Below are 144,179 nucleotides of genomic sequence, written 5' to 3'. Positions count from 1 at the left end.
ATTTATAATAAAGAAAAACTAGAATTAATTTAGTTGTACAGTAGGTTAAATAAATTATGGTATTTAAATAAGATGTGATACTGTGTAACCATTAATAATACTATAGAAATATTTTTATTCCTATAGAAAGAAGTTTGACATTTTATCTGACAAAAAGTAAGTGCAAATGAAAAATATGTATAGTATTTTACAGATCTGTAAAAACTATGCGCTCAGACACACTCATTATTATACACACATACGTCAACAGTGGGAATTACAGTAATGTAATTCTTTCTCTTTTTTCATTGTTTTATTTGTATTCTCTTACCTTTTTTACAATTAACAATCTGTTTCTTGCATGTAGAATATGTGTACCAAAACTATGTTAAAGAGACAAGTCTGTTCTATTAAAAATTTATTAAAAATCAGAAACTGATAAATACTGCCATTCTTCAGTTTTTTTCCCCTTAATATTGTATTTTGCATTTAGGTTTTGCACATGAATGCTTTACTGTTTTGTGCAGACACAGAAATGCAGTTCAGTGATGCAGACCATATATATACAGACTGATCCTGGGTCAGACACTACCTGCCTAATTGACCATCGACAAGTAGTCTGGTTTCTCATGCCTCTAACCACATCTATAGAACATCAAGAGCGTTGACTTGTCCCAAGTAGGTGAACTTTGAGAAATAGGCTTTGGAAATCTTGGAAAAATAATTTATAAGTACAGCTTCCTACTAGCAACCTAACTTAAGCAGAGTTCATGGAGAACCACAAACTATAAGCTTTCCATCAACGTCCCTGAGTTGCTGTGAGTGACCTAAATTTATCTGTTGCCTAAGCTGATGTGGAAAACCACCTGCCAGGCTGGACATCAATGGATTCACGTGTTCTCTCCTGCTCCCTCAAGCTGGGCTATGATGCAAATGAACTTTCCTAGAAGAAAAAGGAGGAAGGTGGATTGCGGCCATGGCGTCTGCAAGAGGTTGGTGAGATGGCCACATTCCCATTGGCAGGTAGAGACGGGAGATGGGGATGATCAGGGGCAGACTTGTGCCAGAGGACACACCTTCCTACCCCTTTTGGTAGAGCTCCCTCGGTCCTTACTTCCTCAGCTACACGGTTTCTTCTCCCACCACATGAGAAGGGGGCAGAGGACCCCAGTTCCAGAAAGCTGAAGGTCATGCTAGAAGTCCCTCTTCCTCACCCTGACATGCAGCAGGCCCTAAAGCCCCATTGATGAGCTTTTCATGGGTTTCCTTCCTCTCTGTTTCTACTCTCCTCACTATCACTCTTCTTTTCTAAGTCCTCTCCCGGGCAATCCAGGCCTCCTCTCCTGATCCAGACCTACGTGCCTACTTGTAGCTCCTGAATGCACGATGCTATTTTCTTACCCTCTTGTCAGAAACCTCCTCTTGCCCCAGTCCTTCTGGTGCCTGCCTCTGTGTCCTCACCACCTGGTGCTCACCTCCCTGCACACTCTGTGATTAGTGCACACCTGCTTCCCCACTAGACTTCGAGCTCCTTGAGGATAAGAACAATTTTTCTTCCCCTCTGAACCCTCATCCAGGGCTGTGCAGCCCTCGGGCACCCTCGCCCCACCTGTGAACACCACCCATCATTTCGCAGAGCAGATGTGAGCTCCCGAGTGAGATAGTAGGGATGGATGAGCATAAATCCCACAATCTCCACTTGGAAAATGGGAGATTGAGTACAACAATTTTTACAGTTCTTTTTTTTTTATGGAAAGTCCCATTGTACAAAAATTAAAAGGTCTGAGAAAATGTGAAGAAAGTTGATCCTAGAGAATGAACTGAGGCACAAAGAGAATTAATAGTTTAACAACTAGATAATATCCTAGCCATCTAAGGGTGATAGGGAAAAAAGGATTCTAGTGAGTTCATGTGTGTGTGCATGTGTGTACATGTGTGTTTGTACATGTGCATGTATTTGCGTGCTTAAATGGAGAGCTACAACTCTGTCTTTACATACCTGTGCTGTCCTACATCTTCTCTTCTTCAAAAAGGGTAAATGGGCACCTTTCAAATATAGCCTCTAAACCTCATAGAATCTACCAGATCTGGGTCAACTTTCTTTTGGTTTGAGTTCAGCACACCTGGGAGAGTTTTCATCACAAGGGCTTGCTGTAGCCCTCAGAGAGAGAGGCTGGAAGAGGTTTAATGGAACACATGGCTTTAGTCACATTAACATCAGCACCTTTGGGTACCCTAATCTGGCTTTCACCTTCAAAGCCAGCTGTTTCTGAGCTCTGTTGATTGAACCCTGGGTAACAAGCTCCAGCAGCTGTATTAAAACTTGATAATATCCTGCCTCTGCTTGTATCTTTATTTACAGGAATCACTAGGGGTGTGACATGAACTTTTCTTTACCTAACAACATAAAAATATACCAGTCTCCCCTCACCAAACCTTTCTCCCTCCTGCCCAGCCAAGACCCAAGACCTCCACCCTGCCTTCTCTTCTGGGAGGTGGCCGTGGGGCTTCCATTAGGACACTGCTGTTCTCAGCCACGTGGCCGTCTGGCCATTCAGCTCTTTTTTCCTGCCTCCTTGAAAATTAGTTTCCTGTGAGAGGCAGTGGACTGTAGGTGTCTATTAGGGATTGATCAATTGTTCTAATCTGCTTTTAGGGGGGAAGCTTCTTTCTTAGTGGCAGGATCTAATTTCAGGGCATGTGACAGAAGCCATATTTAGTCTATGCCCAGCTCACATAAGGTGTAGTTGGGATCCAGAAACAGTATTGTCAGGGGATGGCTCATCAACTCTATAAAGACATGTGAGTGCCTAACATGTGCTTGGTCCTGTAGAGATGTACAGGGCATTCTCCCTGGAGAATAATGGAGAAGCAAGAGTCCACGATGTGCTTCAGAGCACGGTCAGGTATTTACACTGCCTATTGTCATCTGTGCCAGGGAGGCTCAAACCTTGGTGTGCGTGAGAGTCACCTGCAGGGCTTATTGAAGCCCAGGTTGCTGATGGGGTAGTTCTGAATCCAGGGACCCAGAACTACTGGTCTGTATGTACCACAGAAGGTCCGAGAAGAGGAGAAACAGTATGGGTGCTAGTAGTTGAATACCTGAGGTAAGTATGTGATTCTTCTGGTTTCTTTGAGTGCTGACCTAACTTCTTTAGGTGGGGGCTGGTGGATCATTCTCTTGTTTCAGAAAGTAGGTGGGGGAGTTGGAATTTCAACAGGTTTGGAGGAGCAGGGGAGCAAGTGGGTAGGATAAACTTCATTTCAGATCTTGCACTTGAGACCAGACTGCACTGGTGAGTGTTTTGGGTCTGATTCTCCTTCCTGGGCAGGTCAGTTAGGGGGCTAGTCTGGCATTTGTGGTCAGCAGGTTTAGAGCTGGTGGCAAGAGGATGTTTAATCCATAGAAATGGGTGTGATGAGACCAAGCGTGAATGATATCAGTAATCCAAGGTCATGGACCATGAGGTCATTGTCAGAACAGTAGCCCCAAGTGGGTCATTCAAACAATGGTGGCTCTGGGCTGGTAGCAGCAGGCAGAGATCAAAGCCAAGGGTGGGAGAGCCAAGGACGCTGGAGTGAGGAAGTGTGAGTGGAGCTGAGCAGACAGACTCTGTCCAGTGCTGAGCTCCGGTGCTCCCCAAGGTGGACGGCTGGACCTGAGGGGTCACCAGAAGAGTTCGAGAAGCTTCCTTCAGCCAAGCCATGTCTTCTTTCTTGAAAGATCAAATCTGTGCTTGCTTATTTCTCTTTCCAAGTTTGCTTACCGACATATGCTTTTGCAATTCACACTGTAGTCTGGACAGTTTCATGCCATGCATAAACTTGCATCTTCTTTCTGAACATGGAGAGGTATAGGAAAGGAAACTGTCAGGAGATGAGGTTCACGTCAAGTGCAGGGAATGATGTCCTTCACTTGGCCAATTTCTTTCATCACTTCATGATCTGTACGGTAGGAATGGGAGGAGAGAGTCATTGAGTTTCCATTCCATCTCACTGCCTCTCCTCCACCTATCCATTTGCTCACTCTGTGTTGGTGGCCAGGAACTGAGCTGAATGCTAGGGATGAAAACGTCGTCCCTCCCTCGAGGGCTTGTGAAGCAGGGGGTGATGGCTGAGTGTTGTAAAGGAGAAGCAGGGGGGATGCAAGGGGACTGACACAGACTGGGATCCAGGATGCCTTCCTGGAGGAAGCAGCATGTTAGCCCAGGACTGTGGGACCAGGAGATGCTGGCCAGGCAGGGGCCGGTGGGGTGGGAGGAATGGTGGAGGGGGCTGGCTTCAGTGAATGAAGACCTGAAGCAGGAAAAGGGTGGGGACATGAGAAGAACTAGAAACAAAGTGAGGAGGAGACGGGTGCAAGGGAAGGCAGGAGAGGTGGCTGTGCACCATGTGGGCCCTTGTAAATCGTATTAAACATTTTATTTTATCCAAAGGGTCATTTGTAGTGGCCACTGCTCCACAAGGAAGTCATAAGAACTGATGTCTTTTCCCATAATGGCTGTGACTGTGGCCTGTGTCCCTCCAGGCACATGACATTTCATAGAGGGTCTTCAGGAGTGGTTCTTTTTAGGGGCAGGGTCATCAGGAAGGTGAGGGCAGAAATGTCAGCTGGAAAGGTCAGAGTCTTTAATCTTTTTAACTTCAATACTGAATCATTTTAGTTCCTGTACATTTGAGCGTAAACCTCATCACAACTCAAAGTTTATCGTCAGCAACACTTTAATAGACTTGGGAGCATACCTCCCGAATGGTATGGACAACATTCACATTGGACCAGTTTCGTTAATGGGTGCTGAGGCCTGGTGACAGCAGTGCTAGCATGTCCAGGGCAGTATTGTCACCTGCACCATACGGGAAGTTTCTGGATCCTGGGAGAATTTCACATGTCTAGAAGCTTTTTCTGCTTTGGCTGCCCCTCAATAGCCATCAGCACAACAGTGTGCAAAGGTAGAGGGGTGGGGAGGATGGTTTTAAAAGGTGCCAATCTTTAGTGAAACCAAATAATAGAAACCTTGATACATTAAACGTGTGGGGACAAATGCCAATTGTCTGGTGGTATCATCTCCTTTAACAACACACCTTTAGTTTTTTAGACATTTGACATTGAGTTTGACCATAAGTATTAATATTATACTTTTTTTTGCAACAAAGAAGCTTTAGAAGGGTCAAGGTCAAAATGAATTTGGAATATCTTATAAGGGACTTGGCATGTCTATGCAGTGATACATAATTCTTTTCATAAGTCTTTTAAGTAACTTTATCTTCATTCTGGGGTGTTTTTTCCCACTTTTTCCCTTTTACTTGATACCTAATCAATGTTTCTTACCGTACTTTTAAATTTCATAATTAGATGTTTTGGTGGTTTTTGTGTTCTCAGCATGTGGAAGCTAGCACTGCTAGTTCTACGAATTAGAAAAGGATGCCTCTTCTAGGTGAATAACGTGCAGAAAGTTGTCTCCTTCCAGCGACTAAAATTATGAAAGGGGCCTTCCCTCCTGGGCGTAAAGAGCATGGATTGGATTTCAACCCCTGCTTGCTGCATTTGTCCTCTCAGTGGGTGCCTTTGTACAGTGCAGAAGCGTTTTCATTGCCTTCAGCTTCAGCCTCCTGGCAATTCATTTAACTCAAGAAATATTTATCAGGAAAAGGACTATGTTAGTAACTGTGAGGTGTGAAGACAGGTGGATTTCAGTCTTGTCTGGAAGAAGCTTACAGTCCAGAATGGAGAGTGAGACAAGCACATACACAAACAGTTGTCTTAATTATTTCCCTGTAAGATTGTGTGTGTGTATGTGTGTGTGAGAGAGAGAGAGAGAGAGAGAGACAGAGAGAGAGAGAGAGAGAGAGACACTATATTGTAGTCTACTAAGTGTGCAATAGCATTATGTCTACAAAAATGTAAATAACTTAATTAAAAACATTTTATTGCTAAAAAATGCTAACAATCATCTGAGCCCTCAGTGAATCATAATTTTTTGCTAGTGGAGGGTATTATCTCAATGTTGAGGGCGTTGTTCTGGATTAGGCTTTGGCTTAAGAGAATGTTGTGGCGGATTTGATCTGCTATCCAGACTACTAAAACCTCCATAGCAGCAATAAGGCTGTTTTGCTTTCTTATCATTTGTGTGCTCACTGTAGTAGTACTTTTAATTTCCTTCAAGAACTTTTCCTTAGCATTCACACCTTGACTATCTGTTTGGTACAAGAGGCCTAGCTCTTGCCCTATCTTGGCTTTCGAGATGCCTTCCTCACTAAGCTTAATCATTTCTAGCATTTAATTTAAAGTTAGAGACATGCAACTGACTCTTCCTTTCACTTGAACACTTTGAAGCCATTGTATGGTTATTAATTGGCCTAATTTCAATATTGTTATGTCTCAGAGAAGAGGGAGGCTTGAGGAGAGACAGAGAGAGATGGGGGAACAGCCTGTTGGTAGAACAGTCAGAACATAAACATTTATCAATTAAGTTTGCCATCTTTTGGGAATGGTTCATGGTGCTCCAAAACAATTACAACAAGAACAGCAAAGATCTCTGATCACAGATCACCATAACAGATATAATAATAATAATAATGAAAAAGTTTAAGCTATTGTGAGAATTATCAGAATGTGATACAGAAACACAGAGTGAGCACATGCTGTTGGAAAAATTGCACCAACAGACTTTCTCAATGCAAACCTACAATTTGTGAAAAACACACTATCTGCAAACACCATAAAGTGAAGTGCAATAAAACAAGATATGCCTGTATTTCATACCTCATCCTAAAGAATGTGAAGCTGCTCACAAGAACAACTCCCACAATAAATTGATGGTAAATTGGAATTAGAAAATGCTGAATTAAAAAAATTTTAAGAAAATACTACACTAGAGATTAAAATTTGAGTTTCAAACTTTGAGGTCCCTGGCATGCAAAGTGAAAAGTGAAGCACAATCAAGTACATTATTCTCAAAATAAAACATTAGATCACACTGAATCCACCAGGATAGACCAGGCCATGGTAGCTCCAAACCTCACAATAAATGTTTATTTCTTATCCCATAGTCAGGCTATAGGTAAAGCAGCTCTACAGGACAATGCGCTGTAGTGACTTAGGGATCCAGGCCACCTCCACCTTGTGGATTACCATTTCAACCCTAGGCCTCTGCGCTGCCTGCGGGAGGGGGAGAGCGTGCCTGGATAGCACCGCACATCTGCTCGCAGCTCATTGGCCAGGACCAGTCACGTGACCACATATAACCACAAAGGGCCAAAAGATGTCATACTTGATCAGCTTCCTCCCTGCGCCATGCACATAAGATATGCACACCTTCTCCTAAACCTGAATTCTCAAAGAACGCTTTCACATGGGACTTTATACAAGGCAGAATAACAGAGGAATAAACATTGCCTTACGTGGGTTCACAGAGAGATGCTCTGAACAGATGCTCAGAACGCATTTATTCAGGGTGATTAGGGGAGACTTGATTGCAGGAAGACAGACATAAAGTAGGTTTTAAAGGTTGATGAGGACTTTGGATGATGTGGGGGAAGTCATGGAGGAAGGAGGTTATTACCTGCCGAGGCAATGGCAGCTGCACCCAGTCTCTCCTGGGAACACCGAACCGTCTGGTTTGCCCGGTGCCCTTGGGGGAGCGGTGGGAAATCAGGCTGGGATCACGGTGGCGGCCATATCGTAGCGTTTCACAGGATTTGTGTTCAGCTCAGTAGGAATCTGGGAGCAGGAAGTCCCTGCTGTTATCATTGTTAAGTCTTCTCCTTAGTGGAGATGCTGAAAGGGCGTTCCAAAAATCTATAATCATGTTTTGAGGGATTAAAAAAAAAACACAGAAATTGTACAGTTCCTTTTTTTCCCTCCCTTCAGACACAAACCTTAGCAGCAAGGGATGTATCCTTCAATATTTCCTCAGAAAAAATTAATGCAGTGAATTAAAACAGGCTTTCTTTCAAGCTGCTCCAAATGAACTCATTTCATAGCCTTTATCATGGCTTCCTCACCTTTTGGGAAATTTATTTAAGTTATTAAAAAAATTCCCTAAAATTCTCAGCTGAAAAATTGGCTTCTGTTTTTTCTACAAAGCTAACTCACCTGATTTGTCAGAACAGCTTGAAAATGAAGTGCTAACTGGTGGGTTTTATTGAAAGGAAACCAAGTGGAACAACATATGTATTTTCTTAGGAAACTCAAAAAGCTCACAGTCATGTGGCGTTCCTTGGGGTGAATTCTTTGTTATGAATTACAACCTGCTTACTGATGAGTTGTTAATAAAAAGTAGGCCTGCCGGGCCATTATTTTTTTCCACACAGTATACACAGTTTAGTTTTCCTTCTTTCTTTCTTTTCTTTTTTTTTTTTTTTAAGTTTTCATTAATGCACTGAGTGTGAATAAATCTGTTTCTAATTTGTAATTGTTTTCCCTTCATCTGGACAATAATTTATTGCCAAATCTAACACTTGTCCATTATTAACATCCCCCCAACAGAAAAATGTTTTAATTTTTCTTTCTTTTTTTTTTTTTTTCTCACTTTCTTGCCCTCCCTTGCTTTTTTAAAAAGAGGAACGTGAGACCAAAACATTGCAGGATGGCGGGGATCTTGTTTGTGGAGGTGACATCCAAGTCTGAGCTCCAGGGATGCCCGAAGGAACTGGGGCGCCCGTGGGCCTGTCCACGTCGCACAGTCAGGAAGGCCTGCCAGCTGCAGTTGTTTGGAGCTTAGAAAATAGGCTCGGGGAAGACTATTGGGGAAAACGAGAAACAGATGGTAACCTGAGGTGGCAGGACAACTTTATTTAGCATGGCAGTTTTAATTTATTTATTTATTTTACACACGCATCTGGTCACACTGGGGAGTCTCTATGCATACTCATTATTATGCTGTTAATAGTGTATCTGATTTGCCAAGGAATATTAGCAATTAGGTTCACTATGTATTCAAGTACATTCATATTTTAGTGGGCCTTTGTGAGGCATGTTAGTGGTTAAGGTTTTATGTGGAAAGGGCACAGAAGGCGCTGTTTGAAGTTCTAGTGGTGTGGAAAATGTGTGTCTACCAATTAAGGATTTAAGTGGCTCCACTCCCCCACCCTCTAGTTGTCAATAAACAGCCAGTGGGATGCCGATGCATTGCCGTGGATGAGTTCTCGATTTCAGAAATATTCAGGTTGTTATATTGCTCCTTCCTGGACACATGGGTGATGGATCCAACTTTATTTTCACTGGAGATATGAGTATGGGTGTAAGGATGGATTTTAGATGCTTAATTCACTAGTTCACATCTCCTTTTTCCATCACTATTTCCATCTGTGTCTAAAATTAAAAAAAATCATTTTGTGGATAAGATACAATTGGAGATGGAAGATATATTTCGCAAAAACAAAACAAATGACTCAATTGTTTTTCTTTTATCTCCTACTAAGTATAATTTTCATCCTTCTGAGTCTTGTCTCAGTCTTAAATTTCTAAACATTTTTGATTACCTTGTTGATTCCCAGTGAGTTGCCAGGGCTGCGTCTTTGGGACAGCCGGATTCTTGTGTGATTTGTAGCTCATTTTGCAGGACTGGGAAGTTTAGCTAATCTGAGTGATCACCTGGTGATCTTACTGGTTTTATTGTTGCACGTCAGAGTCAGTATCCCTAGTCAATGGGATCTATTCCCAATTTGTGCAAATAATATGTTTTCTGCTCTAAATGCACTGGTTGTTCTGACATGTGAATTGAATCCACATGGAAGCTGGTATTAGGGGAAATTGCATCAGTGATCAGGGCTGCCAGTTATGTAGTTGCTCACCTAAGAGCCCTGGATCTTGGAAGTAATGAGAATTTTATTGAAGTGTATCCTAGTAAGAAAAATGTGTGTGTGTGTGTGTGTGTGTGTTAACTAGACTCTTTTACATATACGCTATATGGTGTGAAAGGTAATATTGTCTAGATAGCCTGTGCCTCTCAGAAAATAAAGACGCTGTGCTATCACAAATGGGAGCACACACTGCTTTGATCCGAACTTAAGGGGTATGGGTTCCCATTGCAAAGCTGGAAGTTGCCATGGAGAACTAAGTATCATGTGTAGGACTCTGCCTGTGCTGGTGCCACAAAAGATGGCATTGCCCTCACTAAGCCAGTCCTGTCCCATGGCAGCGCCACAGGAGATGGGCACTAGTTGGCTGCCTCTTCAGCAGTCAAGTGTGGGATGAGAGAACAAAGAGGAGAAATAGAAAGGAGCTGAGAACTTCAAGCCAAGAACATTGATGCCATTTGCCACAGAATGTCCTGGTTTCCATCTGGGACTATAGACATCTATAAAAAACCTCATACATTTTTCATCCGAAAAGCAATTATTTATTTAGTCCCACTATGTGCCAAACCCCACTGGAGCTACAGTTTCCTTTCTCTGGACATTACAGTTCTACGTGACAGGTTATGATCAGAATGTCATGTTCATCGCAGGAAGAATACTCTATGGGCTGACCAGACTCTGATTTAACCTCTAAAGGCTGAAAAGGATAGAGCTTAAGCTTTGGAATCAGACCAGCTGACTGTGATATTAAACTTAATACTTAATCTCTCTGAGCCTCACAGAGAACTCATCTCAAGATATTCCTGCCCCAAGTCTCGTGAGGATTAAACAAGATAATGAATGTATAGAGATTCACATAGAGAGAGTAAGAATTTTAGCAAACAGGCAAGGAAATCAGTTTCCTTCCTCCCTTGCTCTTCCATGGAAAATAGTTGTTAAGGATTTGGGATTAGATTCTATTTCCCTCTGCTAACATAGCCATGTGCTGATGGAGTCTTTAAGACTCTTTGGTCCAGACTGCCACAATAGGTCAGGGAAGGAAGTTTCCCCAGCCACCAAAACTTGCTGAAGCCTGTTGGAACAAAAACTTATGTCCTCCAAAGTCAATGGGGTCCTGATGTTGAGATTAAATTAAACTGACCTCTTTTTAATCACAAATTCACACGAAGAAATTGAGCAACCAATTATTGCAGGAACACACAGATGGCTGTTAAACCTCACATCCTTTTAAAGACGGAACAGTATCCCAGATTATTAAGGTAAAGCAGAGAAAGAATGAAGACAGCCAACAAGCTTTTCAATTAAAGATTCAAGTCCAGACGAGGGACTTTTATTCTGAGCGACAGGATGGACTGGTCTCACTTGCTATGCTTCTAGTTTACTAAGCAAATGTCTTCTTCACTTCCTGCCCTGGAAGCTTATTTAAATAGTCCCTGCTTTCTTACCATAGGTCACCTAGGTCAGAAAATCCCCCATAGACACGATTTAGATAAATTAAAAAAATGGTGCATGTGTTTGTGTGTGCAGGTTAAACCACACTTAATTCTTCCCTTTGGTCCTGAGTTTTAGGACTTAAGGCCAGAAACAATAGGAGTCTAACACCATATGATCTCTTTTGTGTATGTGTGTGTGTGTTTTTAACTTGTAAAAAAAATCCTGATCTCATGACTCCAACACACTAGTATGTCCCACGCCTCCTGGGGGACTTTCTCCAGCCAGGCCTCTTGTGGTCATCTAGTCAAATCCGCCTGGAGAGTCCACTTGTCTGGCGACAGATATCAGCTGGTATCTGGGTCCTTTGTACCTGTCACCTGGGTGGTTTCCGTCTTTCTGCAGTAGTTGGGGGGGGATGTGTGAGTGTGTGTGTGTGTGTGTGTGTGTGAAAACTTAAGTTTTTACTATCTCTCTCTCATCTCCAGAGGGATTTCAATCTTCCTGCTCTGTGTTTTTCACAAGTCTGGATATTTTCATCTCCCACCATATGACTTTATACATTCCTTGGTCTGGATGTCAGTTGTGGATCTGGGAACATGATGCATCTGAGTACATTTCTCAGATGAATAAAACTGATAAAACTCCCAGCATTTCCATCATGTTTTCGCCAAGGAGAGCTGCTGCCACGCTGGGTGTTCCCAGCTCCTTTCCCCTGGGTTCCCCTGGGTTCCGAGGGGTTGAAGGATGGGATGGGGGTGAGGTGATGTAGAATCTCTCCATAGAGTTGGAAATATTTTTCCTTCATTGTGAGGCCAGCTAAATGGCTCAATTCGTACAGCTGGCACACAAGCTGGGATCTTACTTTAGGCAAGGTTCCCAAGGTATCCCAGGTTGAAAATCCAGTTTTCCCATATATCTAGGAGGACCAACTTTACTGATCAATCATTGCTGCCTTCTTCTGCCCAGTAGAGACTACTGTTACATTTTTGATTTTGTATCTGGAACTGCTGACACAAAGAACAAGAGGGCCAAGCCTCGATGTCTGAGAGACTCCTGGCTCAGAAGAAGGGCAGTGTGAGGGTGGACTGAATAATGGGCCCCCAAAACATGCTTGTCCTAATCCTGGGAGCCTGAGACTATTTAACCTATATGGCAAAAGGGACTTTGCAGATGTGATTAAGTTAAAGACCTTGAGATGGGGAGATTCTCCTAAATGATCTGAGTGGGCCCTAACTGTAATCACAAGGGCGATGGTGGATGCAGACATTAGAATAATGCAGCCAGGAGCCAAGAAATGCCAGTAGCCGCTAGTAGCCGGAAGGGGCAAGGAACAGATGCTGTCCTGGAACCTCTTGTTACTCCCTGGCTGTGTGTATTCTCCCCTAATTTCTGATGGGTCAGCATGTTCTGTATTATAGTGGGATTGCTTCACAAGGCCATGAGTTTCTGTGTTGGCAATATCCCAAGATTATTTGTGCTTTTTCTTTTTTTTTTCCTTTACTTTGAGAAATTGATATGGATTTTGTAGAACTTATGTTCTCCCTTGAAGTTTACTTGTAAGAAGCAACTCAGACTGGGTCTCAGTTTACTTTGCACAGTGCCCAGTGAAACACACCCTCTGAATATGGACTTCTGCCTGACTCACGTGTCGCCCGAGCTCGCGAGGCTTCTCTTACCACCCGCAGTCTCAGCCGCGCTGCAGAGCCTCCCTTCATCCTGCTGCTGGCCCAGCGGCTCCCACGGGTCACTCTGAGAATGAGCGGGATCGTCTGCCAAGGTGATAAAATGCTCACATTGGCTGCTATCGAGGAGGTAAGGGTCTTCGCTCTCTCTCTTTTCCTGGTTCCATGACATCAGCTTCCTGTTCTCCTGTGGTCCATGAGCTGAGGAAGGGGTGATGCAATAGTTTAAGAGGTAAAGGAAAGGATTGAGGATAATTACTGTGGGAAAAGGGTAAAACTAGACTAGAAAAGATAATTCTTTTAAAGTGGATGAGAACTTGGGCCAGGAGAAAGGACCCAAATTAAGATTATTTTATCAGAAGTTTTAACCATTTCTCAGAGAGGAACTCGATTCTGGGGCAAATCTTATGAAAGGGATTTGTAAGGAAGTGTGCCTAGGGAAAAATTGTAGTGGAATGAATGGGAAAGCATGATTAGGAAGGGAAGAAGGCAAGAAAAGGTGCAGTATTAAGCGAAGTCCCGCAGTGAGAAATTGTATTAGTTATATATTTCTGTGTAACAAATTTCCCGAACATAGTGGCTTAAAACAACAATGATCTCTCAGAGCGTAAGAGGACTAGGATTTCACGAGTGGCCTGACTGGCCAGAGGTCTCTCATGAGGCTGCAGTCAAGATGTCAGCCGTGGCTGCAGTAATTTGAAGGCTTCTCTGAGGCAAGAGGGTACACTTCCAAAGTGGCTCACCTGCCTGGATTGTGAGTTGGTGCTGGCATTTGCCAGAAGGCCTCAGTTCCTCTCCACATGGGCCTCTCCCAGGACGGCTTCAATGTTCTCATGATGAAGCTGCTGGTTTTCCCCAGAGGGTGTGGTCTGAGAGACAGAGCCAGACAGAAGCCATCCTTTATATGACCTAGCATCAGAAGTCACAAAGCATCACTTCCCCATCTGCTGTTCTTTAACAGTGAGTTGCCAAGTCTGGCCTACATTCAAGGAGAAGGGAATTAGTCTCCACCTTTTGAAAGGAGGAGCATCAGAAAATTTTTGGTCGTGTGTTAAAACCACTACAGCAACTTTGGCTCACCCCTGCAGGGAAGCGCTAAAGGCAACATAGTTTACTGCTCAGAGTGGTTTCTACCAGGGGCAAGGGAGCTGGGGTATTTGTACTCTCACACCTGCCTTACATTGGTTAAGGCTGCCTGAAGTGGGGGAGGGGATAAATTCACGGGCTCCCTGCCTTGCCAGCAAAGTGGAAGCCCGAGAGCAGCCCTGTAACAAGCAACACAGTTGTTGGCTATTGAGAGTGACCACAAACTGAAAGGTGCCGTGCACACACATGGCAGAGGGATCTGAGGATACAAGGGACAGAGCACTGACAGGGTCTGCTACAACCAGACAGCACGGTGTCTAATTCACATAATAAACAGGGTCTTATTCACAGAGTGGTGGCCCTATGGTACATTTATTCTAGTGCATTATGTTCAAGGAGTAATTCAGTAACGTGGCTCCTTGGCCTCCAGTTGAGCAGTGTTTAGCGGAGAAGGAGTGCTTTCAGTTCTCCAACTCCTTTAAAGGGATCATCAGGTCTCAGGGATTCTGCTCTACCTTCTCCTTCACGTGCAATTTCATCTCTCAGCAGGATTTACTCTTGTCTCGGAGATGTCTGAAAAACCAATAATGAAATCAAATAACAAAACAGAACTAGGCAGAGGCTTTCCTGGAAGAGCATGGGAAGGAGATGGCTGGACATCAAGGGTTGTTAATAACACTTTGCACTTTGATGGTGTCTTGCATCTGAGCCTTGAAGAGCTGCGTGGCCAGTTAAATAGTCCAGGGAGTTGTTTTCTTGGCTAAAATATTTAAATCCAACAGGTCTTTTGAAAGTTTGGTGCTTTGAATATTTCACTCTTTCTGGATTGTTCTCAAGGGAAAAATGCTTTTGATTTATAAATCACGTGGAGGTTTTGAAAAGTCAGTTATTTCTTAAAACAATACATAATGCTTGCCTTTGGCAATATTATATGGAATTTACACGGTCTTTTTCTTGCTTTTTTGCTTCAAAGCTGTCTTCATGAAATTATTTAAGGAAATGATAGAACATTTCTGTTCAGCAGGGAAAGTGCATCTAAAGATTCTGCCCCAAATTCTAATAGCCGTTGATTTTAGTCTTCTAACCTTTCCTAATTCTTTTGCATGAGATGCCAAATGACCAATTCCAGAGGTCTGTTTTGGGCTTTCTGTGCCATAATGGAACAGGGGTAAAGAAGTGAGGTGGCCCTGGCAACAAGGAGCACAGGCTGACATGTGGCTGGTGACTAAGAACAGAGCATATGAGCCAATATGCCTTCAAGATACTTTGCCAGAGAAGTGACGTGCAGGAGAGAGATTACACCTGCACGTGGAACCAGAACCCGGTCTCCCACTCAAGGTGATGTCTGATGGCACCAGCCATGCCCACAATGACGCTGACCTCCTGTTATGATTTGGCTGAGTAGAAGCAGGAGATACGATGGAGAAGAGACTTGGGCTGCATCTCATTAACTTGTCACATCTCTTCCTCCTCCGTGGACGAGAATGTGTTTTGCCTACTGAGTGGTCACTGATTATTTCATCGCCAAGTCCTGAACTAAAAAGGGATGCAGGATAACGAAGTCCAGATCCAGAAAAAAGAAGAATTCTGTTCCAGGACTGAAACCACAGCAAAGGCTGTGTCCCAGAGGGACCAGGGATCCACCTGTTGTCTTCTGCAGCTGCCTGCCATGTTTCCCCGCTGCTCAGCACGAGGAATGTTGCCCGGCCTCACAGGCCTGCCGGGTGGAGTAACAAGGGATGTGTTTGCAGCTGTCGGGAGGCTGGTGGTTGCTACACTACAGGTACTCTAGACCGGATGGTCTCTTCTGGCTCATGTTTTTGTTTTTTTTTTTTAAGTTGGAAGGCAGGAAGTTTTCCTTTCAGGGCAGTTCCCAAGCATTTGGAATTACCAGCTCTTCCCACTAGGTGGCAGCACAGAGAGCACATTGCCGTGCTGCCCTGAATGTCATTCTCCCACCCCCTTAGCAAGTCTGTGTCTCCCTTTTCTTTGAGAAAAGAGGATTAAGAGGCAGTACGTTTGCAGATTGTTTCATCAGTGGGTCCAGCTTCCTCCCAAATGATCACTTCTTTACACAAGAAGTGAGAAGTTATTTTCTGCCCAGGCTTTATTTTGGGATAATGCAGGAATTTGTAATTCCATTTGTAATCATGCCACCTTTCCTTTTGTGCTGTGTGGAAGTTCATGGAAATGAATATTTTTCTCTTGAGAAAGAGTATCTGCTCAGCCCTTAATAATTTCTTTAATTTAGAGAATTCATCCCCTTCCCTTGGTAAGTCTGGATCCACTGGGGCCCACAGCATTTTGCCAAGCAAGATGCAAAGATAAGAGGAGGGTGGATGACAAATAAGGTCCTGGTGTCTGTCCTCAGGATGGACACCTGAGGGTTGACTACCTCCACAGAGAGTACTGAGGGATCAAAATAAATACAAAAGTCCACGTTGTTTATATTCTGTAAGTTTGTTCTGGTTTCTGTCTCATTGCTTTGACATCCAGTTCCAGTATGTTTCCAAGGAGAAATTCACACAATGTAATGGCAGCTGGTCAGCTCTGTGCGCAAGTTTCAAAAACCCAAATGTTGTTGATTTCCTAATTTATTCCCCACAGCTCTGGTTCTAAGGTTCCTTCATGTTCCTCAGAGTCTTCCCCACCTCAGCCCCCGGCAGCTGTCCGGCCTCAGCTGCCCCAGTCTCAACACCCTCTTTATCTTAGTTTTTCCCAGTGGTTGTCCAAGAACCTCTCCACCCAGTGACCCAGTGACCTGAAACTGCTCTCCCAGGGGAGACCCATCAGTCCACTCTGAGGAAAGGACCAGCCACGCTCAGCTCCCACTCTGCACTGCCTCTGTCCTCCCTTTCCCACCAACCACCCACAAACCATCTCTTCCCCTCAGGTTTCAGCAACTCTTCCATGAATCTTCCTGACTTTCCTCTTCCAGGTCTCTGCATGGTATCCTTCCTTCCTATCCCTGAAAGGTAGACCGTTCCTGGTCTTAGAAGTGCCCCTTGTGCATCTCCACCAGGACTGTCATCCACCCTTCTATCATGTTCTCTACTCAATCCATTTCTGCCTCCACCTTTCCAGTCCCACCCTGGCCACCAAGCTCCAACCCACTTTAAAGATCTTCTGGACATGTCCACATCTTTTCCCACATTCACCGTAAACCATATACAGGTATATAAAACAGCAAACTTGTCTCCTCCATGGGTTGGAAATAGTCGAAATTTCCTTTCTTGTACCAATTTTAATGTCATTTCTGTCATCACCTTGAAAAACTGAGTGGTGTCTGTGCCTTCTTCACCCCCTCCCTCATACAGGATTAGCAATTCCATCAACATCTCTTTGCTTTTTCCTCTTATGACATGTCAGCTGCTGTGTATTAGAAAGAGCCTTTCCCTTGAAATCAGGAGGATGGGTTGGGACCTCTTGCTAACTGAGAGATATTGAACAAATAACTTTGGAAATCCTGCCCCAGTTTCTTAGAACAATAAAATTACAGCATCCAGAGATGACAGGCCTTTGAAGATTATATGTCCATATCCCTTTATTCATGAATAAAAAACTCAACTCCATGAAGTAAGTTATCTGGGGTCTCTGAGCTGAGATTCAACACTAGGTGTTAGACCACCATCTTTCTTCTCATCCACTGGGTCTTCAGGAAGTCCCTATTAAAATAGAAATGTGGCTTTAGAAGGACCAACATGAAACAATCACTATTACCAAACACTAAGACCCCCCTCTCTTCTTCCCTCTCCACCCCAACCCCTAAATGAAGCAAAAGAAAGGCCAATTTTGAAACAGAAAAGGTACTCTGAGAGCCTGTGTTTGGGTTATTGGCATCCTTCCAATCATCTTTCTGTAACAGAGTACCCTGAATTTCCTTTGGCAGAACATTACCTGACCCCCACCACCATGGATTGGGTAGACATGACCCCACCCTTGTCCCCAGGGGCAAGCCTGCTTGGCCTAATCCAATCTGTGTACCCAGTCTTTCCTGCCAGTGAGTGGTGAATTGACTGGGGAGGCATGTGACTTGGACAGTGTGTGGAGCTCAGGGCTTTTGCTGCGTCTGCTGAGAACTGGATATGACCCTTGGAACGCCTGGCATCCATCCTGCACTCATGAAGGAAAACCTGCCAAACACCAAGCCTACAGCAAGAAAGGAGGCAGAGAAACAGAGAAGGAGAATTCACATTATCATGACATCATTTGAGTGCCTGATGAAGCCCTGCCTGAAGCTAGCCCTACCCTTAAAACCAACCAACCAACCAACCAACCAATCATCTTTTTTTAAAACATCAGTTTAAGTGAAGGTTTCTGATACTTACAACCAAAAAGTTCTTGGTTGATACACTCTGGGAAGGGTAAGATAAAAATATATATATTAATATGTATGTTATTAATATATATTTATATTTATAAATATCTACATAGAAGGGACTTTATATTGAGGCAAAGACCAGAAAGGGGAAAGTAAGGCCAACCTTTCCCCACCTAACTCAGCAACTGGTCCCTCTTCCTAACCCCAGGGCTGGCCATGCGCCCAGACTTCTCTGGGTGGAATCCCTTGGGAAAGTTCCCACCCTGTTCTTCCAGTGATTTGCAGGAGCGAATCTAATGATCAGGTTAGAGTTCAGACATCTAGAAGCCTGTGGTTCTCAAAGTTTTTCAGAGACTGTTGGAGAAAGCAGCTAAGGAATAATGGCAGTTAAAGGGTGGAAAGGTCCCAGCTGGGCAACGGCAAAGGGGAATTGTGCTCTGACCTGGCGAATCAGGGTACAGTTTAGAAGAATGGGGTCAAAAGAAGGTTTTCCCAATATGCAGAGAGGCACGTAAGACAAGAAATGAGACAAGGAATGAACTATGATACATAGACTCTGAGTTTCACAGATTAGAATTTATGCTTGATCTGAGACCAGAATGTTAAAATATTAAAAACTTCCAAAGCACATGCAGAAAGACAGCAGGAAGAAGAGAAAGGCATTAGGTGTGTCCTGTCAGGCAGATTCATCATTTGTTGCTTTTGGTGGTGATGTGTGCAGATTTTTCAAGGGAGATATTATATAATAATTAATCTAATTTCTGTCTGGTGGTCTTTCACAGTAGCACTTTAAGAGTAATATAAAAGTCTCTGCTCCATTTATAATATGCTGAGACTTGAACCACGTGCTGAATCAATAGCTGTGTGAAGTTGAGCATGTACTTAGAACATGGGAGGGGCTGTTCTATGTCTCACTATACTAATTTTACTATGTATAGGCTTCACCTCTTCCTTACCTCTGGGATATTAAAAAAAAATCTACCTCCTGCACATATAATTGTGCTTTGCATCCAACAGCCATTTGTTGTAACCCTGTGGTAGTCATTAGGGCTGTTTGCCAAATACGTCTGGCTTCCAGGCACATGGGAGAATTACACTTTCTCTCTTTCTTTGAACTAAGGCAAGGCTGTGTGACCTGGTTGACTAATGAAATGCGAGTGGAAACATTAACATCCAGTGTGCAATTTGCATGCCTTTTTTCCCCCTTACCTCAGGCACAGTGACAATCAAGGTTGGAATGGTGGCTGCTCTGTCAGTGTGAGTCCCTGAGGGATTCTGATGAGGAACCCACTTCTCCATCTGACTCCAGTGGACATGTAGCCTAAGCAAGAAATAGACCTTTGTTGTTTTAGGGCATTGAGATGTCAGGGTTGTCTGTTATTACAGCAGAACCTAATTCATCCTGACTTACATAAAACTAAAAATATTCCAGCAACTTGAAATTGGAATTGGTAAGATGTATCCTTTAACCTCTAAGAACTCATAATTTTGAGAAACGATGTGGAGAAAACTTAGAAGCAACCCTTAAAATATTAATTCAGAACTTTAAAATATTTTATAATTTACTCTTAACTTTTCCATCTCTGATATGTTTTTTTAATACTATTTTATGATGTGTATGTATATATACACATGATTTTTATATGGTTATATTGGACAAACTTTTGGGGATTTTACTTTCACATTTACGATTTTTGACCAATACTTGCCATAGTTTTACATTAGTCTTCACTGTTATAATGCATATGCAGGATCAAATTAATTTTGATTCTATTAGATTCTTTTGGCAGCAGGATATAGAAGAACTCAACTCAGATTGGCTAAAGGTTTAAGAAAGTTTAGTATTTCACATATATGGAAGTTGAGCCTCTGGGGTGATGGATTTGGTAACTCAGTGGTGTCATCGCGGACCCAGGCTTTGCCATTTCTCTAACATATGCTCCTCAGTGTCGATCTCTCCTCAGGTGTGTCATCAGATGAGCGCAGCAGTTCCAGGGACCATATCCAGCACAGTTCTCAGAGTTAGAGGATGAATGGCTTCTTCCTGTATCTCTTTCTTAGGAGAGAGATATCTTTCCTCAAAACTTTCATGGCCAGAATTGAGTCATGGGACCATTCACAATCTAATCACTGGCCGGGGCGGCAACTGGGGGTAGAATTACTATGGTCAGCATAGACCACAATGTCCCCTAGAGAGTAACCACAATTATATAATCAATCTCTTACTGTGGAATAGTTAGGAAGTTTCTTACTTTCACTAGTGTAAATGATGCCGCTAGAAACAACTTGGTCTATGTAACTTCCCCAGCCTTTTCCATTGTCCCCAAAGATGGAACTGCTGAGTCAAAGGGAATGGATATTTTTATTATTCTCTTGGTGTATTACTAAAATATTCTTCAATTTGATAAGAACTGTACCATTTTACAATGTCACCAGCCCTTGTGAATAGTATTGTGTTTTGTCTTTAAAAACTACTGTAGAGTAGTATCTCATTGCTGGTGTGACTTACAATTCTTTAATTATGAGTGAGGCTGAACATTATCCCATAGTTTGTTTCCTCTTATTTGAATTTATTTCCTCAGAAGGTAGCTCTCTCTGGCACAATAGTCGGAAATGTTGAAGTCTCAATCCCCCAAGTGAATTTGGCGTCTAGCTCTGCCTCTGACACAGCAATGTTGGAACTAGGAACTGACTCGACATAAAGTAAACGCCAATTATCCGGAGACTCAAATGATCCAGATGGAACCCAGGGGAGGCCCTTCACAGGGAAATGTCACAGGGGCTCTAGGCCAAATGAAAGGAATTACAGCACTTGGAACAGAGTCCTTGGAGAGCACTTAAGCACAAATTATTTTTATTACCACACGAAATGATTGAGTTCAGAGAATCAAAAAAATTTAAAATGATATTCACATTTTAAAATTGTGAGGAATGGCCCTGTCTTCAACAGAAGATCTGTAAAGAAAATAAAGTAGGGTATAGGACTATCCATACTTGTTTTAATTTAATAACAGATTCGTCACCCTTCGTTTAAGCAAAATGATCTTTGGCAGTAATTTTGTTCTGAATGACACAATTGCCTTTTATCTCCAGTTTCTGCTTTCTCGAATTGGTTGGACACTACTGTAGGCTTCAAAGATGTTTATGTTACTATTTACTATAGGGCTCTCTAGGAAGGTCTAAGGGGGTCGATGAACTCCTTGACATTGTTTGCAAAACGTTGTATGCATGCGCGTTTTTTCCAAGAGAGAGTTCATGGCATTCACAAGAAGGGGCCACAGTTGTCTCTCCCTGCAGTTTCATGTTTTCATTTTTTACTATGGGTCCCTTTCACCTTTTTCCTACAGTCTAGTTTGCTTCCTTTCAATTATTTTTCACTTGGTTTCCCTGAACAAAGAGGATTTGGGTTTGGGCTGTACCACTTACAGTTTCATCTCTGCTAATGTAAACACTTTCTATGGCTCCTTGTCCTTCCCACATGGTGGTTAGGGACTAGCATTTTCTGGTTAATATGCTAAACTGAGTGTCTGTTTTTTAAAAATGTACTTGAACATATTTAAGTGTGTTGGACACTCTTTGTTGATTCTTTGGTTCAGATGTCACTTCGGGATCTTGTGTCTCGTATCAACAGTGTGCTTTCTGGATTTTTCTTTAGGATCTTTGCGTTTATAAAGTGCAGCAAAATTACAGAGGGCCTCTCATTGTTTCAAAGGAGTTAGACCCATCTTGTCTGTCCCTTGCTATTTCAGTGGCATCACCTGGTCTTAAAAATTAGATAATTACATGCATGCATTTTCCTTAGCCCTAAAAATACTTTGCATACATAAGGATGTCCTTGTTGAGTTCAGAGACTATAGAATTTTAGATATTTTTTCCGTTTTCAGAAACCCAGGAATACATTTTTCTCTATTCTAATAAAAAGTGACAAGGAATACAATAAAACATAAAGGCAGATTTTGTTGTGTGAAAAAAAGTGATGTAAAAAATTGTCCTCTGCCATAAGGTAGAGTCAGAAATACAGGGCAGTAATAAAATCTGATTTACTGGATCCCAATGAGGAGCAGCAAAGTATGAGGAAAAGGAGACATCTACCTTCTTTATTTTAAAGATACATCACTCAAGGAACAGAGAGAAGGCTCAATATAGTCACAACATAAGATCCCCAAGAGAAGGCCCCATGTGACAGGAATAGGGAGACACAACAGAGGAGCAGGGGGTCTTACATTTAAATAAACCCAAGACTGAGTGCTTGAGAACTTGGGCGGAGCCTTCGCAGAGACGGTCTGTAGTCTCTGGCTGCCTGGCTTTCTCCGCCTGCTGGGCACTGCCGAGAGACCAGCGTGGGGCCTACTCTCCTAGTGATGTTGAGGGTCTAGTGGTGGTAGCAATTGGTGCCTTAATGCCTTGCCCTGATCCTGGCTGGTGCCGAGGAGGGGAAGACCACCCCTGACCTGGAATGTGTGCGCCCTCAGGCTGGGGGTGGGGGTGGGGATAGGGATGGTGAGGACCTGGGGTGGGGTGCAGGGGGGTATTCTCTTCGCCCGTGGGGCACACTCAGTGACTCCACCTGATTTAGAAAAGCAGCATGCCAGGGGTGTGTGTGTGTGCATAGGCGCACGCATGTGTTTTAATTCCATAATGCAAGTTAGATATTAGTTGGTAATAAAAATGTACATTTGGGGAATTTTGTTTCTGGAATCCACATTTCTACACAGGCAAAGTCACTCCAAATTTAATCCTTTTCTTTCCCTATTCACATCGTTTGCCCTGTTTTTATTTATAATGATCTTTTCCTTGTATTTGCTTTTCAATATTTTTCTCTCCTGTTCTTCGAATTCCTTCTGATTGTTATCTATCTCTCTTCTTTTCATTCCTTTGTTTCTCCAACACCCTTTTTCGGCCTTCCTCTGATTAATCCATTAAAGCCCACTTAAATACTGTCTACAGCTGCTACACTGACTTAGAGTCCTTGGAGGGAGCCGGTAAGAGAGCCAAAAATTCTACCTACAAAACCCCTCCCCCTGAAGTTATGGGGTGGCTCTGCTGGAAGGGCGAGTGGGGTTCCAGTACCTCGTTGGGAGGCTGTGCAGGAGTAGGCTACAGTAAAGGCATTTGCATATAAATGGCTTTTAATAAATACCCCGGCACAATTTTCTATTTACAACTTACTTTTGAAATCTGAGAGGAGCTAAAATTAAGAGAGAGTAAACCTGCATTGGGATTTTGGTAGGTAGAAAAGAGATCAGACCCTGAAAAGTTTAGGCACTGAAGGGCCAATGCACAAAGAATGAGTAGGGAAAAGAATACAATTCTAGCTTTCTCAACGTGGTGAACACAGGGAACAATGGGGAATTTGCTTCCAAGCAAGGCTGGATTAGACTGTGTTTACAGCTGTGAATGTAAACAAGGAAACCAAGTACAGCGCTCACAGCATGAGCCCGACATCATGTTTTTGTTACAGTGACTGAAAACTATGCATAAAAATTGGAAGATTATTTGGTATTTAAATACAAATGTGAACTTAGTTACAGACCTCTAAAGATGCATTTAATTTTACAATTCCTCTTAACTCTGCCATCTTGTAGCAGGTATTTGCTCTTTAACCAGCCATGCCTAATTTTTGACCTATCAGCCCTTGTGCTGACTCAATTAAGTAAACAGATATTTAGGTCAAACCAGAAAGATATCACAACATTGCTAGAATGTTACATGCCCACAGGGAGAAGGCTGATTCTGACAGCAGGGATTATAAAGGTTTTAAAGTAATTAAAACCTGACTCGCTTTACTTGATGTATGCCGTTTTCAAAATGTCTAATTGTTTGCACAATTTAAAATAAGGGGGAAAAACATGGCAGCTTTACGGAGCCAAGAGGGAGTTGTTTGAAATGGTTCAAGTTATGTTTAGATTCATGGAGGGGTATTTGAAAGAGTTCTGAGGCTGCTGTAAAGGATATTTTTTCAGATGATTAAATGCAAATATTGTTTAAAAATGCTTAAGAAAATGATTTAAGAATAAGCAGGAAATAAAACAAGATGGAATGGGGAGCACGGAAGTGAAGGAGGGGATTGTTTGGGAGTGATTTCTCCTTCCCCTTGACCCAGTCTTGATCTCCCGTCATCTGAAGAGTCTTTGTTCTGCTGGAACGCACTGGCAGGAAGATGAAGATGCTGAGGTGGCACTTGGGCCCAAGTGCGTGCGTGCCTGGCCAAGAAGCAGCCAGGGTGCACCCGCATCACTTTCCTCTCCAGCCTGGCAGGCTCTGCACACTTTCCCCAGGATGCCTGATGCCTCGGAATTCACTCCTATGTACAGACCCCTGAACAAGTGTGGAAGACCTGCCCTGACCCCCCCACTTCTCCTTTCTGGTATTTGATTCTAAAACCAACACCACAATGCCCACACCAAAAGACCAGCTGGAAGCCACAGTCCTGAGCCATCCTTTTCCTCCTTAACTCTATCAGTTTGAGTTTGGCTTATATTAGGATTATATTATGCATGAGGTAAATGGATACTTATTTTAGTTCCAGCTTCCTATAGCTGATGGTTGGGCTACTTTGCATGTTAGAAACTGGTGGGTGAATTTGGAGAGATCAAAGGCTCTTGTGCCTTTAAAAAGTTCAATATTGAGAAGAAGTGACTGTAATTCTCCTGAAAACTCCAAGCTAAAATATCTAATAGCAAATGTTGAGGCCACTGTTCTCTCCGGGGTTTCAGCTGCGATTGAGGCAAGACCTGGTGCAATGTGCATAAATTTATATATGAGCATTCTGCTTTTGATCTAACATGAGTTTGGAAAGGGGGAGAAAAACCTTGAATTGAAGGAAGTTTCAGGAGCTTGGGGGAATTCTGTTTCCCATGGGTTTAAATCATTTACTTGCTGACAAGCATGTTATATCAAGACAAGAGTTCTTTTTCAGTTCTGAGTTTAGATTCATCTTTAAGTTGGAGATTCTGGATCGGAATTGTATTTAGCATTGGCAAGGGAGAAAAGGCGTAGCAAAGGACTTCTAAAGGCTTCTTGGACATCAAATGGCTATTTCACAACAACTTTGTGATGAGTTAAGTGTAAATGAATCAGAAACATACGGACCAAATTTTCTTTGAAATTCACAGGGGTTTAAAAAATTAAGGCAAAGAAATTCTTGGCAAAGAATATTTTGGTATTTGCCAAATTCAAGCCATTTGACAATGAGTTAGAGACACTCTTTATGGACCCCAGAATACTGCTGGGTTCCATCTTTGTTACTTTCTTTTCCCCCCCCCATTTGTCAAGGTGCCGTACAACCTGCAAAGCTTCAGGTTGGCCAAAAGTCAGGCACACACGCAGTCCTCTAGTGCTCTCCTGGACTGCTGGGGAAGACCTTGGCCATGCTTTGGAGCCAGGAGCAGAGGCCTGAGCTCAATCTTAGAGTCAGAAGGCACACATGTTTGGATCCTGTCCACGTGGGTGATGCCTTGCAGAGGGAAATTTGGTCACAGCTGCTTCAGGAGACTATACGGTGGGGCGAGAGGTTTTTCAACACTTTTAGGAAGAATTTGCCAACTCAGTGAGGAGTGCCTACTCTGGAGGAAAGTAGAAAGGTGAGGCAGAAGAACTGAGTTCTTTCTCCAGGGTTGGTGTTACTCCCTCTGCCAAAGAGGGAGCCACTATAGGGCAGAGACCCTGTGGTGTTGTTATTTGTTTACTGTGCACAGACTTTCCTATGGGAGGTGTCTGCAATGGATGTTATACTGAATTGAGGATGAGTTACAGAGGAGATGGCTTGCAAAATTACAAGAGCAAGTAGTATCTTTGGGTGAAAGAGAACTGTCATCAGAGGAAAAAGTCATTTCAGCAATGCCTTGAGATTTGGAAATTATTTACTTGTTGTAATGAGGTGTTCACTGCAGGGGAATTTGTTCCAATGGAACTGCACCTGGAAAGTAAGTAGGAAAAGGGGCTGGAGGGTGGCACTTTTTATAAGAGGAATGGCATGTGGGTGGGTAGTGATATGCAGGGGAGCAATTAAAATGAGGACAAAAAAGACAAAATCTGAAAATCCACGATTTAGAAATGTTAAAGAGCACCAAGCCACCCTGCAGTTTTATTTTAACCACAGTGAGGGGTCCATCTTCTTGGCAGCATCACATTTGCTGAGTAAAGAGAACTGACCCCCTCTTGGTGTCCCAGATCCTGCACATACTTATAGACGTGGTAACTGAAGTCAGATGAGCTGATTCTCTCCTAAGGGACATTGACACAGTACCTGGCCCATATTAGGTGTTCAATAACATTTTATCAAATGAATTCAAGTTAGTGCTTTATGGATGGCTGTTAGCTATTAATAATATTAATGTAGAGAAAAGATAAGAACACTGAGAATGAATAATCCAAGAGGAAGGCAAGGCAACAGAACCCAAAAGAGTAAGATGTTCCTAGAACAATGTGGGACAGTCGTAGTGTATATTTAAGAGACCCAGAAGGATGGTAGAGGCTGAGAAGCTATTCTATTTAGCTGTCTGGGAGTGCTTAGTAATCTTTCCAAGGGATATTTCAGAAAACAGGGAGAGAAAATACAACAAAAACTAAGGGGAGAGTTCATGACAGGGAAGTAGAGACAGTGGCTATTGTCATAACCTGTTCCAGTGGTCTGTCTTCTTGTCAATTCATTCAGCAAACATTTAATGAGCTTCTGCTGTGAGCCCACAGCAGGGGGAGGCAAATGGAAACTTGTGGTCTTTTAAGAGAAATAATAAGCACACAAATAATGAATACAAAGCTGATAAAGATAAATGTTATAAGGAATAGACAAATTGCTCAAGTTTGAGAATGGTAGAGGTTCCCTCTGGCTAGCCTGGTGAGGAAGGTGACCTCTGAGCAGCATTCCATCCCCTGCCCTGTAGCACAGCCTTCGAGAGCTGTCAGCCTCCTGGCCTTCAACATGCTCAGCTTCCTAGTCCATCTGTGGAATTGCTGCCAGAATTCTGCCTGCCACAGAATTCAAATAGTGTCTCTTCCAATCCCAAGGTAGACACTAAACAAAGCCAAACTGAAGCCCAGGGCCAGGACCACAGGAGCCCGAGTCTGTGGGCATGCTGCTTCTCAAAGAGAAGAAAGGACTTGTCAGAGTGTCCCAGAGTACTTGTGCCCACCTCTTGAGCCTCCACCCCACTTTGATGATGTCACAGAGACGGAAGTTCCCTGGCAAGGCTCAGGGCTAACTGGCGATTAACTTCCGGATTATCTGTATCTAGGGAGAATGCTGTGTGAGCTGTTTGCACTTCCTAGGAGAAAGCCATAAAAAACCAGTTTTCATTAGTTCAGGTGTTTGGCTCTCCTAACTGTTTATTTTTGAAGGGAAAGACAATCTGCTCTATGTTTTCTTGACAGCCTTAAGGTCATTGGATTCCTAGGGTCTAGTGCTGTTCCTTTGGGTTTCTCTCCATTACTGAGTGCTCTGGGGTGGCCTCATCCCTCATCCCAGCTCTCTCTGTTTTCTCCCTATTTCTTCTGTCCACTTCCAAAGGGTTTGGGCATCTAGATCTGTTTTAGGAGTTGTGGGGAGCCACAGGACAGGTATGCGACAGACTCTCTTCAAGGAACTTCAGGTCTTCTAAAGATTCTGCCTAATCCCATTGAGCTCTACCTGTCACTTGGACCCCTGCCATTCACAGCTGCTTGCTTTCTCCATAAGCAATTCTGGATAAAATAACAAGAATTTCTGTTAGAAGAGTTAAGGTGAAAAAGAAGAGACATTTTGGTAAAATTGAAAACTTAGGTAGTATTTTGTTTTTAAAGTGTTTTACAGAGCTGAAGTCACTTTAGTCATTTAAGAACATTAAAATATATAATACCCTCAACAGGCCAGGCGCAGTGGCTCACGCCTGTAATCCTAACACTCTGGGAGGCCGAGGCGGGAGGATCGTTTGAGCTCAGGAGTTCGAGACCAGCCTGAGCAAGAGCAAGACCCCGTCTCTACTAAAAAATAGAAAGAAATTAGCTGGACAACTAAAAATATATAGGAAAAATTAGCTGGGCATGGTGGCACATGCCTGTAGTTCCAGCTACTTGGGATACTGAGGCAGGAGGATTGCTTGAACCCAGGAGTTTGAGGTTGCTGTGAGCTAGACTGATGTCATAGCACTCTAGCCCAGGCAACAGAGGGAGACTCTGTCTCAAAAAAAAAAAAAAAAAAAAAAAAAAAAAATATATATATATATATATATGTAAAATACCTTCAACAACTTGTTTGGCTCATAAAATTATCATATTTGATATATTCAATATAAAATATAGTTTATTCAGAAATAATTGGAAACAGCTAAATTGGATTTATTTTTAAATGTTTTTAAATTTTTGTTTTTAAATGTTGAGCTGAGGTACTCAGAAATCTAGCAGCTTTACTTTTTGCCATTGTATGAGCTGGCAAAAAACTGGAGGACAGTACTCCAAACGTTGCTAGAAGGATTCTTGGGAGTTGTAAAAGTAACAACAACAAAAAAAACCAAAGCAAGCAACACTTTCTTCCAAGATTTTCTCCTGGGATCTTCTATTTTCGAGTACTCTCCTCCCATGTTTGTGGATGTGTAGCGACTCTATAACTTTTTTCTGTCTGACCCCGAGTGACAGACTGTTCTCTCTGTTGCCCTAGATCATCGTTTCTGGCTTCTTGTTTCTTCACTGACCCTCTGCTCTCTCAAGATCTCTTTCCACATGGGTTATTCTGAAGAGTTTGAGGAAAAACCTGCAGGTGGGCATCTTTTCTGTTTTGCATCTGTTCTCCAAGATTGTCTAAGTTGCTCTGTGCATAGACAACCCTCTGTGAGTACCTCGGGCAGCACAGCTGAGACCTGTTAGCAAGCAGACCTCTCTGGGTCTAAGTCCGTGGTGCTTCCCTAGGCGAGAGTCCGCTGACAAAGAAGGGTTGTGGTTAAGGAGGGCTGAGAGTTGGCTGTTGTAAGTGTTTCTCTGTGATGAGGGGTCCAGGTCCCTGATGGCAGATGCATTTTATCTCTTTCTGTCCAGTGTTTAACTTTGTACCTAGCACACAGTGGGCATACAATGTATGATTAATGAATCAATAAAGCAATAGAGTGTTTTAACATATATGCATATTATTTTGAATTTAAAAAATATTTCTACTATGTATTTATACCAGCTCTATATTTATAAGCCTAGTAAAATGTTGTCCTTGTAGCTAAAAAGAAATTATGTTAGAAAGTATTTAGTTATTGTCATTATTAAAAATAATTCATGAGAAGAACTTGAATTTTTGGACATGAATGTGACCGTGTGCCATGATCTTGAAGATGTGCTTACTTAACAAAAATTTAGTTCTTCCAAAAAGTCTTTTTTTATAAAGAAATTGCATAAGTTATATTTCTTTACAAAATATATTTGATTAATCTTGGTCCTCTGAGAAGCAGATGTCAATACAGGGTTAAACATGCCAGGATTTTTATTCAGGGAAATGTCCGTGTGAGAGAAAATAGGGAAGGACTAGAGAAGACTGGGAGAGCCATAAGATCACAGTGCGAGTGTGACCTCCAGTGAAGGAGAGAGGAAGAGGAGGTTGGGCGGAGCGCCTGGACTGCTGTGCTCCCTAAGGAAAACTTTCCAGAGTCCTGGAGCCAAAATCAGCTGTCAGAAGAGTGAGTACCAAGTGTCCCCAAAATGAGACCTCTCAGCAAACCTACCTCAGTCGTTGGCTGGGAGCAGGTTGGGGGAGGTGTGGCCTCCCTGCAAACACTGTGGCACGTGGCCAATCACCGAGGCCCCCCATAATGTGAGGTCTGCAGGTGCGTGTTCATGGTGGTCACATCTGTACTTTGGGTCTGAAACATCCAGGAATAAGCACTATGTAAAGAAATACCTTTTTCGTTATGCCTGAAGTCACATTCATTGATAATACTATATAAAACTGCCTTACATTCTAGAATAAAATATACACTTTTACATATAATATCTCATATGAGCATTTTAGCAACCTGATGATATTGATAGGACCATGTTGCAGACTGGCATTGGTCTCCAAATTCTATTCCCTCCATTTGCCTTTTAATAGACTCCCTGCTTTTTAGGTTAACTCATGGTTGTCCAGAATAAAGATTGATTTCCTAGTGTCCCTCGTAGTAGGTGTGGCTGTGACTAGCCTCCAACCAACAAAGGTGGAAGCATTTTGTGCAACTCATAGGAAATGTTTTGCGTACATATTTTATACTTTCAGGGAGGTGGTGCACCCTTCTTCCTCTTGGCTGAAATACAGATGTGATGGTTGGAGTTTGAGCAACTATACTGAACCCTGAGATAGAAAAACTTCACTGAAAATGACAAAACAACAATGTAGAAGGAGCCTGGAACCCTGATTCCATGGGGTACTCTACCAGTCCTGGATGGCCTACCCCCAGACTTCCTTTATGAGTAAATGAAATACACTTCTGTTTTGTTTAAGTCAATATTATTTTTAGTTTTTATCACTCAGAACTAAATCTAATTTTACTAATACAAGCAGCTCTCTCTGAAACTGGGCCTAGAGAGACTGAAAGTGACATGCTGTTTGTGACACAGATAATAAGTGGTGGAGTTGAGATTTTAACCAGTTCTCCTGACTCTTATGTTGAATGCCCATGAAATTAAATTTGAAGGTTAATTAAATTAAACTTCACTCCACCCCAGTTACCTAGACACTACTGAACACTTCAAGTCAGGTTTTCTTTCTTGCTAAGCTTTGTTATTTGTAAAATGAAGAGAAACATTTTTGTCCTACTGATATGATAGGGCTTCTAAATTATTTCCGTGAGACAATTATATAGAAAAAGGTACTTTGTAAGCACTAAGTCCTCAGAATGAAGAGCTATTTTGCCATCACCAATTTATTGATTTCAGGTTTGAATAACAGGAACAAAGAGTATATATTCCTTTATATAAGGTGGGACTGACCCCAAGAAGCTTCAGGCAAAGTCCTAATCTGATCAGTAAGGGCTAGACCAAAAGATGAGGAAGAAGAAGAATTTGTCACCTAAATAGACAATATTTGATATTTTCCACTAATTGATTCCCTGTCTTATCATCCCACCTGGATCAGAAGCTCCTTAGAATCCAAGCCACGTCTCACTCTTCTGCGTTCCCTACCTTTACTGTGCTTGGTGAACTGGTTGGTTGATAATTGCTGTGAATATTGGTTCTTGCAGTTCAAGAAGCTGTGAGATCCGGTAATGCTACCATTTTTAAAAGATCATGTTCTTTGAAATTTTTGACCCCATCTTTTCTCTTTCCTGACTTAAAAAGGATGAAATATGTAATGAATGCTTAAATTTCTAAGTTTTTGTTTAATTTCTTCAGGTTTTTGAACCAAACTCCCCCTTTGTAAATCTTATCTTGATTCATAATCTTGATTATAACTATAAAACATGGAAAAAATTCATAAAATCTATTTTTCTGAAATTAATTCAGAAAATATTATTTAGCTTGCTTGTATAATTCTTAGTTAACAACATTGTATGTGTGAATGGCATTCCATTTGGTAATAATGATTAAACATAGTAAGGTAACGGAAATTTTGTTATGGCATATTTCTTGTATCATAACTCTAATTGTAAGAATTAATGAGCAAGAAGTCATAGGGTCACAATATCCCTTGAAAAATTGGTCTGGCACTCTCAGAGCACTGTGTGACAAGTAAGGCTAGAAGTCAGAAGACAGAGTTTTAAGGTTCCCTCTTAGTATATTTATATAAAATAAAGATATACCTGACCTGCCTACTGCAAATAAGATCATATTGCACAACTGTGTTTGATTTGTTATATTCCATTCCATTGTACAATACGTGGTAATAGCTTATATATAAAATTGCTACCTAACATAAATAATCACAAAGATGAAGTAATTCACGTAAAAGTTCCTTTAAATGTAGGGCCCACATGAATTGGCATTAAATATTTGTACAGTAAATCCCAGAAACAGTGGGTAGACAGAGAGATAATAGTTATGGTACTTAAATATTTAATAATACAGAGAAATTTTCAGATTTCTAAAGACTGAACTTATTTGGATATTTAGAAGAAAGCATTTTAGGAATGGTTGACACTATTATAGGTAGCTCTGAATATATTCAGGGCTGCAACATGCTCCTTACTGCAAGCTAGTAATGTAATCAAAATGCACTTCTGAGCAGGTTATGACAGGTAGAGGTACCATAGTATAGTAGCGGATAGTAGTGGTACGAGTCAAAAGTCATTTGTTCAAATCTCAGCTTAGCCACTAACTAGAAATGGAACCTTGCACAAGTTACTTAATCTTCCTGAATATCAGTTTCATTCCTAGTAAAATAATATAAAATAAAATAATAGTTTTTCCCTTTCAAATCTACATTTATCTTCCGCTTTGAATATTTTAAATTCTGCTGCTCTTTATGCCTCAGAGTTGAAATGTAAGATATATGACTCCAACATGAACAGTTGCTCATGGAGCTGAAATTTTGATGCATTTGCATTGAGAAAACACTACACAAGGGAAATATTAAGTGGGGGAAAAGCTTACATCACATTTGGGCTGGGGGCTGACTTGTAAAACAGAGGAATGGTGGGTGCAGGGATTATATTCCTTAATTCTGTGGAAGTTTTGAGTCACAAATGCCGTGTGTACATGATTCAGATGAAATCTGAAACAATTATTAGATATTTTCTAACTACCCAGGGGTTTGTAATTGTGTTTGACAAAACACATGGTTGACATCACATTTTTCAATTTTTATCCAGATGTTAGGTGTCATATGAGCCCAGCCAAAGGCGGTCCATACTTCACAAAGGCAATTCCAAGTGATGAAAAAAAATCAGTTCTTTTAGTTGCCACAGAGAACATTAAAAAAAAAACAAATTATTGACTTGGGCTTGACATTAGCAGGGTTGAGTTCAGTCACTGAATTGTGTTTTATGGCCTACCTGGGTGATTATTGGGTAAGATCCTTCCCTTTGCTGTTTATGCTATCAGTCTGCTTTTTATTTTAAAAAATGTCTCCTATTCCCTTCACTTTCAGCAGATATCCTCACTATATGGTTTAGGATGCTTTCAGCAAATGAGAGAAAAACCAGCCCAAACTGGCTTAGGAGCAAATGGAACTTTTTGGTTAAACTACTTGAAAAGTCCAGAAAAGGTCTGGCTTCAAATGAAGTTCAGGGTAGGGCTTATATCACCAAGACCTGGTTTTTCTCAGTCTCTCTCTCCTCAGCTCCACTCCTTCTGGTTTAATTCCATTCTCAGAAAGTGTCTTCTTACCATAGAAATGGGATAACTCATATCCTCTCTGCTTGAAGCCCTGCAGGAACGTATACCTGCCTCAACCAGAAGCCTGAGCAAATGGCCCATCATATGCTATTAGCCTCAGTTGCAACGCCTGCCTTGACCAATCACTATGGACAGTGGGATGTGATGTTCTGATTGGGTTAGGACTGGGCTGTGTGTGCCACTCCAGAGTCACAGGGTTGAAAATGAAATGGAGTGGTTCCCCAGGAGAAATCAGAGTTTGAACACCAAAAGAAGGTAGCATAAATGCCTGGGTGGCCAAACCCAGATGTCCTCTGCACTTGGAATCTACTTCATGGAGGCAAATGGAACTTCTTCCTGCTTCCCAATTCGTATCATCTTTTCCTGCTTTCATCTTAAAAGAATAGACCATCCCTCCTCCTCTTTATGGTCAACCTATCCAGCACTGGCCCTGACTCCTTCCAGCTAGTCCAGGCTCTGACTTTATCAGTCATATTTACTATTTCGTATATCTTCACCTTCTCCCTTTCTACTGGTTTTTGTCTTAGTTTATAAACATGTTTGGGTCTATTTTGTCATAAATCACATGCGTGCACGCACACACACATACACACCGTCTCAAATTATTTTGATCCATCTCCCCTTTCTGCTGCCATTTAACATGTCTCCTCTCCCTCTCATAAGGGTTCCCCCCAAAATGTGTCTATGCTCCTTGTCTCTGCTTTTTTCATGTGTCACTCACTCTCAACATGCTGAAAAATGTTTTTGTCTCTGTATCTCTATGGCACTACACTTTCTATCTTAGTAAAGGTTTGTTCATGAACACAAATCTTATTGTGAGCATTTTGAACAGAAAGAGATTCAATATAGGAAATTAAAACCATTGGAATGGTTTAAGAGCAAAGTTTAAGGAAGGTGATGCTGACTTCACAAAATCCCACTAAAATACAGCCCAAAATCTCAGCTGTTGGTAGCATTGAAATGAATGATTCTCAGGACAATGCCAAAAGCCCCTAGTAAGTCTCTAATTCCATCCAAGACCATCTACTGATGCTTGAGAGAACCACATCTTCTGATTTCTGTTCTCAGGTAAGCACCTATATTTACATAATCTAAATGGAAACGTGACTGGAGGAGTTGGAGGGATGTAGTTTCTAGGCATTCAGTCCCTGAAGTATAACGAGTGCTTAGAAGGGTGAGACTAGTCCTGAATATTAACAGATTGTATTTGCTACATTATCACCAAGGCATTTATTTCTCCCCTTACCCCTTTATTCTTGTGGCTAAGAGTTCTGTTCATGAGCTGCTACTTGCTCACACTGAACTCTCTTTGAGTTATCTCGTCTATTCTCGTCATTCCAATCACCTGAAGGTTGATGATGCTTTAGTCTATGATTCTTCCACAAATGTTTCCATAATTTCATGTTAGTACAGCTCTCTGCTGGACTTTTTCATCTGACTCACCTGTAAGGACCACAAACTCAACTTGTTTCAAAATGAAATCTTTATTTTTGCTCCTAAACCTGTTCCTCCTCCATATTCTGTCTCCTTTAACTATATATTCAATCAATCACTAAATCTAATTTTTGAGATCTTTACTGTCTTCCCCATCCCTACCATGCTGTCTTGGCTCAGTAGTCCATCACTGTTTTACCTGGGCTACCACAGTCCTCTATCGGATTTCCTGCTTCCAACCTCACTCTCTTTGAATCTGTTCTTCATAGCCTCTGAAGAGATTGATCTAAAACACAAATTTTCAATGATTCTCTTTTGCTCAGAACCCTTGAATGACTATTTAAAAGGCTGAAAAGAGGGAGCAATAATTCATCCAATAATTTTCAATAATTTCTCAAAAAAGTAGACAGATGGGCTGCAAGTATTTGTAAAAGACCCAATAAAGTTGGGAATTGAAATAGTGAGAAAAAAAACTGTGCTCCAAATGCTCTGATTCTAATTTTCCAGAATGAATGTTCCAGTGTATCAGTTGAAGTTTGAGAGGGGAAAGATTGGATGAAAAATCCAATCTTTTATGTCCTAGTTTTTGGTATGGAGTTTATTTGACAGTGTGGTTAAGTCCACAGGCCTTGTATTGATTTCTCATGTATTCTGAGTTTATTTCTTATTTGCAATGTGTGGGCCTCAATTAGATACCAGGTAGAATATGATGTGTGGGAAGAAGTTGGTAAGGGAAAGGAGAGACTAAGGGGGAATGCAACTCTGTTGGGTAAAACAGAAATACAAAAGAAAAAATTCTGTGGGTAGAAACAACATCCATTTGCTTTCTGCTACCCCAAAATGCATTCGGTTAACCTGAATCGTGGCTCTCATTGATAGTGATGTTCTAGATGCCTCCTTCATCTGGGTCAGTTTGCTTTTGTGAGGAGAATAGGTACAAGTAATAATGTCTAAATGTCACTTGGATGGCGGGGATGCAGAGGGGGAAAAATTACTGGTAAAGTAACTTTCTTTTGTGGGAGTAGGATTGTTCATACATACGTGTAACACCTGGGTGCCTAAACTGGCCGGTGATCTCTGTGGCTCTCAATCCTTCCCTGCTTCCTAGACAGGGGACTTTCTTCAATGTTGGAGGGTCAGTGTAGACCAGGGGCTATTTCATCAACTGTATCTCTATATATCTTTCTACATCCCTGTGCTCTCCCTACCTTTGCTTTCTATCACATCAAAATTCACCCTTCTTGCTCTCGCCATTGATTATCATCATCTTTTTTCTCCATCACCACCATGAAGTGGGTTATCTCTTGTGGATTAACTTCTAACTTTATTCCAGCATTTGAATCAATATGGAACAAGAAACTGATGGAAGGCACTGGAGACCTTTCTTCTTAGTGAAGTATATCGCAAGAATGGAAAAACAAACACTACATGTCCTCAATACTAAATAGGAACTAATCGATCAATACTTATGTGCACATAGGGAAGTAAAACTCAAGGGAAATCAAGTAGGTGGGAGAAGGGAGGAGGGGATGGGTAAAGTCACGCCTACTGGGTACAATGCACACTAACTGGGTGAACGGAACATTTACAACTTTGACTCAAACTGTATAAAAGCAAATTATGTAACCAAAACGTGTGTACTCCCTGTAATATTCTGAAATAAGAACAAAAAAGAAACTCATGCAGAATGATATAGAAAATAAGAGGAAACAAAAAATTTTTATTTTAACATTTTAAACAAAACTGATAAGGAATTTTTATACTAATTTCAAGATTAAATTTCTTATTGATTGATTAATATTTTATCTCTAGTAGGGCAAGCATTGTATTTATTAAACAAAATTACAATCCCATGGTATATAGAAACATATTATATGTTTGGCTTGAGCTTAACTACATGGTACATACAGTCCCTCCCCACTTTTAAAAGAAATAGAAAGGGGAAAAGTTGGACCTTTTGTTCTGTTAATGATAATATTTACTTGTTTATAGGATCATTCTTGATCCTATGAACATTAGATGTCTCAGCCTATCCATGCATGGAGTTAAGGTGGCATGGTATTTAAGAGCATAGTCTCAGAGTCAAACTGCACAGGTTCAAATCTAGACTTTTCCAGTTACCAGATATATGATTTTGAACAAGTTCCCTTAACCTCTCTGTGCCTCCATTGCTTTCTCCCTAAAAGTAGAATAGTACTTCCTAACTCATGCAAGATTAAGTAAATTGATATGAATACAGTATTTAGAACCACTCCTGGTATATGAGACTTAAATATAAGACATATTTAAAAAATGTACAATTGAAGACCAGCCTAAGAGCTATTTTTAAATTACTTTGTTTATAGTGTTAGGGATTTTTTTTTTTTTTTTTTTTAGAACTTCCATGAGTGGACTTTTGCTATTCAAAAGTAGAGTTTATACTTGTTCTATAATGCTAGTGCTAGGAGCTTCTTAGCAACGAGCACTTTTTTAGAAATGCTTTATAAAGTATTTGGTCAGTTTGAAATCATTAGGTATTCCTTCTAGGAGTCAAAGACCACATTCAAAGCAAATTATATGCATGCTTCCTAAAAGTGTTAATGTGCTAATCTGTTGGTTCCCTGATCTAGGCAAAATGCCATGGTATTCCACATGAGCAAAATACCATGGTTTTTGAAGATTTCATATAAATATTACCCACTGTGTTTTCACATTTCCAAGTGTTATACTTCCTCATTAAAGTCAACAAGCTGGAACTGGCATTGGGATCAGTAGAATGATTTCACTTCAAATTACAACCTCAACTCCTTCTAATATGAGAGTAGCTGATTAGGCTATTAATTCTTTCACTCTAGTAAACATTTTGATTCTGATCTGCATTATAACAATGAATCCATTACTTGTGAGATATACATTTCTGCTTTTCTCTTGGGAGACATCTCTAAATACTTCTGGGGTTCATTGATAGTGTTCTCGAATATTAAGTAAAAAGGAGAAGCCATCCTTTAGCCAGTGAGAGTGTACTTCTTGTGCAATAGAAAGAGAACAGGTAGAAACAGAGACAGAGAATGAGTGAAAAGCCTCTTCACTCATTGAGTCTAGAGAAGGCTCCAAATGCAAGAAGGGCAGTGAGGTGAATTAATGGATTTAACAGGAAGTAGGAGGATGCACCTTCCTGTGCTCATGGCTCAGTGTCCTATTTTACTGCACTTTTACAAGCCAGGGACTAACTCCTCAAAATGATGTTGACCTTCTGACCTTTGCTAAAATCAGTAGATTCTAAAGCATTCAGATTTTGTAGACTTACCCAATTCATCTTCCCAGCTATAAATAGCTGCAACTGAATGTGCTCAAATTTTTCTTTTCCTTTTCTTTCTTTATCTCTTTTCATCTCTTTCTGTCTCTCTTTCATTTTTTGGTATGGTCTTCCTTTTTATTTTGTCTAAAGCACCCAACCTCTTTAAAATAATAAGGATAATTCACGCACAACTGGGCTTACAAGATTCAGGGAGCATGACACTACACGTTGAGCCATAGGTTAGGGATTTAGACAAGCCCATGTGCCCATTCTCGGCAGAGTATATCACTTTGGCTTCAAATGTACAATAGTACTCTGTAATCAGAAATTTGCCACGGTTGACACGCTTGCATTTCACCTCAGGGCCTGTTCACAGGCAACTTCCTTTTCTCACTCTCTACTCAAGAAGAAGGCTTCGTGTTCCTTTAGGGATCATATAGTTTTATTTTTTCCCTGTTTTGCCAATAGTTTTTTTTCCTCAATGAGAGAGACAGTCACCAAGTTCCAAGAAGGAGATCTAAATCTAACATTATGCTGTTTGGATCTCTAGTAGATGCTTTATGTAAATGATCTTAGATTTGGGGTTTATTCTTTCTGTCTTCTTTAATCATCTACCTTATATTTAATATAAATGTTGAGGGGGACCTGGTGGTATTAACTAAAGTTATTTACAAGCTATTGAATAATCGGCACCAAAGGCTCATACAGTTGTGGGCCCAGGGTTTCCTTCCTGTATTCCCTCCACATTATCTTGGCTACTAATGATGCTTATTTAAAATAACTTTCAATTATTATTTTTCATGATTATAAAATCAATACTTTTTTGAGGAATTTGGAAAATACTCTAAAACAAAGAGAACCAAATAAAAATCACTCAAAATTTTAACATTCAGAGATAATATCCTTTAACATTTTGTTTTTCCTTTCACCATTTCTTTTATACAACCTACTTTTGTAATCCAAGTCTTGAACTGACATATGGCTTTGTCTTCTGTTTTTGTTTAGTTAGCATCATATGGTAAGCATTTATAAAGACATCAAATACTCTTTAAAAAGCGATTTTTTGAGATCTCACATTTCCTGACTTAAGGTTTGCGCTCCAATTCAGTTGATCAATCCGCAGTGTTAAGTGTTAGGTGATTTCAAGTCTCTCACTCTTAGTAACAATGCTGGAATAAAACTCGATCCTTTTCAAGTTCCTTCAGCCTTATCTTGTAAGGAGGCAGCCGGGATAGGAACAGAGAGAAATAAGCAGCACCAGCACACCTAAGCAGCGTAGATAGTGGTGTGTCCACGCTCCTTTGCCCCAATGACCAGCACACTCAGAAAACGGAAAGATCTCACTTTGCCCCCAGCGAAGAAGACCTTGATCTGCTCTTTCAGCTCCAGATTGCCAAAGAATGAAATGCCACAAAGCCCTCATCCTCTGGACCTCTCCAGCTTTCCCTGCAGTCTCCTGCCATGGCTCCCCGCTCACCCTTCCTGCCCCCGCCCCGCCCCACACACTCCTGGATGCTTCTGCCTCCTCCTTCCCCACACTCTTCACTCTCAGGACTTGTGCTTCCCTCCCTCCTCTCTCTTGTTTTCCCCCTTCTATTCATTCTTCAAGTCTCAAGTCTCTTCCCTAATTCTTTCCCCAGTTCCCCATAGAGTTAGCGGGGCTTTCCTCTGTTCTTCATAGAAATTGGTCCATCTCTCACTATAGCAATTCTTTGAAGTATTTTATTGGTTCATATTTCTTTACCCCTCACCACGGCAGGAGTGGTGCTCAAGTCACCTTTGTAACTTCAGCACCTTCCCCGTGCTTGAGCCACAGAAGGCATTCAGTAAAGGTTGGAGGGATGAATAGTGGATACATGAATGAATATATGAGTAAATGGCCCATTCTGAAATTACAGGTACAGAATTATGCTGTTTGCTTTACATAGCATTGTAAAAATTAGGATTCTCTACAGTACATGGAGATGGTATTTCTGTGTGTGTTCACAAACTATTATTAGATGAGCTAAATACTTACACCCACAAAGGTGTTGAATCCTGCCTACCCCTGCAGCCTCGTGTTCCCTTGCCTAAGTGTTCATGCGCCAACCTTCTCTGCGTTCATCTTCCTTGCTATGTTTCTGCCCTCTGCGGGGTATCTGCACCTGCTGTCTCCTCATCTGGAAATCTCCTCCCTTTCTCCCTCACTATGTCAACTTCAGCTTAGCTCAGATGCCCAACCCAGTGTTCACTTGCTCAGGGAAGACTTTTCTGACCTCCTTGCTAGTAGTGATGAAAGTAACAGTAACAGTGGCAACAATCACAGCACTTATTGAAAACATCCTATATGACAAGCGCTGTTATGTGCACTTACATTGTTTCTTTCATGTAATGCCTGACAACAATAACCCTGTCTAAAAATAAGGAAAAGAAGCTGGAGGCCCAGAGAAAATAAACAGCTTATCCAGGTTCATACAGCTTAAGTATACTAAGCTACTAGCCATGCATCCTATACACTGCTCTTATCACAGGTGCAATTTGACATTTATTTGTATGAGTCATTGATTAATGTCTTTATACCTCAGAAAACTATAAGCTCAATGAGGTGGCTTTATAGTAACCCTACATAGTGTCAGGTGCAGTTTAGATAATCAATAAATATTTGTTGAATGGATGTAATTTTTTTTGGTTTGGTCCGATATTTCAGGCCAGTGTTTATTGAGGCAGTGTTTTCATTTCTCTGTGACTGTCAGAAGGGAATTTTATTAGCACTATTAGCATGTAAACTTTTGGTTAGAGTTCCGTTTCTCACTCAGCCATCCATAATGATCATGAGTTTGTGTATGCTGATGTTGAAGCAACTGGTCTCCCAGAGACATTACTATTAGCTACATACCCACTCTGGCCGTGAAGGATGTTATTTCAGTCCCAGGGGTCCTAATATCTGGTTAGTGATATAGCACATTGCTGCATATAATCCTGAAACAATATATTTTGTCATTTAAAAAAATGTTCCACAACATGTTTTCCTTTTGGCCCAGTGGCAATGTTATATCATTCTCTAGGAATGTTTCTTTTGTATCCAAAGGCAAATTTAGCTTAGAGAATTGTTATCAGGAGTTCACCAAGGGGTTTAATTGTATGCTTTGAATGGCAGAAGAGGGGAAACCCTAAAAATTCAGTTTAAATCTATTAAGCTGAACATCCCGGGCTTGGTTGGCTGCCAAAATATACCACGATAATGTTTTCAAAAGCTAATAATGGAAGAGATTAGAAATTGGTGTCCATTACAGATCTGTGGAAAGCTATTTCTCTGCATTAAGACTTAACAGCTGAATTGAATAAAATATTCACCCTTCATGTTTTAAAAAAAATTTAGCTATAATTTCCATTTTGGCCAATGGGCCCAATTTCCTTTATGGTGTCTTGGCATTGTTCCTTCACCAAAAAATGTGGTGAGAATCCTAACAGAGCCCATGCAAGGGTCTTCATTTCAAGACAGGAAACAACGGGCAGGAAGGGAAAAGGGACACTAAGTAAAACTGTGTCTAAAGTTATAAATTATTTGTGGGTTGCAATTTTCATTAAAAAATTTGATGTTGTTACTTCTTAACGACTCATTGACAAATCCCTTTGGAACTGCATCTCAGTCTGTCTATTCGGTCTATGTTCTGTGGCCAACCAGGTAGAGACTTGCACGGTTGTGTAGGTGGTGTAGGCACAAACGTTTTCCTTAAATACACAAATAATTTTGGTGAATTTTGTTTCTTTTGGTACTTTGCTATTTATCTTTTAAAAACTAGAGTGTAATTACATTTGTCTAATTGCTGAAGTGTTCAAATTTAACCATATTCTCTGAACTTTGAGTCATTTTCTAGGAAACAGGTGCTGCACACGAATTCATCGAACTTGAATGCTCTACAAGATGTCATAAGCTTGAAGTCAGAAGATCCATGGTCTATTCCTTATGCTGGCAACTATTTAGGGCAACCTTGGGTTAATCACTTTAATCCCCTGTTTCTAAAGTATGGTGTATAATCCCTAAACTGTCTTCCTGCCCGTGCTGAATCAAACAGTAAGTGTCAAGGGCATCCAACTGTTTGCCACCATGGAGTTATTTTATTAGCCCTTCCCCCAGTCCTGTCATTGTTGCTATGGAGAGGTTTTTATAAACACTATATTTTAAAACAGATCAGGCTTTTGGTCTCAGGCCCTTCTCTCTTGGCTCTAAGGTGAAACTAATACCTATTAAATCAATGATGAAGGTTTTGGCATCCCATTTAATGTTGCTGTAAATGACTAAGTCTCCAAATAGCTAAAACAAGTTCTATTGAATAATCAAGATGACTTTTGTTTTTGTTTCCTTTTTTTTTCTAGCTCCTTGTACTATAATTCAATCAAAACTGTGGCAAGAGTCCAGAAGATTTGTTTAGACCTCAGAAGAGCCCATGACAATCACCGTCCCTGCACAATAACATTGAGGCTCCATTGTCCTCCACCCTTACGTTTATTATTTTTCAAGATAGACAGAGAATTGTCACATGCTGGGATAAGCTATTACTAGGACCATTTCTTAGAACAATTCTCCACCAAGGGACCGTTGAACAGGGAGTGGGCACCTATTCCACGAACCTCCCATTCACAAAGCTAAGGGATGAACATTGTACTACAATGCTGGTTAGACGCCAGACAAACAGAAACAAAAAATAAACACAAGGTTTCTTAGGCAAACAAGCCCTGTCTGGTTAGCATATGCTCAACACGGAAACAACTGTCCTCCCTGTCCCTTCTATGGAGGGAGCAGCTTCAATGCCATGAGCTCTGTAGAAACCTCACTGGCTCAGAAAAGGGAAAGAATGTAGCCTGCAAAGAACACATTTTCAACAAGCTGAGCAAACATGGCTTTGACGTCAGGGAGGGAGTATAGACACGGGTAACAAAGGAGATGTGCTCACATGGGGATTTTGTGGTACCTGGGCCACTGCCCAGAGCACTAAATCCTGGAGTTGAGAATCCCTTTGAAGACACTTCACAACGCCTGGGAATTTCAAAGAATATCATCATAACTCAGAAAACCCTCCAAATGTCATTTTACCTTGTTCTTCTGCCTCCCCATTGTGCTGGCTATCCCTAGTGACAGACTGCAGCCCAGCTATGGCCTGGGGGAGGGGGTGGGTTGCAGCAGATGTGCACATCTGGATCACCTGCTGCTAACCCAGCAGGCCCCAGCTTCCCTGTGGCTTTGGCTTCCACAGGACTTCTCTGGGGGTGGACTTTTCTCCCAGGTAATGGAATCTTTTAGAATGAGGGTTTAGCAATTGATTGAAATGTTCTGTGATGTTCAGGCTTCCCAGTAAACTACACTTACGCCTCTTTGGGGCATGGAATATTCCACATTTCCTTCTTTGTGAATAATTGAGTCTTGGGTTGTAGCCCCACTAACATAGTTTAAAGTGGAGAATACATAGGTGAGGGTATTGGGAGACACAGGGCATCTTTTGTGTTCTCCTGCTATATAAGTAACTTAGGCAAAAGGCAGCTTTAATTCTGATTCTAATTCTACCTTCCCTCTGTGGGTTTTCCATACAGTTCCTCTGAATACAGAGGGAAATCCAATATCTGCATGGGTGACTTTCAACCCTGTCCTGCCCTATTCACTTCTCTTGGTTTTAATCACTAAATGGTGAGTATACAATGACATTGCACATCTGTTTCTGGTCTGGGAAGATCAGTAAGGATGGAGGTGATTGAGAGCTATAGTAGGTGAAGCAATTAAAAAGAAATGCTAAAAAGTAGAAGTGTACCATTTCCCCATTTTATTTATTACATCCAGCATGTGGGAAAGGATGATGTGAGGCTCGGTTGATGTGGTAGGGGTGGGGTGGTGACTTTTGGTGATGCATTAAAGGTAAGCAAATGGCATGCTTTTCAATAACCTAGTGGGAAAGACTGTCAGATGGGAGAGTTGTCTACAAATGATGGCTAAACCCACTGGAATTTGATGGCTGAGTTTTCCCCTGTGCAACTTTGAATATATGATTGCTTCTTTATGTTTTGTCTTTAAAAACAATCTGGTATTTTAATTATAATTTGGCATTACCCTTCTGTAGGGGATTCTAGTTATCTAAAAGGTAATTTTTAAAAGCACCAGACTTATTTCCAACAAGTAGCTTAAGCACTAGGAGAAACCAGCATATTAATATTCAACCCAAAGGAAATGCAATTTCTAGTTTGAAGAGTAAACATATGTTGGGAATTGCAAAAGTCAAAGTCTTCCAAGCAAGGTTAAGTTGCTCTTTAATACATTGAGTGTACATATTTAGAAGTCTGGGGATTTACAATTGGCGAGAGGACTATAACTTTCTTTTTCTTCTGGTTTGGTGTGTGTAAATTTGTCGTGCAAGTGTTTCATTTCTCTAGACATTTGCATTTAATTTGCTGCTGATTTTAATGTGAAAAAAGAAAAAAATTTTAAAGGTAAGGAAATCATGTTCCAGGATGAATGCATTACATTTTGAGGACCATGTGAACATTTTCAGTTCCATGTTTTAACAGTGTTGTAATCTCAGGGAAGTATGTGTAAAACCCTGCCCAGAGCATGGATTTTGACCTTTTAAGGTAAGCATTTCCAATGATTCCAAATAGTCAAAACAGCCCAATTCTGCCTTATAAAATAACATTTTGTTTTGATGTATGCCTTATTTCATTGTTTAGAAGTGCAGTCTATCACTTTGCACCTGAATTCTCATGATCCCTTTCTAAATCATTGCTGTAAAAAAGACATGGCTTCCACCTTGTGATAAGAATGACAGCGTGCATAATTTTTCCTTTAGTCTCTCACTTATTCCTTTTCTTAGGGTTTTTTCCTTTTTAAAAAAACTTGCTACAATGGACTGAATGTGTTTCCTCCAAATTTATGTGTTAAAATCCTAACCTCCAATGTAGCAGTATTAGGAGGTGTTGCTTTTGGTGATTAGATCACAAGGGTAGAGCCTTCAAGAATGGGACTAGTGCCATTATAAAAGGGACCAGTAGAGCTCTTCTGCTGTCTTTCCACCATGTGAGGATATAATGAGAAGTTGTCAGTCTGCAGCCCAAATGAGGACCCTCCCCAGAACTCGACCATGCTGGAACCCTGATTTCAGACTTACAGCCTCTAGAACTACAAGAGATAAATTTCTGTCACTTATAAGACTATAGTACTTTGTTACAGCAGCCAGTACTAAGACACTTCTCACTTTGAGAAACTTAAAATCAAAGCGGAGGGAAGACAAATCATTGAAAGAAAGTAGCATAGTGCTGCAGTGACATTTAGATTCAGGATGATTTGCAGATTGCCTTTGGGAAAATTTGGGAAAGTCTTATACATTAGAGATTTGACTCCATAAGGAGATTTTTTTTTTTTTTTTTTTTTTTTTTTGGCTATTAGGGCCAGTCCCTCGGAGATGGATCTGGCAGCCACCCAAAGAACAGAAATGGTGAACTTGGAGCGTCTTGTCTATTTTAAAGGAGCACACATTGTGGAAATTTGGGAGGGCCTCAATCCGGCAGTGAGAGTGCATGGACTCTCCCTGGGCCCACTAATCCCAGCAGGTGTTCCCCAGACACGCTGTACACAAGTCAGCCTGTCATGGGGTGAGGATAAAAATAGAGAGGAAAAGGATACATTTTTGTTGTTGCTGTTTATGGAACCCAACTCTTTGGTCTTCAAAGGTCTTAGCCTCATAGAGCTGTGGGCTGTTGTTTTTCGTTTATTCCCCCAAAAGAATTTGGAGGGGGAAATATTACAAATACCCCCTGCTTCAGTATTGTTTGATTTTTTAGAAAAGTTAATAAAAACAGCTCCTAGCAGCTGGTTGAAACAATTACACTCTTCACAAAAGCCTTTGCAGATGACACCAAATGTTAAGAAAATAATTCTTTCAATTAGTGTGTGGCCAGTGCACCTGTGAACTGTAATCACCCAAGGAAACATATCTGTGAGTGTCAGTGAGAACAATTCAGGAATTCATCCACTTGCCTTCTTCTACTGCCACGTTCACACAGATGTTAATCCTGGGGGCGCACATGCTGGAAGGGCTGCCCACCTATACTCCCAGGGGCATGGGAAACGTAAGTTCAGATCAGGAAAACTACTCATTTCTAACTGTCTGCCATCAATATTATTTCTCCTTGGTTTTAGGGCCACTTGGTTTTTGTTGTTGTTGTTTTCCCTGACGAACACAAGTATACAGTAGAGTTATTTTTCTCCATAATCCATACCATGAAAAGATAAGTTCTGTTAAACATATTAATATTCCATTTGCTGCTTCATTTCCCAGTATATAGTTCTTGAGGGATTTTTTCTTTTCTTTTTTCCCCTAAACTTTTTTTTTTTCACTTAGAAATTGTTAAGAGAGTAGGACTGCTTATTTTTTATGTTCTTTCCCAAACTATGATACATAATTTATTTAACTTGGATAGCGCTATCTGTCAGGTACACTGACAATTTCTTCCACATTTAATGAGCACTCTATGTGCACAACATTGTGCTTGGCATTAGAGTATAAATGTGAATAAGACCTAACTCTTGACTTGGAAATGCTTATAATTTCGGCTGTCGTCAGTTTCCTTCTCTGCTTTAGTAATACGTTATAGTACATCATCATTCTGTGTTTCTCAGGGCTCCAGGCTTAGCTGTGGAAGTGCTATGGTTTGAATGTTTGTCCCCTCCAAAACTCACGTTAAAATTTAATTGCAATTGTAACAATATTAAAAGTCATTTTGTAATAAAGACATCTGCACTTGAATGTTTATGGCAGCACAATTCACAATTGTGAAGATATGGAAACAACTCAAGTGCCCATCAATACATGAGTGGATTAATCAAATGTAGTATATGTATACCATGGAGCTCTGCTCAGCCATAAAAAACAATGGTGAACTAGCACTGTTTGTATTATCCTGGTTGGAGCTAGAGCCCATTCTTCAAAGTGAAATATCACAAGAATGGAAAAACAAGCACCACATGGACTCACCATCAAATTGGTACTGATTAACACTTAGGTGCATACACGGAGGTAATATTCATCAGGTGCTAGGATGGTGGGGGGTGGAGCGGATGGGTAAATTCATAATGAATGGATGCAGAGTGCACTGTCTGGGGGATGCACACGCTTGTAGTTCTGGCTTGGGCAATGCAAAGGCAATATATGTAACCAAAATGTTTGTACCCCCATAATATTCTGAAGTTTAAAAAATAAATATTAAAAAAAAGAAAGAAAGAAATGGCAAAAAAGAAAAAAAAATAGAGGTGAAACCTCTGAGAAGTGATTAGGCCATGAGAACTCCACTCCTTTTATAATGCTGTTATAACAGGTGAAATTGGCCCTTTTGCCTCTTTGCCGTCCTGCCTACTGCCGTGTGAAGATGAAGTGTTCCTCCCCTCCAGAGGACACAGAGTTGAAGGCAATATCTTGGAATCAGAATCACCAAACCTATTGGTGTCTTGATATTGGACTTCCCAGCCTTTATAATTTTGAACCAATAACTTTCTGTTCATTGTATATTACCTAGTCCATGGTATTCTGATACAGCAGCATAAATGGAGTAAGACAGGACGTAAACAGGAGTTTCACCTTGTGGATCAGTTATTGAATTGCTGTGAAACAAACCACCCCAAAACATAATGGCTTAGATGGAAACACTATGGCATAGAATGAGGTGTTGCCTGATTCTGAATCTCAAATAGAAGCCAATGAAGATTTTTATTAATAAAACATAATGGCTCAAAACAACTACCATGTGTTAATGCTCATGAGTATACAGGTCAGCTCATGGCTCTGCTGATCTTGGCAGGGTTTACTCATTCCTCTGTAGTCACCTGGTGGTTCAGTGCACTGGCTTAGTCTAGGGTGGTCTCACTTACATGTCTAGTGATTGGCTGGCTATTGGTTGGAGTGAGGAGGATGACCAGGTCACATTGTCTCTCAAGGGGCTAGCCCAGGCTCACTCAAAGAATGACAACAGGTTTCCAAGGGAGTCAGCAGCAGCATGGAAGGCCTTTTAAGGCCCAGGCACAACTGGCATATGGTCCTTTCTGCTGTGTTCTATTGACCAAAGCAAGTAATAAAACCATTCCAGATTCAGGAGGAAAGGGAAGAGACTCTACCCTTTAATAGCAGGAGTTGAAAAGTTATACTGTAAAGCATATGGATGCAGGGCAGAATGAAATATTGAGGCTATTTTTTTTATTCTTTAGCATAGTCTAGAAAGTAAAATGCCATGTCCTTGCACCTTATTGAATTTTGTGAACCTTGCCTAAGAATTAGTTTTTCCCTGAGAATCACCTGGATCTGCCTTAATATGCAAGCATCATAATCTCTAAGGCAATATTGTGAATCAGGAAAAAAAAACTGTGTTAAAAAAGGGGGCAGTGTTGCAGAAGAATTTCTCAAATCCTTTAATATGTTAGTGTGACTGTGAATGGCTTTTGCATTTCCCAATCTTATTTTATCTTTTTTCATGAGGTCCCATGTGTTCCAGGGAATGGTTTATAGGAAATGCTGTTTCAGGATGTGTTTGTAATCTTGGACATTCAGCTATGAAGTGCAAGCTGTGGCAAGCATCAACCTTCTAGAACAAGGGGATAGTGCAAAAAAAGAAGAACAAAAGTAAAGGAGGGGCATTTTCATTCCTGGAACTTACTCGAGCTTTCCTGGTAAGGGTGGTTCCCAGAAATGTATGCCTCTGTATAGTGTCATAGAGTCCTCATCACTGGCAGGGTCCTTACAGGATCCTAATGAGAAATCTCAGAACCCACACTCCCACATGGTTTGCCCAATGCCACACTGCTAGTAAATGTCACAATTAGATATTACAGCTTAAGTTAATTTATGCAGTGCTCAACAAAAGTTAAGGTTTTTTTTTATTTCTTTCTTAGTATAAAAGCAACATTTTTGGTATTAGCAATTAAGCTAACTTAGTGGTAAGAGTGTTCCTAACTATCTTTGTGACACTGAACAAATGATTTGACCATTCTGGCTTCAGTTCCTTTATTACCAAATGAAGGGACTAAGCTAATAAAGTTATTGCTATAAAAGATATTTATTCATCACTTACTGTAAATTACCAAGCAGTTTCAAACACCAAATCATTCAACAAATATTGTACTCCTGCAATGTGCTAACAGCTTTTCCAGGAACTGGTCTTTAGGGAAGGCCTCTGTTCCTATGGACAATCCTCTCGGGACTCTCCATGCCATAAAAAGAGCCCAATCTCCATGTTATAAGAAGCCCAATCCACATGGGGAGGCCCCATGTAGGTGTTTGGGTTGATAGTTCCAGCTGAGCCCGGCCTTTCAGATGTCCTAGCCCAGACACCAAATATGAGAGTGTAGCCTCTAGATGATTCTAGCCCCCAGCCATTCGAGTCACCCCAGCTGTTTGAGTTTTCCTAGCTCAGGCCCTAGATATCACAGAACAGAGATAAACCAACCCTCCTCTGCTCTGTCCAAATTCCTGACCGAGTGAATCCTTGGACATAATGAAATAGTCATGGTTTTACACCAATAAGTTTGGTTGGAGTGGTTCATTACTCAGAGATAGACAGCTAGAACAGTATAAAATGATTCCACTAGACATCTGAGCAGATATGAGTAGGTTGTTGGGTATTTAAGTCTGGATTTTTAGGCAATAGTGATGCAGATCTGAGGGTCTCAGTATGGTTCAAAGTGGGAGCAACCAGGAAGAGGAAGTCAAGGGGTTCCAGTACTCAGCAGAGAACTCTCATAGTTAGAGGTCTAGCAGAGGGGAGGGATTGGCAGAGACTCATGAGCATGAAAACCACACATCCTGGCTTGCCCAGGGCAGGTCTTCTTATGTTTGTTGGTTTAGCATTACATAAGTTGGTTTACTTTTTTAACAATGTATTATTATTAGTAATAGTTTCATTAAAATGAGCAGGTATAGCTATGGAAGACTCCCAATTTGTACTCCTGCCTGCTGTTGTGGTAGCATCTTATAGTGTGTAGATACAAATGTAAATTCACACTTTAACAGATAGTTAAATCTGAAAGTTTTTCGTGATAAATAACCCAACACTCTCTTCCCAACTTGTTCTAGAATGTATGTAATACTCCTTTTCTAGGCAGTGTGCAGTGGGCTTCTAATAAAGTGCATAAACACACAAGCGATCAGAGCCAGCTAACTGGCCTCAGTGGTGGTGAGACACGTATTCACTGCTGTTGCCCCTGTCACTCACTTGTCCGTGACCTCTGCTGTGGCTGGTGAGATTTCCAAGGCCCCAAGGCTGCCACTTGCTGAGGTCAGAGGGGAGCATGTGAAATGGGAAGTAGGGGACAAGCAGCCCTGCCTATAGGGATAGTCAGAAGGCTCTTACTATATGGGAAACTGTTTTGCAGGATGATCTGTAGCTATTTATTTTTCTATTGTTCGGCTAAACTTTAAAATGTTTATAATAAACCCTTATAGCAGCAATGAGCTCGAAGGATGAAAGCGCATGTTTAACAAAAAAGTAAGACTTGAATTTCTGTTGAAAAAGTAAGGTGGTAAGAATGTAACTTGAGCAATATACTTTTTTTTTTCTTTTGCCAGTATATGTCATCCACCATGGGGTCACAGTAATATCAATGACCACATGAAAGCTAGAAGACAAAAGTAGATACTGTTGCTGAGGAAGCTCCAGTATGTACTTCCAGAGCTAGCAGTTATTTGAAGAAGGCATTCCTTTTCTTTATTTATTTACTTATCTATTTATTTATTTATTTGTTACCAGTCTAGCAAACAGCAAGAAGACATTTCTGCTAAAAATTACATCACACATGAAGCTGCAGAAGATGTGTTTGCATATCATTTTGTGAAGCATGGCTTTTCCTATGGACCAAATGGCTGCTTTTCTAAATTTACTTCATTCATTCTTTAAACATCTTTATTGAGGTATAATCGGCATACAATAGGTTGCACATATTTATAGTGTACCATTTGATGAGTTTTGACATACGTATATATCCCTAAAACTATCTTCATGATCAAGATAAAGATATATCTCCCCCACAGTCCACGTGTGCCCTTGTGGAGCTCAGGCTTTGCCCGTTGGACTCACTTTGTGGTGATTTGTGTGAACAACTGAGAGAAGTTCATGCTTAGTCATTGTATTCCTCACCACCACATAGTCACAACAAAACAAAACTCCAGCTTTACCTGATCTCCCTGTGAAGCAATTAAAAGTATGAATTTATTAAATCTTGACCTTTGAGCATACGTCTTTTCAACTTTGTGTGTGATAAAATAGGGAGCATGCACGAAGCATCTCTGCTGCATCCCTGAGGGTGATGGTTGCCTTGAGGAAAAGCACTTGGTGATCGAGTTGTGAATTTAACTACCTGCTGTTTTCTGGAACACCACCATTTTTTACTTGAAATAATGAAAAATAGATAAATATGGTTATTTATTTAGACTTGCATATTTGGCAGGCATTTTCTTGAAAAGAAATGAAATGGGGTTGTCCTGGGAAGGAAAGCTACTTAACAGTATTTGTTGCCAAAGATAAAGTTTCAGCTTTCAAATGAAAATTAAAATTTTGGCAAACTCCTAACTGTCATCGTGATCTGGACAGTTTCCAATATTTAAAAATATTTCTGATGAAATCAGTAATGATTTTAACAAATGTGATTTTTTTAGTATTGTATAAAAAATGTGTCAACATTTGGAAGATCTGCATACCTCGATGAACCAGTATTTTCTTAATGACCAATGCATAATGTTACAAAATTATGCATGAGTAAAACAACTATTCAAAGTGCAAGGCAGACCGATGGATTTTAATGCAACAAAGTTCATAAATATTATTCCCGATTTCATATTGTTATTAATTTAAGAAATTACCTCATCGAATTTTGATGTGGTTATCAAAGAAGAATATCCTCGATTATCCAAAAGGTTATCAAAAATTCTCCGCCCTTTTCTGCATACATATCTGTGTGTTTGGATTTTCTTCACATGCTTCAACTAAACAAAAACCATAATGCAACAGATCAAATACAGAAGCAGATATAAGAACCCAGCTTTCTTCTATTAAGCCAGACATAAAAGAGATTTACAAAAGTATAAATATTCTGGGTCCTCAACAATACTTAAGAGTATAAAATGATCCTGAGACCAAAAATACAAGAACCTCTGTGGGTTAAATCCAGGTACATTTTATTTTATTTGAGTCTCACAAAAATCCTAAGAGATAGACTTTTATCATCCCCATTTTTTAGATGCAATGAGACTCACAGAGAGGTTAAAGCACTTCCCCGATGATTCATTTTTTAGACTCTAATGCCAAAATACTTGGATTCCCAGAATTCATGTTAAAGTCCCATTAGTTTCATCTGGAATAATGACAAGGGAAGGACACAGACTCAAAGTTTGGCAGTGCATCACCTTGGCCATCCTACCACCCATTTCTGAAGGAAATTTACTGAAGAAGAGTTAGGTACTTTTTGGGAGACAAAGCCCAGTTTCCCTGGCTTCTAGGAGCCAGGACTGACTGGTCCAGCGGCTCACCTTTCCCAACCTGGGACTGGCAGGAACAGATAATCACAGCAGCTGCCCAGCAAGGGAACCCAGCATTGCTCAGCTCTCCTCAAGCCTCCCTCTCTGGCTGTCATCCTTCACCCATGCCCATTCTCTCCCTCCCTCATCAGTGTGACAATCCTCAGCCAAAGCCCTGCAACTGCCCACCTTCTGCCACTCCCTCACCAGCTTCTCCTGGACCCTTCACAGCCCCCAGCCGGACCTGCCTCTGTGGAATTTCCCATCAGCGGACTCTGGCTCGGTCCTTTCTTGGTGAGAGGCTTCCCTGCGGATGCATTCCACATCCTTTTCACCTTACGTGGGACGTGATTTCCCCTCCTGATGCCATTTGCCTCCATCTCAAGCACAGAGTGTGCCTTCTTGAGTACCCAGGACCTTGGGCTGGGAAGAGGGGCCAAGAGGAACCCAGCTTCGTGTGCTGGAGCCAGCGCCAGCCTCGTCTCTTCCTCCACTCACAGCCTGCGCCACGTGGCATGGAGGTGCCCCTCCCACCCTCAGGACTGCATCATGTGACTGCCAGACCACCCCCATATTCTTTTGAGGTCTCTCTCCAAGTTTCTTCGGCACCCCCTATCATCCCCCTTTCCTAGGCAATTTCACTTAACTTATTTTGTTAGCTTTTTTTAAGTGTCTTAATAAGCAGAAACATGGCAATGAACAAGACTGTATCATTCTTGCCTTCATGAAGCCTATAATCTACATTCATATTCATTATTCATCCAGACAACTTGCCCAAAGCCATTTAATAGAACTTTTTTTTAAAAGGTTTAATTAAAAAGTATATATTCCTTTCAGTAATTGTTTGCATTTATTGCAACACGCGTATTTGGAACATTTATATACTCACATAGAGACTGTATATTCCCTTGACTGGCTTCTGTGGCTCTTTGATCATTTTACTGTTCATAGCACTTTTATTACTATGCCAATATTTCATCTATGCATCTATTCCTAGAGCACACGCTGAACATCTTGAGGGCAAGAACCATGTCTAACTCACCTTTTCTTTCCCACCTTTGCCTAGCGCTGATAGTTGCTCAGTACATCTAGAATTATTGATGTCCCTTTCTGATCAATAAAATAATATGTTTTATGGATTATTTACAAAATTATATAAATGAAAGACATGGCTGTTATTAATGTTGTGCTGTTTCTTTGATAACAGGATGTACTTTATTAACTGTTTTTGCAACTGAAGTTCTTTCTTTCTCTTATGTACAAAAGCAGAGAATCTGCTTTGTACAAAAGCTGAGGATTGTTTCAACTATTCTTAGAAAGTTAGAATCAGCTCCAATGATGCTGGCTGTAGATGCCTACTATCTGAGTGGAGGGGGAATTATAGACACAAAGACTTTGGGAAAATTCGTGTTTTAAAGACATGGTATACTCACAGACTTTATGCTACTTTTGTCTCATTGTGCCCCCGCCCCCCCACCACCAAAAAAGGAAACCTTCAAGTTACACTGAAGAAGCTTACGGGTCAAGAAGGGTCTTCAAACAAAAGCTCTTTTCTGAGCCCCTTACGACAGTCTACCCTTTCCGGCTGGGAAATCTACCTTTCTGGCTGGGAACACAACCCACAGGCTATGACGGGGAAGTCACTGGAGGGTGTGGTTTCCCCTTGGAGGAGGCATATTTCACATGCACCTTGTCCGAGCTAGAAGAGGACCAGGGACACGCTGGTGTGCTTGGCTGCCTGACACACTTCTCAGGGGAGGGTCTGTCATGCACCTGTCTCCACTTATCCGAGTGTGAGAGCTCGGGTTTAGTCCACATTATCCCACTGGCCTCACTGTGGGGCTGACCAAAAGACCAGAGACCTGTGTGACAAGAAAATTGTTTCGTGTGGCTCAGTGTTCGTATGCATTTGCTTGTGTTTCTGCTTGTCGAATATGAGTGCTCTGTATCATTGCCAGAGCATGGCAAAACACAAACATCTCCTCGGAAAATTATCTTGTCTTTAAGGTTTTCCTCATTGTTCACAAAAGCTACATGGGTGCTCACTGATTCCTCACATCTGAAATTTGGGCAGTGGTCTTAGGCTCTTCCCATTAGTCATTCCACACTGGAAATGTCATGATTAACTGAAGACAGATTATACCACCCAAACATCATCATGTGTCTCTCATTTATCCTAGTCGGCATTATGCTTAGGATATGAGCAATGTGGTGATAATAAATGGCCTGGCTCCTTCTTGGAGCTTGCACAGAGAGCACCAGGCCTTGCCACACTGGGTGAAAGGATCATCTGGGCCTTGGGATCAAAGTGTGAAATGAATGACAAGCGGTTTTCAACGGGAGCAAAAATCACCTCTCTCAAACTAAATCACAAAGCTCCAATCAAGGACCTTGATGACAAGTGAAATTAAATAGAACATGAGTGATGAAACACTGTAATATGTTTACGGTGAGCTAGTCCAGACAGCTGATAATTAACTGTTGTCCAAACAGCAGCTTGGCAGTAGATGACTGTAACCAGGACACGGAGCAGTAGTTAGTTAAAAGTACTAGTAAGATCTTTGCCTGTTTTGAAGAAGCCCTTCTGATGGGAGGAGACAATACAGGAAAATGATGGACCCTCCATGTGCACGGGCTGCCTGGAAGTCTGGATTGCGGCCCCTTGTTGGTTTTCTGCTTTCGCATTCCTGTCTGCCGCTGTAATGCTGTTTGTCCTGTGCAGTCCCAAAGCAAATGCCTGTGTGTGTTTTCTCCCTGGGCTACCACCCACAGAACCTACCAAATCTGAAAACAAATAAATGCAGATGCACACAATTTAAGTAAGTTAAAAAACATGTTTTTATTTATCCGCCTAGATTCTTACACTTAAAATAGCTTTGGTTTGAATCCTCCTCAGCCTCCTGTTTTCCGTGAATTTGAAAGCTATCCCGCAGAGAAGAAAGATAGCATTTAGAAAAGGAAACAAACTCCTCAAATGCACTTAAATAAAATTCACAAATAAAAAGAAACCAAGAAACTAAACGGAGGCCTTGAAGATTCCCTGACTACTTGCAGTCTCAGTTTCCTTATCACTGACATGAGATTGGACCAGACGACCTCTGCGGTCCCTTCAGCAATATTGCGTTGTAAATTATTAGTAGAATAGAATTCAAAGAATGTGTGGAAGCTAAGGCTGAACACATGTAATTTAAACATCATTCAGAAGTAGAAGAAACGATCATACAATAGAGGACTTAATCCGAATGTTTCCCATGGTTCTCACAATGTGTAATAGAGGTGATAGAGCCAACCCTCAGAGAGCCAGAAATCTGTTAGACTTTTCAGCTGATGACACCCTAATAAGCATTGGTCTGTGCCTGACCTCTCTTTTTGTATTTTTTGTCTTCATCCCTGCTATGGTTTGAGAGGGTCCTCCAAAATTCATGTTGGAATTTCATTGCCATCATAACAATGTTAAGAGGTGGGGCCTTTAAGAAATGCCTAGGTCATGGGGTCTCCACACTCATGGATGGATTAATGCCGTTACTGCAGGAGGGAGTGGGTTATCTATCATGGAACTGGCTTTGTTATAAAAGCAAGGTCTCTTGCACCTGCTCTCTTGCCCTTCCTCCTTCCACCCTTCTGCCATGACATGATCCTCACCAGATGCCAGTGCCATGGTCTTAAACTTCCCAGCCTCCAAAACCATGAGGAAAATAACCTTCTTTTCACTATAAATTTCCCAGTGTGTGATATTCTGTTATAGCAGCAGAAAACGGACTGAGACAATCCCTTTCCCCTCCCACCTCATGGGCACCAATTATCTGTATGTCCTCACAATCCAATTTCCATTTATTTCTGTAAAATGTGTATCCTTGAAAAACATATAGTATTATTATGTTTTTTAATTTTATTTAAAATTTACACTAAAATATGTATTTAATTGCTTCTGATCAATTAAATATGTATTTAATTGCATAGTATTCTGTTGATTGCATGTATGCTCCATTTTATTTATTCATTTCCTTATTGATGGACTTTTTGGTTGCCTTGATTTTCACCCGTAACCCTGCGAAGAACATCCCTATACAAGTCTCCTTAGGCATCTGTATGAAAGTCATCACAGGACATGTACTCAGGAATGGAACTGCTGAATCTTAGAGTATGTGCATATTAAAGTGCACTAATCTATAGGAGACTGCTCACCAAATGAGTTCAGACATCAGGCTATGACTGTTCCTATTTCCACACATCTTTATATTATTTTACTTTATAACTCTTGACGGTTAATGGAGTAGCTGGTATTTACAGTTTGAATTTTCATCCCTCTGTTACTCTTGAGGTTGAGCATATCTTCTGTACTTAACAAACACAATGCTGTGTTCACTGCACAGTTTTCTTTCTCTGGACACATAGGAAGGCTACACTTTATAGTTTCCCTTGCAGTTAAGTTGTGGCCATGTGATTGAATCTTGGTTAGTGGAATATGAGTGTGAATATAATATTAACTTTTATTATATTCTGGGAGAATCTCAAACCGTTGTAGTCATCCTCACTCTCCCATTTCCCCTATGCTCCCTGCACAATTGGGAGGGGTATGTGTGGGCAGCAGGGATCCATTCTCATTCTTGACTTAAAGAATATACTATCAGCAAACATCACCATCATCCTGACCCAGAGGTTGAAGGATCCTACAGGATAACAATATGGTGCCCTTGCTGTCTCAGCCGAAACTTGACATATGAAGTGTATGGGAAGTATTCCTATGTGTGAAGGTTTCTTCCAGCTCAGGAAGTCTTTATGAAATTGTGCTAAGATTCAAGGAGGAACAAAAGTAGTGAACTTCTGCTTTAAGGGAAGGGCTATATAGTACTACACTATCTGAAGTTGTCACTATTGTGTAATGAGATTAGTGGTTTTCCACCTTCAGTAGAAGCCAAAAAATATGAATCTGGCTTGGGCTTTAATAAAAATATAATAAATTAATATATATAATATATAAAATATAATAAATTAATTTAATAAAGTATATTTACAACACTCTATCTTGGCAGTGTATTCTTTAGAGAAAACATGCCTGATGTTTGATAAGGATTATGAAGAGTATCCATGTTTTCTTGTTTATGATGCAACATGCAGCCCTCAATTGCCTTGTCATGCCCAGCTGCCCATTATTATTTTGTTCCTGTATGAAGAATTCACATTGTCTTCGGCCTAAAGCTGGGCATCAACAGAATTAGTGGAATGAATAAATGGTACATTTTTTAAAGATTTAAAAAGATATACAGGCATAATTTTAGTTCCTTCCAGAAGAGCTTCCAGCCCACTTGGATTTACACTCATATTACACTGAGAGAAAAAAAAATTGGCTCAAATTCTTAAAACTGAGTTTTTTCAATTCCTCAAATGGTTATGTATTAGGTTAATTCTGTTGTTCATATGGTAGTCTCCAAAGTTGTTTTTTGAAACATGCCAGTGGGTTAAAAAAAAATCCAGTAGGATACAGAAAGAAAATGTTAGAATGTCTACTCATCTATTTTCTTTATCTAAAAATTAAGAAGTAAATTAAGTCTTGCTAATATTTAGTGTATATTGGCATTGGTTCCTTGCTCAGTCTGCTGCGCTGTCATGAGCAGGGTTTCCTGAGGGAAGGGAGGGCCTACTTTTATTATAAAGTTTGAACCAAACCAATTCTCACAAAATGGACAAGTGGTTTAAAGAGATTCTTGTGAAGGAATGATAAAATGAAGTCAACACTGATGGTGCAATCACAAGCAAACCGTGAGAAGATAGTAGAGTTGACCCTCAACCTACACATACCCTACACCTACATACATACCCTACACATGCCTGGCATAGAGGGGAAACCAAGAACTCATGAGCTAATCAGATCTGACAGCAAGTTGACAAAATTTAAAATCATCAAGAAGACTATTTGAAATGTGGATTTACAGGCATTCGCCCTAAGGATGAACCTCACCATAAGCGTATATTATGCCCTGAGAGCTTATGATATAGTAAGAAGCTACCATGATTAATAAGATTTTTTAATTATTTACTTTTGTTTTCATTATATATTAACCCTTACCTCACTCATCAGATATATGATATACACATATATTTATACAATATAATGTAAATTACACATAAGTAAATATTTATATATTTATATATGGAGCATGTGTTCAAAATTATCTTAGGATGCCTGATCAAAAATGTTAAGAGACCACCTGGCAGGAGGATGATGTGAATGGGAACAAGCATTGGTAACATGCTGCTCACTACATCCAGGTTAATCCTCTCCCCCCAGCCTTCTTTTTTTTCCTGTTACTCCCACCCATTGATGATGAGTTAGTCTCACCCAGGGGTTAATTTTGGCTCCTCTAGAACTGCAGTCCCCAATCCCCAGGCTGCAGAGTAGTACCGGTCCATGGCCTGTTAGGAACCAGGCCACACAGCAGGAGGAGAGCGACTGAAGCTTCATCTGTATTTACAGCCCCTCCCCGTCACTCCCATCACTGCCTGAGCCCTGCCTCCTGTCAGATCAGTGGCAACATTAGACTCTCACAGGAGTGTGAACCCCACTGTAAACTGCGCATGTGAGGCATCTAGGTTATGTGCTCCTTATGAGAATCTAATGCCTGATGACATGCAGCTGCAAATGCAGATTATCATTAGCAGAGAGGTTGGACTGCACAATAAATGTAATGTACTTGAATCATCCCAAAAACATGCGCTCCACCACCCTGGTCCAAGGAAAAATTATCTTCCATGAAACTGGTCCCTGGTACCAAAAAGGTTGGGGATCACTGCTCTAGAACATTCCTCCAAGAGTCTTTCTGATTAAAGCACGTGTAGCTTCCTTTTAAAAGGCCTTAAAGTTATATTTATTTGTTTGTTTGTTTGTATTAACCCATGCTTACTTTGTTAACTAGTGAATAGTATCCTCTGGAGCCTAAATAGCTAAGATCCAGCATTGTCTGGCCAGGCAGGGGTCTAGAAGGAGGCGAGTCTTGCATTGTTAGGTGATTGAGAACTGTGGGGTGAGAGGCTTCTGCCTGTAACTAGGTGAGTTCGCTTAGTTGATCATGAAGATGGAAGACAAGGTTCTTGCTGCAGGAGCAAGAACCACGGCCAATGTCTGCCTTGGTCCCGCAAAACCAAAAAGAGAGACTTGATTAAAATATAAAATGGACACATGCATGGGAATGAAACACCATGTGTTCCATCAGATGCTGGCCAGGTCGCCCCAGATGGTGGAGTCCACAGAGGAACAAGGGGAGGTTGAGTAAAACTGGAAGAAAGGAGGGAGAGTAGGGTAAGCTGGAGCCCAGGGGGCTGAGAGGCTGGAGCCTAAGGGCAAGTGCTAAGAGAGTAGCTCCTCAAGATCTTGTTGTTTTGTTAGTTTTTCTAATAACACAAATTCCTTTTGTCTCCAATTTCTCTCTTTTTAATCTCTCTCTGAAATAACCAAATTTCTCCTATGTTTGCTTGGTAACAATTTGGCTCTCATTAGTATTTAAATTCCAAATCCAAACTTACCTCTGAGTCTCTTTTTTAAATATTCAAACTTTGTGGAAAATTTTAAGAATCGCTTGTAAGGATTTGATTACAAATCTTAAGCAAAGGGCTTATAGGGGTGGGGATCCTGCAGCCTCGAGGCCAAATGTTTATGGAAAGGATTTGTTCTGTAAAATTTGGATTTGGTCAAAAGGCTGCACTCAAGGATCCAGAAGGTCACGTGTGGCCCTGAGGCTGCAGGTTCCCCACACAGACCTGGATTATCTTCAGTGTGAAGGTCTGGCACAGGGTCTTACTCAGGGCAGCAGACCCTTAGAGAGAAATGCAGAATTATGTGCACATACTCAAAGAATCTACAATGGGAAAACTTTATTCATCCCAAAATACTATTTCACTGATTCTGAGATGCAATTTTTTTACTTTCTGAACTGGAATGCATCTCACAATTGTGGTTACTCAGGCAGTGACTATGAAGTTATTGTTCAAAGTTGGTCATAGCTGTTCACATTGCTGTCATTTCCCCGGGTTATGTGTAAGGGTGATACTGATGAAAGTTGAATTTAATTGCTTTTTAAAGTGTCTCCAAAAAGATTATATCATGAGTCAGCATTGAAATATAATGCACAGAAAGGCACAGAAATAGAAAAGTGTGAGATATAATAAAATCTATATATAAATTGAGTCTAAAAGAATTTTTCAATATGATACACATTCTCAATGATAAGAAAATACCACATCAGTTTAATTGGAGGCATTTTTTCCTCCTTAGTGGAATATAAAATAATGGGCTATCTTAAATTCAATGAAACACAGCAGTAATCCTATGTGTGTCTTTTAACTCACCTTTTAGGTGGAAAAAGGAGGCAATAAAAATCTATAGCAGTTTTTCACAGAAATTGTCTTGAAAGCCTTGGAAACTTTGGTGGAAAAAATAACTTCAGCATCCCATTGTTGTTTCTTCCAGATTAAAGTACTAGATTTTCTTTTTTTTTAAATTTTTTATTCCAGCATATTATGGGGGTGCAAATGTTTATGTTACATATATTGTCTTTGCCCCACTCGAGTCAGAGCTTCAAGCATGTCCATCCCCCAATGGTGTGCACCACTATATCCTATAAAAATGCTCTCTCCAGATAGCTCTCTAGCTCTTCCCTTCTTCTAGAACCCTCACCACGGTGTGTCCAACAGTCTCGTGAATGTAAGAGGTATAATAAGAAAAGTATGTATAAGGTTCTTGACTCAAGGAGAAATTAGAGCTGACAATTTACATGCCACCCATTCCCCACTAAATGATAGTGGTTATTTGCCAAAGCCCTCAGGATTAAGTCCCTAGCATAACCTTTTATATCAGTTTTAATAAACATGGCATACAAATCACAAACAGACCTCAAATAAATTATTATAGTGCCCTTGAGAGTTTCAAACATTGATTCATCTGAAGTTTAAGTCCATCAAAAGGCAAGGAAAGGCTTGGTGCTAGGTATCCGTCATAACGTGCCCTCCTCCCTACCACCACCCCTTCCTTCAGGATTAAGACTGTCCTATTTTTAAGTGAGTGAGGATAAGTACAAACTTTGGGTTTAGTGGAGTGATTAATGGTACAATAAAAAGCTGGGTATAAGTTGGGTTGAAGAATTTAAATGTTACTGCTTCTTTTAGGATCCCCACAGTAAGAAATCCAGATGGAAGCCAGGGCTAGACAGCTCCATGGATTGGCGTCATTAGATGGTTCTCACTTGGAGTTTATATGGAAGGCAACATGGCAAACACACCAACTCTTACACAGACCATGCAGGGACCACATACTCTCATTTCTCTTTATTTAATGTTATTTTCTTTTTTACCCCTAAGGAGGAGAAAAGCATCAATTTTGAGATTGTGTTTGATTTTTCATCTCCTCCTTTCCTACAATTTTTTCCTTCCAGGACTCATTAATGAAATGGCTGAACAAACTTACTTTCTTTACTGAAACTTGTCTCATTTTTTTTTCCTGAAAATGTCTCCTTACAAGCCAGATTTCTTTTTAGCCAGTCCCAGAAGTTCAATGTACAACAGAAATACTCTGTCCTCTGTATTTCTGAGGGTTTAGTTGACAGTTGTCACTTGGTAGGGTCACACATTGCTATCTTTGCATGGTGAATATGTTTGCTCTCCTTGGCTAAAACTGGGAGCAAACTAAAAGTAAAGCCATGTCCCCAAGTATGTCAGGATAATTTATTCAGATACTAATTAAGGTTTTCCTCCCTATTATTTCCCTTCCCCCATTTAAGTTTTGTACTGAGAACAAACTTGTTTACTGTCATTGCCTCTCTCTGTCTTTTGCAAACACCTGAACTCACAGAAGGAATTATGCTGAATGTTTCTAGGAGGGAAGGGGACAGAGGGTGTGCCCAAAGATAGGAAGACAAGAAAGAGGAAGATATTCCCTAGTTTGGGAAAGGTAGAGTGGCATGCAGCTACCTCAACTAGTGGGCAATTCTGATCCTGATAACTCCCTGGGGAAATGGCAGAACCTCAGAAGGAAATGTCTGAACACATCTACAGAGGGTGGATCCCAGGCATGGAACAATCTTGGCAAACCTTTCCGTGCCCTACACATAGCCTATCAGCAAATTGCCCTTGGACTTCAGAGAAACTGCAGGCTTGAACAGTGAGGATATTCACCATGACCACACTGTATTGAAGACTAGACTTCCTTCTCTATCTTCTGGGTGTCTCTTGAGCCTCTGGATCCTCATGGCATCATTAAAGAAGGGGAATGAACCCCAACAATGATCAACACTTAACTTCCTGCCAGCTTGGCTAAATGTGGACTTCATATTAGGATAATTTAAAAAAACTAAAGAAATACAATATTTATTAGTCACATTTGTGTTGGTATAAGTTTCTACCTGCTGTATACATACTTTTGTAGTCAGATAAATTCCTAGTGTCAGGCTCTGAATCATGGAAATGTTATCGATGCAGTACACCTATTGAGAAAGTGTTTATTTTTAAAGGGCTTGGGACTAATTTCCTAATCTATCCAAGTGGAAAATTGCATGACATATACAGCAATTAGCATGATGGATATTCCCCAAAGAAGAATTTTTATCATTCGCTTGGATAGGGAAATTGAGTGTATATTGTTAAATTTGCAGATGATACATAATTTTTGAAAGTAGCAGTTCGCCAAAGGCGTACTGCTACAATTTACTATGACTGTGATAAACTGGAAAAGGGGTGCTAAGTCCTAGAAATTAGTTGGATGTGGAGGTGAATCAGCATAGAAGAGAGGGAAAAGGAGAGAGAAAAAATGAAATTAAAAGTCTTGAAGAGAGTATAGACTGTGCAAACAGAAAATGGACAACAGTTCATTCCAGTGTAGTTAGGGTAGAAAGCAATCCATCCCTGCAAGTTTTCAGTGAGTGACCGCTGTTACCAAAGCAGGCATAACACTGCGAACCATTTATCAGAGGACAGCCTGTCCATGCCTTCATGTATAATATGTACTCACTCAGAGAGAGTGAGTCTCAGAGAGAGACTAGGCAGAGGGTGGTCAACAGCACAAGGTACACTTGGAGTTTCACTGCCAGGGTTTGAATCTTGGCATAGTTAGCTCTCTGTGCCTTGATTTCTTCATCTGTGAAATGAGGATGAAAATAACACTTACGCCATTGAGTTGTTATAAGATTTAGTGGAATTAATATTGTAAGACACACAGAACAGCTTCCACTAGAGTGAGTTCTATAGGAGGATATGTTAAATAAAATGCATTCACTCAACATTGATTTATTACTGCTAAGTTTATACCACTTTTCAGGGCACCATGACAATGTCAGAGTGGGTAAGACATCGTTCTTGTCCTCAAGACTTCATAGAGAGAAAACTGGAATGGTATACAAGGCCAAAATTACTACTTTTAAAAAATTTAGAAAGTAGCTTAGCAGAGACACAAAGACAACTGAAGGATAAGGGTTAGACCATAGATCTTCTAGGGTGGCAATGTAAAAGAGTTCTGACTTAGTCTGCAATATAGAAAAGCAGAAGTTTTTCTTGATAGCTGGCTGCTCTCCATTGCCGTAGAGGTTGGAAATAAAACCAAGTGGACCAATGTATCTCATGAGCATCTGAAGCTGGTAAAGAAGAGTTTCCTGCAGAGGTAACTGTCACTCATAGCATGTCCCAACTATGACCAGCCTAAAGATGTAGAGTTTGCCTCCCAGAGTCCTGCTCAACTGGCTATATAGCAATATGAAATGCATGAAAATCCTGCCCTGGAATGAAGAATTATTGGAAGCTACCAGAACCCAACCATGTTAGCACCCTCATCTCAGATTTCCAATCGTCACAAATGTGAAAAAATAAATTTCTGTTGTTTACGCCACCCAGTCAGTGGCATTTTATTATGGCAGCTTAGACAGACTAAGATGGAGCCAGAACTACCTAGGTCCAAATTGTAGCCCTGACACGTGCTAGCCGTGTGGCACTAGGCAAGTTGCTTGACCTCCTCAGTTTTTTAATTTGCCAAGTGAGAACAACAGTAATTCCTTTAGAAAAAGTGTTTAAGGATTAAATAAATTGATGCACTTAGCACAGTGGCTGATACATAGCAATTAACAATCAATAATTATCATTGTTTTTTATTATTTATTATCTGAAGTTGTCACAAAAGCATTTTTCTCCTTCAAAAAGTCTGAAATTATAAATTAATTTTCTTTTAAAAATTTTAATAAACTCCTGCGTTAGCAAATACCAAAAGCCCAAAAAGAAAAAGCCCTGACTTTGATGTTTAAGAGACTGTGTGCATTGACTTCCTGACTTATTTATTCAATAAGCATTTAATGAGTCCTGCTAGATGCTTTTGGAGATAGAAAAGAACTATGATAATCCTCTAGTCTCTGACTTATCCCTATGAAACGTCTAAAGATACACGTAGTAATGCCAGTTTAAATGCTGACAGGAAAGGTACTGACATGAGCAATGCAGAAGCCCAGAAAAGGGGAGCTCTTCGAAGGCTGGAGTTCTGGGGAATGCTCCCCAACAGGCCCAAAGCAGGACCTCGAGATCTTAGGATGAGCAGGAAGAGTACACAAGAGACAAAGGGAGGCCTGGCCAGGGAGGGCCAGCCTGGTTGGGCCTGATTTGGGGTGTTTAGCAAAGACATGGTATTGTTGAAGCAGTGTGTCAAGAAAATGCATCTGGTGCTCCGTTCGAGATGAACAGGAGGAGATGAGAAGGAAGAGGAAGTATGTGCTATTTAAGAATAGCTATGCTAGCCACATTCTCCACATTTGCAAGTGGGATAACTAATTGATACTCAGATGCCCCTGGGAGGAATGGGCAGCAGGATCTCCGGTTGTAAGGCCATTCTTGGGGTAAAGGGGTAAAGGGGAAAAGGGTGGCAGTGGGTGCTAGGGGAGTGGTTTAGGAAGAATGCACAGGGCCTGGTATGATTGGATATCAAAAGTGAAGGAGAAGAAGGGGCCACAGGTCATGAACGTGTTTCTAGTCTGGAATACTGGGATAGGTAGTTCTGCTGCAAAAGAACAGAGAAGTGGGAAAGAAAGCTGGTTTGAGGAGGGAAGTTAATGAATTCAGTGTTGGTCCTGTGGGGTCTGCATTTTTGGAAAGAACCAGGAAATTCTTTGAGCTAGTAAGTTATTGATGTATTGATTTTAAAAGGGCAATTCCTCACATTCTCTTTCAATCTTTCTGTCTCTTGACTTTTTCCCTCTTAGGTGTTCCTTAATTTTTCATGACCTTGATTTCATGATTTACAAAGCTACAAAAACAAGTGGAGCTATTTTTATTTCTTTCTTAACATACTCCTCTCTGCACATTTAAGTTGTTAGCAGCAGAAGCCATTGTGGTTTTCTAAGACACAAAATCATGCCTCAGGAAAAATTTCAAAACCTCATTGTGAAATAGCTATGGATCGTTTTCTCACCAGTCACTATTCTCCAAACTGTCCGTATTATAAATAGACTGAGTTATGTATTGAGCATGTAAACATTGCATTTGTCAGGAATGTCACTCTCTAATCAATTTCTTAAATGATTGATGTCATCTTTTGTCATGTTATACATCTTATTGCCCCTGGTGTTAAATATCATTGTTTAATCTGTACATGATACCATGCTAGATTCTATACTCGTAAATTAGGTAGACATGCAGCCCATGGTCAAAAATATTAGCCCATTTTAGAAATTACATATAATTAATTACACGTAAGTGAAAGGTTAAGTGGGGAAGCAGTTAAATGCATTGATTTAGAATTTGGCATTAGAAAGTAGAGAAGTCAGGAGCAAACTTGTTCATTTAGAAAGAACAACGATGAATTAAACATGGCACAGTATTCTCATGTTTGTTTGGCTGGGAGAAAATCACCCTCTTTAGTTTTCCAAACCATGATTTAAAAATAGTGGCCACAATTGGGTCTAAGTTCAAAAGGAATAGTTCCCTCTATGTGGGCAAAGTCACATGGTCGTTCTATTTTTGCATTTCAGGTCAGTTCTATTCTTTTTGTGCATGTGTCACTTCAGTTCTTTCCTTTCCTCTTTGTCTATTTCCATGGATTTTCCCCTAATCGTCTTTCTACCATTCGTATGTTTTATTCCCGTTGCCCAGGTGTGTGTAACAATGCTCCTCCTTCATGGCATCTGATCCCACTGAGTCGTCAAGTGCTCAATATCCTCCTTAGTGTCTTTTTTCCACAATGTGAGTCAGCCTCCCCTAACTCTGGATTACTGTCTAATTTGATCTGGTCAGTTCTGAAGATATTAGGTAATATTAGCCCCATCTCCGGCCCCATGGAATTGCATTTAATATTTCTCTTCTGTTTTCTACCATGCCAAAAATCAATGTATAATAAAGATGAATAAATCATTTTTCCAACTGTAATAAGATCATCGTATTTTAATTATTGAGCCAGAAAAATGTATCCTCAGAGCAGATGTTGAACCCAGGTCATTTGGGAGAACACCAGGCAAGCTCACCACTATAGGATGACTGAAAAACAGTCTGTAAGAAGAGATCCTTTCACAGGATTTTAAACAGAAATCTTGTAATTAAAAGGTAACAATACTATTATTTGTGCATTTATTCATTAGTATTGAGGGGATCTTTATAATTTTCATACCCCCAAAATGAATGAGAATTATCTGAATTATTTCTGATTTATGTTGTATTTTTTTGTGCCATTATTGTCCTCAATAATCGTTCAAGTTTTGATTCTTAGATGTATGCAATTATAAGTGGGCTCATTTCCAACTCTGAATTACTCAGCCATGAAACTGAGTAAGGAACTGATTGTAGAATAAAGGAAACCTTTTTCCTAATTGTATAGATAGGATAAACCTTTATAAATACTTAAGCCTATATATACCCAAGCTGTTACTTTTATTGTTGTACTCTGATTAATAAAAATGTTAATAATACACATCAACCCAACCCAAAGTCTAGAACCCAGAAAAATTATTTTTTAAGTGATACTACGCTTAGACATCTAGATTTTCCCTACATATAATTTAGCAAGTAACTTTAATGCTACCGTGTTAATTTTATAGTTGTCTCATATATAAAGTTGATAAACATTTTAGTGATGTTTAAAACATAATCTTAACATGTGTTTATTATACTTGAAATACATCCAAATGAAAACTCAGAAAGCAATCCCATTGCTCTTTAACTAGTTGTACAATAGCTCTGGATTAAATTTTAGAATGTTTTAGGAAAATTGAAACATTTCACACATACAATACTGATTCAGGATACTTTTATATAGGAAACATATGTACACGACTTGTATTTATTAAATGAGCGTTAGAAAAGAAACTTTCTGATTAACGTCCCTGGGGATGGAAATAAGAAAAGCTTTTCCTCTTCTATGAACACATTCTTTGGTGTCTCTCTCAATCTCCCCCCACCCACCTGCCCTCAACACACACTAAGTAATTCTAAATTCGCGTGTGCAAGCGCACGTGCGTGCACACACACACACACACACACACACACACACACACTCACATCCTTCAATCCTGTGTTGGAGGGGCAGTGAAACAAAGGGGTCATGTTGAGATAGAACAAAGAAGGAGGGGATAGAAAGCAAAGGGGCCTAAAATGATCTGATGGAAACACAGAGTTGAAGAAGAAAAAAATACAGATAGAGGCAAAGTGAAGAGGGATGTAGGAGGAGGTAGACGTTATGGAGACATGTTTAAAGAGAATAAACAGGAAATAGGAATGAGACTTAAGAAAATGTTGAGGAAGGAAAAAGATACAGACACAAATGGAGCATGGACATTAATGGGAGGGATTAAGAGCAAATGCAGGGGGAAATTAGAAGAATTAAAAGAGTGAAAATACCAAGCATATTAGGAGACAGAACAGAGAAAAATGTTGAAGAAAAAAGATATTTGGAAAAAAAGGGGCCTAACTACACAAAATTCAGACATGTAAGTTTATTTGAAAAATTAAAGATACTATGTCTTGTAAGAGGACTAAAAGAGACTGTCTAGTGTAGTTGAAAAAAAAAAAATCTGTCCAGCACTGGGTCTTTGAGTTGTAGCTCTGACATGAATAAGTTCTTCAGCTGCAGGCAGGACACTGCTTGGTGGCTTGGTTTCCCCATTCATAAAGTGAAAAATGATACCAGGCTTTTAAAGTCCTTTCAACATCAAAATTCAAAGTGAAACAGGATGAAACAAGGAAGTAGAAAATTTTAAAAAGTAAAGTTAAATGCTTAGAGTTCATTGAGTGTATTTTTTCATATTGAAATTTAGAAGATGTTTGAAAAGCATCTCAAGAAGATGTTCACAGATGGCATTTGCACACTACATGATACATGTGGACACACAGACTTGCCTACATGATTTAATTTTTCTGGCACTGTTCTCTCATTCTACTATGTGTATTCCAATCTCCAGAGAGTCGCTTTTTCTCATTGGCTGTATGCAGAAGATCAAGATAAACTTTGGGTCATTTCTAAGTTCAGAAATAGGCGATGGGGAGTATAATATATAGAAGAAATACATTGGTTTCTTAACTGGGCATAGAGTGATCACAAACTGGGGGCAGGTAAAGAATTGTGGGGGAGCAGGAAGAACAGGAGGGACAGCCAAGTTGAAGCAGTCGGGGCTGCCCCTGGCTGCATAGTTGTGAGTCTTCCAAGAACGAGACTAACTCCCAAAACAATAAGCCTCTTTTTCAATTAAAAAAAAAGATTAGCTTTAGCTTTTTTCTTTATCATTATCAATGGCTTCATAATCAATTGCCCTTGAAATATAGTTTAAGCTAGACTTGGCAGGAAGAATAAACAGCATTACCTAAGTCATTGTGTCCTCTGATCAGTAACAATGGAAAAAGCCCAAGCTCACTTTGGATTCCTTTAGAAGAGGAAGCTGAACGTCTCATCAGCACTTGGCGAGGGCATTTTGATTTCAAGCTGGGAGAGAAGTGGACTGGGGAGAACAGAAATTATTAACAAACACATAAAAGGGAGTGTTGCTAACTTTTTACAGGGTTCCATGGGAGCTGAAAAGGATCCTTTACATCATCTTGTGGGCCTAAAATTTCTTCCCGTTTCATTCACATTTTCCTTTAAGACACACTTTTTTTTGTGGTCCATGAAAAGAAATCCAGACTCCTTTGTGTTTAAAGTCCTCATCAGCATCCTGGTCCCATGAGAAAGAGCGGGACGGCAGCGAGCCCTGGAGAGGCTCGCAAGGCTGCTGAGCCTTTGGGAGTGGATGCAGTGTGGACTTCCCAAGTCTTTTTCCCAAGTGTCTGATGTAACAGCAGAGCCATGAAAACCTCCTCGCTTGTTTTACCCCACAGCCTGGTTTTGGAGCTGGGGAGCGTGGGCTTTGCACGGCAGGCACAGTGTGCTGCTCTGCACTGGGGAACAGAGTGGGAGGAGGGAACAGTCCTTTGCCTGTGGAAGCTGGGAGTGGCTGCCAGCAGCCGGCAAGGTCAGGGCAGGCTTGTTAGAGTTCTCGCACACTTGCTTTCATCCAGCGTGGACAGAAGCTTTTATAGGAAATAAGAGTCTAAGCCCAAACATGTAATTCAAGCTGAGACAATGTGCGTTGTGAGTACACTGCATCAGGCCTCCCGGGGGCCTTCTGGGCCCTAAGCATGTGTGTGGTTTTAGATCAATGATGGGCCTCGACTCATCAACACCAGAGGTGTGAATCGAGCTATTCAGTTCTCTTGACCCACAGTTGACCTATATAAAACACATCCAAGTTCGTGGTTTAAAATATGTGCTTATCTCAATGGAATAAAAACAATATTGTTTACTGACTCTGAGGAATTTGCCAATTGTCTGGAAAAATAAAAACTTGGTGGTTCATAATTGAAATTCAAACCTGGACCCCAAAAGAAAAGGAATTTTCAAGTGTATGTTGGGAATGGAGTGGGGGGTGAAGGGACACGGAGAGGCAGCTGAGACTCATAGTGGTTTTTGAAGAAATTCATATCATAATTTGTTAAAGAATCCCAAGAGATTATTTAATCATTCTTTTTCCTTCATTGAATTTCAACTCATATATCAAGCATCTGTTGATCTGGCCCTGTCTCACGCCCTATCTCCTGTGAGTTCTTAACCCCGTAGAAGACACGATTGCTGTCTTGGGGAGCTTACAATCCTGTATAGGAAAAATAGCCAGCAAAAGACCAGGGTACTTGCTGTGTAACTTCAGGGTAATTTATTAATCTCTCTGAGCCTCATCTGTGAAATTGCGAGAATCATCTTAGTATCTGCTTCACAGATGGTGGCATGAGGGTCAGATGAAATCATGCATGATGTAAAGTGCCCAGCTCCACACCAGTCACATTATAAGTCCTCCAAAAATATTACATCTACTATTGTTAGTATTATAATTATTATGCTTTATGACAGGTCTTTTCTTGGCTTCATCAGCCTGAAATTGCAATAGTCATAACAGCAGAAATATGGAAACTATTTATCTAGGTTGATCTCAAGAATTTTGGAATCCCCCTAGACCAGCAAGTTCCAACTTTCCTCATCAAGCTTCCTTGGCTTACTCAAAGACTCACCCTTTTGTGGACTTCAGCAGACCTAACTGCTTTCTCTACATAGATTTGCAATTTCCTCCTCTAAGGGGTGAGTCAGTTTGCTTAGAGCAGGAGCACCTATCCACCTGGTATCCCCCACCTTGGAAAGCTCTGCTTCCTATAGGTCCCAAACACACACACAAGGTTAAGTGTGAAATTGTTTGCACAAGGAAAAGATCAGCATCATTCACTTTTAGCTGTATATTTTGTTGTTTTAGTATTAAATATTAAATGAATTTCTTGCCTAATCTATGCAGCCTTCCTTGGAAAAATACTCTCTTAAATGAGCTTTGAATTTAGTCTGAGTGATCCTGGCATAAAAGTCCTTGAAGGAAAGGAAACCAAAGGGATCCAGGAAGAAACGAAAGTAGTGGGTACTGAGAAGCCTCACCCTGAAGATTATTAACTCAGGGGTCTCCAGAGAGGCTGAGAGTATTAATGTGTGTTTGCCAAGATCTCAGGTGACTCACAAGCACCTTGGGAGGCATTGGAAGACACCAGTCAAGATGGAAGAGGAGATAGAGAATTGGTCCAGGGCTTTAAATACAAGAGTGGGAGTTTTAATTTGCTATGGTGGGCAATGGGGAAACAATTATAACCAGAGAGGTCATGAAATTCACTCACTGTCATACTTTCTGCTTGTCAACTCACACAGTGGGCAGAAGGAGGCTGCTTTTAAATAGCTTATAGAAATTCAAATGCAAACAAGAAGGTACAGTGGTTTGCATGTTAAATTTGCAACATCAAAAAGTTATAGTATTCAATGCTGGCAAAGATATGTTTTTATATTATAGTTACAATATAAATTATTGCAACACTTTTGGAAAGAAATTTATTAATACACAGAACCATTGAAATCTCATGCTCTTTGACCTACTAAATCCACTTCCAGCAATCCAATCTAAAATATAAAACAAGCCATACAGTTGAAGATTCATCACAGCACTGTTTATAATGGTAACGAGTTATGCAATCTTTAATACGTTAAATATGTAGACATAGAAAAACACTTAATATATAACATTCAGTGAAAAAAAATAGGATCTATGCCTCTGTATTTACAACCATTTGAAAGCATTTTTAGAAAACAAAAAAGGCACCAAAATATTAAAATTGTAATCATTATGTTTAGGGAGGAGGATTTGATTTTTCTTTATTTTCTCTTTTACTCAAACTTTCAGTTAAGATTACCTCACTTCCTGAATTAAACATAAAATCATGAAATCAGTTTGTTTTATAATTAGCTTATATAAAAACTCATTTAATAACTGTAAATTCAATTTATATTCTAAAACATCTATAAACCACTGCTATACTTTTTATGATTTCCTGATAATGGAGCTGAACTGGAACTGGAAATAAAATTAGAGAAACTTGAAAACTTTGCTAACTTCATTATGGAGACAAATTAGTGGACAGAAACTAACTCTATTTTAGTTCTACTTGGATCTAAGCTTTCTCATAAAATAACTCAATAGTTGGAATGAAGACATTAATTGAGTACTTTTTGTGATGGGAGTGTTTCAGCTATATTCACAAACTTTCTGTCTTGGGTCTGGAGCTTATTATTAAATATATTTCTGGTGCTTTGGTGCTTTTTCCTTTGTTTTCCTTCTTAATTTTTTAAACATTTTTTAGGAAAAGTTTTCAACATAAAGAAAAGTTAAAGAACTGTGCAGTGAATCCCATACCACCTAGTTACTTAGTTATAATTTCTCACTTACTTCAAGCCTTCAATTTATTAGAAGAAAAAAATATATAAGTGTGTATTTCATCTACAATATAGTTTGTTTTTATCATTACTATGGTAGAAATGGAATGCTAGGCATTTGCAGCTTCAGTACTAGGACTAAGATGTCCAGAAAATATTTGTCAAGTGGAAGAAAGACATTTAGATTTGTCTGAGTCACCATCTTGGAAACAAATTTTTCCTTGGAAATTTCTCCAAAAGGGCAGCATTCTTCCCTTCTTCACCTCGTGGTATTCACCGCTATTCATGAAAACCAGTACTGTCTCCACTACACTACTTGCAATATGGAATTGTGTGTTCAATGTTTTATTAGAAAGCCATTTTGCCTTTAATATACAATTTCTTTTTTAATTTTTAATTATTATGGGTACATAATATTATAGTTGTATGTATTTATAGGGTACATGTGATGTTTTAATACAGGTATACAATGTGAATTAATCAAATCAGGTTAGTTGGGGATCCATCACCTCAGGCGTTTATCATTTCTTTGTGTTAGGTACGTTCCAATTCCACTCTTTTAGTTATTTTAAAGTATACCCTAACTTATTGCTAGTTATAGTCACTCCATTATGTTATCAAATATTATTCATTCTATCTAACTATAGTTTTGCACCCATTAACCATCCCCACTGTATCCCTCCTACCGCTGCTGCCCTTCCGAACCTCTGGGAACCATCATTCTAGTCTCTGTCTCCATGAGATCAATTTTTTTTTAATATGTAGCCCCCACATATGAGTGAGAACACGTGAGACCTCTCTTTCTGTGCTTGGCTTATTTCACTTAACATAATGTTCTGCAGTTCCATCCACGTTGTCGCAAATGGCAGGATTTCATTCTTTTTGTGGCTATATAATATTCCATTGTGTATATGTACCACAATTTCATTATCCATTCATCCATTGATGGGCACCTTAGGTTGATTCCAAATCTTAGCAATTGTGAATAGTGCCATAAACATGAGAGTGCAGATATCTTTTCAATATACTGAATTCCCTTTTTTTGGATATATACCTAGCAGCAGGACTGCTCGGTCATATGGTATTTGTATTTTCAGTTTTTTGAGGAATCTCCATACATTCTCCATAGTGGTTGCATTAATTTACATTCCAACCAACAGCGTATGAGGTTCAGAGCCAAACATCCACCCACCCACCATTGCTCTCCACCTGAACACCTCACAGACACCTCAAGCCCAGAGTGTCCAAACTCATGCCATCAACTTCCTCCACATTCCTACTCCATTTGGGCTTTGAGAAAGGCATCATCACTCACAAAGTTGTCCAAGACAGAAACCTCAGAATTATTCTGAAATTCTCCCTTTCCCTCACCTCTCACATCCAATTAGTCATTGTGACTTGTCAATTCTTCCTCTGAAATAGCTCTCCACGTCCATTGCTCTCTATTCCCAGATCCATTAATCAAATTCAAGCCACTGATATCTCTAACCTGGATTTTATACAGTCTTCTAACTGCTCCCTTTTCTAAAAAAAAAAGTGCATGCTATACACCCAATAAAGGGATGATAACTAGAATCTATACAGAACTCAGGAAAAACAGCAAGAAAAAAATCAAACCACCCCATTAAAAAGTGGGCAAAGGACATGAACAGAAACTTTTCAAAAGAAGACAGACAAATGGCCAACAAATATGAAAAAATGCTCAACATCTCTAATCATAAGGGAAATGCAAATCAAAACCACAATGAGAGATCACTTAACTCCAGTGAGAATGGCTTTTATCAAAAAGTCCCCAAACAATAAATGTTGGCAAGGATGCAGAGAGATAAGAACACTCATACACTGTTGGTGGGACTGCAAACTAGTACACCCTCTGTGGAAAGTAATATGGAGATACCTCAAAGAACTACAGATAGAACTACTATTTGATCCAGCAATCCCATTACTGGGCATCTACCCAAAAGAACAAAAGACATTCTATAAAAAAGACCTCTGCACTCGAATGTTTATAGAAGCACAATTCACAATTGCAAAGATGTGGAAACAACCCAAGTGCCCATCAATACATGAGTGGATTAATAAAATGTGGTATGTGTATACCATGGAGTTCTTCTTAGCCACAAAAAACAATGGTTAGCTGGCACCTCTTGTATTATCCTGGATAGAGCTGGAGCCAAATTCTACTAAGTGAAGTATCACAAGAATGGAAAAACAAGCACCATATGTACTCACCATCAAATTGGTATTAACTGATCAACACTTAGCTTTTGGGCAGGTGGGAGGGGAGAAGGGGATGGGTATATTCACATCTAATGGGTGTGGTGCACACCATCTCGGGGATGGACACGCTTGAAGCTCTGACTTGGGTGCGGCAAAGACAATATATGTAACTTAGACATTTGTAATCCTGTAATATATTGAAATAAAAAAAAGTTCTCATTAATCCTTTCTTTACTGATAGCCAGAATATCTACTGAAATGAAACACCTAGACCTCTATAATTCCCTCATTAAAACCCTTTGAGGGCTTTCCATTGCCTCAGACATTCAAGGTGCTTCATAACCAGGTGGCTCCCACTCACCTCTTGCCTCTTTCTCCATCCACCTCTGTGCTCCAGTCATGATGATGTGTGTTGCTTCCTGGTATTCTATCCTCTCTTATCTTAGGGCTCCACTCATGCTCTTCACTTTGCTTGCTTTATTGACCTTGTCCTGCTATCCTCTACCCCAACACACCCACCTGACACCTATCCCAATTACGTATTTATCTCTTAGCTCAAACTCAAAAGTTATTTCCTCTGAGAAGCTTTCTTTGAAGTACTGAGGTGTCCCTGCACTTCCCTATTTGAGATGATTGATCACCTTGTACTCTATTTTGTCGTCATTCTCTCGAGACTATAAACCCTATTAAGGGGGATGCTATGTCTATCCATGGCCATCACTGTATCTTCAAAATCTGGCAACAAAAACTGATTCTTTTTGTTCTTTATTATCCAAACTGCTTCTTGGGCTGTTCTTAATAATTGTATTGGTTTAGAATCCATCTTAGATAGAAAAGGCAATAATGCAACATAAGTTACTTACAAAGTTATAAGAGAATATAGGATCTATTAAAAGGCTGGCAAAATTTTTCTAAAAAGGGCCAGAGAGTAGATATTTTAGGCTTTGTAGGCCAGAATGGCCTCTATTGCAACTACTCAACTCTGTCATCATAACACAAAGGCAGCCTTAGACAATACCTAAACTAATGAATGTGGCTGTATTCCAGTAATTATTTATAAGAAGAGGTGGCAGGCTAGATCTGGCCCACAGACCATGGTTTGCCAACCTCTGTTATGAGCAAATATGGAAGTACTTTGATTAGTAAAATATATTATCTCCTTAGAAGTGTTTGTGTGGAAAAGGCCATTGAACATAAGTAGGGAATTTGGTGCTATCAAGAGAAGCTTATCTTTTAAATGAAAATGTTGGTAGTATTAAAAGTAGAGAAGCAAGAACTCATTAAGAAAAGATTCTAATGGGTTGGCAGACATTAAATAACTTAACACACTCACTGCCATACTAGAAAAAATTTTTTTTTCCCCTTGGGGCCACAGTGTTTTATTATGAAAATCAAATAAAAACCTCAAAAACAAAGTGATCCTTTCTAATTTAATGAAAAGTTTGTTATTTTTTTATTGTTTTCTGTGTATGGTCATAGGCATCTTAGAAAATAGTTCTTGCAGCTCCCAAGGTGAAGAGACATGAATTACATATGCTTCACGAGGCCCTGGGCTCGAAGCTAGCATGAGTTAAATACAACTCACATGGCAGCTAAAGTGTTAAAAAACACAGTGATCAAATATTGCCAATTGTATCTCTAGGGATCAGAAGAGCTACATTGTGCTGCAGGCTGTAATGTGTGAATTGAGTATGGTAGTGCCATATAAATGATATGGCAGAGATCTAATCTAGAAAACATAGGTGTGAATCAAAGGGGCTACAGACTTCAAATAGGAAATGCAGCAAACGTTTTCCACCATCCCTTTAGAACAGCCGTGGAGCAACACACGCTGTTCCTATTCCACTTGGCGATTGCTCACTAAATGAGAATAACATACACTTTACATCAGAAGGGAAGTGCCAAAATATTGAGAACTTCTTTCATTACATCAATCCTAGGCTCATGGTCTGCATTATTCAGCCTTTTATTGTTCCTTCCAGAAAGATTTTATCCAGAGTACACTACCTATAAATGCAAAGGGCATGCGGCCTTCAGCTTGGAAAAGTTACACACAGAGCGTACTAATTGACTTGGATCCTTGAGACTGTCTAAATTAGTGGCTGATTTACGTTAAAAAAAAAAAAAAGAAAGAAAGAGAATTACCTTTGGCTTAAAAAAAAATCCTGAGTCTACACTTTATGTTCATTCTAAAATCGAGGACGCACTTTTAACCTTTCACCTTCTGACTCCACTGTGTAAGGGCCAGGTCGGCCTCCAAACAGGAACACGTCCAAGTGACTGGTATTTTTTATTGGTTTTCAGTATATGATATTGAAGCACTTTATTGTCCAAAAGTAATTATATTTATTTAAGACTGTTACTGGAGGAGGGAAAATAAATATCCAGTGGGCCTTTATAAAGTTTTAATGTAACTTTCCGTAAAATATTAAAAAGCATACTTATCTCCACTTTTCTTACTCTTTTAGGCTCACCAGTCACATAAGAAATATTTGTTCATTCTATTAATGTGCATTAAAATTCCTTATGTGCTAAGAAAACAATAACAACAACAACAACAGTCCAATAGTTTTGCTTTAAATGACACTCCTTTCAAAGGTTTAAAAAATAATTCTTTTAATCGCTAATTACTCTTTCTTGCTCTCCTCTGAGTATATCAAGCCTGGATTAAGCTACACCAGACTTTTTGATTTAGTTGCTACCTTGCTTTAATAAAAACAAAAAATGTATTCTATTTTCTGAGAGGCTGTGGGGTGTTGATCATCTTATGTCTCAGTTTTCTCATCTATAAAGTAGGAATTATAATAGTGCCTACATCATATTGTAGGGAAAATTAAATGTGCTAATGTATAAAGACCTAGAAACCTGCCTGGTACATGGTAAGTACCCTGTGTATAGACTATTATTATTGTCATTGTTGCTATTATTTTTCTAAAAGGAGCCAATTACGTTATATTCTGTTATGAAGAAATACTGAACTTAATAGATCCCTGCAAGCACCACATTGCTTGGTGGCTTCATTAATGCTGTTGCCTCTGGCTGGAATAACCTCCTTTACTCTATGTGTCTGTCCAAGTCTGCTTCATTTTGTAAAACCTTGTTCAGCTTAAAAATCACCTCTTCAAGGAAGGCTTCCTTGATATACTCCTCCTGTCCCATGTGGAAATCCTGATCTCTTCCCACTGCGTTCTCTCTTTACTTTGAGTCTGTTTCCCCTGTTGCTCTTATGACACTGAATTATAACTTATTTGTTCATATTTTTATTTGCCTTCTTGAAGTTAGGGGCCATGTCTTTTTGATTTCTGTACCCCTCTTTCCCAGTTCCATGAAGTCCTGATTTCTAGTGGATTTTCAATTAATGCTTATGGGATTGGAGTACTGCTCAAGTAGGATGTTCCTATGAAGAAAACAGAAGCAAATTAGAGGCTATATATTTTACAAAGAATTAGGATTTCAGATTTCCTAAAACTTCTGATCAGGGCAAGGAAAGCCAGTGATACGGAAAACATCTCACTCACCTTTAAAGTCATCTCATTTAATAGACACTACTTATTGACCACCTTCTCTATGCCTAGCCCTGTTCTAGATCCTTAGAGTACTAAATAGGAAAAAACAAAAGCAGTCCCTGCTCTCATGGAGCTTATGTTCTGGAAGGAAGGGATAAACAACAAATCAGCAATAAATTAAAAAATAAACAATAAATGTAAAGAAAAAGTAAATTATAGAGTGAATTAGAAAATACTACATGCAATGGGAAAAAAGAGGAGGTGGGAAAAAGGATTAGGGGAGTGGCCTATGAGCGGGAGGAGGAGCAGTTTGCAAGATTAAATAAGGGGATCAGCACTGGCCTCCCCGGGAAGGTGAAATTTGAGCAAACATTTATTTGGAAGAAGCGAGAGAGTGTTGTTTGAGAGTGTCCCCCGGTGTTGCTAGGACACATCTAGGGGAAGAGAGTCACAGGCAGAGGAAACAGCCAGAGCAAAGGACCTGAGGTGGGAGCATACAAGCCTGGCATGTTCAAGGCAGTCCTGGGGCTGAACTGGCACAAGGGGAGGGAAGAGGAGATGAGATCAGAGAGGAGACAGGGACCAAACCATCAGGTCGATGCCTTTTCACTTTCAAGAAAGCCAAGTTTAAGAAAGCTTGGAATACTGTCTTGAAAAATAAAATACCTGCTGCAAACATTGCACTGTATTCGAAAAGCCACCTAGAGCAGCCAGGATTCTCAGAGAAATCTAGAGAAAGACAAAGAAACTCACACAGCAAGGCTGAAAGAAATAAGGCAATGAAAAGAGAAATTTAATAAGCTTTGCTTCTGTTATCTTTTTATTAGGCCTGCAGGAAACCTTTGTTCATAAGGAACTTTGTGTAGTTGCCTGCAGATACAATTGTTGTGCCTGAGGCCTAAAGGCTTGAAAAACAGAGGAAAAAGCTAAACATACATTGGAGGCTCCTACAGTCATACTTTCAAATTAGCCAGGCCAGAGAAGATGTCTATAAGCCTAGAGATATTTCTGATTTTCATCACAGGCCTGTCAATACAATGCCAGTAACAATAAATAGTTCCTCTTTAACTTTGAAATATATGTTGTAGAGACTTAAACAACTCTAATATTTTACTGAACTATTTCATTCATTCTTTCAACAATATTTATTAAGTGCCTACTATGTGTCAGGCACTGCTCTAGACACAAGAGATATGGCTGTGACTAGAACAGACAAAAATCCCTTTCCTTATGGAGTCAATCAAAGAGTGTGCAAAATACATGTCAGATGGTAGCACGGGCTATGGAAAAAAATAAGGCAGTGTCCGGCCAAGCCCCAGCGGTGGGGAAGTTGTGAAGATTGTTATTTTATACAAAGCAGCTAGGGAAAGCCTCTCTGACAAAGTAACAATTGGCAAACACTTGAAGAAGGTAAAGGAGCACATCATTGGGATATCTGAGTGAAACGTACTCCAGGCAGAGGAAACAGCTAGTGCAAAGGGCCTGAGGCAGCAGAGTGTGTGCAGAAATGGTGCTTTATGGTTTATTGACCATTTTCATATCCTTTCTCTCATGTCATCCTCACCAGATTCTTGGGAAGTAAAAATGGCAAGTATTGTTTTCTTCCTTTTGCCAGTGAATGATGGAGGAAGCAGCAACGGTTCTGCCAAGAAATATTAATTAGTGTCATTGCAAGAGCTAGAGCTGAAGTCATTCCTAAGTTAATGCTCAGCTGTCCACTGCCTCCATGGAAGCCAGACATGCTGCAGGACCTCCCAAGAATGCCCAGGAATAAGCCAAGTTGCAGGTGAGTTATGTGTGCACAGTGTGCTGTGCTGGGACAGGAGCCCTGGAAGAGCACTGCAGTCCACGCCCACAATTGCCTCTGACCCAGCGTGAAGGACGCTAACAGACACAGAGGTGGCAAAGCACTGCCTTCAAGGGATACCCTGTTTAAGACTCCCCTCTGAGTCCCCACTTCCTGACCCAGGATCCAACTCTCCCACGATGCCTAAGAGTGAAAACACCCTCCCTTCTGGGGCAATCTGACCTCTCACCCACAGGAGTGTGGTCTCTTGCTCTGACCCCATCAGGGCAATCGCGTCAGATCACAATATTCCAGCAGCAGTACCATTCCCGGGCCCTGGGGGACTCGGGCTTAAATAACACCACATGTTGGACATTACCGGACGGTCCTGCTTGAGCGTTGCCTAGCCCAGCCCAATTCCCTGTTTATAGTGGCTTTCCTGCGCGGAGTAAAGGTTATGCCCGCACGGCCCTCCTGCAGCTTTATCAGTCTCAGTTCCCGAGCCCCTGTCAGCAACTGCTCAGACGAGAACACACACGCACACACCTCCACAGACTAAGCTGCAGTGTACGGGCACCCTCGCAACCTCACTGTTAAGTCTAAATAATGTGTATGAACTGTAGTTATGGTTTCGCTCTCACGTGTGTGAGTGTACATCCATGTATATATATGTATACACACATACATATTCACATATACACATACACATGAATACACATACATATGCACACATAGTCTAGGGGCCAAGCAAATGAGAGTTAATTATTTAATTTTAATTATTTAATAGTTATGTTCTCACGATTGGCATGGCACGTAACTGATTTGTGTGAAGGACTGTTTTAGATTATAAAAACTAGTCATAAAAAAAGAATTCTTGGACAACTTGCCTTTAACTAGGGAATAAGGATATCAAAAATAGCAGAAACTCCCCATGATAGACGTTGGCAGCCCAGCTTCCCACCCTCCTCTTGCTCTGGGGTTGTCTGACTCCTTAGAATGATTTATATGTCAGTTTTGCAACAGTGATTCCTAGAATTCCCTAGTGAGTTTTGGCTGCTGCTTCTTCATGTCTTCTAAATTTGTGTGTGTGTGTGTTTTATAAATAAATTAACATTTTTGGTTTGGGGGGACAAGTCCTACAACATGATAATCCAAACACCACAGTATTATCTGGTCTCACTTTCTAACAGTAGGCCAGAATATTTTTCTTTGTGTTCTTGTTCTTTGCTTCTGTTCTTGCTGGTGGACTGAATTTAACTTAAGTAATTTTACAGAGCACAAAGAAATGTTGACATCGTCGAATATCCAGTTTGTTAGGCAAATAGGAATGGCCAAGGCGCCATTCCTGAGCACAAGTCTTCCGTGGACCCACACTCAGCATTGACCCTGCCCCCAACCCCCTCTCACGTTCCTCCTGAAATTACCTGTTCGCATTCTTGTTCAGTGTTTAATCTTGACTCTGAACACAACCATAAAACTGACTGTGGACAATAAAGTCTACCAGTGCTTTGACAACCTATAAAAATGTGAGATCTAAAGAGTTTAAAATTTCCCTAAATTTATTATTTATTTTTTAATAATGAAACATTAGTTTTTTGTACTTCCTTAGTATTTAGGAAAGGCTTTGTTTTTGTACAAATCATGGGAAATGTGATGATTCTAGAGAATTCCTTTCCTAACCTATCATACCTCCTCCTAAAATTTTAGATCCCTTTCTCCTATTTGCTGTGTACTGATTTTTCCGGGACATCTCGGAGACAATGGGATGGTTTGGCAGAGATGTTTATTACCAAGCATTAGTGTACTTAGTATACTCAGTTTTACATCCAAGCCCCTGGTCATGGATGTCAAATAAAGAAAATCCTAAAATGACTAGATATGGTTTAAATGTATTAGGTTGAAGGTGGTTAAAGGAATGAATGAGTGTAAGAAGGAAAATAGGACACTGACTTTTTCATGAGGGCAACACTGATTGGGCAGCAGTTTATCAGTTGGCAAAGGGAAGCCCTTGTTCAATACTGGGGCTTTATTCTAGCCAAGAGGAAAGGAAAGAGTAAAAGATCAAGGACACAAATGAAAAACAAACACAGAAAGCTGCAAAGTTAAGAACACTGAGAGGAGGAAGCCACGAGGGAACTGGATTATATTTCAGAGTTGAAAAAAAAAAAAAAAAACCAAAAACCTACAATCTGTCTTGTAAATTAATTCCACACTTAATTTTTGTAATTCTTTCTTATTTTTCCAGACTTGAGCCAATATGAGGGGGCTGAAATGTTACAGGGAAGTGGCAGCCAGGCATATAATGGTAAACTAGTTTACTTTTACAGTTTCCTTTCATATGTAGATTCAGCCCTGCCTTTTCCTTTGTCATTGCTTACAGAGATCTAAGCTTCCTTCCTAAGGAATCATCTTTTATTAATCAGCTTATCCACAACAGAGTCCAAGAGACTGGAACTGGGTTCAGACAGATGTTGATAAATGTCTTAAGTTTCTTATAAACTAAATCAAGGCCAGCCATGTTTTATTAATCAGTTAACCTTCATACACACTTTGTCCTCTGTATATTGTCTCACACTTCATATGCCATCCTGTTTACACTGCTTATCCCAAGTCGACTCAAGATGGTTCACCTTTATTTGGAAAGACAGGCAGTAGTGTACATGCTTTTACATATATTTAGTGGCCAATATAAACAGTCATTCATAGATGCATATTTAGCAAAACAACAGTAGGTGTTAGACAGTGAAGAAAAATACCATCATGCATTTATGAACTATGTTTATTTTATCTACTAACCAAGATAAGAACATAAAAACAGTCAAAAGCTCGCTGATGGAAATATTTAAGAACTTACCCTTCAATATTCTTATGCCTCTGCTCAGAGAGCCAAGAACATACTGAACAAACATATTGCTTGGTTCCATCCTATATTTTCTTTTGGGTTTCTTACCAGGGGATCCAAAATAGTAAATGTAAATTGCTATCAAAGTAGGTCATCTTCCGGACAGTAGCTATAGTGGTTATATTAGTTCAAAGCTTATTATAGGGATAAAGAAATAATTGAAGCAAGAAGAATGAAATTCATGTTATGGAATAAACTAAGTAGTAGCAAATAATCTTCAGGTGTAAACTATGGTGTTAGCATGGTGTCAACGACCAATTCTTCCATCAAAACCTAGGCTAAAGTTCTTTGCTAGAGGTGAATTACCTGCCTGCCCTAATTTGTGTCTTTGCATCCTTCTGCTGTCCCACCTTTGGGTCTCCCATATGTGTTGTTCACATATGTGCCCAACTCTGGTTCATTCTGTGCTTTGTCTGGTAGCAGAAGTGTTTCTGATTGTACAGAAGTTCTCTCAGCTGCAATTGTTTCATGTTTGGAGTTTAGAGAATAGGCCTCTACCACAAATACACGGATTCTGGTCTGTATAGTTTAGTTATTTTTATTTTGTAGTCCAGTTCCTATAGCTAACTACAGGCAATGGAAGAAGAGCAGGCATTGAGTGTCCTCTCTCCTCAAGCCTGTGAAATGATTTTTCTTTCATTTGTATAGCGCTAGAGGAGTTTCCCACATAGCTTTGATTTTTAGATGGAATAAGAATACATTGAATTAAGAAGTGCCTGAAAATTCTGCCTCATTACTCCAATGTCCGTTTCCCTTGGCTATTTCTCCAGTTTTCTTCCTACAAAAGTCACCATTACAGAGAAACTCTTTGCCCCACATGGATACTGTGCACATGGGACAGGGGCCAGTATTTTACGTGCATTCTCAGGGTTTGCCAACTTATAAGAGAGATGCCTTCAAAGTGAAAAGATAAAGCAGTTCTCACAACATAAAAAATAGTTCCTGATATAAAGATTAGAAACTAAAAAAAAAACCTCTTTCTCAATTTTTTTGTATTTATGATATATCAATGGGTATCGAACATTTATCAAATCCTATATAGAATGTATGGCATTCTGCTTGCTCCTAGATTTTGGCTACAAGATTGTAGCTAAGAAAAAAATAATTTCAGCAACTAACTTCTTAGAATTTTAAAAAATAGGCACTTGTGATATGACTTTAAAATTGTAGCCTATTTTGATCCAATTCATGCTGTATATCATCATGAGATAAAGTATTTTTAGAATTTTGTAACCCTGATTACTTTTTATGAGCATTCATTTTTAAAAATTAGGCATAATTTATGTACAATAAAAAGCACAGATATTCCTGCATTTTTGTTGTTATTATTGTTATGAATGTACTGAATTGCCCTCTGCCCAATAACTCATTCCAGAAATGCAGAATCTTCACACACTTCTCCATTTTCTCATTCCCCCCTTGAATTAGGCATCAAGTCCTTTCTCTTCCACATTATTAACATTTCCAATGTGAAGACAACTAAACAATTGTATTTACCTATATAACTACTACCCAAAATAAGAAAGATAATGTTCTCATCACCCCATAAAATTTCCTGGGGGCCCCTTCCACTCAATTTCCACCTCATGTCAAGCAACCACTTTCTGATTGCTATCGCCATAGATTAGTTTTGCCTGCTTTTGGACTTCCTGTAAGTGAAATTATGTAGCATGCATTAATCGTGTCTGGCTTCTTTTACTAAACATAATGTCTGTTAGATTCATTCACGTTGTAGTTGGTAAGCCTGATTGCTTTTTGTTACCAAAAATATTATGAAGCTTGGGCTAGACCACAAAATACTAAGAAACTGGAAAGTATAGAAAAACTAAGTTTTTCAGAGCTAAAAATTACGTCGAGGATCCTTCTTCCCTGACCTTCAGCCTCACTGGTGAGTCTCCTGGATGGTGCTGGGGCTACCAGGTACTCTGGCCTTTGTGGGAAAATCTCCAGTGCAGGGAACCCGTCATTTCACGAGGCATCTAAAGTACCAAGAGTTTGTACTTTGAAAACTATTTAGCGAGACCATTTAAGTTTCCCTGTGAGGAGAAATGATCCTTCATAGTTTTAACGTGTGTGAAGGGCTATAGTGAAGAGGGAAGGAATTTCCTCAAACAAATATTTTGCTCAAGTTAGAGTTTCATGTCTAAGTCGGAATATCTGCAGTCCTAAAAGAAGGACCCTGTTTCAAATTGCTTTACTCCTGTGAATTATTTGCAAGTCCTAATCATATTTCTTCAAGGATAGATTTCTATATTTGACATAAGAAAGAGTATATAAAAATTCATCAATGTTACACATGTTCTAGCTCCTTCCTTATTTTACACAGTTGCAGAAATTTACTTCAAGCCTGATCTACATCTGAGCCACCCGCCATGCTGTGCTTAATCGTTCACGTGATCAATAAGATGCTTTATGCTTTGTTCCCTTGAGCAGAGCAGGAAGTAGGATTATTAATGGTACCAATAGATCACAATCAGCTTTTTGGTTTCCTCTGTGTAAGGTAATCCCTTAAAAAGATAACTCTCTATAAAACCTTTTATTTGGAACTTTTTTATTGTTTATGGTTATATTTCCATTTGAGTAACTTCATAGTAAACAACAGTAACACAAGTGAGAAGACAGTGATAAATTAATAATTGAAATTTGTCAGCCAAAGATTACTAAACACTTATTTTAAATAGACTTAAGAAATTTGGAAAATATCTGAAATACTTAAAAAGAATGTTACATATTACTATATATATTATATCAGGATGTAGGGCATCAAATTAAGACAATGACATTATGTGTTCCTTAAGAGCAAGGGCTTCTTCCTCCTCCCCTTCCTCCCCCCCCCCCTCCTGCTCCAGGTGAAACCTCCCTGTGAACCCTTCAGGGCTAGAGTTTGGTACTCACAGTGTAAGCTCTATGTCTATCTGTTCTCTGCCACATCTGAACGACCTAACATATGGGAAATGCTGAATAAGATTTGTTGCCTAAGCATAGGTAGTTGATGACTAGCAGACATAGGAAGGAGTTTGGCTTCTGTCTAGATCTCTTATTCCTTATAACCAAATTAATTATATTTGTCTGCTAAGTCTGTCACCTCCTCATCAGCAGCACCACCACTGTTTTACTCTATCTAGACCTTCACCTGGGTTTATGCCATGTGTTCCTGAGCTGGTCTCCACCATCTGACGCCTCACAATACATCCTCCACAAGGTCCCCAGAAGAGCTTTCTAAAACTCAGATCTGATCAGATCACCTTCCTGCTTAACCATCTGATGGCCCTCTGTGGTGTAAGATGAAAGACTAAAACCCTTCCCATAGCCTACAAAGCCCTGTTCCACCTCTTAGCTTTCATATACCTTCTTTTCTCTTGCTGCTCTCTTCAGAAACACAGAACTACTCATTCACAAGAGTGCCAATTCTTTGAATGCAACTTGTGCCCTGCTTTGTCATTGTGGTTGTGGTTTTTCTCTGTCTTGAGATGGCAGATTACTATTCTATCATCTCTGCCTTCCAGGGCCTGCCCTCCACCTCCCCATCTTTGGGCCAGGTTAGGCTACGCAGCACCCTGGGCCCTCCTCTCATCCCCCTAGCCAGTGGTACCCTCTGCATCTCCATGAGCTACTTTAGCACCTGCCTTTCAGTCTTCCCCTCCCCATGCCCCAAATTTCCCTATTATTGAAAGGACCCTGTGTGGTTAATCTAATCAACTTGGCTTCAGAATTCACTGATGTCTTCCACTGCATTTCAGCAGCACTTTGCCAAGATGCTTTCTTGCATCATACCATTGCCTGAACCTCACACTACTCTGAAACCTTAACTTTATTATATATCAACTTCCAATCAAAACTCCCCTGCCTTTGGCTTTCTCATTCCCTTACTCTCATCACCTCTCTACTCTCATAACCTCAAGACCTCTATCACTTTGGCTGCAACTTTTCCAACAATCTATGCAGGCCCCTGGCTTTGCATGCTCCTCTACTGAAGAATATTTTGCACTCCCTGAAACCACTCCCACACAGCCCATCCACTCATCAACCTGCAGTTAAGGTTAGGTCCCCATGGCTTCACTAACGCTGTGGGGCAAACACCACCAATCCCCTCCTGATGAACAAATCCAATGGGCTCTTTTCAATCCTGACATTTCTTCATCTTTTTCTGGCATTTGCCTCTTCTGGCTCCTTTCTTTCTTGGTTTCTTTGTCACTGTTCACCCCTGGTTCTCTTTGGCATTGTCTTCCAGTCTTCCTCAAGCATTTGTGCTCCCAGGGGACTGTCCTCAACCTTCCTTTCTCCTTGACCATCTCATCACTTCCATGGTTTCAACTATTATGCATACACTGATGCCCCCAAAATGTGTGCCTTTAGTTCAGATTTCTCCCCCAAGCCCAGATTTGTATACATCAGTGTTCCCTGTACTTCATCACGAGGAACTCAAGCCCAAAAAATCCAAAAGGGAGCCTGTTATCATTCTCCTAAAATTTTATCTTATTCCTGCATTTTTGTTGTTATTCTTGTTATGAAGGTACTGAATTGCCCTCTGCCCAATAACTCATTCCAGAAATGCAGAATCTTCACACACTTCTCCATTTTCTCATTCCCCACACTGCATTAGGCATCAAGTCCTTTCTCTTCCACATTATTAACATTTCATGTTGGCCCTTCCACACTCCCACCACTGTGCTGTTCACACCCACTCTCTCCTGCCATAGCCCCTCCGAGCTGATCTCTCTGTCCCCAAGGCTCACACTCTTCCAGTCCTCTTTCCTCACTGTAATCAGAGTGATCTTCCTAAAACAAATCTGATCTCATTATTCTCCTCAATCTCTACTCTCTACAGCTGTGACTCCTACCTTGGTTACATGTTAGAATTGCCTGTGCAGATATGTTAAAAATACCACCCCTACAGATCCAGCTTGAATTGGTTGGGATTGAAATAAGTAAGTAATTCTATTGCAAATCCAAAGATAAGAACAAATATTCTACAGAATAAAATCAAAAGGCCTTCGTTTAGGCCTGCAAAGTCCTCCTTACGGCTTCATTTTCACCTTCTCTGCCACCATTCACTCTATGTCCAGCTATATAAAATGATGCAATTTCCTTCGCCCTAGCCTTTGCTAACATTGTTTCTTCCATATAAATTTCCTTGTCTACCTAAAAATAATCATCTGTCAAGCCTCTTGTCACCTGTTATGGGTTGAATTGTGTCCCCCAATATTCATATATTGAAGCCCTAATCCCCAGTACCTCAGAATGTGACTGTATTTGGAGATAGGGCTTTTAAAGAGAAAATTAAAGTAAAATGAAGTTATTTGGGAGAACCCTAATCCAAAGACTGGTATCTTTATAAGAAGGGGAGATTGGGACACATATGAGCATACATAGAAGAAAGACCATGTGAAGACATGGTGGGAAGGTAGCCAACCACAAGCCAAGTAGAGAGGTCTCAGAAGAAACTGAACTTGCCAACACCTTGATCTTGGGCTTCTACCTCCATAACTATGGGAAAACAAATTTCTGTTGTTTAAGCCACCCAGTCTGTGGTATTTTGTTATGGCAGCCCTAATACCTCTCCACTTTTTGGATACCACTCCTTCCCACCAGGAAGAGTTGGCTCCTCCTTTGTCCCTGCCCATATTCTCTACCCTTACAGGTGCATAGGTTGGCAGGCATAGCTCTTTAACGTTCCTATTTGTTGTTGTTTTTAGAGGGTCTAGACTCTAAGACTCTGGAAAATAGGGATCTCGTCTCAGTTGCCTTTACTGTAGTAGGTGCTATGCTCAGTAACTATTTGTAAAAGTGAACTGAATTTGTGAGATAACTGAAAGGGAGAATTGTTCGTCTGGCCTCATTTCTCACTGGTCTCTAGAACAAGGCGAAGTTCTCAGATGTGCAGAGCCTGCACATGCTCCACCACTCCACAGGCTGCGGCCTCTCCAGCAGTGCTTTTGTCTCCCTTCTGTAGAGGACAGACTCTCCAGTCTCCTTTAGACTCATCTCAGTGGTTCCTCCCCTGGAAAGCCGGAACTGACCCTCACAGACTGGGCAAAGAAGGTCCCCAAGGGGCTCCCACAGCAGGCCTTGTTCACCCTAGTTAAAGCACATTCCATTAGTCATTCCAATGTCTGTTCACTAGGGTGGGTATGCCTACACTGTGAATTTTTGATGGAACATAATGTATCTTTTTTATCCTTATTTTGGTGCTCGCAGAGCATATCACAGTTTTGGCATTCAATAGGCACTCCGTGAATAGTTCTTAGGTAAAGAAACCCTGGCTCTCCCTTAAGGTAAATGAGCATAGAATAAGACTTTGAATTAGGTAGAATTAACCATTTGATGCTCTGGAAACTAAAACCAGTGCTTTCCTTATAGTATGTATTAGGCTAGCTTACATGGCTTGCAACAAAAAGGCTCAGGTCTAGCCTGGGTCATCTGAGGTTCTGCTTTACACTGGGACTCAATCTGAAGGGGCAGCCTCCATCTGGAACATGGGTAGTTCTGTGGCAGAGGCAAAAGAGGACATAGAAAACCACAGGCTGACCCTTAAAACTTCTGCTCAGAAGAGACATGACACTTCCATTCAGATTCCACTGGTGCATGTCCAAAGGCCATACCTCAGCTCAATAAGGAGGCATTTAAAGTCCTGCTGGAGAGAGAGGCACCAAATACAGATAAACAGAGGAGACCTAGTATCAGTGATTGCTAATTCTTAGTATTAACTAATTTTAGGTCATATTTTATTATATTTAAAAGTATATATATGTGTGTGCACGTGTGTGTGTGTGTGTGTGTGTGTGTGTGTCTGTGTATCTTCCTCTTCTAGCCAATATAAAATAACAGGGGCCAGATTTATCATCCTTCTCAAAACAATGAAAAAATCAGAGAATACATACTAGACAACGGTTTTCAAGACACTGGACATCAGCAAGGAAGGAGAATGATCCCTTTGAAACAGGAAACAAATTAGGTGAGCCATGTGCTTGCCCTAACTGACTGCCTTGAGAGTGTTTCCAGGCTGTGATGCACGGAGAGGGAACACAGGCAGAACCCACAGACATGCTGAGTTGAGGAAATGGAACTGAGACTCCGAAGAGACAGACGGGCTGCACTTCACAAACAGTCATGGAAAGAAGAGAAAGTTCCAGAGATCCTCAGAGGGTTGCCCTTGAGTATTCTGCAGAGTACTGATCAGTGGGTGCCTCGGAGGAACTGCCCAAGGCCAGGGAAGAAGAATCACTCTGTAGGATGAGGGAAAACAGTGCTGGGGCTCAACAGGACCGGCGCCTGCTCCCATGTGTAGAATGGAAAATCTCCCATTCCAGGGCACTCAGAAAATTCTTGCCTCAGTAGTGCAAAATAATTAGCTCCAGAATAAATGCTTCTGTAGCCCCACCTAACAAATCTTAAAAGGAAGACCTAAGAGAATCAAACTATTTCCAAGTCCCTTAACTACCTCACAGAACAAAGCTCAAAAATATACATAGGGATTGAAAAATATTCAGCACCCAAAGTCTTCATGTATAAAAAGAAACAGAATATGACTATATTAGATAATAAGAAAGATATCAAAACAATGACCTCAGTTTCTGTCCCTCCAAAGTAAGAAAAAGCAAGGAAAAAAATTCAAAGTAAGCAGAAGAAATAAAGTAATAAAGGTCAGAGTGTAAGTCAATGAAATAGAAACAAACTAGAGAAAATCATTAAAACCTGGTTCTTTAAGAAGATTAATACAATTGGTAAACCTTTAGGCAGAAAGAAAGCACAAATTATCAACATTTAGAATGAGAGAGTTTTCAGTACTACATAGTCTACAGATATTAAAAGGATTATAATGGAATATTATGAATAACTTTATGCCAATATATATAATATACATATAAAATAGATATATTATGTATGTAATTTGAGACAGGGTCTCTGTTGCCCAGGTTAGGGTACAGTGACATTATTATAGCCTACTGCAACCTCAAACTCCTAGGCTCCCCAAGTAGCTGCGACTGCAGATAATACTTCCAGACCAAGTGGAGTTTATCCCAGAAATGCAAAATAGCTTTAACATTCAAAATTAATCAGTGTAATCCATAATATTAACAAATTAAATAAGAAAAACCATATGAGCATTTCAATAGACATAGAAACAACATTAGACAAAAATCCAACATCTATTCATTATTTAAAATAAAAAAAGCTCTCCTCAAACTAGGGATGGAAGGTAGCTTTCCCAATATGATAAAGAACATCTGCAAAAAACCTACAATATTACTACTGAAAGCTTTCTCCCATAAGATCAGAGATAAACAATAATATCCACTTATATTCAACATTGCAGGGAAGGTTTTAGTCAGTGCAATAAGCCAAGAAAAAGAAACAAAAGGCATCCAGATTGGAAAGGAAGTAGTAAAGCTGTCTTCCACATGATATAGTTGTATCTGCAGAAAATCCAATAATATCAATAATATCTATAAAAACATCTACTAGAATTAGCTATGTTACAGGATACAAAATCAATTTATAAATATCAATTACATAGTGAGAAAAAATTAGAAATTAAAATAAGTAAAATAATGTCATTTACAATAGCATCAAAGATATGAACTACTTAGAGGCAAATCTGCCAACATCTCTGTAAGACTTGTATGCTGAAGACACTAAAACACTGCTAAGAAAAATTAAAGATCCATATAAATATAGATTTATACTGTGTTCATGGGTCAGAAGACACAATATTGTTAAGATGTCAATTCTTGTCAGGTTGACTTATATATTCAATAAAATCCCAATCAAAATCCCAACAGAGTTTTTTTAAAATGAAAAGCTTATTTTAAAGTTCATATAGAAATGGAAAGGACATAGAGTAGTCAAAGCAACCGTGAGATGTAAGAACGAAGTTGGAGTACCAACACTACCTGATTTCAAGATTTATTATAAAACTATAGTTGCCAAGATAGTGAAATATTGGTGTAAAGATAAATATACCAATTGAATCAAATGGAGAATATTTGAAAAGTTACAAAGACAATGTAGTAGATAAAAGATAGCCTTTTCAACAAATGGTATTCCAACAATTGGTTATCCATGTGTTAAAAAATAGGTTTCAAACCATACTCAAACCATATACAAAATAATCATAAACCTAAATTTAATACCTAAAACCATAAAACTCTTAGAGGAAAACATAGGAGAAAATCTTTGTGACCTTGGGTTAGGCAAAATTTCTTAGGCAAAATAGGAAAAGCACAATCCATATAAGATAACAATGATGAATTTGACTTCATCAAAATTATACAATTCTGTTTTTGAAAAATATTGTTAAGAGCATGAAAAGATAAACTACAGATTGGCAGAAAATATTTGTAAATTCTATATCTGATGAAGGAGTTGGAGGTAGAATATATTAGAAATTCTCAAAACTAAATAATAAACAACCAACTTTGAAAAATGAGTGAAAGAATTGAACAGATTTTCACCATTAAAGCTAAATTGATGGCAAAAAGGAACATGAAAAAAAACTCAACGTCATCAGTCATTAGGCAAATGCAAATCAAAATCACAATGAAATATTAGAATGGCTAAATTAAAGACTGACCACACCAAGTACTGATAAGGATGCAGAGAAACTGGAACTCTCATACACTGTTGCTGGGAATGTAAAATGGCATGATCACTTCAAAAGCTAGTTTGACAGTTTCCTAAAAAGTTAGATATATACATAACATAGGAACCAGCCTTTCCACTCCAGAAATGAAAGCAAATGTTCAAAGACTTACACAAAAATATTTATAGTAGCCTTGTTTGTAATTGCCAAAAATTGGTGCAACACTAATGCCCATCAACAGGTGAATGGGGTTAATGGATAAACTTTGGTAGATCCATGCAATAAAACACTATTTAATGACAAAAAGAAATAAATTCTTTTTTTTTTTTTTTTTTTGAGACAAAGTCTCACTTTGTTGCCTGGGCTAGAGTGAGTGCCGTGGCATCAGCCTAGCTCACAGCAACCTCAGACTCCTGGGCTCAAGCGATCCTACTGCCTCAGCCTCCCGAGTAGCTGGGACTACAGGCATGTGCCACCATGCCCGGCTAATTTTTTCTCTATATATTTTTAGTTGGCCAGATAATTTATTTCTATTTTTAGTAGAGACGGGGTCTCGCTCAGGCTGGCCTCAAACTCCTGACCTCGAGCGATCCACCCACCTCGGCCTCCCAGAGGGCTAGGATTACAGGCGTGAGCCACAGCGCCCGGCCATAAATTCTTGATAAATACAACAACATGGATGAATTTCAAAATAATTATGCTGAGTAAAAGTATCCAGACCAAGATAAGGTATATACAGTTTTGTTCCATTTATTTAAAATTTTAGAAAATGGGGCCAGGCACGGTGGCTCATGCCTGTAATGCTAGCACTCTGGGAGGCCAAGCTGGGAGGATTGCTTGATTGCAGGAGTTCGAGACCAGCCTGAGCAAGAACGAGACCCCATCTGTACAAGTTTAAAAAATTTAAAAAAAATTCTAGAAAATGTAAACTAATCTATAATGACAGAAATCCAATCAGCAGTTTCCTAGTAGAGGGGCAGGAAGATGGGAAGAAGGGATTGTACTGGAGCAGGAGGACACTTCTGGGACTGATGAGTGTTTTCATTATCTTGACTGTGGTAATAGTTTTATAAGTATATACATATGCCAAAATTTATTAAGTTGTATAGTTTATTATATATCAATTATACCTCAATAAAGCTCTTAAAAATGGGATCAGTTGAACAATTTGTCAATGAAAGTATACTTATGTTTAATTACACAGGAGTGAATGAATAAATTCTGGTTATCATAAATAATAACTTTAGAATGCTAAAATCCCCTTTACCTACTTATTCAACTTCTCATTACCTGTCATAGAACAACACTTGCACATGTGAACGAGATCATTTTTTTTCTGTACCTTTATTTAAAGACATAAAAAAAAAAATTATGGACCAGAGAGATAAATGACCTTCCGGGTCACAGCTACTCTCTACCTGAACCAGGCCTGGAATTCTATTAGTCCTGAGTTCTAGGAGACTTTCCACACACAGTCCTGCCATCTCATCTCATTATTCTGAATTGGAATATTTAATAAGCCAAGGATCTGAGTCATACAATTTAAATAATTTTCCGGTAAAGAGGTTGAAATTAAAGCGAAGTCTGTGGCTGTGTCAAGGCTTGCATTATGTGGGGAATTGACTTCTATGGAACAGTTTGTTCCCTGATGCTGATGAATAGATGAGCCATCATTGCTCAACAGTTTATTTACAAATGAATCTATAGAAGCATAAAATTGAGAACTGTTCTTGATTAGTTATTCTTTCATGTTTATTCAGTCAAGTATTAAATCTTCCAAAATCATGAATCTCCTTTGGGAACAAATCTTCTGGTTTTGATAGTTCCCACTATTGGAAAGTTTTTATTGACATTTGACCTATTTTTCTGCCTTTTCTTACTTTTATCCCACTTATCCTACTTATCCTGTTTAGATCAGGCCCCATCATTTTCCCCAAGTGCTTATGCTTTTCAGATAAGTTGGGATAAGTTATGGCTCATCTCAGTCAATGTTTAGTCAGGCTCTCCACGTGCAGCACCTCAGTGCTTTTACGGATCTCATCCTCTTTGTCAGAATAAATCTCTCCTAACGAGATATGATGGTCCAGGTACATAGAGGAGCTAACTAAACACATCCTTGTGTCTTTGTCATTAAGTATAATATGTGGAGACTACACTACAAAGAACAAAAAGATAAAAAAAAACCTTGAGTTTTTCTTTTCTCATTACATAGTATACTTCTGTCAAGCTTTAGTACACTCATTTCTGTGTTTTTCCCTGCTTATTAGGTACCCACTGTTGATAGGTTTTATTTTTCAGATCACATTTAGCCAAATAAATGAGTTAGTGTATTTGTCAGTATTCCCTTTTTATTATGTTTAATATCCTTTGTTATTCTTAATTCTCTCTTCTGTTAGAAAGATTTCCTAGCTTGTAGCATTATTGTCTGCATAGTAAAAGAAAACGATACCTGAAAAACTGCAGCACAATACTTTGCACAAAGAAGGTGCTTAATAATCCTTAGCTTTCCTCCCACCCACATTCCCATTTTTACTCCCCAGCAGTTCCTTTTTCTGTCGTAAATACTACATGTGCTTTCTAGGCGAGGCCTTCATTCCCTATGGCTTACTGCCATTGATGCTGCAGCTCTCTCATTAGCGTCTTCTCCTGATCAGGTCATTATTTCCTTTTGTTTACGGACTTTCGGACTTGTTTTTCAACCAAATATGGTTTCTCTGATTTGAACAGATCTAAATTCAGTTTGTCAGTAAAATCTCAGGAGACCATATCATGTCCTTTACTGAAATTCCAGTATAACATCTGCTGAATCTTACAGTTCAAGCCAAAAAGAAGCTATTAAGTCTGCATGGTTCGATTTGTTCTTTGTGAACTCTGGCTATATATGGCTAATAATCTGGGTTTCTAATAGGTATTTATCATCATATAATCCATTTCTTGTGAACATAGATGCAAGTTAATGTTAAAATAACAACTTTTCCCTAATTATAAAAGTAGTACCAGCTCACTATAGAAACTTTGAAAAATCAAGATAATGATAAAGAAAAGAGGAAAAAAATGCCTGCAATCACATTGCAGAGATAACTCTGTTAACATTTTGGTGTATTTTGCTCACTTGTATTTTATCTAAGTTGAATATATAAAATTATGTGCATATTCCTTTTTTATAAAACAATACAGTAAATTTTAATGATTACAATTTTGTGCTTTCAATCTCTTATCTTTCCTCAGTTTTCCACAATTAAATTTTTTTTCCATATAAGGAAACAAATGTTTTACCTCCTAAGTCTTGCATAAATTTAAATCACAATTCAATAGCCCATATAAGCACATATTGCAGCTCAGTAGACTTCAAAGAATCAGGCATCATTAAAGATTTTAAACAGAAATATGATTTGAGGTTTTTTACTTTCAAACATTTCTGCTTTTCATTAGGAGCTGTCTTTGAAACTCATCATTACATCCTAATGATTCTTAATTTCTCCATTGCCTTTTTCTAATTAGAAATCTCTAAATGGTAATAAATAATAGAAAATCCAAAATTCGATGACATAAGGGACAATTTTGTTTTCACTGTCTTTCCATAAACTAACTTGCTGTAATTTTCTTTAGTTATAGTACCAAAGATTCTCCTAATCCTGCACAGCAACCCCGTTCATACTTTGGTTTGGCTTTAATCTAAACTCCCTTCCCCACCCCCACCCCCAATGCTTCTGTTAATGAGTCTTTATTGTGCCAAGCATGATGGTTTATCATTGATAGGTTTTCCTAATACTTTTATACTTTTTTATGACTCACTAAAGTGACTGCTATATAAATCTGAAACATTCTTGAGGGGCTATATTTTAGCTCTAGAATAATCAGCAAGCTCATAGAAAGATGGGTAGTTCTAATCTGCGGGAACTTCCTACATTGTTGCAAGATCTAGTGTGTCTAATTGTAGGGGAAAAGGCCGTTCCTCTTTTCCTCAGTTGCAGTGTCCGAGGCAAATGCCCATTTAGACACTCCATTGCTTCACAATTGAGTACTTCACCACAGCAACTTTTCCTACCATACAGTGTTGCATCTGCACTCCTTAACATTTCTCATTCCTGTTGTGAGGATCCCACCAGGCTTTAAAATTTGTGAGCGCTGTAACTGAATGTTGTTCTTTACTGTCCCCAGCAAATAACCCAATGTCTGGCAATTTAATGGTTAAATCGAAATGAACAATCAGTTATGTTAAAACTTACTCCGTACCAATCTCCTTCATTCCTTAGAAATCATTTTAAATAACTAACTTAAACACGATTATGAAAAGGTCAACAACACAGTGTTGTGGTTAAACTAGTGGGTCTGGAAGTTAGTCTGTCATGATTAGATTCCCAATTCCACCAGTTACTTGCTTTGTTGAACTTGGGCAGGTGGCTAAATTTTGTGCCTCAAATTTTTTATCGACAAAATGGGAATGATCCTAGTACTTACAGCACAGGATTGCAATTAGTACACATTTTTCAGGACAATGCTGAGCATGTAATACATGCTCAATAAATATTAACAGCAATTGTTAGTGTGAAAGGTCTGTAATGTAGCACAAGGGAACATTCTTTTACATTGTACTGTATTTAACGTAAATCAGTATAGCCTAAATGTGATGGAAATGAAAAGAACACAGCATCTCAAGAGTATTTATGGGTATATAAATTTTCATCTAAGAGGAAATGTTGAAGAACTTATTTTCTGGGTAAGAAAGCCCAGAGAGACCACACACAACAAAACGTAATTCCATTAGCATCCTTTGATTAAATTCTGTCTCTGTTTTGATGTTTCTTTCATTGTACCTCAAGCCTAAGTCCAGCTTCCCTAACAAGAGTGTAGACTCCTTGATGCCAAGTCTGAGTCATGAACTTCTTGGCTAATAAATAAAAAATGAACAGACTTGGATTACTCTCATAACTACATTGGACTGTTATATCAGTCTCACATTAATTTGAAAATTAAAAAAATGGGTTAAAAGAGTAAGTATACTACCAAGATGGCCCCAGTGCTTTCTTTCAGACTTGAATGAATTCATTGGCCTTCTTCCCCGGCTAGACATGCACCAGGATCCCCATTTGTAAAGTCAAATCTTTTTGCCTCTTTGGTTTCGGTTTTTACTTTCTTTACCTAGAATCTGCCACAGACCAAAAACTACAGTTATATTTTTAAAATCTTCAAAAGCAGGAAAGAACTCTTGCTCTCTGAGGGCAGAATGGACTGTCTACTCTATGATCACAGATGTTTAAACTGAGATGCCCCCAGGATTTTCTCTTGGGCTCCATGATGTTTGAGACCAGTGAGTAGGTTCCTTGTATGAATGTGCTTAGTTAAATAAATAGCTGCGGAAGAAATGAACTATTTTGCTAGTTTAAGGAGGCTATTGTCTCCTGAAATGCTATTGTTCCTATAAAAGTGGGCACTAAGACAGTATTTTTTAGATGAGTGTCTGATTTGCTGCTTCTGGGTAAGACATGCTGTTATTAAAAGCTTGGTGAACCAGTATTCAATTTTCATCAGGAATGACAACAGAAAAGGAGCCTAAATGGTAGCAGAGGGCATGGGTTTGGATACAATTTAAACTTTAAGGTTTAAAGCAGATTCCTAAGAGTGCCCAGAGTTAGCTTCTCCACTAGAGAGCTTTGAGGAGTTTGTTTTCTGAAGCCAAGGGCTGAGGGAAAAGCAAATGGCTTTCTAAGTGTTTTGCTTTAATTCAACAAAGATCCTTTGATTATTTTGGATATTAAATTTTTCTCTGCCCTCTTTTTTCCTTTAATGTTCCTATTGTTAAATAAAGCCGTCTTTTTTTTTTTTTTTTTTGCTAGTTGGAATTCAGGAGGTGCACTGGCATATTGTAAGTGAAGCTTTCTGTGGACTCCCTCTCTCCCACCTGGCCTCAAGGCAGCCTGCAGTCTCCTCCGACGCACAAATCCTCTTTCCCGTTTGGAACTTATTTGGCCGCTTTCTGCTAATCACTGATTCTCCCTCACTTGTGAATCCATCCATGCTCTTCCTAGCAATAATTCATTAAATGGATTCATTTTTCTCCTCAAATAAATCAGATTAATATTTTTCTTTTATGAAAAATAGTCATCCAGATGAAAGGGCCATTTGTTGTTAAACACTGAAGCAGCTGCCAAGGGAAGTTATGGCCTTTGCTCTCGAGAAACTGCTCAAGTCCCAGAGCCATGGCTGGAACAACTGACTTAGTGCCCCGTTGCAAGGTGGGGGCTGAGGCGGAGCCTTCCTGGGCCAGTCTCCAGTTTCCTCGGGACCAGGCTTTATAGATCACTCTAGACCAAGTTTTGTACTAGTAAGTCCAAGAAAATTGGACAAGATTATCTCAGAACTGGGTCAAACAAATTTACTCCAGTGGATAAAAGTAGTGAAACTTCATGTATTTTTATTCTACTTTGTACACACCTTCCAACTCAGTCCCCCTAATTTCATAGTTTTGCATTGGTGCCTTTTTTAGTTAGTACAAATTTCTCTAAATTTGAACCCTGATCTGTATAATTTCTGCCTAAATATATGCATATGTTTTTCTTTTCTTTTTTGTTTTTTACTTTTTCTAACAATAACATTTACATATTACACTTTTTGGAGAAACATAATTTTATTCATTCACTTTTGTTTCTCAATTTTCACCAAGTACGTACTTCTCCCTTCCCCACGCCCTCTAACTTTGGATTATGTTAACAGGTTATTCTCAGCATAGAACATGCAGGCAGATGTTTTCTTCAGGGGCAGACTGAGGACAAAAATCTCTTTGATTCTGTTCTCTCTTTTTTTTTTATTTTGAGAGAGATGGTCATTAGGCTTTAGTGCCAAAAAGCTGAGGACATTTGACCTCCATAAGAGCTCACCTTCTCCCTTCCAGACCCCTCCCCAGTGCTTCTACCCCTGTGTCGCCTCCCGTGTGATGCCGCCTCCTCCACCCCAATGTCTCTTAAGCACTTCAAAATGTAGAGGAAATAAATCTCACTGCTCTAACTCAGTGTGTTTTCTCTCTTTTTTTCTCTTCCTACCTTTGACTTCCTTCATTCTCCCTCCAAGAGAATGAGGATTCTTACCGCTTTTTCTTCATAGCATATGGGAAATGAGGATTCAAGCAGTCACCCTTTAATGTAGTCAACATAATATCTAACCAAGATAACCCAGACCCCACAGAGGAGACAAAAGTGAGCTAGATAAAAGATGGGGAAATTGAATACACAATCTAAATATTGAATGGACTCAAGTTCTCCGGGGACTGGCCTTCTTTAGCTATTCATGGTAAATCTTGCCTCCTGGAAGATGACCACTATAAAATGGATAAAAACACTGCAGTGAAACAGAGACAATCAAAATATCTTTTGACCCTAATCCTATTATTTTAGTCTAAAAAAAGCCATTCATTGTTATTAAGTCAGAGGACTTTCTAGCATCATTCATGTTTCATTCCTCTTTCTCTAAGAGGTCAAACAGCAATCATTAAGAACACACAAGTTCCAAATGGGGCAGTGGAAGAGTAAGGAATCCGTCATGTGTCTGATTTACATAAGGTCCCTTTCTTACTCTCCATTTTGATTAAATGTACCAGTTTCAGAGAGCATTCTCCATGCTATTGGTTTTGCAGGTAAATTACAGATTAAATTATTTCTGATCTAAAAGAAAAGTTAGAGGAATTAAATATACTCTGCTGGGAAATCATTGTATTTATTATTATTCTTCTGCAAAAGTTTAGTTCTTAGGAAACAAGATTTGATTATCAAGGTGTATTTTAAAGACTTTGATTTTGATGGGCAAGTAATGAAAATTGCTGGACGTCTCTTTTATATGGCTGCTCCACTGTGGGTGTTTATCAGGACTATGCAGAAATGATGAACCCTTGTTACTTTTTGTTCCTCTAAAAATAATTCAATCATACTGTATAGCCTGTAAAATAGTAGAGCCGATTAGTATATATTTTTTCTATATTTGCTTATATGTGTGAAAAATGTCTCCATAAACATTTAAGAGATTAACTTTGACTCTCCCGTTTGAGTTTAAGTCCCTTAAAACTAAAACTGAGTTATTTACTCTGATAGACTTGGACATAAAATTCGTAAGCCTTTTCCTTTTATCACTCACAACTGTCTTTTTTTTCCCACTCTTAAATTTACAAGGTCTTTATATCCGCTCTGTTTTCTTTACTTTTTCCTTATAGTTCCTCTTCCAACAGCGTTTGCTTTTTACCAGTCCCTGAAGAACTTCTGTTGTCATCATCTAACATTTGGATGGCAATAATATTTTACAAAATGCTTTACAATTGCTTTTTACAAGTTATTCTCATGCCTTCAATAACTTGTAAGTTATTCATCACGCAGCATAGAGTTTTGGTATTATTTGTAGGCATATAGACATTCCTCTTGACTCTGCCTCTTCCAGTGGATTTGGGAAGCTTTCAGTGGAAATGGCATTCAGTTTTAGGCTGCACAGGTTTTTTAATACATTTATTGCGGGAGCCTGAAAACTTTCTTTTGGCTCTTTGTTCTTATATAGGAAATGCCATTTTTAGATCAAAAGGGAAGTATTTTATTTTGTCTCTTCAAATTCTCTGAAGCATATAGGAATATACAGTAATTTGATGCACACAATATTGAATCTGGAAAACCCTCAAACAGTAGATGAGATAAAATGTACAGTAGTCTTAAGAAATATGAGTTATTGGAATACATATTTAAAGCTTCAGACTTATTTCTGTATGGGATTTTAAAGTAGTAGATTTATTTAAAAAATCTTTGCGTCTCTACAGTTAAGTGAAATTCTGATATGTATCACCACTCAGTTGAGGAACTTAATATGAATGTTGATTTATTGATGTACGTTAGTTTAAGAGTATATACATGCTTCTTCCCTTCCTGTTCCCAGATAGTCCCCAGAAGAGTGAAGCTTTGAAGATATTTTCCCAAATACCAAAACTTTCTCAAATTGTTTAAGACTTGAGAAACAAATCCTGTTTTGACTACAACTTCAGACGATCTATAATGTGGTCTTTGTAAGAAACCACAACGAATGCCCAGTACACATTTCTACCCTTAGCACATTGGGAACCCCTTTAGAGAAACTTGGAGAAGGATCAGTGCCTTTGGAATGTTTGCCTTTTGGATTATCTTCATATTCTAACATCCAAGGAGATAACATGCTTCCTCTCACAGCTTCTTTAAGTCTCATAAACCAAGTTGAGCTACGGTCAACAGATTTTTCTCCTTGGTAATATTCTTGGCTTTTGGGTGATCTTGGGCTTATTTTTTACTTGCTTTACTGTACTTTACCCAACGTCAGTCAAATTTATTTCCCTAGGCAGTGCTTCCCAAACTTATTTATATTCAGTCACATATTAAATGATTGTATTCATACAGCACACTGGGGTAAACTGGAGAGGATTTTGGAGGTGTCTAGATAGGGCTTTGTTGAAGAATATATAAAACACAATTACTAAGGAGGATATTATATGTTGAATTTGTACAAAACTTTCAAATAAAGTCTTTTCAAATTTTTAAATGAGAAACTAGAGCTTGCTTTTTTGTCTATAATATTTTATTATATAGTTTTATGATTTGGTTGGCTACACATATATCCTAATCAAGACTTTTTAATGATGATCTCTTCACATTCTGGAGAGAAATCATCTGTGAGAAACTTTGTATACATGAATAGGGGGTAGCAAATAGCAAAAATGTATTTATTACTTATTTCTCCATTTCATAGATTCCTTCATATCTATAGAGCAGAATTTGAATTATTTAAACACTGTAAATTAAACATTATAGGTATATTTATTTTATGTGTTTCAAACCTAACAAATATTCCTTTTCATTCATTGATAAATGTAATATTAGAATTACTTGTTATACACAGGAAATTTCAAACCTAGTTGATATATTTCTTAAGTCAAGTATTTAAAAATACTCATGAAGATTTTCCTCAACAGTAAGCAGATGTTAGTTGGTCTTAAAAAGTTTTTCTAAAGATCCAAATTATTGTGTCAACTAAACATCTATAGAAAATTATTTTAACCTGAGATTTCTAAAGTTGAAATTTTGCTTTGTCATTGTATATCATTGCATTTCCTATAATCTCTGCAAGTTTGTATTAAGGAAGCCATTTTGTGAAGCCAAAAGCTTCAACAAATCTGCAAAGTGAAAATCATCTAATGTTTTCAATTTTTCTTAACTTTTCCCTTGGACAGGCTATGTAATTAAATATGAAACAGCAGAAAATAGTATTCTGATTGTATTTTGTAAAAATCTGAGAATGGATAGGATGATAGAACTGTAGAAGCTTGGATTTTATTAGATTACCACTTTGATAATGTTATCATATTTATTATTCAGATTTACAGACTGACATTTATACATGAGAGCATCTTTGTTAATAAAACAATATATTACTAAATTTGAGGATGTTCAGAAGGAATTCTTGATGTAAAGCCTTTCTGCAGTGCTACCATGGCACATTACTTATTTCAAATGACTATTTCAATCCCAGTAGTTATGGTACTTTCTATAGAGCAAATGTGGTTCTCCCATATGTTTTTTCAGGGTTTGAATAACTGTTATTACTATTAGCATTACTTAGCCATGAGTGCTCTTTTGTATTTATAATCTTCCTGATCAGTGTTGTCGCCAAGTCACCTGACATGTTGTCAATGAATCCACAAACACTATTATTCAAAAATAGAACATTTTGGTTTTCTTTGTCTTATTGGCTCCACACATGGAGTGGACATGTTTTGTACAGTGTAGCAATGTAAACAATTCTGTGATCATGCAAGAAAGCTTGACTGTAATTGTTAATTATGCAACATTGTAAGTAGGTTTGGGTATGCACTTTGCTTCTATTCACTAATCTCTTTTTAAAAATCATGTTTCTTATTTTATACCTAAAAGAGTTCAAATTGTTTTTTGTGTCAGAATGAATCCTTAGTAGTAGGGTGTCAGTGTTTTGTTCTGTTTGATAATTTTTCTATGTAAATAAGAGATTTAGGGTGAGAGAGAAAATTCATCAAAACATAATTCATATGCAATAATAATCTTACTGTTGATTCAGTAAATCAAGCTTTTTGCTTGGACTACTGGGTTTGTCTTTTGTATAAAATAATATACTTACTATAATTGGTTGTGCATTTGGTTTAAAAATGAAAAGCTGTAAAAAGTAAGACTATTTAAATTTAAAGTTCTCATATGTTTCACGTGTTTGAGGTTTTCCAAATTCATTTTTAGGGTGTCTACATCTTTTGTTTAAATTTTTAAATTATCACATAAAATTAAGTAAATTTTCAAGCACTACAATATTAACTTCAGTTTAATTCAATAATTAAAATTCTAAAAATTAAAAAATACAAATACCACTATAATATATGGAAAATTGCTTTTGAAAGTTTGTTTTTCTGAAGCTATAAATTCTAGAGTCCTCTTTAAAAGCTTTTTGTGTTAGAATTACTTTTAATAATTATTTTTTAAGAAATAAACTGTTATTTTTAATTTCTAAAAACAAAACAAAAAGATTCCTAATGAAATCCATTTAAAGAATTAGGTCTCAGTCAATTGTTAACACCAAAGCTATTGATGAATTAAAAAAGGAAGAAGAAGAAATGAGAAAATTAGCAAAATCACTATATCCTTGCCTTGCTCTTCTACTCAGCTACTCCTGACCTATAGAGAATTTTGTTGGTAGATAGAAATTTCCAAAAATGCTTTTGGAAACTATAATGGTATTAAACACTTGAGAACTACAGTTATTTCTTAAGTAATTGAGATTACTGATTTTTCTCATTTGTTTCTTTTAATGACTCCTTCTCCCTCACTCTTTTCACTGCCATCCTCCAAGGTCTTCAAAGATCCCTAAATCGTTTCTGAACCCTAAAGACTCCCTGGGCTGAGCCATGCTATGTATAGCTTCCAGTTTGATGTTAAAGCCCATCACACAGCAATTCTGGCCAAAAGGTTCAATGGCTTCTCATCGTCCCTAGAGTCAGCTCCACACTTAGCTTGACATTCAAGACCCTCTCTATAGTGTGGGTCCAATTTACCTTTCCAGTTGACCTCCTGCTGTTTCTCTATATCTGCTCTCTATGTAGATAAGCTCAGTGGCCTTTGATAGAATTCTTGAAGGAGGAATGCAACCGGTAGCAAGTGATATGGAGAGCAAGGTCTAAGTGGAGGTAGTAATATCAGGAGGACATGGGCCAGTTTCAGCGATTTGAACATGTCCTTACCTAGCCAGCCTGACACACTTGGAACACCGTGTCCCCATAGCAATTCCTGAAGGGATGTACTACCAATTTGTTTCAAATAACCTCTTCCAGGAAGTCTTGCCTGACCAACTACCCAGGTATGATGTTTCTTTCTTGACTCATTGTGTATCATGTTTTGGCATTTATTAAAATCTGTCTTGTGCAATAGCTGTTTTAGTTTCTTGGTTTGTTTCCAACTATATTTTTTTGCTTTACCAAGAAAGAGCCCTTGATGTGTGGTTTTTCTATGTCACATAGACCTAAAACAATGTCTTTTCATAATAGGAGCCTTAATATATATTTATTGAGTAAAATCAAATTTGTTTATAAAATCTAGTCAGGTTTTTATATATTTTATCTACATAACCCAACATATTTTGAGCAGTTTAACTGAAAAGAAGATGGTATTTAAAGCAACTGGAGTTTCTTAGCAACCATAAGAAGGTAAATTCACCTCCTTTTTTTGGAGAAAATATCTGGTATTCCATCAGTTTAACAATAATAATGATAACATTTAGAGAGGAAGCAGCAACCCCTTTATTCTCAAAATAAGAGTGTGAATTTAACAACAGTTCATTCTCTGCTACAAAATTCAGAAGGAGATGTGAGTTTACATGCAAATCAGTTTTCTGCAGTTAAGTATTAAATGCAAGAAAACATTTTTGAATTTGTCAGTCATCAAAAAGGTACATTCTGAATCAAAATCAAAATATTCGACAATCTTCTACAAAGAAAATAAAAAATGCATTTTGGGTTTCTTTAGAAATTAATAATTATTTCCTGGCATTTAATACTGATTTTAAATATGTGTAAAAATGATGATTTAAAATAATCTATTTAACTTGTATTAATACAACCATATCTGATCCATTTATTCTAAGAAGCACAAAAGCCAAATAGATGGGGGAAATTTGCAATGTTTTTTAGTAGTGACAATCTATTTATGATTTTATTTTTTATTTGACTTTTCTTAGGATGTCAATGAATGAATTTACTGCTTAGTATTTTGTTCTGAAATAAAGTAAATAATAATAGTAAAATAAGTACATACTTACCTTCAGTGAAACACTTCATTTGCTTTTCCTGTATAGCTGTCAAAAGTACTAGCATAGAGGCTTTCTAAAAGTCTTCAAGAATATACCTATAAACAGATTTGGTGGCAGGCTTCATGGCAAATCAGGTTGCAATCATTTCATATCATTGGCTGAAAAGCTTTGTCTTACTGAAGAAGTGAAGTAAAAATAGTTTTTAAAGACTGTTTTGTGAGCAGAGGCATAGACAGCTAAAGCTGGAAAGGACATAGCTAGCACAGCTCCTTCATTTCTTTCAGAGAAGGAAACAGAAACACAAAGAACCTTCATTAAATGATTAGCTTAATGACAAGGCTCATGAACGAGAAAGATATAAGAATATAGGTGTCCTGTCTTCTGAAATAGGGCTCTTTCCGCCACTCTTACTTTATTGAGTTTTGCTAATGCCATTCTAGTTTTATTTGTGATGCTTGGGAGCATGAGTATGTCACACTGAATTTTACAAAACTAATAAAACTTCAGCAGTATGAGCACCTCTCCATAGTTAGCTGCTCTTAAATCTTTAATGAGAAGGGGAAAGCAGTAGGGGAAGGAACGGCAAAGATAATTGTGCCAGAACCATCTGAAAAAGGAGGCTGCGTGAGGTTTTCGTAGAATTGCAGTGGCAAATCGAGTTATAGAGCAAACTTGTTATAATGTCCAGCTCTCATGTTTGACCACCTAAGTAATTTGCCCCAAATTGTCACCAGTAGGAGTTTCACTTGCTTAATGAGTTGGAAGGGGGGTCAAGCTGGGGAGAAGGTTGGGATCAGGGTTTGGAGTCACTTAACACAGAGTCTAGTTTACAAAGGAGAACTCCCTAAGCATGCGATCCTGTTTCTCTCCCTGCTGGGTTCTATTTACTTGCTTAAACCTGAGTCAGGTTATTCTATCATAGTCCTTGCATCAAAGACTTCAGAAAACTATCCATGTTATTTTTTAAAAATTTAGGGGAAATAAACGAAATTATTCCTGGAAGAAATGTTCCTCTAACTTATAGTTTAAGCCTGGAAAAACCTTCCCCCTTTCCAAAAAATGCCTATAAAGAAAAAAAAGTCATTTTGGATGACTGAGAAAAACTTTACTGTTGACCAGTTGACAAAGGACTTTGGCCCAATGCTCTGATTGCACCTAAAGAAAAACTGTCACATTCAACAGTCTGGGAAACCATTTCCATTTCCAGAATAAGTATGGGTTTTATTTCTTCTAAATGAAATAATTTCTGTAAGATAATCATGTCAATGTCCTGTCTCAAGTTAGAATTAGGAGCCACACTGACAAAGAAACATGAGACAACTAAATCTATTTTTTCATAGTCTGTATTATTTCCCCTCAGAACTATTTAAAATTCAAACTGACTCCCTTCAGATATTCACATGTCCCCAAAACTCATCCTACTTTCAATAGTCAAAGGCAAATATATTTGGTATAATAGACCATATTTGCTGAAAATTTATATCATATATTGCAACAATAATAGAAAGCTCTTTTTTATCTATTGCTTGTGATCATACTCATTATTTCTTCTGTAAATTAAGATAGTTAAGAGTGAATTGTATTTAAAGCAATGAAGCAAAGTTTGGTTAGAGTTTTGATTTTTCTTACTTCTTCTATTCTCATGAGATAAATCATACAGGAAGAACATTAAGCAAATCTCTTCCTAATCCCATTTCTCCTGACCCAAGAACATTTTAGAAAAATGTCTCTTAAACCCATCAATAAACACTTATAAAATTTTGTACTATTATGCACATTTAAAATGTTTCAGTTTCATATCTGTTAATTGTAATTTTTAAAATTAAACTGCTAGCACTTTGATAAAACAAGTTCAAATGTAGCATTTAAAAAAAGAAATCCAAAAGACGGTTTAAAAAGCAAATTAACATTATCCTACAAAATTATTAAATAGTTCCTCTTGCTGAAGCTGCAGTGAAAATGACATTATCATAAATTCCTGTTGGAAATGCACATTGTTGGAAACTCCTCTTGAATGCAGTATATAGCAAGTATCAGTACGTTAGCCTAACAAAACTGTCTTTGATATGTGCAAGCAACTTTAGCTTCAAAATACTCTTTGCAGCATTGTTTTTTAATAACTCTTCAAATAATAAAATAATATGTTTATTTTTGTAAATAAAAAAAACCTAAAATAAACTATTCTCACCACCCAAAAAATTACTATTATGCTGGTTATATATTAATGCATCTCTTTCCAGGTTTTTTTTCTGTATCTCCCCTTTAAAATTTGAAATGCATTCCATATAGTGTTTTGTAACCCACTATGTACATTAGTATGTAGGACATATTTCCATATCACTAAATATTATTTCACAAATTAATTTTAATTTTAAACTTTAATTATTGTAAACAATCCTGTGTTATTGGACGTTTATATCATTTAAGAGTTTTTAAAATCCTAATCAATGCTGTGATCATCTTTACCGGTTAAGCCTTTGAACATATTCATAATTATCCTTAAGAAAATACCCTAGTAATTGAATTTCTATGTCAAAAATTATTACATATGTTACGATTTTTAATGCATTGCTAAAATGCTTTCCAAAGCATTTCCAAAGTCATTACATCAATTTATCCTCCCATTATCTCCTTTCTCCCAATCCTTGGCATCCTCAAGTATTATAATTTTTAATACCTCTTTGGCAATTCAGTTGGTGAAAATTGCATTCCTTAATGATTTTCATTTTCATTGCTTTAATTATCAGTGAAGCTGAATTATTTGTTATATTGCAACTGGTCAATCTTATTTCTTTTGTCAGTTGCCTATTGCTGATCTTTTGCTCACTTTTTTTTTTCTATTGGTGTGTTTAAGCTTACTGATTGGTAATTGTTCTTGCAATATCAACCCTTTATCAAAGATGTAGCAAATCTTTTCCCAGGTTCACAATTTGCCTTTGATTATATTTATGGGTTTTTTTAAAAATAAACTTTAAAAATAAATTATGAGTTTGAAGCTAGTTATCTATTCAAAGGAAAAGTCTATTCAAGTTGAGAAGGAAACGGGAACACAGGTAAACACAATTGAGATCAATTCCTGCATGGCTAGTCTCAGCCCTTCCAAAACTCCGTATTGAGCCCTCTTGCATAAAACGAGTGTTGGCATGGGTCGATTTACTATCTTGTATTGCTTCTGGGATAATTTCCGTAATCGTTTATGAATTCTCAACCAGATTGTAAGCAATTTAAGGACAGGAAGACTTTTTTTATATCTCTTATCTATTCTTCATAGTTCTAGCACCATGCTCAGCAGGTAATAAGCCTTGAACAATTACTTGTTCATTGACTACAGATGTGTTCCTTCCCTGTGTTCTATGGCCAAATCACAGTTTTTCCTTTCTCACAGATTTTATTGAGGCTACGTCTATGTGTGAAAATCACTGAGCCGTTTTAAATGAAATGATTTCTGTTCTGAAAAATTATTACTCAAACCTATATTCAAAATAAGTGATCTCCTCAAGTGATAGGTAAATTCAGTCAAAATAGTTGATTTGACCCTTTGTGTTGACCTAGCTTATGCTCAGTCAGTAAAAACACAATATAGCACATAGAAAGTTGGTTTTCCCTGTGATACCAGCCACTGCTTGCCTAATGAACTGTGGGGAAAAGGGACTCTTGCTCTTCATGGAACAATACTAAAATAATCAAAGAAGTTATACAAGAATAGATATAAAAGTATTTCCAGAAGCTCTTTTAAAATCCATGATATATATAATTTTAATAAAGTATATACACCTTTTCAATTTATTTATAATTACATGTGCACTACCAAAATTTTATAATTTCAGATCAATAAACTTTATGAATTCTATGCAAAACACAATATTTTAAAAGTGAACATTTTGGGTACACATAAATCTTTTAAGAAATTCTGGTCTAAGCTTACCAGTTGAAATCTATGTACTATATGAGAAAATTTGTATGTGTGTGTGTGTATTTGAACATATATACAATATTATACGCTTCATCACATAAAACTCTTGAAAGAGTTGACACTTAAGGAAAATTAACTGCTACCACTTTTAAAATATGACAGATACGGCCTTGAAAGTAAATATTAATTTGCAAATATACTATTCATTGGGCAAAGGCCTGTTTTCTGGTATGCCTTTGGTGACCAATTAACATATTTTAAAGGTAAATGTATATTAGATTTAAAAATAAAAAAATTTTCTAATATTTAACTGAAAAGAGGACTAAATATTCCTATGCCAGAATTTGAAACTGACTTAATGTATAAGTTAGTGCAAAAGCAGTAGTAAGTAGATCTTTGAAGCTTAAAGTTTAATTCTTTTTAGATCATCAAGAACTGGAGTATGTTCATGTCTGTTTCTCATAAATGCACATTATAAACACTATCTGTCATCATCCCATGAAGTGTGGTACAGTTGATAGTTTTAGTGAGCAAGAAATCACTTTGGGGTAAAAGTCATTCTTTAAGATTAGTGATGGGATCTGCTAAATGGAGTCTGCAATGGAGAAGTTTGCACCAGAGGGCTTGTGAATTACGCAAACACTGGGCTGCATTCTTTGACGCCACCTATTACTAACTAATTATTTGGAGTTCCTTTAAAAGGAAAAAAAAAAGGTAGTTCCTACCATCACCCAGTAAAAAATGTACTCTGCAATCTTTTCTTGTTTTGCATATGATTGGTAGCATACCTTTTAACTGCTGTAAGTAATAAAAATATATATGTGCAAGTTGGCTATAAGAAATGCCAAAGTTTCACCTAATAAAATTTTGGTATGCCTCAGTTTTCAAAGTAAATTTGATTTATTTGAGCCACCAGCCGTCCGATGACAGCCCTGTGTTTTTTATATGAGTCATGTCCCAAGGGGTCTAGAATATGCCAATGGTGTACCTTGGATTGGATCCAGTGTCCGCAAACAGGTTTTCATTAGACTTTGATGCCGGTCGCATTTGGGAGCAGAGAGGCTGCTGAAAACCAGCTTTACTTTGGGATCACTTCTTTCTTTTAGAAAAAACAACAAAGATCTTTTTTAGCAAAGCTTTGCGCCTCCACATTGTAGGTGTATGGTAATATTTTAGAGAGCAGTAATCTGTTATTGCAGGTGGTCGGGCTTCAAGCACTTCCGTATTTTGAGAATAGATCAGACGAAGTACAACAACTTTTATTGAAAAATTGCCGAATTTGAAAATTAGAAACACATTTTCTGTGGCTAAGATTAAGTTAGCATGTATTACAGTCACTTGGACTTTTCTGTAGCACTAAAGGGAATATAATTACATAGGTTATTCCACATGTCATGAGATTGGAACCTTAATCACACTTAGAAACCTTTATCATGCTGACGTAGACCCTCACACTTTAATCTCTTTAGTAATTGAAAGACTTTTCTATTTTTTTTAAGAATTTGGAATAGGCAAGTCAATGAGAAATAAAGCAAACTCATCATTTATTTTTATGTAGTAAAGCAAGTTTTATTCCTGATTTTAAAAAATATATTGTATTCTTTCATGCTCTCAGAGAAGGTTATATGTGAGGATAGAGTCCAAAATTATCCTTTAAAATCTGTTTTTAGGCACACATATGTATCCATGTGAATGTGTGTATGTATAATATATATTGTATGTAATTTACATGAAACGTCATTCAAAAGTGAAATTTTGAGTCTTATTCCTTATATCAAAGAAAAAAGTAGATGTATATTGTTTACTTGGTTGCAATAAAATCTAAGAGCCTTATCCAGTGAAAATCAAGGAACAAATAAAGAAAGCCCATTTTTAATCTAAGGTCAAGAGATTAGGGGACCAAAGTCAGCAGAAATATTGTTAAACAACCAGAGAATAAATATGACATAAGTTGTCATTCAAGAATTTAATGACATTATGTCATTCAAGAATTTAATGACATTATCTTCTGACCTGGAAAATGTATCCTGTGTCTTCAAAATAGTAAGAAATTTTTTACTGCTCTTCTTCCCTGTGATATAGACTAGTGTGCTGCATATTTTTAAAAGGAAAATGTGTTTTGAACCCCCTGGTTTGGATCAAAATCAGATATACATACTTTAATCAACCAATCAAACAAGTACAGAATTTATCAGAATTTATCTATTTTATCAAATAGAAGTAAAACATGACAGGGCAGACTATTACATAATCAGGTGGTCGGTGATATGGTGTAGGTTATTGTTTTCCAATGATTTTTGCTTGGGCAACTCCCAATTTTTTTATTAACTATGAACCCTCCTCCCATATTCTTAGGTTGATATCTAAAATGTTTATCATAGTTTTACATAGCTATATAGGGTATAATCTTTAATGCAAAAATATCAGCATTTTCACTCTTTTAAATGTATTCAATGTAATCTAAGTATCATGGTTATTTGATACCCATCATCATGTATTTAAAAAATATACAAACAGATTGACTACAAATGGGCTCAAGGGTATTTCTAGGATGATGGACGTGATCTGAAGCTGGATTGTGGGAATGTTGCTTAACTGTATACATTTATTTAAAATATGCAATTGCATAGTTACAACGGGTGAATTTTATGCTATATAAATAATACCTCAAAAAAGCTGCTAAAAATACACACAGAAGTTAGAAATTTTACATTGTTCCTTTGATCTGTATTTTCATTCTACTTCTCTTATAGAATCCTATCCTAGTGTAGTATATTTTCAGGTTTAGAAGTCTTTTGCTGATGATCCCATACTTTTCTGCAGCAAAAATGAGTATATAATTTTAAATTTAAATATTTTTTATATCCTATGACATAAGGCTATAAATACTAAAATATTTATTTATTCTATATTGAATTGTTGTTATACTTATAATTGGCATACAACTGATCAAAAGCAACATTTATATACACTAAGTTTTTATAAATAGATATAAAAATTAATATTTACTGGACATGTATAATTTACTGAGATGAATGGAACTGTTTCCTTTTTTCATTTAGTTGTTTCTTTTCCATTACTCAGTGCCAAACTGAGACAAAAGTCAGTATCAATTTCATTCTAATTTTTTGTTTTTATAGATTTAAACATCAAGAAACTCTTTTTGCATAAATTATAAGACAGAAATATAAACAGTTTGTATAAACAATATGGCCCAAGTTTTTAAATACTTTTAAAGTTTTAGGTCATATAATGATCTATTATTTAAATGTTTTAATAATCTAAATTCAGTTAGGTCCCCTCTCAATTTTATTGAAAGCAAAAACTCAAAAACCACCTGACTTACAAAAGCCAGTCATTACAATCAGTCACTTTCTTAGCATTTACAACAATATTTTAAATTTTTTGTGGAAGTTTTTACAGTTTTGTGAGATTTCAGTTGGGTGAGAGTTGTGCCTTTCTCCTGTAAACCAGGAGAAGGTTGATTGTTAGAGGAATGCATTTACCCTAGGTGAGTTCCCACGCAGACCAGTGCTACACAGGAGTGCACGTGGAAACTGGGAATCTGAAAATTGGTTTTTCTAAAGACATCCTTAGCTCTGTGTTCTTTGGAAAGTTTTGTTCATCTTCAGGAGTACCTATACCCCAGTATAAAGATTGGTACAGCCATCAAGAAGTCAGCAGGCAGGAGAAAGTACATGTGGGTGCCAGAAGAGGAAAGGAAGCAGATGCTTCCAGCTGAGCCAGGCCTGCAACAATGGGTCAGCTTTAGATATTCAGAAAGAGGCAGGAACGGCCTTCCAGGGGAGGGCCTCATTCGAGCAAAGGCACAGAGGCAGAATCGGCATAGTCTACATAGAAGAGAAAGAGACTGTCTGAACCACGTGTGCTGGGTGGGGCCAAATGCAAGTCCAATGCTAAATGCAAAGAGAATGGGCCTCATGTCACGAGAAAGACCCTCAAAAATTACTCTATGTTTTATCCCTGAACTCTAACTTCATCAATTCAAAATGACAATGGGCATATATGGTTAAGCAGACTTTCTTTAGATAAAATCAATATTTAAATTTAATTTGGTGTCCAGAAAAGTTCTCTAGAGAAATTACTTTACTTTCTGTACAAAGAAGTACACAGGTAACTGGAATTAATTTATCCATTCAACACATTTATTAATGTAATATTACATCTCATCTATTCCATGTGCTAGGCATTGGGTGGACTTAACGGACAACTTTTCAGCCCATACCCCAAAATCTAGACTACTCACCCTACTGGACTACCTAGAGCTCTTCTAATTGAAGTGATGCTCGAGATGGGATACCAAAAACGTGTGCTGATGTTAAGGGGCACCCACAAAACCCTCTTAATTCTTTACCTTGCCTGTGGGGCCCAGTGACTCCCCAAAGTCGATAGCTTCTACCCACATACTGCTTGTGTCCTCAGTGGAATAAAAGATTATCTTTCCTGATCTAACTATCTGGTGACTGTGGTTAGTGTCAGCAGTGTAAATTTTTTTTTTTTTAAATCATACCCATGCACAGAGACACAGCAGACAAGGATATTTGTATTCAAGTTTATTCACCTGTAGCTTGTAAAATAAACCACATCTAAAATATAGATTTTTCTAGAAAAATTTCCTTTTAAATTCATTTCTAGCAGAAATAGTTTCCAAGCAGTGGTTACTGATCTTACTTTTAGGGTGAATCATACATAATGTCAGTGCTTAAAGTTTTTCAATCTCTTTAGAAAGAGAACAAAAATGAGAGGAAAGGTTATACCTAAAAGTTAACTCAGCTTCTATAAGGATTTTGGATCCACTTTTCCTCTATAAACTGTATTCAGCTTCCAGTCTACAAGCCTGACTCTCTCCTTTTCTAACTTCCCTTTCATGACGTGGCATCTTTGAACACAGCCTCCTGACATTTAGGACGATCCCCTTGGGGGCTCTCCCTGGATCCCCCTCCAGCACCCAGCTCTAGGGCCACCCCGTTTTCCTGATTCCTGCAGGCCTGGCAGCACTCTGTTCCTCTCTGTACCCACAATGAGCTGAATGTGCTGAAATGACCTGTGAAAGTGTGTGTTTCCCTGTATTACGTTGTTATGGGCTGTGTTGTATTCATCTTTGAATCCTCACAATTTAGCAGGGTTCTTGAAACATGAGTATTGTTCAATACCTGTTTGTTCAATGAATGTAATAAGTCCCTGGTACCCACTATGTAAACAAAAAGGAAAAAAAAAGCCTAACAATAATTATAGGTTATGGTTTTATACAAGCATATTTTTAAAGCTTCCTGAATCATAGTGGACCTATGACATTTAAAGCAAAGTTTTATTTTTGCTGTTATTTGTTTTGTTTGCATTGCAACAAATGAATTGTGTATGTGTGTGTGTATAAAAATGTGTATGTGGTATATGTGTGTAGTGTGTATTCCATATGATAAGGTAGCCCTCACTATCACCTAGAAATCCTAGAGTTTGATCTCATTTTTCTACCTTATTCCATCTCCTCACAATTTTCTGTGCTCTCACCATATCTACTCACTGCCACCACACATATGAACACACACACACAGAGACACACACACATACACACAAACATATGCAGACACACACATCCCATCCCTAAGGTGCAGTGGTAAGAAATGGGAGATAAAATACAGAAATATGGACTGATCAGGGTACCTTCTCACTTTTCAGTGATTCATCTAGCCAACTCAAAGTGAAATTTGCCACTCTAATTGCCTTGCCAATAAGTCTCTTTTGGTTTCCTTGATCTTTTGGGGTAGTTTTGTGGGTTTGGGGTGTTGCACATTAAAAGCAGCGATGTTGGAGGTAGAGACTAAGCTGGATAAACATGAAGGACCCTCAGGGTTCTTGGGCATGTGGAGACCCTCTGGTGGAAAATGAACTGGCATGTCTAAGATTCCTGCTGATGCGGGGTAAGGACTAAGTAATGACCCAGCTTGTGAAATCGGCCCTCTGGGGCTGGCATAGAGTCATAAACCAGGCCAATTAAATTCTTAGAGGAAAATATAATTGTGTAAACTTCAAATGTTGAGTTGAACTATTCAACAGTAAGTTGTTCTTTTAACTGCCAACAGTGCCTGAACCCACCTTTTCCTGTAAGCCAGTAGCTAATGGTAACTCTGGGCTTGGGTATCTGGGTCCTGGGAGAAACAAAGCCTTTGCCCTGAAATTTTGATGTCCCAACAGGCAAAACTGAAGTGCTTCAGATAATACAAATGATGTTTTGGAGTTAGAGGTGATTCTGGAATGGATTAAGACTTTGGGGCTGTTAGGATGGGGTGTATTTTGCATGTAAGATCTACATGATTCTTGGTGGGCCAGAGGGTGGAGTGTTATGGGATGAATTGTGTCCCCCCAAATTTCATATGTTGCAGTCCTAACCCCCAGTACCTCAGAATGTATTTGGAGATAGGTTATTTAAAGAAGTAATTCAGGTAAAATGAGGTCATATGGTGAGCCCCAACCCAATATAACTGGTGTGCTTACAAGAAGAGGAGACTAGGACGCAGTCCTACGCATGTACAGAGGAAAGACCATGTGAGCCATCTGCAAGCCAAGGAAAGAGGACTCAGAAGAAACTAATCTTATTGACACTTTGTTCTTGGATTTCCAGCTTCCAGAGCTGGGAGAATCAAATTTCTGTTGTTTAAGTGACCCAGTCTGTGATATTTTGTCATGGCAGCCTTACTCATATAATCACTTAATCCAGGAAATATTATTTTTGGAGTCTCTTTATTTTCTAACTCAGTAAACTTTGTAAATAATGGGCAATTTGGAGAAGGAGAAGATTAAAGTTTTGAGAGGCCTGAAGCTTATAAAATTTTAGACAATTCTCCTCAAGAAAAAAAATAGGTCAGAAAATGACTATTTATAGAGTAAGGAAAGAAATCACAACATATTTTAACACTGTAAAGAGCTGACAAATTAAAAAACAAATGACCATGTGAGCACGTTGCTCAGGCCTCTCTCTGAGGACTGTTTAAACAGGGACCCTGAGGCGCATGCTTGGTTAGCTGTGTGGTATGTTGTCTAATAGAAAGAGTCCAGATTCCTCTCCCTGGATAGATTTTCTGTCTTATCCTCTCATTAGCTCCGTCACAGCAGATTCGTAGACAGGGTTTCTTTCTCATGAGCCTCTACAAGCGCTTAATTTATGGTTCCAGTCTAGCCAAATAATCTTTGCACACAAGCATGGTGCCTTCTGGAAGAGTCCTTGCAAATACCCTGCTCTGTGTAGTAATTGGTCATGATCAGCTACTCTTTTCAGCAGCATTTTATGCATTCGTGTAACTGGGCATTCTTGGCCCTGTCAGCTGCAGGCGATGGAGTAAGGAGGCAGGGTTGATGCCCCTGGTGCACAGAAAAGCTCCCCTGCAGTTGCACAGAAAAATCTGAGAGTTTTGGCAAAACTTTTTAGTTTCAGAATTCACTAGATCTCGAATTAGGTTAGCAGTGCTGAGGTCATTTACATGACCCTTTTTCCATTTTCACAGGCAAAGCTTCCCTTTTGCCTTGTTTCTTACAAGACAAAAACTCATAAAACTGCACCAGAGAAATATGATTTTTTTTTTCACACTTCACAAAGCTGTCAAAAAGCCTAGAATCTCCAGTTTTTGCTTTTAACGTGCAAAACCTTTCACACAGCTCCAGGCACAACCCAGAATCTGGTGGCCAACCAGTTGGATTTCCTTCCAAAGGAAACAGTAGACGCATTGTTGGAGAAGAAGATGGCATTGACTTCAGACGGAGCTGGCAGGGGTGTTTTCGTATGCAAAAGAGCAGAAACACTGGCTTCTGCAGGGACAACCTTTATTTCAGAAGGAGGTTTAACAGCCATGTGTTGTGTGTGTGTGAGTATGTGTGTGCAAGGTTACTCACATGATAATTTCGCATCTTGGATATAGGCTGTATTTTTCATCTCCACTTTGTAAATGGGGCATCTGGGGAGCAAGCCGGTATCAGGCCTTGGGGCATAGTCTGATCAGCTTTATCAAATTACCTTTGACGCTCTTACACATGACTTTCAGTTCTAACAGCTTGTCCTGGGACTTCTCATGCTTCCTGCTTTCCGTTTTTTCTTTTCCATGCCCACTCTCAAAATATTTGATCAGCAAAAATCCATTATATTTGGCCATGTACATTTCCCCTCCTTTATTCTATTCCCTCCACCAGTGATTCTCAAAGTGTGGTCCCTGGACCAGCAGCATCAGCATGGCCAGGAACTTACTAGAAATGCAGATTCTCACTGAATCAGTGAGTCAGTATATGAAACAGGCTCAGTAATCTGTGCTTGAACATGTCCTGTAGGACACATTGAGCCCTTGAGGGACGTGCTATTATCCAGCGCTACGAGTGGCAGACAGGCTCAGGGTAGGTATACCGTACCCACAGCCAGGATGGTGCCAGGGGTGGCCTGGAAGGTTGGGCACCATGGCTGCCCATCCCAGTCTTCATCAGGCTCTCTGTGCTCTATCTGCAGCCTGAGACAGCTCACCTACTTCATTGCTCCCCACTCACAAGCCCTTTATGATTAAAAATTTTGTAGACATCATCTCTAGGGGCACACAGCCATTAAGTGACAGAGCCAAGATTCAAAGGTAGTATGCTTGGATTTAATCGCTGAGCTTTCTTTTATATCTTGCTGCTTTCTCAGAACTAATTGTTCATAGGTGTAGGACTGGGCTCAGTAGAGGACATAAAGTTAAACAATAGAGTCCTGACCTTTGAGAAGTTTAGGGTCTAGTGGGAATTCTGGTCTGTGGCTCTACCTGTTCATGGAAGGGCAGATCCAGGAGACCCAGAATGCTGTTCTGGAAAAAACTGAGGCCTTAAAGTCAACAGCTCTGGATCTGAGTTCTGGGTCCTCTAGCCCACAAGCGGAGACTATGAATAAGTTAGTTAACCTGTCTGAACTTCAGTTTCAACATTCAATGGCAGTAATAATACCTTCATGGGCTAGTTGTGAGGATATATTGGGATTACATATATAAAAGCTTTCATTCAGTGGCTGATAATAGGTAATAAATGTTATTAACATCCTTGTTGTTATCATTACCTACCTAATAGGGTTGTTGGGAGAGAGAAAGATAATGAGGATAAGATTGCGCACATGTTATGCGCACTCAAGAGATGGTAGTTATTTTTATTTTATTATTTTTTCACTTTTTATTTTTAATTATTATGAGTACATAACAGTTGAACAGTTGTATATCTTTATAGGGTACATGTGATGTTTTGATACAGGCATACAATGTGAATTAATCAAATCAGGGTAATTGGGGTATCCATCACCTCAGGCATTTATCATTTCTTTGTGTCAGGAACATTCTGATTCCACTCTTTCAGTTATTTTAAAGTATACTCTAACTTATTGTTGGTTATAGTCACTTTGTTGTGCTATCAAATATTATTCAATCTAACTACCTAACTATATTTTTTATTAATCAGTGCAATTACATTCAGAAGCACTGGCTGTGGTGTTACCTCCCTATGCAAGTCATTTGGGCGGTGGTGGGGAGAGCTAGAAGCTGAGAGGAAGGGAGGGAAGTACAAAAGGATCATGGAACAACTCTGCTTCCCACACCTGAGTGTTCTAAAAGCAGCGCACTGAGCACTGAGACGTGCCATGGGATTGATCACGGGAATGCTACCTCTTCAATTCCCTTCCTTTGAAACACTGAATCTAAAGAAAAGAGTAGGACAATGATCACAGGATGTATCACAGAGGCCAAAGGGTTCCTATACACTTTGCTAAAAGAAATACAACCAAAAAAATCAGTGGGGTCCAAACTGAATTTGTCACCTCTGCTCTGTTATAATCACATCAGGCATTCGTTGGATGTTCTTGGGTAGCTGCGGTTTCTTGACCATGGAGCCCAGTCACAGACTGTCCAAGGAATCCTTAGCAATCCTACACCGCCTGCAAGTTGGGGTCTATGTGCAGATTCTCTGCCTAGAGATTGTGTTCATATGCCTTTTTAGTTTTGGTAAAATGTCACTAAAAATCAAATTCAAGTCTCATAGATAGAATGTAACAAGTAGCTTTGGGGTATAAATCTTCATAGAAATACAGCCTCTTTATTGCAGAGCTAATTTACTTCCCAGGTCTTTGGGAAAAAATACATTTTTTAAGACCAGAGTATTTTGAGTTTTGAATTTCTTTTTTTAAGGAAAGGATGGAATATATAAAGTACCCTATAATCTCCAGAGAGATGAGGCAGGAAATACCAGCTTGAAGCTTACAAAAATGGTAATGACCAAATTTCCCAAGAAAGTAATCTCACAACATTTTATGGTCATCAGTTCATTTTACACACCAGTAAACAGTGATAAAATGAGGTGATGTATAAGCAAGTTTATAACCAGCTGTGCCTTTTATAATTATACAGATGCCCTAACTCTTGATAGAGCATGCGTTAATTTTTATAGTGTAGGACAATTACCACATTTGTTCACTCAATTCTCTTGCAAGGAAACAATCCTGCATTAACTAAGGAGTTAACATGTGACAATATTGTTTACATCAGGTTCCTGCTACCAGGTGCCACGCTACCCCTTTCTGTTGGCAGAAGCAGAGTTGTAGAACCAGGCCATTGAACTTCAAAATAATCTGAACAGAGCTAAATGCAACTTTGTCCCAGTTCCGCCACATGCTTCCTTGTTTCCCATGCTTTGCCAATCCTTCCAGCCTGGGTTTCAGCTTCACCCTGAACATTCTCTGCTCAGATTTGGCTACTCACCTGCTAACACCTGGATCTTGACCTTGGTGCTTTTCTTCCTCTACCTAACTTCAGGGCTGACACCGCACAGTTCCTCTCTAACTGCTGAGATTTCTCTCACCCTTGCAGCTGACCTGAGTTCGTGCCACATTGTATCTTATTTTGCTTATTTTATATATCCCCTCGCCACACGCATACAATAAGATGTGGTGTTTGCCATAGCTACCTAAAGTAGGCAGCTACGTTTAGTTCAGAACACTGGCATTTATGATTAAATAAAAATCTAATTAGCAAATATGTTAACAGTTTTTCCTATTTTAGGATATTTAGGAGTCATCTACATTCAATATCATGTTACACATGTATATGAGTATGCTGTCTTTATACATTGTGGAAACATAATTACCATCTCAGAGTAAGATTTCTCTTTTCTTGTTTTATATTTTTATATTCTGTTTTATATTGCTGAGAAAAGTTTCAAAAAATTTCTAGGAGTGCTAAGAGATATTTACTACTATAGCTGCTTTAATGAATAAAAATCTCATTTACTTCCATATAATTATGCTAAGACGTAAAATAAATCACTAGCACTATGTTCTCTTAAAGCTAATCAGTCCCTTGAAATATTTTTTACACTGGTAAATTGTTTTCTAATTATTTACTTACAAATGGTATAAATATCAACTTAGATTTGGATGAAATAAACACAGATAGAATTAATAAGCAAGCTTTGTAATATTGTTTACTAAATCTTAATTCAGTTACAAAGATAAACTTGGATTAAATAAGTACAATAGAATTAGTAAGCAAGTTTTGAAATATATGTTTTCATACATAGACCTGTGAACAGTTTTAAAAATTCTACTTGGGCTACATTCACATGCTATTTACCATTCAAAGGAACTCACCTTCTCACACCACTAGTCTGAGTAACAGCAGTAATGATGTCTAACCCCTATGAAGACCTTACGGTGTTGCAGACACTGTTCTAGAGTGATCTCTGTGTTTGTCAGTCCTCATAACTATGTGCAATAGATACTATTGTTATATGAAGAGACAGAGACAGCAGATGTTAAGTAACTCACCCAAAATCATATTACTTCTAAGCGGTCGGGGAAGAATCAAACCCAGTCTTCCTCCAGATCCTGCATTTGGAGCCCCTCTGCTCTGCGGCTTCCCTAACTAGAATTCAGAATTTCACCAGGGGCTTCCAAGGGGCTACAGAAAACAAAGGGAGAGACCAAATTGAGTAACTATATCTAATTTCACTCCTTCCCTCAACCCCAATAAAAACAACAGTAAAGGGATTTCTTTTAAAGACAAATTCAGAAAGAGGAGAAAATGGGAGATGAGATTGCAGCAACAAAATTTAGGAAGCCAGAAAGCTGATGGATGAGTAGGAACTAAGTAGCTGACCTGAGAAAGCCACATACTAAGCCAGCAGTGGGGAAGCTAATGACAACTAATGAATACTCCAGAATTGACCAGTCTCAGGAATTGATGGCACCAGGAATCTCTGGACTGGGAATGAGAGAAGAATGCTTGCCATCTATTTAGGAACTGATTCTTAGATCCCAACACCTACCCCAAATTTTTCTCTCACCCTCTGTTTTCCTTAATATTTAAGAGTTCTTTATGTGTTTGATAGAATCAGTGAAATCACCTGAGTTCAGAGTTTTGCAGTTTTTACAATTTCAGTTCCTTTAATAGATACAATTTCTCTCATGAGAATGGTTAAAATGTGAAAGACTGACAAAACCAAATGTTAGTGGGGATATTGAATGACCAGAACTCTCACATTATATTGGTGGAACTATGAAATAGTAACACCATTTTGGAGAACTGTTGGAAAGTTTTCTGGAAAATTAAACTTAACTTTTACCCTATTATCTACCAATTCCACACCTAGGTATTTATCCAAGAAAAGTGAAAGAGCATGTCCACAAAAACATTTACACAGGAATGTTCATAACAACCTTACTCAGATTTGGCAAAAGCTGGAAACAACCGAAATTTCCATCAACATAAGAATGACAAAAAAATTGCTATATGGCCATACAATGGAATATTGCTCAACAATAAAGGAAATGAACTACTAGTGCACTCAACAACATGGAGGAATCTCAACACTGTGTCGAGCTACAGATACTAGACACACAGAAGTACATTTTGCATGATTCTTTTTAAGTCCAAGAACAAACAAAGCTATTCTATGGCAATAGGGTCAGTCGGTGGTGCCTCTGGGATAGGAAAGGGGATTGACTGGAAAGGGGCATGAAGGTCCTCCCAGAGACAATGGAAATGTTCTGTGTCTTGTTTGAGGTTGTGCTTACATAGGTGCATGTAAATGTCCCAAACCATTAAACTGAACACCTGTGATCAGTGCATTTTATTGTATATGAATTATACTTCAATAACTTTAGAATATTCATAAGTAAGCAAACAAACAAAACAAAAAATGTACATTTATGAATCTGATTTAAAATGACAAAAAATCTTTATGTTTTGGGCACTTTCCAAGAGCTTTATACAGACAAATGAATTCACTCCTTGCGTTATCTCTGTGAGATATTCATATTATACCAATTTTACAGTTAAGGAAACTAAGGCCTAAAAGCAAGAAACCTGCCCTAAGTTACACAATGAGTCATTGGTAGAGCTGGGATTTGAACCCAAGTAACATGACTCTAGAGCCTGTATATTATTCTACTCAATAACTAAAAAGAAAGAAGGGGAAATAACAAAAACAAGATTGAGAAAAAGTGACACCTAAATAATAAAGCTTCTGAAAAGGGAACTCTTTTTGGCAAATTTTGCTGTAGCACAGAGGAGAGTTTGGAGTGGCTCCTGGGGGCCAAGCTCTTGACAGCTTTGACAAAGAGAAAAAGGCAGGGAGCTTCTTCTAGGTTCTGGCCTCTCCCGTAGGTCCACTCCTCGGTCCAAGTAGGGAACTGCCCGTGCTCCTGGGCTGGCATTGCCCAGACATGGGAATGAGGAGGTACCACGGGATCGGAGTCCTGTGCGGTCTGAGCACAGGTGTGCATGGCATAGTTGTTCCAGAATGTTACCTTTAATGTCATACCTAAATTCCAGTGCTGCATCTGTGATTTGATATTTGTATGACCCTCTTAGCCTCAGTTTTCTCATCTATAACCACAAGATGATAATACTTATGTCTGACAGTTGTTAGTTTGAAATGAGGTATTCTCTCCTTCCTCCTCACTAACAGATGGCCTATTGTGTTCAGGGTGGCAATGTGCCTGGCTAAACACCTTTTCAGATGCCCTCACAATGAGGGGTGGTCATCTGACACAGCTCTGACTTAGTAGGAAAAAACATAAGCAGAAGTCTGCCAGTATGTTTGGGAGAGTTTGGGCTCTCCTGCTACTTATACCCCCTTCAGTCTTTTTCTTCCTTTCTGGAACTTCAGTGTGAGGCTGGAGGTGAAGCAACCACATTGCCACCATGAGGAGGAAAGTTGTATGCTAAGGATGGGAAAGCAAAAATAAGAAGCCAAGGTTACTATTGACCATTGGATCCCCTGCTCCAGCCCAGGATGGCCTATCACCAGACCTCTTGTAACCTCTTGTAACACGAGAAAAATAAATCCCCCAGTGGCCAAGCTACTATATTTTGGGTTTTTGTTATTAATACCTTTAACTGAATGCTATCTTTAACTTATCTTTCATCTAGAAAGCTGGTAAGAATCATTAATAGGTGACAGATAACTGCCACCCACTGTCCCAAATAAGCTGAAAGCATGCCCGTGGTATTTCTACCTCTGGCATAGAGTTTGCAAGAAAATATATCACTGGAAAATATTTTCTTTTCAAACAGAGGTATGACTGATATTATATCTCTTTTCATGCCTGTTGCTGATTTTCCTGGGCATAGGCATTAATGGATACCATTCTCAATCATAGTTTCAAAAGATTTTGCTGTTAACATTTTATTTCTGGCACAGTTAGGATATATCCTTGATAATTTTTCAGTCCTATGCACTATTTTAAAGATAATTTAAGGAGGAAGTTACCCTTGCCTTCCTTTTCTTCAAAGCCAATTTGTTTAGTATGAAATGATAATATAAATAAACAGCATTTATTAAACATTTACCATTGTGATCAATGGTCTGAATGCTTTACGTAATTCAACTTACTTAATCTTCACAAAAATTACTTGAAGGGACACTATTATTAGAAACAGAAACATATAACAGAACCAATGCCCTATTATAAATATTTTACCAAAATATGATGAGACACAGAGTGATTAAGCAACATCATAAGTGAAAGAGCCAGGGTTTGCCATCAGCAGTCTGACTCCAAGCCTTCCTAGCATTACTCATGTGCCCTACTTTTAACTGTGTCTAAAGCAGCTGGAAGTCACAACTGGTCAACAAGACTCAGAAATATTTAGTTGCTGTATGTGCAGGGGTGTGTGTGTATGTGCAGGTGTGTGTGTGTGTGTGTGTGTGTGTGTGTGTGTGTGTGTGAAAGAGAGAAACAGTGAAAAATCTCTATCTCTTTATATATATATATTTGTCTTTATTGATCTCTTCTCTCTATATAGAGATATGTATATAAATTTATATAGAAAGAGATCAAGAAATGAGGATGGACGATAAGAATTTTTATTTTGGGAGAAGTAGAAGATTGTACATAAGAGAACATTTCCTTTTTAATGTCACTTACTAAAATGCAAAAGGAATATGTCATTTTTGAACATTTAGTTCATGGTCTGGCGCTGTTAAAAATTTTAAATTCATGAACAAATGTAGGCTGGGTTTTTAAAACTGGAAAGAAATTCTAATTTAAGTTATCTGATACAGTAAATTTCTATGCTGGAAATTTCTTCCTTCATTTAGGGAAGAAAGAGACTCACAAGATATAGAGAATTAGACTTTATGCAGAAAGAACATTACAAAAAATAATTTCCTATTTAAAAATAATAAATCCTTAAATGAAGAGGAGTTATAAGATAGTTATCTTCAACTTACTAATGTATGTAATATAATGTGAGCAATATTTTCTATAATTAAGTTTAGGTTAGGTATAAGAAGATTGTTGCATAAAATGAAACTTGACTAAGAAGCATAAGCAGAAGTTTAAGTAATAATAAAAAAAAAAGCTGTATTACAGAGCACAACTGAAAACCTGACTTTATATTTTATCTTGTTTTCAAAAATGGAAGAAAATTGTGGATTAACTTAACTAGATATATTGAGCACTTCAAATTGAAACAATGGTATAGAAATAATTTTTGAATCTTAGCTTTTGATCTCCCTTTGAGCTATTTTGGACTATTGCATCATGTTATTTCTGGCTGAAGATTGCTGAAACCATGTGTATGCAGGATTAGTCCTGGACAACAGCAAATACAGTCCAACAACCAAGAGGTAGAGTTGGAAAAAGAGGGAATGGGTGCCGGCTAGCCAAGGTCAATATTGGAAAGTCACAAGGACACATTAAGAGCTAAGCTAGTAAAGTGGAGCTTGCAAGCATTGCAAGTAGTTTCCAGAGCAATCCAAGGGTTTTATTAATGGGTTGAAAATACACATATCTGCTTTTGTTACTTGGTATCTTAAATATTCTGTCTTACTTGATGCATTGTAGAGTCGTTGGTACATTTAATTCTCTGAAATTTACCATTTATGTTAAAAAAGTAATTGATAATGTTCTATACCCATTCCTAATTAGAAGAGCAGGAATAGACTAGAAATGCTAAAAAAAAAAAAAAAAAAAAAAAAATCTCCATTAAAGCTACAGCCAATACCATACTCAGTGGTGAAGCACTGGCAGTAGTGCCTAAGAAACTCAAGAACAAACAAGGTCCTGCTCACGGTTACTGCTGTTAATATTGGTTATGAGGTTCTGGCAAATGCAGTAAGACTACACTGTGAAGTAAAAGGTGTGACTGAAGGTAAGAAAACAATTATTATGTGCATCTGAAATTATCTTAGTCTTAGAACTAAAGAGCCACAACTAAAAATTCTTAAAATAAGGAAGACAATTCAGCAAAGTGGTGAAATACAATGTAAATATTCAAAATAACTTTGTGTGAGCAATAACTAATGAGAAAATTTCATTCACCTAAAACATGAAATAACTAGGGAAAAAACAACAAAAAATGTAACTTTTATGAACTAAACTGCCAAAGTAATTTGAAAGACAAGAGGAAGAGATGTCATGTTTCTTGAATAAAGAGATGAAATATTTAAAATAAGTTACTTATTTACCAATAAAAATTTAAAATGTTTTTTAGCTTAACTAAAATGATCTTGCCATTGAACTAGCTAATAAAAATAGACATGAGAATGGCTGATAAAATTTTGACCAAGGGGAATATTAAAGTCAGACTTGCACTACCATATAGTAAAATGTAATATAGAACTCTGGTGATTAACACCACATGGTATTTGCAAAGAATTGTCATATCAATGGCAAAGAATTAATAGATTGAACCAAGATGGATAACATTGAAACAGACTCTGGTATTTTAAGAACATATTATATAATAAAGATAATGTCACAAGCCAATGGGGAAGGCTTTTTTCTCTAACAAATAAGGTTGAGGATACTAATAAACTTCAGAAAAAAGGAAGATCCTCAGAGAAGAAGAAACATGCATAGTGAAAAAACATAAAAAGGTGCCAAATCTTGCTAGCAATTCAGGAAATATAAATTAAGGCCACATTGATTTACCATTTAACACTCACTAGATTGACAAAAATTAGCAGTCAAATACTGAATGTTAGAGAAATGTGGATCAAAGAAAAATATTATATCTTGCTAGTGAACATGCACATTGGTATAGTCATTTTGAAATTTTTGCATTAACTTTTCAATTTGAAGGCTCACATTCCCTACAACCTAGCACTTTCGATCCTAGATATAACACTCCACAGAAATTCTTGTACATGGGCACTAGTAGACTTGTATGAAATGTTCTTAGCAGCATTGCTCATATTAGTGAAAAATAGTAAAAAAATTATTTATTGACGATATGACAAAAAATAAATTGTGGCATATTCACACAATGAAATAGTATATACTAGTGAAAATAAATTGGCAAAATCATAAATAAATACTAGAAACAAATTGTTGTGGAGAAAAAAGGCAAGTTACAAACCACTACATATAGCATGATAATATTCTTATAAAACTCCAAAACCAGCAAAAAGTAAATAATATACTATTTAGGAGATAATATGTGTGAGAAGGCTTTTTTTAAGCACAGTCATGATAAACCCAAAACTCAGAATAGAACAGGGTTTCTCAACCTTGGCACTTTTGAAGTAGTTAATTCTTTGTTGCAGGAGTCTGTCCTATGCATTGTTGGATGTTTAGATGCATCTCTGGTCTATACCCACTAGATACCATCAGCAATGCCACCCCCCGCCCCCAGTTGTGACTACTAAAAATGTGTCCAGACATTGAAAAATGTTCCATAAGGGATAAAATTCCCCCCATATGAGAACCCCTGGGATACTCTAAAATTCGTACTGAGAGCAAAGCAGGCAAATGGTAGGGGAGGAACACAGAGGAAAATACAAGTTATTATAACTCTCTACTTCCTGGTTTGACTTGAAGGTTCAGAGGTGTCATTTCATTATCATGTCTCATGGCTTAGATGTTTTTGTATATTTCAGCTATTACGTAATTTTAAAATTAAATACATATATAATAATACATAGTAATTATACTAGCTTAAAATATCCCCAAATCAGCAATCTAGTATACTTTCTTAGAAGTGAAGATTATTGATGATTTCTAGTTTTTTTTTGTATTTTCTAGGTTTAAAAATAAGGAACATGCATTAGATGTAGTTAAAAAAATTGCTTTAAAAACCTCTACAAATGAGATTATATGACACTGCTTGATTATCATGGTAAAGTATGACACAAGTAGAATAATTCTCAAATTCATGAAAAAGTTCATTCCTTATTTTGTTGTTTATTATACATTTAATTTAATTTAATTTTTTTTACTTCAAAGTATTGTGGGGTACTAATAGTTTTGGTATTTTGGTTACATGAATGGCTTTTATAATGCTTGAATCATGGTTATAAGAGTATCCATCACCCAGATATTGTTCATTATACCCACTAGGTAGGATTTCACCCATCCCCTCCTCTCTGCTCCCCCCAGGTTGATGTCCATTGAGTTTTACTTCTCTCTACGTACATGTGTGCTCATTGGCTAGTTCCAATTTAGTAGTGAGTACATGTGCTGTTTGTTTTTCCATTCTTGAGATACTTCACTTACGATAATGGTCTCTGGTTTCATCCAAACTTCTGCAAACGGCATTAATTCATTTCTTTTTGTGGTTGAATAGTAATCCATGGCGCATACATATACCACATTTTGTTAATCCACTCATGAACTGATGGGCACTTAGGTTGGTTGCACATCTTTGCAATTGTGAATTGCACTATAATAAACATTCATGTACAGGTATAGTTTTAATAAAATGTCTTCTTTTCCTTTGGGTAAATAGTCAGAAGTGGGATTGCTGGATCAAATGGTAGGTCTACTTTTAGTTCTTTGAGGAATCTCAATACTGATTTCCATAGAGGTTGTATTAATTTGCAGTCCCACCAACAGTGTATGAGTGTCCCTTTCCCTCTGCATCCATGCCAGCATCTATTGTTTTTGGACTTTTTAATAGGAGCCACTCTGACTAGAGTGAGGTGATATCACATTATGGTTTTAATTTGCATTTCCCTGATGATTAATGATGTTGAGCATTTTTTCATATGTTTATTAGCCATTTGTCTATCTTCTTTGGAAAAGCTTCTGTTCATGTCTTTTGCCCACTTTTTAATGAGTTGTTGGATTTTTTTCTTGCTGATTTGCTTGAATTTTTCAGAGTTCTGGTTATTAGTCCTTTATCAGATATATAGCTTGTGAATATTTTCTCCCATTCTGTAGGTTGTCTATTTGCTCTGCTACTTATTTCATTGTCTGTTAATTTTTAATTTAATCAAGTCCCATTTATTTATTTCTGTTGTTGTCATGATGGCCTTTGGAGTCTTCTTCATAAATTTTTTGCCTAGGTTGATACCTAGAAGAGTTTTTCCCATATTTTCTTCTAGAATTCTTATGTTTTCATGCCTTTGACCAAATGGGCTTCATCCCAGGGATGCAAGGATGGTTAAACATATGTAAGTCAATAAATGTGATTCACGACATTAACAGAAGCAAAAACAAAGATCATATGATCATCTTAATAGATGCAGAAAAGCATTTGAAAAAATTCAGCACCCTTTCATGATAAAAACCCTCAACAAACTAGGCATAGAAGGAACATATCTCAAGATTATAAAAGCCATATATTACAAACTCATAGCCAGCATCATACTGAGCAATCCCACTAAGAACTGAAACAAGGGTTCCCATTGTCACCACTTCTATTTAACATAGTACTGAAAGTCCTAGCTACAGCCATCAGGCAAGAGAAAGAAATTAAGTGTATCCAAATTGGGAAAGAGGAGGTCAAACTATTACTTTTTACTTTTTGCAGACAATATGATCTTATACATATAAGACCCCAAAGATTCTACCAAGAGACTCCTGGAATTGATAAATAAATTCATCAAAGTCTCAGGTTACAAAATCGACGTACACAAATCAGTAGCATTCCTATACACCAATAACAATCAAGCTGAGAGTCAAATCAAAGACTCCATACCATTCATAATTACTAAAAAGAAAATAAAATTCCTAGGAATATACTTGACCAAGGAGGTGAAAGACTTCTACAAAGAAAACTATGAAACACGGAGGAATTGCAGATGATACAAACAAGTGTAAAAACATATCATGCTCATGGATTGGTAGAATCAACATTGTTAAAATGTCCATACTACCCAAAGCGATTTACAGATTCAATGCAATTCCCATCAAGATACCAATATCATATTTCACAAATCCAGAAAAAATAATGCTAAACTTTGTGTGGAACCAGGAAAGAGTCAAAATAGGCAAAGCAATCTTAATTTTAAGCAAAAGGAACAAATTGGGAGGCATCACATTACCAGACTTCAAACTATACTACAAGGCTATAGTAACTAAATCAGCATGGTATTGACACAAAAATAGAGACACAGACCAATGGAACAGAACAGAAAACTCAGATATAAAACCATCCACATATAGCCAACTGATCTTTGACAAAGAAGTCAACAATATACACTGGGAAAAAGAATCTCTATTCAATAAATGGCACTGGGAAAATTGAATAGCCATATGTTGAAGAATGAAATAGGATCCATGTCTCTCAACACTTACTAAAATTAATTCAAGATGGATAAAGGACTTAAATACATATCATTCTAAAAAACAGTGTTTGATCTGGCATGATATGTGTTCTTCTCTAGATTGTCCTATGTCTCAGAGAGTGTTTGTTAATCTAGTGTATATCAAGCTTCATTTTTATAATGGATAATAAAAAAGGATTTCAAATTATTTAAGAGTTTGCTATATTTGCAACTACTGACTTGCATAGTCCCAGGCTTGGGATAAACCCTGACATTTGTTAAATCTGCTTTCTACCAGCAACTGATGGACAGCATACTCTGCTTTTTGTATTTCTAATTTTTGTGAACCCTTTGACCAAAATCTGATGACGTAAAAACAAAGCAAAACAAAACAATAGGATCCATGGCAGTGGTGGCTCAATGAGTTCAAGAAGTTGTTTAAAGCATTGTCATAGTCAAGAAAATGATTCCTTTCCTTCAAATCAGATCCAAACTCTGCATGTTAAAGGAGAGAGAATTAAATTTTATTTTATTTATTCCTGATGAGAACACGCTGCCATAGCCCAACTGATAAATATTCCATGTGAACTCTTGGAGCCCACAGGATGATCTCAGCCAACACATACTGGAATCTCTTTCTCCATCACAAAGAAGTAGATACTTATCTTTCTCTGTTCATGGGATATATAACTAGATATATTTATGATGTAAGCATATGCCACCTGTCACTACCTAACCTTCATTTTAAAAGGAGACAGAGCAATAGAAAACACCTGGATTTGATCCAAACTCTTCTTATATAATCTAGAAGAAATCATCTAACCTCTTTGAAACACAGTTTCCTGGTCCATAAAATCAGAGTAACCAGAACATCTGTCCATTGTACTTTACACGGTGGTTGAAAGAATTGCTTAAGGTTATATCTGGAAAAGTTCTTTGGGAATTATTTATATTAATATCTGTCTACCTATACCTGTGTCTACATACATATAGCTCCCCAGAGATATAGTGTGTAATAATTAGATTGATGGACTCAGATTATCACCAGGATGTTTCTATTCTGAAGTAGACTATTTATTTTCATGAGGGTCACAAAGAGGAAGAAAAATTGTTTGTGGATTTCTTGTTTGCTTATTTGCTTGGTGAGTAGTCCCATCCAATATAGCTCACAGCCTTTCTCTCCATTCCCAATAGTCAAACATTCTGGCCACCACACCTGCAGTTTCAATTGCTGTCTCAATAAATCAAGATGCCAGTGCTTAGCCACTGAGATCTCAAAAACTTCAGACACAGATTTGCCTAGCTCAGTGGTTCTCAACTGGGGCCAATTTTGTTCCCCATCTCCTAGAGATACAACAGTGTCTGGAGATAGTTTTTGTTGTCACAACTTGGGTGATGGTACTACTGCCATCTGATGAGTAGAAGCCAGAGATGCTGCTAAACATCCTACAATCCACAGGACAGCCCCTCATCCCCAAGAACAATTATGCAACCTCAAATGTTGTCAATAGTGCCAAAATTGAGAAGCCTTGATATAAGTCAATACTGGGCAATTGAGAAATGGTCCATCCTTTGTACATCCAGAGTAACTGGCCAATTTGAATGGAATTCAAATGGTTCTACTCGCTTTGGCTCATTCATACCATCATATCAAAATGCTTTAATAGGTCTAGTGTGTCAATTTCTTTATTTATGTTCTCTTAGACAGCCTCCAGGGAATTGATTCAATGGAACAGTTTGATACTGAATTCAACTGCTGTCAAACAGAATTCTTCTTGGTCTAAAAAAATATTATAATTTTCTCTACATTGAGTCTCTGCAATTGATTCTTCAACTTTTGTTTTGAGCCTCAGTGGAAAAGTTCCTACTTAGGGTTGAATCGTTCTATTCCACCTTAAAGACATTCAAACAGATAATTATATTGGAAGGAATTCTAATCAGCTAGAGGGCAGGAAAAGAAAGCAGAGGGTATGGGATGTCAGATAATCTTCCTAGCAACTGAGGGGGCAGATGCTAACCTGGATTAGTCAGAGGAAACAGGCAGGAGGCTGGAGCCACCTATATCATTTTAACACCATAGACAAGAATCCTGGTGAATTATCACTTACAGAATGTTTGGATAAAAATGTCTTCCTATCATCATCAAAATACAATATGGAATAAAAAAGCAATTAAATGGATCAAAGTTATACAGCCAATAAGATACTACTCATTCTTGTTCTTCATTTTATACTTACTTACCATGGCATAGTACTTTTTTATTAGGCTGGTGATATAGTACCAAAAGTTGATCTGCTGAGGATGTCATTATATATTTTAAGATAGCTTTTTTGGCCACTTTTTAATGGGGTTGTTTGATTTTTTCTTGTTGATTTTCCTGAGTTCTATATAGATTCTAGATCACTTTGGGTAGTATAGACATTTTAACAATGTTGATTCTGCCAATACATAAGCATAGTATGGTTTTCTACCTATTTATGTCCTGTGTTATTTCCTTCCTCAGTGTTTCATAATTCTCCCTGTAGAGGTCTTTTACTTCCTTTGTTAAATATATTCCTAAGTAACCCCATTAAAAAGTGGGCAAAGGACATGAACAGAAACTTTTCAAAAGGAGACAGACTAATGGCCAATAAACATATGAAAAAATGCTCAACATATCTAATCATTGGGGAATGCAATCAAAACCACAATGAGATATCACTTAACTCCAGTAAGAATGGCTTTTATCAAAAAGTCCCAAAACAATAAATGTTGGCATGGATGTGGAGAGATAGGAACATTAAAACACTGCTGGTGGGACTGCAACCTAGTACAATCTCTATGGAAAGTAATATGTAGAAACCTCAAAGATACAAGTAGAACTACCATTTGATCCAGCAATCCCATTAGTGGGCACATACCCAAAGGAAAAAAAGACATTCTATAAAAAAGACATCTGCACCAGAATGTTTATAGCAGCACAATTCACAATTGCAAAGATGTGGAAACAACCCAAGTGTCCATCAATACATGAGAGGATTAATAAAATGTGGTATATTTATACCATGGAGTATTACTCAGGCACAAAGAACAATTGTGATCTAGCACATCTTGTATTATCCTGAATAGAGCTGGAGCCATTCTACTAAGTGAAGTATCACAAGAATGGAAAAGCAAGCACCACATGTACTCACCGTCAAATTAGTATTAACTGATGAACACTTATGTGCACGTATGGAAGAAACATTCATCAGGTGTCAGGGAAGTGGGAGCGGGGAGGAGGAGATGGGTATATTTGCACCTAATGGGTGCAGTGCGCACCATCTGGGGGATGGGCACACTTGAAGCTCTGACTTGGGTGAGGTAAAGGCAATATATGTAACCTCAACATTTGTACCCCTGTCATATGCTGAAATAAAAAAAAAGATAGCTTTGTTAAGTTTCACTATGATTTAGGAAACAATTTTGTAGAAATGCATTCAAAGAGAAATCATTACTGATTTTCATATGAAAATAATATTATTAAAAATTTTTTTCTTTTATACCTTCTCAACATTGACAGTGTGACTAATGTACTTGGTGGTATGGGAAATCTGCAAGGCAATGACATCACAATATGTAATTTGTCCCTTGTGTACTCAAGGAAGTCAAAGTTCTCTTGTACACTTAAAGAATCAAAAGGCCTAACTTGAAATGGGAATAGTATCCAGAATAAACAAGTTGAAATGTTCTCTTTCCCCTCAACCCAGCTTTTTTCCTCTGTAGTTTTAAAATTTGGAATTAGGTTGTCATAATAGTTTGACTTCCATTTATAGTTAATCAATTATTTTAAAAAGAAGGAATGAAAGAAGAATTTTAGTGAACATTAAAATTATTGATGTGGGGTGATGTGCACTCTTGTAACTTTGACTCAAATGGTAACAAAGTAATTTATGTAACCAAACATTTGTACCCCCATAATATTCTGAAATAAAATTTTAAAAGGCTATTGATGTGTAGTTCTCTGTGAGTTCTTCTGTTTGGTGAAGTTCCTTACATTGATTTTTTGTTGCCAGCAACTGAATACTAGTACTTTCTGGCTCTGAAAGAATTGCACAGCATTGGCTACATATGTTTACCATTATCTGCAGAACTGTCAGACCCTTTATTTCAGTAGAGGCATGCATGGAAATAGGCCAGAACATGGGAGAACACAGTTTCGGTAGTGAAATTAGCAACTGGACAACATTCCCAGGGAAGTGGCTGAGTTCAGTTCTGGCAGAAGTCCCATTGCTGCTAGTATAAAAAAATAAAAATTAACAATAAAAGAGATATAAAGGGTAAAATATATTTGAGGGAACTATAAAAGAGATGAGTGCTTATGAATCATAGTATATCAAAAAGTAATTCTTATATTTCTTTTCATTTATGCTATGATTTTGGTTATTGGGTGACTTCTGAGTTTGAAATGGAAAAATGCCTTTCTGAACCTGGATTATTGATGAAGATTTAACATATAAGACTGGTAAACTTTTGACATTGAAGAGAATTTTAAGAGTTTATCTCATTATTGTGCTCACAGGATTTGAAAGCCATCATATGGTTGAATTAAATTGTAGCTATTATTTTTATTTCCCCCAATATTATCAATCACCAAACCAAATACAGTGAAATAGAAAAAGGAAATCAGTTTTTCAGTGTACTCTGTAAAATTTTGTTAGGGATAATTTAAAGAATGAAGAATCACTAGAAGATATATTATTAATTTATAATATTTCTTTTTTCCTCCCAGCTTGATTGAAGTATAATTAACTAATAAAAATTGTATTTATGATGTACAATGTGATGTTTTGATATATGTATACATTGTGAAGTTATTAAATCAAGCTAACACGTCTATCAGCTCACGTACTTTTGTTTTCTGATAAGACTATCTGAGATCTACTCTCTTTTCCATTTTCAAGTATATGTTATTATTAACTATATGCACCATGCTGTATAATAGATATCTTAAACTTATTCCTCCTGTCTAACTGAAATTTTGTATCCTTTGACCAACATCTCCCCAACACCCTCAACCCCTAGCCTCTGGTAACTACCATATTACCTTCTGTTTCTGTGAGTTTAATTAATTTAAATTCCACATATAAGTGAGATGCAGTATTTGTCTTTCTGTGCCTGACTTATTTCACTTAGCATAACATCCTCCAGGTTCATCCATGTTGTCACAAATGACAGGATTTTCTTTTTTGAAAAAAAAAAAAAGGCTGAATAGTATTCTATTGTATATATTCTTTATCCATTCATCTATTTAGGGACACTTAGGTTGATTCCATATCTGGGATATTGTGAATAATGTTCCAATGAACATGAAAAGGCAGATGTCTCTGACATACTGACTCTATTTTCTTTGCATATATATCCAGAGGTGGGATTGCTGGATTATGTGGTATTCTATTTTTAACTCTCTGAGGGACCTCCATACTGTTTTCCATAATGGTTGTACTAATTTACCTTCCTACCAACAGTGTACAAGGGTTTCTTTTTCTCTCTGTCCTCACCAACACTTATCTATCATTGTTTTGATAATAGCCATTGTAATAGGTATGAAGTTGTCTCTCATTGTAGTTTTGATTTGCATTTTCCTGATGATTAGAGATGTTGAGTATTGTTTCACTGAATGCTTTTTCATAAACCTGTTGGCCATTTGTATGTCTTCTTTTGAGAAATGTGTATTCAGATCCTTTGCCCATTTTTTAATTGGATTATTTGTTTTCTTGCTATTGAGTTGTTTGCATTTCTCATATATTTTTGGATTTTAACCTCTTGTCAGATGCATGGTTTATAAATGTTTTCTCCCATTCTGTCAGTCATCTCTTCACTAGGTTGATTCTTTCCTTTTCTGTACAGAAGGTTTTTAGTTTGATGCAATCCAATTTGTCTATTTTTGCTTTTTTTGCCTGTGCTTGTGGTGTCATATCAAAAAAATCATTGCCCAGATCAATGTCAAGAAGTTTTTCCACTATGTTTTCTTCTAGCAGTTTTACAATTGGGTCTTATGTTTAATCCACTTTTGAGTTGATTTGTGTATGTGGTATGAGATAAGGGTCTCATTTCATTCTTCTGCATGTGGATATCAAGTTTCCCCAACACTATTTACTGAAGAGACTGTCCTTTCCCCATTGTGTGTTCTTACACTAGATTTATGATATCTTTTTAATGTTTAATTAGGTTGTTAACATGGATGTATTTGTAGAATATGGCTGAAACTTCAAAATATAAAGGAGGACATTTTGACATAACAAAGCTTGCTGGGGACCAGGCAAAATCCACAATTATACAAATTGTTTAACCATAAAACTAAATGCATCTTGGCCTTTCAGAGTCAACTAATAATATTATGTGTTAATCCCTTATACAATCATTCTTCCACTGAAGCTTAACAACAATCGCTAAAGTAGATTTTATTATCCCTTAAAAAGCAAGGAAATTGAAACACAGAGATTCACACAAGAATGCATTGCAGAGCTAGGATGTGAACACATATTTGTCTGACTCTGAACTCACACTGTGGAATAACTAAGCCTACTTCCTCTTCTTCCTAGGTCCACGGACTTTATTTCCCAGCCTTCTTTTTAGTTAGATGTGACCATGTGACTGAATCCCATGTACTGGAACATGAACAGAAGTGATGTCTACCATTCTGGGGACTGGCCCACAAAATCCTCCATGCAGAATTCTCCTTTGTGCTATTTTCTATTTCACTGTCTTAAGAGAAATATGCATGAACACATTTGATGTTTTAAATATGACAGAGGAACAGGAAGGAAGAAACTGAGTTTCTATATTACCATTTGGAAAAAGAGGCATCTGCCAATCAGACACATCTGTTTTGGAATTTATGTGAGCAAGAAATAAACTTCTATTGTATTTGAACCACTATATATTTGGGAATTGTTGTTACAGCAGCAAGTGTTACATTATCTGTATATTACCTATATATAATTATACAAGTCTTTCTCCATCCTGAAAATACCTAGAGAAGTCTATATAAAAGGAACCAATACGTATATATACTGGAAAACTTATAAATAACTTTTAAATAATTAGGGATCTGGAGAGGAGAGGTTTGAAGAAACAAGGAGACATCTCATCAATTCTTTTAAAGAAGTTCATCATTTGGAAATGACATATCTTATTTTTCTATTATTAACAAATATCTCAAGAACCTGGTTTAGAATCACAAAGATATAAAATCCACTAATGGATATTTGAAAATGGATACACTGTGTGTAGACTAGTACTGTGCAACCAGAGATTTTTAATAATTGTTTTTATTTGATAGGTTTTATTTGAAAATTTCAGAAGGGGGAAAAAGAAAACAAGATTCAACATTCCTCAATAGATAATTCAAAATTCAGGGCAAACAAGAGTTAGTTGCAACTATGTAAAATTTTTTGAACTCTTAGTTGTATCAGACTTCACTTCTGTACAATGTAGTGATCAACTCAGAAATGCAATTAGGCTCCTTTAAAAATAAACATTAAGGTGATAGGGTTTTATGTCAGTTATGCTTGTATAAAAACATATCACTAGAAACCTATATTTTTTCTCACACCAGAAAAAAATATTAAGAAAGCCTTTGGGATGATGCTTTGTAGGATTGCCATAAAAACATATCACCTAAACTAAGTCTTAATGTCTACAAGGAGAGTAAGGCTGTTCTTAATGGAGCTGGAACAGTGGAGCAAAGTTAGCTTCTCCCTTTGTTGTCCAAATCCAGGTCCAGTCAGTTCTGACATTGATAGCTAAGGGTTCCATGTGGTCAGTGAGGCAATGCCTCTGCCATCTGGAAGAGGAGATCCTTAATGATGCAGGGTGAATAGTGTCAAAGTTCTAGAGGAGGCAATGAAATGTGGTGGGAAGGTCATAAGCTCTGGAATCAGAGACACCTGCCTCTTCTACTTTTTAGCCATTTAGCTTGGGCTAAGACATTACATATCTCTGATTCTGAGTTGTGGTATATCTGCAAAAGGGGGCAATCCTATCTACCTAGAATGGTTTTTGTGGGAATTACCAATAATATAAAGGAGTCCCTGGAAGAAATAGATTATTAGTGGAACTTGTTGCTGTCGTTATTGGAGCACTCACCAACCAGAGAGCAGGGTTCAGTCTCTAAGGGAGCATATTTACGTTACTTGGCTGGAAGGCTCCAATATACGGTCTAAGAATCAGGGGTAACCTCTAGTTCAAGTTGGGGAAAATTGGTGCACAAACACATGGAAAACAAACACTCAGTCATAAGAATGGAGAGCAGCTTTCAGGAAGCATGCGGAGCCAGTCCAGGATCACTAGGTATTAATACTAGGCCTATGCAGCATAACTGCCTGCAGACTCAGTCACTGGGAAAATAGAACTCATAATATACAGACAGACATGGCCAGGATTGATGTGAGAACTGGGTAAAGCTGCATCTTCAGACTGCAGGTATATGGTTCCTGTATCTGTGTGCATTTGAGGCAGGCTGGGACTGAAAATTATGAAAAGTAAGCTAGTAATATGTTCCTCAATTGTTTTTGCTTTTTTATTTTAAATTTTTTCAGCTTTACTGATATATAATTGAAAAATTAAAATCACATATATTTAAGGTGTACAAGATGATAGTTTGATAGATGTACATATTGTGAAATGTTTACCACAATCAAGTTAATGAACTCATCTGTCACCTCACATATTATCTTATGTGTGTGTTTGTGTGGTGAGAACACTTAAGATCTATTCTCTTAGCAATTGCAAGTGTATAATACAGTATTATTAATTATAGTCACCATGCTATACATCAGATCCCCAGAATTTAATCATCTTATAAATAAAAGTTGGTACCATTAACTGACATTTCCCCATTCTCCCTCCAGCCTCTAGCAACCATTACTCTACTCTCTGCTTCTGTAAGTTCAGGCTTTTTAGATTCTACATATAAGATCATATAGTATTTGTTTTTCTGTGTCTCGCTTATTTCACTTAGTATAATGTCTTCCATGTTCATCCATGTTATCTCAAATGGCAGGTTTCCTGCATTTTTATGGCCGAATAAAAAAAATATTCTATTGTGTATATACATCTCACAACACATTCTCACCCTTTATCCATTTTTAAAAACCCACTAAATTGTACTGTCAATATTATCTATTAAACCTTTTCCTATAAACCCCATATCCTCCTCTTTCTTCCTCTCTCCCTCCCTCCCTTCCTTCCTTTCTTCTTTCCTTCCTTTCCTTCATTCTTTCATTCCTTTTTTCCTTCCTCTAGCTGAAACTCAGTCTTGTGGGGCTCAGAGATGTAAACTGATGCTGTTGAACACGAGGGCTGTAAAAGGCGACACAGAGATGTGTACAGAGCAATGAGAACAGAGAAGCGTAGTCCTGTGTCTTCCACAGACAGTCAGGGAGGTTGATGCCGGAGCACACTGCAAGAATATTGCAAACCTGTCACAGTGAGAAATAAGAAGACTGCTATGATGCAGGCCAACCATGAAAAATTCCATGCTGCTTTCCTAACCCTGGTGCTCAATCACGGGCTCTGTCAGCAGGACGAGGGACAGCCCCTAGAGATAAACCCTCCTAAAGCCCCCCTCACTCAAGTCAGAGGGAGGGTGGACACAGGATAAGCATATCCAACTGGAGGAACCCATGGTCCAGAAGTCGGCTTCTACTGCAGGCCTCGTAGGGTTGGATATGGATATGATTAGGGTCTGCAATAAGTGACATCTGTTTGCTCTGACCTTTGGGTAATGTGGCGTTTCTTTCTCTGGGGCAGATGCTAGAAAGGTGTTTATTGTGAGTTGACAGGGGTCTTGGTGGGTGGTGAGGTGTGAGTCAAAATTCGACTATGCATTTTGGCATTTTGTCTACAGATGTTTCTCAGATGTTTGTGGGCGGGCAAGTCTTTAAATAAAGAAATTCTAAATGTATGTTTCTTTTGTGGAGAAAAGGAAAAAACTTGCACTTAAAAACTTGGTGCCTTTATGCCTTCAATGGCACTTTTGTTTCATGGCCAGATTGGAATTAGTTGCTGCATGTATTTTCTGAAGAGAAAATTTGCTCATATAAGAAAAAAATCCTATTAGTTTGAAATTAACAAGCTGATGAAGAACTTGAATATGGCAGTGGGGAAGTACCGAAAACTTCATGGGGTTCCAGGTACTAGTTTTATGTAGTCTACCTTCCTTCAACCTCCCAAGGCACGCCTCCACCTAACCCAGGCTGAGACACTGGTTTTGGTAATGGTCCTTCGTAGCCCCAAATGTTCACTGCAGTTGGAGTTAGCAGGCTCTTCATAGCTCACAATCTGCTCTCATTTCATTAATGACTATATTATCATCCCATGGAAATTATACATTCTGTTCAAGATGCTGATTTTATGTGAGACAGTGAGAAAAAGAGAGAGGGCAAACCCTTGAAGGATATTCAACTTGTAATTCCTTCAGAATTAAGTTAAAATGTAAAAAAGTGATTTGCAAAAGAAAGAAGAAAACCAAACCACACTTTTAAAATTACCTTTCTCTTTTCATACTTTCAGAAAAGTAAACATTTTAAAAAGTCCAATTTCCTTTTGATTTCTAGAAATTTCCTGAAGTTTCTAAAGAAATCCTCTAACTAGTTCACTTTACAAAAAATCTCCTTGAAAAACTTCATCAACAGATGAAAGAGACTTCTTACAGAATTGATTCATCTGATTAGTCAATAAATGGAAAAAATAGTGATGATGGAATAAGACTAGAAACCAAGAGCTTAAATGTTATGTAGAAATTCCCTGCTTTGTATCAAAACTTCTTGAAATAATGTTTTTGACAGATGTTCACTTTGACCTCTACTTGTTAGCAGCTTTATGGAATTTACTCCCCACCCCCCAAAAAATGCTTTATTTTCAAAATAAAGCAAAGTTGTGTATGGTTAAGGAGACCAACTTATTCAGTTTGGCTCACTTAAAATCTTAGACCTTAATGGCTATCCTAACAGGAAGTATTTTATCTAATATTGCTCCTTTATAGAAGAATAGCTGGTGAATGACTGTAAGGATAGTTGTAAAGTAAAAATTTTTGTTACAGTTGTTAGTGACTATATTCCAGTATATAAATAAAAATTGCTTCTTTAACTTAGCTACCATGTATGCCTATTCTCTAGGTTTGCTGCAGAAATAAAACAGAGAAACATGAAATGTGACAACCCACACAATAGTTTGCTTACAGCCTTAGTTTCCTTCTCCCAAATTAGGACAATGTGTTCTAGCAAATCTAGAGAACAGAAATACCTTAAAATATTTAAGTTAGATGATTTCTTCATTTCAACTCTTTAGTAAACTAATGACTGACCTTGGGTGTCAACATCTTATGGAAAGTGGAGCTGTCTTTTCTGATATTGGGAGATCCCACAGTGTCTAGTTAGTAGCCACTCAATCATAGCTCAGTCAGAGGATGATCTGCTCGCTCTTATTTTCCTTATCTGCTCAGACTTATCTGACTTCTAACCTACTTGGAGTAAAAAATAGTGGTAAGTAAAGTTCTATTTTTTCTTACCCAAAAGTATTCAGCAAAAGGTCCTGGGAACAGAGAACATGGCTTTCATTGCTAATGTGTAGCAGAGTGGCAGTCAGTGTTGATGAAACTCAGTACAACATGTTGCCCTGGTACCTTCAAGGCCAATGTGTCAGTCAGGGTAGCTGTGCCCAAAGTAGACTGGTGGGAGGTTCTGTTCCCTAGCCCAGGCTCACACCCATTGTGTGACACTGCCTCCTCATCCAGAGCTTTAGGGTTGGCTGCAACAGGGCAGGAGAATCTGGAGAATTTAAGCCATTGTCTTGGAAGAGATATATGTCACTTTTCCTCTTTTTCATTGGTCAGAATAAGGGACATAGTCCTGCTTACATTCAAGGGGACAAGGATGGTAATTCTCTCGATTCTCACAAGGAAAGAGAAATATTTATTAATTTACTACAGCAAGCTTTTTTAACTAACCCACCTAGACATGGGCACAAAATAAAGTGATCAGAAATAAAAATTAGCATCTTACATGTCATAATCTTTCAATAAATATTTATGAGCAGCAATTTATTAGCTTTCTATTGTCGCATGACAAATTACTACAAATTTAGCAGCTTAAAACAACAGCCATTTATTATGCCACAGTTCTGTAGGTCAGAAGTTCGGCGCCATGCAACTGGGTTTTCTTCTGCTAGGTTCACAAGGCTGAAATTGTTCTGTTGGCCAGCCTGGGCTCTCATCTGGAGGCCCAGGGGAAGAGTCAGCTTCCAAACTCATTCAGGTTATTATTAGTTGAATTCAGTTCCTTGCAGTTGTAAAACTGAAGGTGCCCGTGCCGTGCCAGGGCCTGCTGTCAGCTGCTGTGGACTGCCCACATAACTTGCCCTAGGGCCTTTTCATCTTCAAAGCCAGCAACAGAGAATCTCCCTCACATCGAATCCCTCTCATGCTTCCAATCTCTCTGACTTTTCTGTCTCTCTGACCTCTAGACCCATTATTTTAAGAGCTCATATGATTAGGTCAGACAATCTCCTTATCTTAAGGTCAACTGATTTGGGAACTTGATTACATCTGGAAAATCCCTTTTGCCATATAATGTAACATAATCACAACTATGATATCTCATTGTATTTGGAGGTTCCATGGACACACCAGGAGAGGAGATTATATAAAGGTGAGGGTCACCAGGGGTCATTTTAGAGTTCTGTCTACCACAGGCAGCCAGGGGAGAGTAGAAGGAGTATTATTGAATTGAGCCAGACTTGGATTCAAGACCTGGTTCTGCTAGTTATTAACTGAGTAATTTGAATAAAGTCATGAAGCCTTTCTTCTCTGAATCTCAGTTTCCCAAACTGTAAAAGGGGAATATTATTCCCAGCCCTGCTAACC

The sequence above is a fragment of the Lemur catta genome, chromosome 2 (assembly GCF_020740605.2).
Source record: "Lemur catta isolate mLemCat1 chromosome 2, mLemCat1.pri, whole genome shotgun sequence".
NCBI lineage: Eukaryota > Metazoa > Chordata > Mammalia > Primates > Lemuridae > Lemur > Lemur catta.
Note: the sequence above shows the minus strand (reverse complement) of the source record.